General features: G+C 40.8%; 3 protein-coding genes and 5 non-coding genes across 10 annotated transcripts; 2 read left to right on the plus strand and 6 right to left on the minus strand.

Annotated features, from left to right (window-relative positions):
• The first annotated feature begins 13,712 nt into the window (after positions 1-13,712).
• On the plus strand, positions 13,713-28,242 carry elk4 (ETS transcription factor ELK4). Of its 2 annotated transcripts, none has more exons than XM_041033711.1 (6): positions 13,713-13,893; positions 18,791-19,005; positions 19,995-20,780; positions 21,359-21,598; positions 24,235-24,354; positions 24,446-28,242. In XM_041033711.1, exons 2-6 carry the CDS (start codon positions 18,799-18,801, stop codon positions 24,542-24,544), a joined length of 1,452 nt encoding a protein of 483 aa, XP_040889645.1. In that variant the 5' UTR covers positions 13,713-13,893; positions 18,791-18,798; the 3' UTR covers positions 24,545-28,242. The 2 variants fall into 2 exon arrangements, with proteins under 2 accessions (XP_040889645.1, XP_040889646.1); XM_041033712.1 differs by having other exon boundaries at positions 19,995-20,174.
• Positions 28,216-41,865, minus strand: mfsd4aa (major facilitator superfamily domain containing 4Aa). 2 transcript variants are annotated; one of them, XM_041033709.1, is made up of 10 exons: positions 41,529-41,865; positions 39,438-39,636; positions 37,260-37,514; positions 36,400-36,529; positions 36,205-36,320; positions 35,740-35,913; positions 31,549-31,696; positions 30,898-30,968; positions 30,330-30,450; positions 28,216-28,760 (listed from the first exon to the last, which is right to left on the minus strand). In XM_041033709.1, the coding sequence occupies exons 1-10, from the start codon at positions 41,759-41,761 to the stop codon at positions 28,708-28,710; spliced, it is 1,500 nt and encodes a 499-aa protein (XP_040889643.1). In that variant the 5' UTR covers positions 41,762-41,865; the 3' UTR covers positions 28,216-28,707. The 2 variants fall into 2 exon arrangements, with proteins under 2 accessions (XP_040889643.1, XP_040889644.1); XM_041033710.1 differs by lacking the exon at positions 30,330-30,450.
• Positions 29,334-29,406, minus strand: trnaf-gaa. The gene has a single exon. It is a non-coding gene; the product is annotated as a tRNA-Phe (tRNA).
• On the minus strand, positions 32,082-32,154 carry trnaf-gaa. Its single transcript has one exon. It is a non-coding gene; the product is annotated as a tRNA-Phe (tRNA).
• trnaf-gaa lies at positions 32,457-32,529 on the plus strand. Its single transcript has one exon. It is a non-coding gene; the product is annotated as a tRNA-Phe (tRNA).
• trnaf-gaa lies at positions 32,829-32,901 on the minus strand. Its single transcript has one exon. It is a non-coding gene; the product is annotated as a tRNA-Phe (tRNA).
• trnaf-gaa lies at positions 38,797-38,869 on the minus strand. Its single transcript has one exon. It is a non-coding gene; the product is annotated as a tRNA-Phe (tRNA).
• Positions 41,866-69,138: 27,273 nt separating the features above from the next.
• cdk18 (cyclin dependent kinase 18) lies at positions 69,139-108,605 on the minus strand. The gene is made up of 16 exons (XM_041034300.1): positions 108,276-108,605; positions 88,342-88,477; positions 81,918-82,054; positions 79,061-79,192; positions 78,835-78,891; positions 77,591-77,705; positions 76,994-77,088; positions 76,837-76,899; positions 75,332-75,455; positions 74,763-74,883; positions 72,590-72,687; positions 72,329-72,434; positions 71,586-71,628; positions 71,390-71,480; positions 70,204-70,281; positions 69,139-69,476 (listed from the first exon to the last, which is right to left on the minus strand). Exons 2-16 carry the CDS (start codon positions 88,457-88,459, stop codon positions 69,442-69,444), a joined length of 1,413 nt encoding a protein of 470 aa, XP_040890234.1. The 5' UTR covers positions 88,460-88,477; positions 108,276-108,605; the 3' UTR covers positions 69,139-69,441.
• Positions 108,606-144,179: the final 35,574 nt, after the last annotated feature.

A 144,179-nucleotide genomic window follows, 5' to 3' on the forward strand; every position in this document is an offset into this window, starting at 1 on the left:
TGAAAAGGATGAATCCTTTGCTTTGTTGTTATTTCAGTGATTCGCATTAAAAAGATCTGTTTTTCAGACACAGAGCAACATTAGCTGGGCTTGTACACGTGTGACAAATACACCAGTTACAGAAGTGGCGAGAAAAAAAGTGTCGTACAGTAAAGTACAGGTGATCAGAGGATAAGGTGTAATGTGAAAGGGTTTGCTCACAACAAACTGCTGTTTCCCTCCACTCTGCAGAACCTTTGTGCACTTTGTAGGTTTTTGCAACTTTTGTTCACTCTCATCGCTGTTGTCAGCCTCATGTCCAGCAGCAACAGGCAACTCACTGTGAATTTCAACCTGACTAATAGCTAGGGTTTTGCTCGATTGTGAGACAACTCCGTTATTCTCCTTTATCCTGACAGTAACTGATCATGAATATCACTCTTTATTACAGCCTATGTAATGAGCATATTTAAAATATAATGGTGAACAAGTCATTCAAATAATTCTTGCTGAGGAAATGATTAAAACCTACCCATTTTCAGAGGGAGAAATCACAAGCGGAGCCAAAAAAAAAAAATCCTCTCACATCACCTCATCTCTGTACATCGCTTGTAGAATACCTGGACAATTTTTAGAGTTTGCCTGTTCACTGTATGTTAGGAAGATGTGTTAGTGTAGACTAACTTAGACCAAGTTAGAGACTAGCTGGTGAACATAATGGAGAATTTAGCAGCTGAAGCAGCCACATTTCTTCCCTCAGAAATTTGTGGAGGCCAAAACAGAGCTAAAAGGTGTATGAATATTGGACTTGGCAAAGATTGGACTCAGCTGGACAAAATTACAACTCCAAACAAATACTAATTTTGCTCTGAGCCTCTTGGAGTTGCAAATACTGTTTGCTAACATGTTAATGTCAATGACGCATTTTCAATTTGTTCCACTGCCCCCAGGTGGCCGAAAAGTAGTTAATGCAGCTTTAAGTACAAGTTTGAAATGTTTCCAATTACTGCTACTTTATATTTCTACTTCAGTACCTTGCATCCGTTCAGGTGTTGACAGATGCCTCTGGCAGGGTCTCTCCACCCTGAAGGAGAATGAACTCCACCAGCTGCTGATTCTGTTGTTCTACATTTAGTCCCTCTACAGCCCAAACTCCACCCTCGACAGCAGCAGTAGCTGCTGTTAAGCCCTCAACACCTCTGCACCCACCCCCTCCTCAAGCCGGGAGACTGTGGGGCAGGGGGTGCTGGCCCTGTCTGAGTCTCCATCTTGGACCGGCATCACGTCAGGTATTTTAATGGCACGCCACAAACTTTACATGTTCTCTAATAACTCTTGATCAGTACAGGTGTAAGATGCAATCTTCATTTGGGAGGTGAGTCTCCCTGCCGGAGAAGGGACGCCCCTCGATATGGAGCTATCAGAAAGAGAACAGCCTCAGTGTTGGCACTAGAAGCTTCACACCCCCCTGCATTGAGAGCGACAGGGCAAGTGGGCCCATCCTCTCTCCGTGCATCAATCCCTCACTACCCAGATCATTACCCAGGGTAAGTGTGTTTCTGTGGCCCTCTGCCTTCCTGATTGGACAGGATGCTGTTGAAGAGTTACACATTGCAGTTCTTCTGTACAGATACATTGCACAGGGTCCTGTGTTTGCATGCTAATTATCAGACAGTTGCTGGAATGCAGCCAACCAGATATGCATAGATCTGACAGATGCACGTTTTCATGTCCCTATTCTCAGTGGTGTAGTGGTCCATGGAGAAGTGGCTATACTCAATTTTTTTTTTTTTTTTTTTAAGTAGTCTAAAAAAAAAAAAAAAAAAAAAAAAGCCCTTTCAGAAAACAGGGACATGTAAGACTACTCTATTAAGTTTACCCCAAAATCCGTCATTTCTACTTGCTCACTATTATAAAATGATCATGACTTGATTAGGAGCAGTTTGTAGTTACTACTGGTCACACAAGCAGCCTGGATAAATGTAAAATGTATTTATCATGAGGCAAACATGGTGTTTCAGTTATTTTTGAACATTTATTTAACCCTTATATTGTGTTAGGGTCAAATTTGACCCGTTTACGATTTAAAATATGTAAAAAGTACCATTTCCTTGTTTGTATTGGAACAAGGCTTCATGATATCCTCAGGAACAACTATTATAACACAACAAAAAAATTTTCACCATTTTAGTAAATTCTGAAAGTCTCTAAAAGAAAAAGTGACATCTGAGGGGTTACGGGTCAGATATGACCCGTCAAGAATATTGGCAGTTGTAAGCATCTATGCATCATATAAAAGTTTTAGGTTGTTCTGTGGATCATATTGGACTCAATTTACACCCCCTCCACTACACATCACCCCACCCACCCACACCCCCACCTCATCCCATCCCCTCCCCATTCCACCGCACCTGTCTCCCCTGTGGTCACCTAAATACATGGGAACACAACTTTTCTCGCAGAATATTGGTGCATTTTGTATCATCTTTGGGGGCACAGATGGTGAAAGAGAGGTCTTCAAATCAAAAAAAGGTGACATTTCATCCCCCGCTCCAGCCCACGCACCTTCACCCTCACCGCACCTGTCTCTCCTGGGGACACCTAAACCCATGGGAACACAACTTTTCTCAGAGAATATTACTACAAATATTAATACACAGACACACAGACAGACACACAGACACAGACACACAGACACAGACACACACACACACAGACACACACACACACACACACACACACACACACACACACACACACACACACACACACACACACACACACCTTGCCAATGTTCAGTTTGAAAATGTTTCAATGCTCAGACAGACAGAGTCCGTTTTGTCTTTGTTCAATGTTCAGTTTGAGAGAGAGAGAGAAACTTGCTGTTGTTCATGGTCTTTTTCATGTTCTATCTGCATTTGCAATTTTGAGCTTGGTTTGGTTTGGTTTTGTGAAAAAGAAAAGCCTTTTTTACCTCTATCCTAACATAAATCTGTACAGGTCAGTCCAGACCAGTAACACAACAGATGTCACTATGGTTAATAATATTAAGTTTAAAAAAAAAAAAATTTTGGTGATATGTTTTAATATTAATCTATTATACTCAGATAACATAATTACCCTTTGTCTTCATTATAACAAAGACAGTGAGTGAATTTAAATATTTTTGAAAATGAAAACGAGTGGTATATTATAAGATAAAAGGTCCATTGGGCAAAAAAAATAACATTTAATACAGTGTTTGCATGAATATGAATGCATTACAAGGTAGATATGAGGTGAAAAACAATACTGTATGATAATCATTGTTCTCTGAGTATTTTGGGCTGGGTTAAGTCACGGGTCAATTGTGACCCGCCAACACCAAAGACGTGGGCAGCTTCCTAACACATTACAAGGGTTAAATAAAATACTTCAAATCTGAAGTTGACAATGCATCGTCGTTCGTATTTCATCTTAAATAAAACACACAAATCATTCTCTTCCAAACATCAAAACCAAACAAATAAACTCAAAAGTGCACTGTCAGAAAACTGAAATAAATTATTTGGTTTTCAGTAGTTGAACACTATTTTAGCAATGTCTCCCTTTCTTTTCATTGTTATCTGTCCCTATACAAAATAAGACAACCTGATTAGACATTGTTTTAGGCCGACATTGTTTTAGGCCGAATCTTAACTTACTTAAAAATCAACTACCAGCCGAGCTACTTTAAAATTAACCTAGATCATGTAGGTTAGTTAGGGCTAAGTAACTTGGCTAACGTTACAATTTAGACCTTTACAATAACAAACGAGCTTCATAGACATTGAGATAGTCCGTTTCATCTAACATTACAGTCTGGTATGAAATTCTTGCAAACTGGGTTGATTAAACACTTACTGAAAACCAACAATGGCGAGGTTTCCCCTCATTATCCCAATCTAGCTAGCTTCAGACTAACGTTAGCATAACGTTAGCCTTTCATAACGTTAGCCGACTCGCACAGTTTAACTATTGGTGACAAAATCTCTTCTCCTCTAAATGTGCAGTCATATTGCCAGTAAAACAATGATTCATTTGGAAACCACCTTAAAACTTATCTCAGAATGATGTCTTCCATCAACTGGGGTGGCACACCGCCACCTGTTGTCTGTCGTTAGCGTCAAGTGGCACTGGCACCTGAGGCTTTTTTTTTTTTTTTTTCTCACTGGCACCTGAGGTGTTAGCGACCCTACTCTGCCTCTAATTGGCTCATCAGTCCTCATGTCTAAAGTTAACCAATCTAATCAGTGAAGGCAGCGAGTACCAGCCAATTAGAGGCAGAGGAGGGTGGGTCATGACTTCACCATCCTTTAGGAAAAAAATGGAAACAACCTGGCTCACAGATATTATTGAATGGTACGCCGTATACCGCCGTATACCCTGGACTACACCACTGCCTATTCTGCCGCAGCACAAGAAGTATATCTGTTTTGCAGTAGGAGATGGAATGTTACTCACTGGCCCCATGCACTTTCTCCAAATTGTGGCGGACCCTCACCTATTCACGGCAGAAGGCCAGGGCCCACATGGATCTTGTGATCCAACACATCCTGCAACTGTCTTTGCTGTCAATTTTGGAGAGAATGCCCTGCACATGTCAGCACGTGCGGTATCAGGGACTGGACCTGGATGCTTGGACCATGGACAGGCACTTCTCAGAGGAACCCTTTTGAGGCTGGCTCTCCAGGTGGAAACAGAAGCTCCTAGAGATGATGTCGGTGACTCACCAGGTTGTGCACCTTGGATTTCTGCTCATGAGAAACCTCCAACAGTGGCTTGCACGTCTCAAACTGCATCTGAACCGTGACACAATGCAGTGCTTAACAGCCGTTGTGGTGGTGCTGGAGGTTCCGGTTGCCAGGTGGTTCCTAGGCCAGGAGCTATTAGGCCATTGCTCTTACCATCCCAGTGGCCCTCAGGGAGCATTCCACTAGGGTGGGTTGCGGTTTTGACTGCCTATTTATGGGACCACAGTGTATGTTTGCTACCCCTTGATTGGGCAAGGTATGCAAAGATCTGCCTCGGGGTGCTGAGGCAGAGGCGGCTGGCCCATAGGGGGCGCTGGGGCACCGCCCTCCCAGATGTGGAGGGGGAAAAATATATAAAATATATATGTATATATTTTATATATTTATATTTTTTTAAACAAAATATATATTATCAGTGTCATTTTTACTAAATAGTGTGTTCCTACATGCAATCTAAACTATATAAACATCATCTCCACCAGCTGACTCTCATTCAACAGTCAATTTCCCCTGACGTCACAGATTAGTAACATTTTGGTCTATTAATAGAATTCTTCCTGGGCGCTAGTGAAAAGCGCCCCCGATTGTAGCGAAATAGCCAATTGTGTACTGTTACTGGGGGAAAAACAAAATATTCAGCCAATTAACGTCGCGTAATTTTAGGATTTGGGGGCGCTGAAAATTTAGCCCCTTACTCAGGAAATGCCGCGAAAGGGATTGCTACGAGGTCACAGGTTAGTCAGTCAAAGTGATGATGGCGGCGTTAACCACAGTTGAGGGGCAGCTTCCACCAAATTCGGTGAGATCCCTTTTAAACTACCCTTTTGCGAGAAGGACGATGGTAGAAAAAATATGTGTTAAGGAGCTGGGACCTGACAAGCCCGAAATAACCATCACCCAGCCAACCAAGGAGAAAGGAAAGGCCTATAACAGGACCTTTAACAGAAATTGGTTCCAGCGTAAATCCTGGCTAACAGGCTGTGGAATATCTAATGCGCTTTTTTGTTTCCCCTGCATACTTTTTAAAAGTGACAAGTGTGATTTGACGTGGACAGTTTCTGGACAGACTGACTTAAAGCACCTCTCAGAACGCATTAAGAAGCACGAACGGTCAAAAGTTCACATGGAAAACTGCATAAAGCTAGCTGTGGTTGGAAAGATAAGCATAGCGGCGCAGCTAGACGAAGGGCACCGCATCGCTGTCAGAAGGCACAATGAAGAGGTGGATAAAAACCGTCATATTTTATCAAAGATCATCGACTGCGTGAAATTTTGTGGTGCTTTTGAACTATCAATGCGGGGACATGATGAGAGTGTTTCTTCAGACAATCCCGGAATTTTCCGAGGTCTGGTGGACTTAATGGCATCCATAGATCGGGACTTGAGGGAACACCTTGAAAGTGCGACTGTATTTAAAGGCACTTCAAAGACGGTTCAGAATGAGCTGCTGGACTGTATGCTGGCAGTTCTGCAAGAACGGATCGTGGATGAGGTAAAGACAGCAAACTTTTTAGCTATCCAAGCTGATGAAACTACTGACATTTCCACACACTGTCAGCTAGTCCTGGTGCTGAGATACATCGACCAACGCAACAACATACAAGAGCGTTTTTTCGAGTTCATCAAGCTACCCAACGCCTGTGCGGATGCAATAGCTAGCGCCTTAATGGAGAGGCTGCGCACCATCCTTCCCGAGGGACACGAAAAAAAGTTGATCGCCCAGGCCTATGATGGGGCTTCAGTAATGAGGGGTGCCACTGGAGGAGTGCAGCGCAAGATACAGGACATCTATTCAAACGCTCACTACGTTCACTGTTATGCCCATCAGTTAAACCTGGTAATGCAACAAGCAACCTCTCACATCCCTCAGATCAGTCACTTTTTTTCCGACATGGGGGGGTTTGCTTCTTTTTTCACAAAATCGAGCAAGAGAACCGCAGTGCTGGATGAGGTGGTGGCGCATCGGCTTCCAAGTGCGTCGTCAACACGTTGGAACTTCAACAGTCGTGCTGTGAACACCGTGTACGAGCACAAGGATGACCTGGTGAAGTGTTTTCAGACCATCCGGAACAGAGAAGCATTTGATGGCCCCACAAAAAGAGAAGCCGGCGGCTATGTGAGGATGCTGGAAGATGAAGCTTTTTGCTTTTTCCTAGCATTGTTTCATAAGATCATGCCACACGTAGACATGCTATATAACCAGCTGCAGAAGAGAAACATCGATGCTGTCTACATCACAGGAGCCACCCAGAGGTTCATTCACAGCATGCAAGCTATCAGGTAGGTTAAATGCATTAATAATAATAATAATAATAATATATAATCTATAATCTTCAGAGCATTTTATACAGAAAATGTAGCTCAAAGCTTCAGCAGTTTGACAAAGGAACACAAGACCAGCCCAGTAGCTATGTTAATATGTAGTGTATCTATGATGTTTAGATGAAAATATAATGTGATGTTTAGATGAAATATAATTGCCAGTAATTGTAACACAGCCTTGGGTTTGATTAATATATCCCTCACCAGTTTTCAGAACTTACTCACAAAATTCCTGTATTGGATCAGGGAGGATGTTCCTAATCTGGTGGAGGATGAGGAGTACAGAAGACCTGTTCAGGAGCCACCCACAAAGAAACGGAGGACACTGGGAGAAGGCACGCAACACCACTTGGCACTGGAGGTGAGCACTTGCTGCTTGTTCTGATTTGAATCAGATCAAATCTAATGAAGATGCTGGCCATTTGATATAGTAATCCTGACTGAAATGTATATTGTCATATTGTCATATTATTATTGTCATAATATTTTTAAAAATTACATGTCATTGCATAGGTATGTGACACCATTATGAGCCATGCCGAGGAGAGGTTTTCATTCACCAAGCACCTCGTCAGCGCCACTCTGTTGCAAGGAGACTTGTTCCAGCAACACTGCAGAAAGTTCCCAGATTCAGCACTGGAAGCCACGGTGGAAGCCTATCCCTCATTGGACAAGGCCAGACTTAAGACAGAACTGTCCTTGATCTATGAAAACGAGGAGTTCCAGAGTTGCAGTGGTGCATTGGCTCTCTATCAGGTTTTGATGGAAAACAATCTTCAAGACACATTCACTGAAAGCGTAAGTCTTCTAAACATCCTCATCACCACGCCGATGACAACATCAGAGTCAGAGAGGTGCTTCTCTACTTTAAACAGGATAAAGACTTTCCTTAGAAACACCATGGCACAAGATCGGCTCAATGCTCTGGCCATGCTCTCCATAGAGAAAAAACTGACAAGAGACATTCCTGACTTCAACACCAGGGTCATTGAGAAATTTGCCACACAGAAAGACAGACGAGCAAAGTTCTTGTACAAATAATAACTCTCCACCCCATTCAGTTTATCTTCTCTCTGTCTGTCTCTCTCACACACACACATACACACACGTGCACACACATTGTTGATTTGTGTAGGTTCAGTTGATATCATAGCTGTAGCTGAATTTTGTTTTTGATACCGTTTTTATTTGTTTTTGTATTGTTTTTGATACTGTTCCTTTCTAAAGCGTACATGTAACCTATGTGAATTGTTAATATACTTTATCTGTGATTTTGAGAAGGAAATTAAATTATTATTGTGGAATTTAAGTCATTTTCTGACTGTTGATTTGAATGCTTATACTGGAGTAGGCAGGAAAATTTATCGGCATATCAGCCCCACCAAGAATTTTTTTCACCAGCCGCCACTGTGCTGAGGCATAACATTTATTTGTTTTAGTTAGTGTTTTAGTTTGTGTTTTTACCATCCATCCATTTTCTATACTACTTATCCTCCTTAGGCTCACAGGGCTGACACATAGAAACAAACAACCATGCACATTCACACCTATGGACAATTTAGAGTCACCAGTTAACCTAACCTGCATGTTTTTGAATTATGGGAGGAAGCTGGAATACCACATAGGCACATGCCAGTGTTTTGAAAGCAGAACCTTCTTGCTGTGAAGCGACAGTGCTAACCGCTGCACCAGCTGGTTTTTACCAGCTTCTGTGATGAGTAGTCTTTAGCCACTAAATACTCTGCTATGTCTTCCTACTAGTTGCTAACTTTCTCTGCTATTTGGCAGGTTGCACATATTGGGTTTATCAGAACCCAAGTGCAGAGGACAACGTCCTGGGCTGTAAAATCAAAGCAATGAGCTAAAAGGGGCTAAAAAGCTGCTTAGATCTGAGGGGGAACTGCAGTCAGGTGACTGAAACAACCTCTCTCACATTGCTTGTGGTCATTTGACCCATTGTTCATAGGAAAATATTAACTCCACCTCAACCAGCTACAAGTTTAAAATTCTGCTTACGTGTACTTGCATTAGAAATACTCATCAAAAATATAGTATATACAGCAAGAATTACTATCTTAGCCACCAAAGCTTTTATAAGAACACATATGAACCTTCAAACAATGGCTGGCTTTGTTGTCATGGCAAACCTTTCTTTGTTTCACGAGTCACCGCCTCTCTACTAATTTGCCCAGTGACTGTCTCACTGAAATGACACCAATCTGAATTTCCTGCAGCGCTGAACGACAGCAGCGATTACAGCATGGAGTGGGTGGCAGGATAACCACATCAAGGCTGCTCCAGTGAGTCTCTGGATAAAAACATGCTGCAGGCTTCCCAATACTGATCTGAGTGCTGCAGTATGGTGTAATATCTCTTAGTTCAATATTCAAGAAAGCAGAGAGGAAGCTGCAGCTCTGTCTCCATGCATTTCAGGTTGGAATTTCTGGCTTGTTGATGCTTTCCAGTTGTGTTTGGCAGGGAGGGAGCACCCGGAGGAAACTGGGAGCCAGCTTCAAAGCATAAAACTGCATTGCCTCCTTTCCTGCTAGGCTCTTTCACACTGTTGCTAATCTGGGATGATGCAGTTTGAAAAAAAAGAATAAAAAAATGCTCATCTGACTGCTGTCGTGATGTTCTGATTCATAAACTATAGCTGAGGGAGGCGCCTGAGAAGAAAATAGGCCAGACCGGTTGGACAGAGGGGATTTCCTTTAAGAAATTAAATGTGGCCACAGGCTGTCATATGACTCCATTTTCCTGCCAAAATCTACAAGTGCAAATGAGAACCACGCGTGCGGAAGTTGAAAAAAAAGTTTCAGAGATGTAAATTACTTTTTTTTCTCAGTCAGTCGAATTTACAATGTTGGTGGAGTGACACTGACATTTTATCAAACTAAAAGAAAAATTAAATAACTATAGGATCTAAGTTTAAGAAAAAGAAAACACACGACCCGTATCTTATCAACTTAATGTCAGTAATGGAAGAAACAAAAGATAGAGCTCAGACAAACACATTCAAGTACGCTGCTCTGTGTAAGATTTTGCATGCGTTCAAGTCACGTCAGTTTTATTTATATGGTGTCAAATCACAAAAGACATTATCTCAGCTGACCAGCAGTTGTGACCAGAGGTTACTGTAGGACACAGCCCTGTACTGTGTCTAAAAAGGAACAATACCGCCTTTAGAAAGCTATAGATTTACACTAATCAGTGATGGTGGCAAGAATGTCTTCATTCTAAAGCTAAAGAGCAGACAAGAATGTATTTCTTTTTCTGTTTTAATGGGTAATTTGTGAGATGTTTTCTCCCTCCCTAAGATTTGTTCTTTCCCTCTTTCCTCTCTCTCTCTGGCCTAGTTGGACACTAAATTAATATAAAAACCAGGAATGCAGCCTTAAAAAAGTTTTTTTTTTTTTTTTAATATTAATAATGAATCAGAAACTTTGTAATTTGAAAGAAATTGCTTGTAGCAATGAACCTAATGAGAATGATCACTCTGCAGTCCCAGTTTTACAAAGCATTTCTGCATATTTAAGCTCAATGATTTGGTTTATTTGACCTCTCCAAGGACTGTTTTTCAGATTGATCGATTATTTTTCTCTATAAAATGTCAGAAAATGGTTAAAAAAAAATCCCCATCACAGTTTTCCAAAACTCAAACTGACATCTCACATATCCTCTTTTGTCCAACCAACGGTCCAAACCCCAAACATATTCAGTGATTTATAATCAGTGACAAAGGTAAAACTTCAAATTCTCCATTTTAGGTAAAGAAATTACGTCTGTGTCTATTCTGTTGCTCCTGGAGACCCAAAAACATCAAATGCTGCTTCAATGCTAATTTTTTCAAATTAGTTAGTTTTTGTCACGTTAAAAAAAAGGTCTAAAAATGAAAGAAGGACATAAGAACATTACAACATTACAACAGTAAAACAACATTAAACAAAAATATACTAAGAAAAATTCCAGTGGATTTGGTGGATTCTACTGCTGCAGGCTGCTAAGAAATGCACAGTCTACCTACATGAAATATGAACACATGACAAACCTGGAGAAAATGTTAATCTATAGTAGATTTTTTTCTCTGCTGTGATGAGTCACTCAACTAAACAAATAAATAATCACCCACTGGTCTTTCACTGCATAACATTAAGAGCTGAATTGTACTAATGTTCTTTTTCTGGTGAATGTCAGACTCATATGACTGATACTATATTTTTACTGGATGCCATTAAGTGCAACCACTCAGATTTGTTTTTGCTTACAGTGAGGCGATGGAACATAGAGCATACACTTTTTTTTATTTCATCTCTGTTATTATAACGTGGTTAAGCTGAGTTCAGCTGTATGTTCACTCTGTGTTCAGTCCAGATAACAACAAATGAATGTATACAATAAGTTGCACTGAAATTTGCTGAGAGTTGGTTGATGATAGTGTGACATTGCTGTGATATGCTGCCACTTGGTGGTTAATCTAAATACATACTGTACGCACAGTTTTTACTGTAGAGAAGATATTATTTTATGTTGCTAAAAACAGTTTTCCTTAAAAGAAAATCACTACAACTGTGTCTATAATGTTGTACAATTCCAACATGTCTTATTGTGCTACTTAGAGGTACTGCATTCAAAACTGAGAAGGAAGAGGGGCGAAAATGATCATTGGTCTGATCCCTAATTTACATTAGGTTTTTATTTAAATGATATAGCACATTTCATAGTAAACTCAATGTGTGTTTGCATTGAAATGCACATGCAAATACCCAGTCACTCCAGGGCAGTAAGGAAGCAACAGCCACACCATAAACCACAGACACACACTAACTAATCAGAGAATTGTTTTCTGTCAGTATTTGAATGTGAACGCAGCGGTGACAGATCTCAGGTCACCAGACAGTTTGTTCCACAGAATCAGACCGTGGTCACCAAAAGCAAACTCACCAGCTTTGAATCTAACGCTGCGCAGTTCAGTACACTCATTCAGTGAGAGGGTCAGAGACGCAACATGGAGCAAAACTCTGCAAAGCCTAACAGAAGATTTTAGCCATTGATTCTGTGATGCTGGGAGGTAGAGAAATCATTTTTTAGTACTGGAGTGACATGTTTGGCAGTGTGTCTGTAGGTGGGGGGCCCTGCTGCTTTGGATGAGCTGGGCCCTTCCAGCACCCTTGTTCAGATGAATTCATAAAGCTGTTAGCTGAGAATCATCTTGTGATATAAATCCAATTTTGATAGAAATTTTAAGTCATACAAACCTGCCCTAGTTATGTTTGTCATGAGACTTTCAAGTTAAGGTCAGTCTGAAATAACTGCTTGCTGTGTTCCAGAGACAGTGGTGTTTATTTAATTGGAGATGGAAGGCAGTAGCCTACAGGGTTTTAAATAATACAAAGAAAGTAGCCACTTTGTGACAGAATAAATGGAAGCCTGCTAAATGTGTGTTTGTGAGTTGTGGTTATAACCCAAATTCCATGAAATGATTTGTACCTAAGTACAAAATAAATGAATAAAATAAAAATAAAAACCCATGGGATGTAACTTATGTGTGTGACAACCCTGAGATGAACTTGTGGATGCTGCTTTTGGCCCTATGCATGCTGGGATAGGCTAAAAATCATAAATAGGTGAGGCAGAAAGAAATGAAGTGTGTGTATACCACTTTTGGGGCATTAAGCTGCCTCTTTGTTTGCATTATTTAATTTTCAGGTGCCAACAAGATTTTCCCACTATTTCTAAAAGTGTAAATAAATTGAGATGCTCTCCGCTTTACTGACACCAAATCAAAGGAATTCAGTGTATTCATACATCTTTTATTACCTGAAGCAACTTATGAATTCACAATTTTCCAAGAAAAAGAATTTTTCTCCAGTAAATTATACTTTCAGTCTAAACGTTTTGCTAAATGGGTTTTAATTAATTTAATAATTAACTAAAATCATTGTTCTGATTTCTTATCCCATTTTAACCGGACGCCCAAATGGTTGGCCACAGAAATTGCAGTAGTACGCAGTAAACCACGCGCCCACACCAGAGGAATAAACAGTGAATTGTGTGAGTTACAAACATCACACGCTTGTGTTTTTGTTGTGTGCATTTGTGATGAAGTAACAACAACATGGAAGGCAAAGCATAACAACCAAAGAAACGAGAGAGGAAGTGACCTCAGCGTGAGTTTAATGACACATTTCGTGCTGTCGACAGCATCGGAATTTTGACGGACATACACCAACCGCGCAAACAAGTGGGAATTTTCTTTCACAGGAGACTCTGAAATGTAACGTTTAAGGTTAAAGAACATGCCAACAGCATCAACTAGAGAAACAGTTCAGGTTAAGTATATTGCTTAGCGTCCAAAATTCAGTTAAAATCTTGACTTAAATGTTCTATATTAAGTGAAGATTCCTAACTGTTATTATTGTTTTTATCGTGATAATACTAAAGCTGAAATGTGTGATTAAAGCGCATATTCTCCCTTTTTTATGGCAGCTTTAAGCAGCTACTTGCTGCATAGTTTTACACTAAAAACAGCAGTTACCAACTCAAAATTCAGTATGCGTTCCCGAGCAAGCGGGAGGCGCGACCGTTCTCGAGATCGAGGTGTTCGAGGAACCTCGAATGCAACATTATTTCCTGTTCAAACGATATATCGTCAGTACAAGCCAAAGGTAGTTTAATGTATTTTATATTCAGGTATTCGCCTGACACTCTGTCTGAAACTTGTTTCCTGGGCTATGGCAGTATAGAAAGCTTTCCAGCAATGTTTTGGGAATACCTAGACGCAGCTCGACGACTTGGAAATTCAGCGCACTCTACGAGCGAGGTAATGTTAGCACACAAGCTAACGTGACGCTAGCTAACAGCTAACTTACAGTTAGCTAACTAACGTTACTGTCCTGATTTGTTTGTCTCCTCGACTGTTCACGCTCATGCTAAACACGACGGTGGCATTTGAGCTCCACCTTGCAACTTTAAATAGCCGGGAAATAACTGCTAGTCTTCGTTGATGGCAACGAAACTAACATTATTCATCAACAAGTGGTCTTTTATTTTGCAGTGTGTGGGTGCCTGGTTATCTGATAGTGCAAACCAGTCCGTCTAGCCTGAGCGTTTATAGAGCATGAATAACTCATGTACTATGACTGATTTGACCTCGCTGGCGTTATCTCACTGCTCCGTAGATAACATTTGCTGCTAATGTGAAGCGTTACATAACGCAGATTGGTAATCTTTTTCTCTGGCAGCAGTTTTGACACTGTCCTACCCCCCCCCCCCCCTCCCCCCAATATCACCGGTTTTAACATGACAGTTTGGGACAGATTGTGTATGTGGGGGGGTGTGTCTCCAACCCAGCAGGCCTGGATGAGTCAGGCCAGATTTACTCGTCCCCATAAGAAGCTTACACACAAACACACACATACACACATGTTGACAGAAACTGAGAGGGACAGCACAAGTCACAGTCAGGCTGTAACATGGAGTGGATAAAGAAAAAGCAAAAATACCATAGGAAAACCCAGCAACACACACTAGTTGTATCAGGAATCATGTCAGAGTGAGTGCCAACTTGTTGCCAACAAGTTGTGTGGCTCTTCAAGGCAAGATGAGAAGACCTCACTAGCTGTAGTGTGTATTTCAGCAATATTGTGCGCAAAACCAACAACTGGAGAGATTTTAAAAATGAGGACTAAACACCAGAAGAATAGAAATCCTTCCTTTGCAGAAAAAGCGGGTCCTTTGTGACACTTGCATGCGAGTCACTGCATCACAAAAACAGCCACATTGCCACACTCGCGTTGCATGTGAATGGACTGAGACAGGGCTCTAAGCGTGATCTAATAGTCATTGGATAAAAGCTTGGTGGTGGATGACAGACTGGCTGTGTTTTACATCACTAAGATAGGTGGAGTTGCAGGGATTTTCAGTTGCGGCAGTCTCAATGTGTACAGTAACTGGACCAGAACACGCCTCATTAGAACGTCTGCCATGAGGCAGGCAGCCCTTTACAGAGGATCACTGATGTTGTTTGATGGCTTCGGTCATAACACATAATCTTCAAGCAGCAGTATGACAGTTTACATCACAGTGCAATTGAGGGGTACATCTACCAGCATCTACCACACTCTTACCTTTGTGGGGGTTATGAGAGCTGACAGCCACAGAAGGTATCTCTCCTAAATGGCTGAAAAGTTAAGGCTGCGTGATGCGACATACCAACTGAATCTACAGGAATGGATGAATGGTGAACATATAAGATCTGTCATTCGTGATTTTAAATGTACATGTTGGTTGGGGTGCATTCAGCTGGCATATTCTCAGTGCAGTCCCTGTAAATTGATGCCTCGGTACCAGCTTACCACATCTGACTGCCAGCCAGCTTCCTGGGGGAAACCCTGCAACAAAGCATGTCTGCACACTGTCTCTGTCTTTAATTGCACAACTCATCTGGACTCAACATCTGGGTCATATATCTTTAATCATGAATATGCAGTTATTATGACTTTTCAGCCCAAGCTTAAATGAGTCTCATGTGTCTGTGTCTGTATCATAGTGTAAAATCAACTATCAAGTGCCAAAGGTTAACATTTAATGTCTGGTCAGATTTGTAGTTTACATATGCTTCAACTGGGGATTTCCTGATTTAAATAACAGTCCTGCTAATTTTAGACACTGTTTTATTTAAATTCTTGTAAAACTAATTTAGAGCTACAAGAATGAGTTGATTAATTGATTCGTCTGGAACAATTTTGAATAATAATTCAAATTTTTAGTGTCAAACATTTTCCTGTGACAACTTCTTAGAGGTTAAGATTTTATGCTTTTCTTTGTTAGACATGATAGGAAACTGAATAGCTTTAGGTTTTGGGCTGTTGGTTGGACAAAACAAGACATCTGAAGGCTTCACATTTGAGTTTTGCACATTATAAAGGACACTTTTCAATGTTTTTTGACATTTTATAAACAGAGCTATACATAGAATAATCAAGAAAGTAATATGCAGATTATATGATAATAAAAATATGCGTTAGTTGTTTAAACGTTGTTGCTTTTGTTGTGTTACACATGTACAAAAGGCGTTTGTACCGAACTGTTTTTATATTTTTTGTAGTCTATAGAAAAACTGTGTAGGTGTTGGTGCAGAAATGCAGGTATTATGTTGGCACTGGAACAGAAAATTTAAAATGATACCATGCCTCAGAATTATGAAACATCAGACGTTTGAATGACATGCATAAATAACAGTGTTACAAATAATACAGAGAAAGCTCTGATTTATTTAATACACAGTTGTTGTAATTCATATAAACAGGTGAAATAGTAGATAAAAAATCTTGTTGTTGCGCATATAATGATAATTTATGCTGAACACAGTTAAACTGCGTCCACAGAGCTGGAACCCTGGGCAAAAACACATTAGGAATCTGAGTCCTTGAGGTTTTATAAACTTTCAAATACACATGTGAATTAATGTCTCTGCTTACCAGCAACCCAAAGGGCCTCAAGCCTATTGCAGTATCTGTTGCTTAGGAGCACTAGTTAAAGGCAACAAATCAACTTGGCACGGCAAATACAGCAAAATAGTTGTTTTGGCAAAAATGAGATGGGACATTAAGGGATGACATAAGGTGTGAGATTCCAAGATAATGCTTCCTTACACGCTGCTAAACAGACCAAGGTTTGTTTAGGTTAGGTTTTGGGAAAACCAGGTTATTGTCCACCTCTTTGTTCATGGCCTCCACAACCACCAGATCTAAACAGCACCACTTCATGGGAAGTAAGTTTCCTCCTCTTTCATGTCTCAGACAACTACAGGGTTTCAGGATACAGAGAGACAGCAGGACAAGCTGTTCTGAAGACAGAGCCTCTGGTCTCTGTGAGGTACTTAATGGTCATGCAGTGTTTGATGTTTCTATAATATCCACCCATGTTATACATTATACACCCACCCTTTCCTCCCGTTTGGGCGCACTCTTATTGTCACTCACAGCATGAACACTCACTCCCATATATCATCTGTTTTTATCTGCAGGAAGTCTTTCGTCTGGTGAAAAGAGGAACCTGTCACTTTTCTCTGGACAACATGTTATTATGTGACCCTTCAGAAGTGCACCCAACTGAGGGGACAAGTGGGAAGGATTGTAATTGATGCTGAAGTTTAGGTTGACTTATTTGAGACACTCAAGTAGAATGTACCAGCTGTCTATGCTGGTATTAGACCAGTTCCAGGTAGAAAGTGGAACTGGGGTGCATCAGACAGATTTATGGAGTGTAGTAATCCTGGTAGTTTGCCAAGGTTATAAAACATCATATACCTGAAAGAATTAAATGTTGTTTCACTCCTGACAATAAATAAGTGAGGTAAATGTCAGTCAAGCACGTTCTGTACATGCCCACACACAGCTGAGAGCAGGTCCAATCCAAACCGAAAACACCTGTGTCTGTGTACCACCAGTTCATGGCCTTTAATCTCTGCATAGGACGTCATGCTGAAAAACCTGCAAAGGCTGCAGCAAAGCCCCTCAGCAACATCAAAGAATCAGCCAGATGTGGGTTTGCACCTTTGCTGAGAAAACAATACAGTAAAACACAAGCACTAGCAAAATAACATTCAGTCAATCTTCTTCATCATAGTGTTGTCAACAGCCCACAGTGTGCTAGCAACTAACAGGATATCATCAGGTTGGTGGTGTTTTCAAACCTGGGCTTTAGACAAAGACAGACAGATCTGTCTATTCTATGCATAGCTCTGGCTTTCCTTGGCCCCCGGTTTTTGAATATACATTCTTATGAATATCATTCTTTACCTCACACTAAGGGAGGAATTTCATTTTTCAGGACCATGGTGTTGTGCAGACCTTGCCATGTGTGAACAAGATGTTTGGCCTTGAGTGAACCGTCAGCCACATCATAATACCACATGTTATATGTTCTAGAAAAATAGGGTATGATAAGGTGTAATTTTCCTATTTCTGCATAACTTTATTAACATAACCAGTGTGACGTCACAATTCAGTGCCATCATGGACCTAACGGGCACGCTTTACCATCTGACTAGCCTCAGTCCTTGGAGAGGCGTCACTCTCACCCTGAACAGTGTGAATAGGACCACTATTATTCAATAAATCTTTTATGCACCAAGGGATGCAAGAAGGAGGAAATTTACACTGGGCATCAGAATTTCCCCATGAAGGCAGTGACATGGAAGGTGTTTGACTTCATCCAGCTGATAAGGAAACCATTCGAGGGAACAGTGTTTGTAGCAGACTGTGCAGCCTCTTATTCATTGGCTATTGAATAATCATTTACAGCACTTTGATTAATACCTTTTCCATTAGATTTTGTGCTCATGAGGTAAAATACAACACTTTTTGTAATCTGTATAGCAGAGTGATGTTAGGATTGACACGTAACAGTGTACTATATTCGGTCTTGCATCTGTGTGCTGCTGTTCATGCACATACTGTGTGCTGTCTTTGGTTTACTGACTGAAGGAGGCAAAGTAGTGGCAACAACAAGAGCTAAATTACAACACTTCATCACAACATAACGGTCGGAATAAACTGAACTGACTCACAGCAGTGTGCCCAAGGGTGATATTTCCCATCAGTTAATGGTTTTCCATATTGTTTTGCTGTGAACATCAGTTCCTTGGTTCATGAGCCTGATGATTTTTCTCCTCTCTAACTTCTCTAACTTTGTTTTGTTTTTTCTTTCCTCAGTGAGCGACATGGACAACACTGTCACCCTGTGGCAGTTCCTTCTCCAGCTCCTTTTGGATTCCAGTAATGAGCAGCTAATCTGCTGGACCAATGAGGAGGGGGAGTTCAAGCTGCTGCAGGCAGAGGAGGTGGCCCGGCTGTGGGGTGCTCGTAAGAACAAGCCCAATATGAACTATGACAAACTCAGCAGGGCCCTCAGATACTACTACGATAAGGTAAACACACGTCAGCTCTTCTCTGTTGCAGGGGTTCTTGTTGATTTAAAGTAGCTGCCTTGTTTTTGATGAGGCAGCTATGTCATTCAGTCATAAGATTTCACTTGTTACAGGTGACTAGAGCAATAATTATGCTTTCAGTTTAACAGCACCAATATGTGTTCAACCATTAGCCAGCTGTTGCCTGTCTACATTGTCATTCCTACTAAGAACGTGATTGATCACACATTCTAACCCTGAACGTTTAGTGTTAACATTTCCGCTGAATGAATGAACTGGGCACAGATTTGCAGCTTAAATGATGCTAAGGGGTTTGAGCAGGCTGATATTTTCCCAAACCCTCAGATTCCAAAACATTAAAAAAAAAAGAATATGAATTTGACCAGATGGTGTGGCATCCGGATACATATGAGATCACATGTTGCATTGTCAGTCATACTTACAGAAATGACATGATGCCTGTGTTGCATAACCACATGTGTTTTGAAGCAGTAGCTAGACACTCAAAGAGGACTACTTCCTACAACGTCTGCACCAAAGGCTGTACGGGCAAATAGCACAACACAACTTAATTGCATCTCAGAATGGTTGAAGTCTACTTCTCAGCAACATGCACAGAGAGGGAGAGTGCTGTCTGTCTCTCGCTCTGCTTGTGGTTTGGCAGAAGCACTGCCTGACCCCGTGGGCGTTCTGGGCAGGGCTGCTCTGGTATGTTTGGCTGCAGCATTAGTGGCTGCTAGTTTGGTACAGACAGGAAGGACAGAACTGTCCATCGTGCAAGGCTTTTCTGTGGTCTCGCTCTTCTATTTTTTCCTTCTAGTGCCTCTTTGATAGAAGCATAACACACAAGGGAAAGTCTTATTTCTGCTGTCACGGTGTGCTTTCTGCCTAGATGATAATTATGTTTTTTGTTTTTTTTTTTCATGTTTTTTATGTTATTCACCAAGAGTACTTATCTTGTTCTGCAAATCCTTTTCTTTGTCTTCTAGAACATCATAAAGAAGGTGAACGGTCAGAAGTTTGTCTATCGCTTTGTGTCCTATCCCGACATCCTGAAAGGAGATGTTGCTGCTCGAACAGAGGGTGGGGATGTGACTGCCGGGGGCATTCCTCCCCTAACAAGACGGAACAGCACCCTACAAGAGGGTGACTCTGGTGACAGAACCAAGGTAGGAGGCAGTACACCAGCTCAGGGCTCAAGCACCAAGCAGTCAAACCGTAATGACTACATCCACTCTGGCCTGTACACTTCCTTCACACTCAACTCACTGGTAAATGCACACGAGCTCTTCAAACCCAGCAAAATAGAGAACCCAGCAGAGAAGATGGCTGACAAGAGGGGTCTCACTGCCACTGTCACAGCCACGGTCCATAGCCAGGAAGCACTGCCTCAGCCACAACAGCCAACTGCTTTGCCATCCGTCATCAAGTTTGGAAACACCCCTCAAAAGCCAGCACCAGCACCACCTCCTCAGGTTACCTTAGAGCCGACCCTGATGTCCAACCACTTAGATCCTCTGCAAGTACCGCCCCCGAGGGCTGAAGACATCAGCACACACTCCTCCCTGCCGCCCCAGTCCGTTTACTCATTTGAACACATCCGCCCATCAGAACCAACGTTCAGCTTACCAGACCTGACGTCGGCCAGCCCATCCCCGAGCTTAGTGCCTGACTCCTCGCAAGAGCTGGTGATCGACAGCGACATTGAGTCCGGATCATCTCAGCCTGCAGACGCTCAGGCACCAGAGCCAACAGATGCTCATGCACAGGACAAGGCTAGTATACGTACAAACAAACACACATCGCACAATGCTAGCTACATTATTGAATCTCCAAATGAAAACAATGAGCTAAAAGACTCTAAAACACTCTGAAGAACAGGCAGCAGCACAGCTGAGTAATAATGCTGTGTAGGTCCATTGCAACAAACAAACCTTTGACATACATGTAGTCATGTGAATCATTCATACTATAAATATCTGTTGCTAAATTGTTAAAATTGCTAAAATATTCCGTCTTGTTCAGTTAGCAGCCATCTAGCACCCACCCTGAAAACTACTAGCACAACACCAGTCAGCTGCCTCACTTTAATTCTAACACCTGCGTTGGTGTATTTTTTTTTTAGTTGAGAAGCATCACATTGGACTGTAAAGCTGCCAGGGGATAATTATTATATATGAACATGTACCAGATTAAGACAAAATAAAATTACTGTGGATTTCAGTTTTTCTCTGATACTTTTAACATATTCAATAAGTTGTGGATACAGCCCGTAGCACATACTTGGCTGATGTATTGACCCAGATAGTGATGAAATCGAAATGATCGTTATCCATCTCTCTGTGTCCCCCAGGTGGACAGTGGCCTCGGTCTGTCTGGAGATGAGATCAGCCTGGTGGACGCTGAAACCAGTTCATCCTCAGTGAGCAGCTGCACCACAGTCAGCACTCAGAGCTCAGGAAAGACACGCAAGCCGCCGAAAATCCTGCAGATCAGCCCGCCAACTCTGCTGGTCACCGCCTCTGACTTCTCCCCCATGAACCTCTGCAGCCCCTCACTACCTACTGCCTCTCTCACACCAGCAATGCTACAGGTGAGAGCCTGGTCTTACCTGTATGTGGTTGTAAAGAGAGTTTTACCTGAGGTCACAACACACTTGAGCAAAAATATAATACAAACACAGCAGCAGGAAACGTGAATGGCATGACATCAGGCTGTTTTAAAATAGATTATAAATGTGGCTCAAAACATTTCAGGATACCAGTTTGCAAGATAAATTGTATTCAGTAAAAACAATGAAGCGTGGGATGGTAGCACCTCCTGTAGGGCAGTAGCCTGAATAATTTGTGAGAAACACAACATGGCGTTCAGTAGCTGACAGCATGGGTTTCAGTACACCATTAAAAAAAAAAAAACAAGTTTGAGGCCTAGTCACTCTGACCTCATCCAAAAAGAAGGAGGCTCATTCACCATCAGTAGAGACTGATGGTGATAATATAGTAAATGAAAATTGCTTTTGCCTGTTACAAAAAGTAGTATCATTATTCAGTGGTTGCACAGACTAGTTGACTTTACTGCTCTGCGATGATGCTTTAAGCTTAACGACTAGTGGCTGATCACATGATTATGATACTAACAACATGGACACCTCAGAGAGGACAGTGGGTGGGTTGTTGTAGATAACCTGTAGCAGTGCATGAACTATGTTACTATTTTCAACACTGAAGTAGATAAAATAGCACTGTTAGTGACTTATGAACATATATGAACATATATATGTTCATATATGTTCATATGTATATGAAATGAAAACATGTTGTCTGCCGTGCAGTTATATGCATCTCCATTTATCATGTATGGTGAAGAGGTGAGACCCCTTAATGGGCAGAGACCTGGTAACTGCTCTCATCATTATGTAACCGAACAGTCAAATTGCACAGAGGAACCTTCCAGCACTTAGTGATCGTGACCAGCAGGTGGCAGCAGTGTAGCATTACTCTTGCTGTCTGGTCTTGTTTTTGTGCTGTTTAATTGTTCCTGATGATGCTGTTTGCAGACCACATGACCGTGTGTGCTACTGTATAGCATTTCTGAGTCTATTAGATCTACTGGTTTAGACAGTGTTGTGCTTATTTTGTCCCTTTGCAGTAGGCCAGGTCAGGTTTGGTCATGGGATCCACAGCTCAGACTGCCAGTCAGCTCACAGAAGCACGATTACTGCTTTCTGGTTTCCCTCTCCTCTGTCAGCGACTGAGTTAGAACCGTGACTCTTCATCGTATAGGAGCATTCACCTGAGTTATTTTCTTGATGGTCAATACATATGCATATGAATTAAAGTTAGCTTGCACATTGCTCGTGTTCAGAATCTTAGAATTTGATCCCATCGTCACTAAACAAAAACAAATGAATAAATATATAACCAAAGTCAGCCAGACTGTGAGACATTTAAGAGTCCACTGAAACCGAGAATAACATGTTAGTAAGTGATTATAGTCCTAGTACAGTTATAAATGACAGGATATGTCCACAAGTCCAGAGACAATTTTCAACAAGGGACAACTGTAAATATTTACACAGACCTCGTCACCACAGGTTGTACACGTCAGGCTCAGTATTTACATGTGTTTTACTGTTGTGTTTGCATGGATGGGTGTCAGCAACGTGAGAAGCATGGTTCATGTACTTGCCTTTGGGCTTTGTGTGTATCTGTATAATCCAACTTGTTTCTTTTAAGGGTCCTGATTAGAATTGAGTCATTCATGGCCTACAGCAGAATATCTTCCCTAAGGAATGTCAGATTTGCATGTGATGCATTGTTAAAGTCAATGAAAGCTCCCTAACAAGGCCCACGGTGTAAAAGTGTACTAACTATAAACTGTAAGCTCTGATCTATAGTTACCAGCAGTCTTTATCCAAACACAGTGATAGCTTGTTGGTGTTAGTGTCTGTTGCAGCTGGAATCACAGTAAGTAATCAAAGCAGCACAGGCTCTAATGTCAGAGCACATCATCAGATAAAAAGCAGCCAAACAGATGCTACCAACATCGCTAACAGAGGGGCCAGTTGTTCTGAGGATCCATATTTGTTTGTGGTCTTCACAAGCCACTTTAAGCTGGACTGGTTCCATAGTCACTGATGGAAGCTGTAAAACACGTTAATTATTTAATACCCTGTTAATTATAGATCTTCCAAACAAGCTGTGTAAGTGGTTAGAGTAAAAAAAAAAAGCACATTAAATGCCAGTTGTGGATGTAGATATCTGGGCATGTATGTGGAAGAGAGCTACCACATACCTTCTAGATGTGACCAGTCATCCACTCCACCGTGAGGCTCTGCACCTTCATGATCTCAGGAGACTTCAGCTGGACAAGACTCACAGTCCACAGTATGCATACCAGAGGACACACAAACTGTCCTGATTCACCGCCTCTTTCCTAACTGTGCAGTTGTAACAAAGCAATTTCCCTGCGGGGATCAATAAAGTTTTTTCAGATTTCTGATGACCTCTCTATTCTTAATCCTGCCTACTGAACTCTGAGTGGGTTACTGGTTCTCCGAGTGGTGGAAAGAGCTATCAGTGGGTACAACACCACCAGATGTATTTGACTTGCTGAACATATCACAGTTGTAGGTGGTAATTCTAAAACTGTGGTAAACTATGTTGGCTGATTGGATTGTTTAGGCTGTAATGAAAATTACAAGTCTGTCTTGCATGTCTTCCTCTTCAGACTCCCACTCTATTGCTGACTCCCAGTCCTCTTCTGTCCAACATACACTTCTGGAGCACGCTCAGTCCGGTCGCTCCACTCAGCCCAGCCACACGACGCCAGGGAGCCCACCTGTTCCAAGTCAGTATATAAGAGGATACACCTTCTTTCTGCTCTCGCCATTTATTCACTCTGCCTACATTTGTCCTAACACTCTTCTGCTCTGTTCCAGTTTCCATCAGTCCTCACCCCCCAGTTCCAGATCCCTGTACACAGTTTGGATGGGACCAACACACCAGGCCCCATTTCACCAGACCCTCAAAAGACATAGGATTAACTCCCTACAGCATCACCACATTTGGACCCAGACAGCCAGACACTCCACACCCCCACCCCCCACCCCGCCAGCTTCATCTCCTGCTCTCACATCCAGGACAGTCATGTGGAAGCTCAGTCATTGGCATTCCCCATCGATCTGGTGCTTTAAAGTTTGCTGCCACAGAATTCACACTACAGTCTGCTGTGTGGAGGGAAGACCCGGAGAGATATCGGCAGTCCAGGTTCGATGAACGAGGGCGACGCGTTGAGTTTGTTTCATGGCACTTACACCCTGAAGATGCTATTCTGCACTCACACACACACACTCACACTCACACACACACACACACTGATGTCGTCATTCTGTGTGCGCTTATGAATTAATTTTGTCTGGCTTTTTGGGATCCGCAGTCACCACAATTTGAAGAAGGGAGGAATTTCCATGGCAACAGTGTGTGCATGTGGATTGGACCCTCAGCAGCCACAATCTGCTTCATACTTGGACACACAGACCAGTGGGATTGCAGATATCTGAATCTTTCCTTCTTTATCATGTGCAACAGTGTTACTGCCAAAAAGAGACACGTTTTTCATTTTCCGTTATCAGTCCTTAACCAGTTTTCTCCTCTGCTGATAATGATTCTGCTCCTTTTTTGTGCTCCGTCCTGAACTTGTACTCTTGTTGAAGGGTAGCGCTTTAACCTGAAAACTCGCATGTTTACCTGCAACTCTTTTATCTTCTACTCAGCTCTTAACCTGAACTTAAATGTCAAGCCTTGCCTCAGCTGCTCTGATATGTTGGCTAACTGCAGCCATATCCAACAGCACTTCTACCTTCACTGTCTTATCGTGACACGTGGCCATAATCCGAGCTGAACCTTGAATCACGCCTCTATGTAACTGTTCTAATGTTTGTATATATACACTAGAATAGCCCTGAAAGCCAGTGTGGCCTGGTGTCTGCCTCCAGCCCGTAAGCTTTTCAGGTGGGAATGAAAGAAAGTGAAGCCATAACCGTTTCTGAGCATCGACTCTGCAAGCAACAAGATGTCCACAGCTGTATGTCTTACTGTCCTGACGTTGCCTTTTATAACTTTATAACTGAACCCCACATTGTTAAAGGCAGACACTCTTCAGTTACCATATTAGAGACACCTATTTTAAGATTTTCAAATAAGTTTTCGTGAAATTGGAAACTTCCAAGGAATAGTTTTAGACATTTTGGGGAGTACACTTTGCTCTCCGGCTGAGAGTTATATGAGAAGATTGATACCGCTCTCATGTCTGTGCTGTAAATATGCTGCTGGACCTGGCACCTGATTAACTGAGTACTAAGATTTGAATTGGGCTTTGGCTGTACGTAAAAAAAAAAATGTGTGTACCAGCACCTTAAAGCTCACTAACAAACAAGTTATAGTATAACGAAAATGTAAAATCATCACTTTACTGTTTCATGGGCCAGAAATGATTTAATCTGTACAGAAATCAGAGTGTAAAAATGGCAATGGAGAGCTAACGTGTTATATCAGTGAGCTTTAGGCTTTATAACAGCTGTCTCTCCTGTTTCCAGTCTGTATGCTAAGCTAAGTTAACCGACCCCTGACTTGGCATGAGAGTGGTATCAGTCTTCTCATCTAACTTTTGGCAAGAAAGCGAGTAAGTATATTTCATAACATGTCGAACTAAAACCAAATCAAACTGTTCCTTATGAAGCAAAACCACAGCAGACCGTGAAACCTTGTTGATTGTCTGCAGGTCAGCTCAGTTTTCTTCGTTGTAAATGCACGGGATTTGATGACTTATTGCTTGTAGTGTCAGCGCTGTCATTTAAACAGAACCTCTAAATCATAGTAGCTGGACTCTTGAACCGTCCAGCCGTCACCTTTGCCTCGCTTTAGCAATCTGAAAATGATCAACCTTTAATCCTGAGGACAGTAGAGACCTTCTGGAACTTTAAGCACCTTCTTTCCCCTGAAACCTGCTCCTGTAGATGATCAGCCATGAAAGGCTTGCACCTGTTTTGTATACGACTACGAAGCCATAAGTCTGAGACACAGACTCAAGAAGTAGATCCCACCTTTCTGTGCTATTACACATGGATATTGTACATCACACTTGTTTACACGATACTTGGGTAGAACACGCTAGTGTGTGTTTACCTAAGTGTCACTTTCTAACCCAGGGATGGATGACCAGCGAGTCTTGTAGGGGGGAACCTATGCTCACTTTTACTCAACGAACAGACCCCCCCCCCCCCCCCCCCCAAACCTGCAGAGTCCATCACATTGACATATGGTGCCTTACCACAGCCAAGCCCAAGTTTTTCTCCCAAAAGTTGATGTTCTATCATTTAAAAGTCCGTAGAGACCTAACAGTAACAGGATCCTCTTTGTTTTTCTGCCATATCTTCGCGTAGACCAAACCAGAGCCCCTGAAGTTTGGAGTAAAACTTCACAGGGATGTTTTGTGTGCGTGCGCACTGCGGCTCACATGGTCTGCGTGCAGCTTATGTACTGCCGGACCTTAAATGTTGCTGCAGTGTTCTTCAGGTTGCATTACTGTACATACAGACAGCAACGTGGGTTAATATGCATAGCATGTGTAAACTGAATCAGGCCATGTTTTACGAGTTGGCGGCCATGTCTCTTTCCAACCTGCTTATAAATGTTTGTGATAACAGATCTACTCAGAAAATATATAGATATATATAAATATATATAAAACCTGTTTATCATTTTTGTGTAATCTTTTATTTTCCTGTAACACCAATAGAATTTTAAGATTAATTTCTATTTTTGTAATGGCCGGATAGTTAGATGTCTGCAGTTTTTTGGTTCTCTGATTTAATGTTCTCTTTGTGCATGTGTTCCTTTATGTTGTGTTTTTTCTTGGCGGAGTTGGGAGGCGGCTGTCCCGTGGTGGCGTTGGCTTTTTTTTTTTTTCTTTTTTTTTTGGGGGGGGGGGGGGGAATCAAAAGCCTTATGGGAGAAAAAAAAGAAAATCTATGTTTTATATGTAAAGTGTTTTGATATAGTGTTGATATTGTACATGCAGATGTTGTGATGAAACGTTTGCACTTAAAATTTCGGGGTTCCTGTAGTATTGGATTCTGTCGCTTTTCTATGACTCAGATTTCCTCTTTGATGACATGTTGTTGATGTTTGCTTACTGAGAAATGTATATTTTCCCCAAGGGAGGATACAATTATGCACTTAGTATTTTATACCACAAAACAGAGATAAATCTAATCTTCTACAGTACATATCAAAACATTTGCAGTAATTTGTAATTAGGCACTACCACACAATATTTATTTATTTGAATTTATAGTCAAGCCCAATGGAATTGGTCACTTATATTGCATTTTTGCATGAACTTAAATAAAAACTATGAAATAGCTGGAAAATAACCTCAAAGCCCATTTGAAACTTTCCTCCATCGAGTCATTTGGACTTGTCATTAGCATATTTCTTCATTTGTATCTTCTGATGATGTTTTTTCCTTCGACTTACCTTGAAATGTACAACTTTTGTTTTGAAAAGAAACGACACAGCTCTGCTTTGTTCTGTCCAGTTCTCTATTTGTTTGATGCTTTTTCAAATGTTTACAAGCTACTTGTCTTAAGTGGCATATTGATGTGTGAGAGGTGTAGAGGAAGTGTTTATAACAGAACAGACAGGTGAGACCAATAATAAACAATCTCTAACTTCATTGTATTTTGTTCTTTTCATGTCTGACTGCTCTGTTCGGCCACCAAGAAACCACAAGTCCGCTCCTCACGCAGGCTGCTACCAGTTATATTTAAACAGTAAGTACACGTTTCCCTCCGCAGTTCACTCACAGTCATACTGAAAAGGTAATACTTAATCATTAATGTGTCTGTTGAATCAAGCTACAGCAGAGTTATAAGGTTCTGCAAGAGATGATTGTGCCAAAAATCATTTCCAGTATTACAGTACATCCATTGAACAGCTTGTTGATCATCGGGCTTGACAGCAGAGCTGTCTGCAGGTCAGAAATGTTCAGTAGGACTAGGCCTGCATGAAACTCGTTTCCTGCCACCGGGGGAAAACTGAGGGAATATCAGTTTTCCCTGGGATTGTTCTCCCCACGTTTCGTTCCACAGTCCTCAGTGTTCCCTCTGGACCCTGAGGGGCCTTCAGGGGCCCCCTCAGATCATGAGCCTCCGGTCTTTGGCTTCTCTTTCATGTCTGTGCTTTTGGATGAATCTGAGAAAGAAACAGTGTTGATTAGATGACTCACAGGAGAAGTGACATCCAGCAGGCTGCTGATGGAACAACAAGCCAAACCAATTTAACATCCTGAGCAAAAAGCAATGCACTGCTCTATTGATGGCCTTCATTTGGAAACTGTATGGACTGTATGGTTTTTGCAGTATAGTGTATTCACTTCATTTAGTATTGACATATTTGATTTGTTATCTGGGGATCTTAAACAGGAGGAGGTGTAAAGGTTTTCCTTAGGCAGAACTTGGGATCAGAGGTATTAGTAATGTCAGCGTTAATCTTCCATAATGATTATTAGGGGCTGTGTGAAATCTTTCAGGTGGAGGGAGGTGCTGATCCTTACACTTCATGTTTTAACCATTATCTTAAATGAATATTCAAGTCTGATTTAAACATTTAATGTCTTAATAAAGCTTTAATTTTGTCATTAGTGCTAATGTTTTTAAACTTTGCAGGGAAAGTTAGGTCCTTTGTGAAATGTGCTCATTTGCTGAGATGATCTGACCTAACAGATCCTGTCTTCACAGCCCTCTCCCCAAAAGGGAGCCACTCCACTGCCGAAACCCGGGATCGAACCAGGGACCTTTAGATCTTCAGTCTAACGCTCTCCCAACTGAGCTATTTCGGCATGAATGCTAATGATAACACAGGAAGTAGGATCAGGACAGTCCAGCTGGACTGAGGGGCACACGGAACAAAACTGAGTGCTCTTTGTCCCACTGCCCTCAGAGTGAGACCATCAGCATTCAACCACAAGAATAAGAAAGATGAGGATCGTTGATCCTGTTCCAGCCCTCACGTTTTTGTTCCACACTTAGTCTCCAGTCTACATGCTATAAAAAATAAAAGTTCAAAAGAAAGAATAGCAAAAAGAAACATTCTAGATTCCTTCTTCCTCTAATTCGTGAAGTCACTGTTTTCTTTTTTGTTGCTTTGCTGTCTGATTAGTTGTGTTTCACACCTCTGGACATAGTCAGTCCTGCCATACAAAAGTTAAGAGCACTTAGCTACTGAGCCTGAACAAGGTAATAGGGCTTTTGTGGTATAGAGAGATAAGCTGCAATGCACTTAGTGCACTCATAAGCTGATTTTGACAGGAAAAGAAAAAAACAGCACAAAAGACTCAACAAAAGACCAAAAAACAGAGACTAAATTCTGACGTTACACAATCATTAAAATAAACGAAAGGAATGAGTCAACTGACAGACAGCCTCCCCCGCCCATCACATCTCACTACACTGCTACAGTGATCTCTTTCACTGAATTGCCACAGCCTGATTCACTCTGTGTACACTGACATGTTTGTGCTGCTGCTGCTGTCAGCTTCTCCTCTGCTATAAGCCTCTATCTGCTTTGGTTTGGAGTTCTTTATTTCCAAGTCAAAGTAAATCACTCTGTATATTCTGTTGCTACCTGACATCAGTGTTTCTAAAAAAATATATATATACCTTTTTGTTTCAGCTATAGTGGATTTTTTATTCCCAAACAAACTCCAGTGTTATTGGGATTTCATTCATCATCTTCCTCTGTGTGTACCTGCTGTGTGTTTACCTGTGTGCCAGTTCCTGTGGATGCGCTGGACATAGAGGAGCAGCAGGAAAAGGGAGAAGCCAATGAAAGAGGATATTGTACAGCACAACAGGAAAGCATAGCTGCCCTGACTGTGGATCACCTGCAGAAAGACACAGACACACACACACACAGTGGGTTTTTAATTTCAAACTTCTATGCAATTAACCATTGAAAACAACGCAGCTACAGATTGTTTTTTTTAATGGCAGTGTTTCCACTTCATTCATTCTCACACTGCAGGTTGCCACCGCCACGCTGATCCGCGGTAACGATGATGCCCTGCTGCAGGCAAGTTCTGAATGCTGCTAAAACTAATTTACACTGACGCTGAATTCAATTCATTTAGTGACATAAAAGCCTGGTCCAATATAATGAGGCAGCCAGTGACACAGCACAGTGAGTTCAACAGAAAAAAATGGATGAATCAAAAGATGCAAGCAAATGTAGGGATAACCTTGAGAAAACTCATGTGTTGAACTGTGTTGAATCGAATCATTACTGTAAACCAAAGCGACATGTTCACACAGAGTCATCAAAGATTTCTTACTGATCCAACAAGCAGCTGCAGAATCATCTCCCCTGTGCTGGCGCTGGTCACCAGGACAGTTGTTGCACAACCTTTAACACACAAGAGACAGAAACTGTCACTAGTTACCAGTTAGTCATCCAAAAAATAAAAAAATTTAAATAAATGTTTAAATAATACAATTTTAAATAATGAAATAATAATCAAATAGATAAGAGCTGCAAAAATGAATAATCAAATGAATAAATAAGTGTTGATAATTCATTAATCGATTCTTTGAGTATTCTTTTATTCTCAGTAAATAAATGTTGATAATTTATTTCCACATTTATTTATGTATGAGTCTGTGAGGCATGTGGCACTAACCTTTCTGTAAACTAACCAAAACAAATTAAATTAGAAACACAGAAACAAATACATGTAGATTTGTTGACAAATTGTTGTAGAGGTAAATACTCTGATTAAGCACCAACATTATTCATTGATTCATTTGATTATTTATTCATTTCAGCTTTTATGTATTTGTTGACTAATATTGTCTGTGTTTATTTCAACTTTTCTTTATAAATGTACATTTATATACTGATTAATTAGGCGGATTTAATCCTCCACATGCAGTATATGAACTCCAAGACGAGCTGATTTTGTGTGTGTGTGTGTGTGTTCTTTAACCTTTGTAGTCTAATATGTCCTCTGTATAGGCCAGAATGGAGGGGAACACACTGCTGATGCACAGTCCCAACACACAAGTACCGATGAAGAGGAACACACAGCTTGTGTAAAAGATCAACAGCAGGCACTGCACCAGTATGACTCCCACCTGAGACACAGACAGACAGACAGACAGACAGACAGACAGACAGACAGACAGACAGACAGACGACAGACAGACAGAGATTGAGCAAAAGATACACAAAAGTCTGTGCATTTGGAAAAGACTTTCTTCATTCATTTTGTAAAGCTGAAAAAGAAAGGACAGGGAAGGTGAAACACTGCTGATTGATATGAGTCAACAGCTCTAATCATTAAAGCAAGACATTTTGAAAAGACAGTCCATTAGCTGCCAAAACCTGGGATTGGACCAGGGGCCTCTCCCAACTGAGCTATTTCAGCTTGTTGGGCCCTGTTCACAGAGGAGCTAAACACTGGAAATGTAAACAGACACAGTAAACGTTTCACAAAACAAGAAAATACAGCCCATGAGCTGCCGAAACCCGGGATCGAACCAGGGACCTTTAGATCTTCAGTCTAACGCTCTCCCAACTGAGCTATTTCGGCTATGTAAGCCCCAAGGTAGCCATTTCTTTCCACAAACTATACGAGGTCTGTTTCAATGTCTCCAGCTAAATCAGAAATTGCAAGGGTTCACATTTGCATGCAGTATGTATGATGAAGTTACCTTAAGATCCTCCCACTGCACGTGTTTCAGAGCCATTAAAACATCAGTCTTAAAACACAAGACTAGGTAAATAGCTTAGTGCAAGGCAGCTGCTCTGTCAGTGCACTGATTAGCTGGAGACATTGAAACAGCCCTCGTATGGTTTGTGGAAAGAAGTGGCTACCTTGTGCTTTACATATGTGCCGAAATAGCTCAGTTGGGAGAGCGTTAGACTGAAGATCTAAAGGTCCCTGGTTCGATCCCGGGTTTCGGCAGCTAAGGGGCTGTCTTTTCTTGTCTTCTGATTAGAACTTCAGCACAGTTCTCAAGCCACCTGAGCCAAAAAAAACACAAGAATCACACCTCACAGATCTGAAAAACAACACTGCCCATGTTCTTTGCCGTCATCCAGAAGACAGTCCATCAGCTGCCAAGACCTGAGATTGGACCGGGGGCCTTGAGATCGTCAGTGCAACACTCTCCCAACCGAGCTATTTCAGTTTGTTAATCCCTGTTCACAGAGGAGCTAAACACTGGAAATGTTTTACAAAACAAGAAAAAACAGCCCCTTATCTGCCGAAACCCGGGATCGAACCAGGGACCTTTAGATCTTCAGTCTAACGCTCTCCCAACTGAGCTATTTCGGCACATATGTAAATCACAAGGTAGCCATTTCTTTCCACAAACCATGAGAGGGCTGTTTCCGTGTCACTTAGCATCTGACTAGATTAGCTTAAGCGTAGAACGTGTCCAGCTAAATCAGAAATTGCAAGGGTTCAGAGTTGCACTGTGTTTTGCAGCTCAGAGCCACCATACTGATTAGAACTTCAGCACAGTTCTCAAGCCACCTGAACCAAAAGAAACAAGAATCACACTTCATGGATCTAAAAAGCAAGCCTGCCCATGTTCATTGCTGACATCCAGCAAAACAAGCAAGAACAACAAAAGGTGTAATAGTATCATTTTGTACCAAAGATGCATGTGGAATAGTCAATCAATCAATTCCACGAGGCAGCATGAAGGAAGTCATGAAGGAAGTCCTGAAAAAACAACCCATTGCCCTCAGGTGTGAAACACAGAAACATCTCAATTTTCAAAATATGACAATAAGACAGTGATGTTTCAGAGAAAAACTTTCTAAAACCAGGTTCACATAGAAACAGCATGGTGCCACATCAGTGCGTTTGGTAGTTTGAATCACGACAGTGGAAAAAAAATAACAAACTGTCATAACATGAGCACTGCCTGTGCTGGCTTTTGAGTCCTGTTGCTGCTGAGCTAAATGAAAACTGAAACCAGTGCACTTGGCCTCTGTTACTTACTTAATAAAAAATGTACAGTTAAAACTGTCATCTGCTCTCAGGCAGATGAGAGCCCCCACCTTTACCAGGATCTTCAACCTCTCTCTGGATCAAGCAGTCATCCCACACTGCCTCAAATCATCCATAATAGTCCCGGTGCCGAAGAGGTCTCCCATCACCAGCCTGAACGATTACCGACCGGTGGCCCTCACTCCGGTAATCATGAAGTGCTTTGAGAGGCTTGTCCTCCAACACATCAAGGACTATCTCCCCCCAGACTTTGATTCTAACCAGTTTGCTTACCGTGCAAATAGATCCACTGAGGACGCCATAGCTGTAGCTCTTCACTCTGCACTGAACCACCTAGAGCAGCAGCAGAGCTACGTCCGGATGCTCTTTGTGGATTATAGTTCTGCATTTAACACAATAATCCCGGACAGATTATGCACAAAACTGGACACTGTTGGCCTCCCCCCTCTCACATGTGCCTGGATAAAGGACTTTTTAACAGACCGACCCCAGACTGTGAGACTAGGTCCCCACCTCTCCTCCACCCGCACGATGAGCATCGGCTCCCCACAGGGCTGTGTGCTGAGCCCTCTCCTCTACTGCCTCTACACCCATGACTGCAGGCCGGCCCACAATGACAATCTTATCGTCAAGTTCGCTGACGATACTACAGTGGTCGGACTCATCTCCAGGGGTGATGAGGCTGCCTACAGGGAGGAGATCCTGAAGCTGGCTGCTTGGTGTACTGAGAACAACCTCGCTCTCAACACCAAGAAAACCAGGGAGATCATTATCGACTTCAGGAGGCACCGCACAGACCCAGCCCCCCTCTACATCAACGGCGAGTGTGTGGAGAGGGTCCACACCATCAGGTTTCTTGGCGTCATCATCTCGGCCGACATCTCCTGGTCAGAGAACATCACGTCAATCACCAAGAAGGCTCAGCAGCGGCTACACTTTCTGAGAGTCCTCAGGAAGCACAAGCTAAACTCCAATCTGCTGCTGACCTTCTACCACTCATCCATTGAGAGCCTGCTGACATACTGCATCACCGTATGGTACGGCAGCTGCACTGCAGCAGACAGGGAGAGGCTACAGAGGGTCGTGAAAACAGCACAGAAGATCATTGGCTGCCCTCTCCCCTCCCTGTTGGACATCTACAACACCCGCTGCCTCAGCAGAGCCACAAACATTATCAAGGACAGCTCCCACCCTGGCTCTGACCTGTTTGACCTGCTGCCCTCTGGGAGGCGCTACAGGTGTATCAAGACAAAAACCAATAGACTCAAAAATAGCTTCTTCCCAAAAGCTATAACTGCCCTAAACTCCAGTGGGAAGTTTCTGAAATACTCCGGCCACTAAGGACTCATGTGCAATACTTTCTGTTAACTATCGCAACATGTGCAATTGACACTGAATGTAATACCAAAATGTGCAATACCGAATGCGACACTAATGTGCAATATATATATATATACATATGGTATACATACGTATCACACCACACTTAAATACATAAACAATACATGTGCACATCTGTCTGTTTATTTTGTAAATATTTTAGTTTATATTATATTTTATTTTATACTTCAGATCTTTTATTATCTTATTTTACACTGCTTTTGCACTGATACTGGTGGTGGCTTAATCTCGTTGTACTTACGTATAATGACAATAAAGGCATTCTATTCTATTCTATTCTATTCTAGGCAGACTTCATGTCCTGCTGAAGGCTGAAATGTTGTTGTTTACGGTGACAGGATCTGAGACGCAAATCAAAAACCCATTTTGTTCTGTCTGTGGGGATTCTCTCCAGAGGCAGTTTGATCATTGAGAACAGCAGGGCGTCGACCATCTCACAGCAGGTGATAATGGGCCTCTGCCACGTGTCCTGTTATAGCTTCTTTAAGTGACTCGATCAAGTGGGGAGGAAGTTTAGTTTGGCTTTCAGATCCTGCTGCCTGTACACCTACTTAGACTATAATCCTCCTCTTAATGATGCCACCTATTTCTGTCATGTGCCTTCCCGCCCAGTTCAAATATTTAGTTTGAATTATCATACCACAGCTGTGCATGAGCTCTATTGCTTTAGTGTGTGACTCCTCACTGCACTGTACTACTGCATTTCCTTTAAGGTGGATTTGTCCTTTAAATGTGTTTCATATGTGTTCATACCAGACTGATGGTGAGCAGCCTGGGTGCTGTGTATCTGTAGGACAGGTAGATGAAAGCCAGTCTTCCTGCTGTGATGGAGGCCCAGAATATACTGTCCAGACAGCCGGCAGTCTTATGACCCATCAGCAGAGGAGGGGAGACGGCGTAGGTGTAGACGAAGCCGGTGTAGGAGCCCTGCAGGCCAGGAAACACAGCGGGAGGTTGGCACAGAGCAGGGGTTTTCAAGTCTGACGTTAAGTTTGACTGAGTTATGACTTCAGGGAGAGTGATTTGTGACACACACTGCACAATCAAACACTAAGTGTTTTTAAATTGCTACAATAACCTTCTACTTGTTTTCAGACCACCTGAGTCTTTGACTCATATCTCAGACGTCTGTACCCACACCCACCACACACCTCACAGTTTGAACACTACTGGCACAGAGCATGTGTATATGTGTGTAGTGTTAGCAGGAAGTCTCACTATAATCCCATCAGTGATGAAGAGGATGGCTCCGCCTAGAGCATGGAGGATGAAGAACGTAGCAGGGCGACCCCGAAGTTTGGCCAGGTTACAGCAACCAAACACACTCCCGTGTCCTAGGACAGGGACAGGGATGTTGAAAAGTTTGTCACTTCATTTGAATAGTTTGGTCACAAACACACACACATGCATTACCTTGGTCACTGTCCCCAGCAGGGCTTGTACTGGACAGCGAGTCCCGGTCCAGCAGACGTGGACTATTCCTGAAGCAAGGCAGCAGTCTCTCATGGTACATCAACGCGAGCACTGCTACTGGCACAGGGAGCTGCCAGAACACACAAAGAGGCTTTTGTAAACCATCTTAACAGAAAACACTTCCTGTCAGTTGATTCGATTTGAGAACATCCTCTCATAAAAGTCGAATCCACACTGTCTTATCTCGTCCTCTGCTTGGAGCAGATCCAGTTCAAACAGACGAATACAGCTGTATTTCTCTTCAGGTGGAAGCTTATCACCCCATCTTAAGGGCAACGTCAAGCCTCACAGCGTCTAAAGAAATGTAAATAACTCTGAGAACAAAACTGGAAACAAGGTCACATTCCTGAGCGACTCCAAAGAGCAACAACGCTGTTTGGAATTTCATTATCTCATTAGCATGGCTGGCTTATTTGAAGTGGACAGTGAAAGAAGATGCTGCTTCTGTGCTGAGGTCAACAGATACTCAAATGTTCAGATTTGGAAACACTCAAATTCTGCTTTATGGCCCAAACTACAAAATATAAGACCCCACTTTCAACAAACCACCACTATCCTTTGCTCACTACAAGAGACTTGATATAGTGTCTTTGTCTTTTTATAGCACAGTGTTATCTTCTTCAACATAGTCAAATCACACAGTTACACATGGCCTCATATCTAACTGGCTCTTTGGCAGCTGAAAGAGTCACTGTCCCATGTACAGGTAATAGACATTTAAGAAATTATATTAAAAAGAATCAATTATACTCCTGTGCAACATCATTTATGTGACTCATGTTATAGTGTCATCATCTCACATTGATAAGAGCCATGATCCAGAAAGCATAGGACACCCTGGTGATGACCACACCCTCAGTGTGCAGAGGATACTGTGAGATGTTGTGCAGTGCTGTTCCATGCCCGGCAAGGCTGCTGCGGAGGTGCTGTAGGTCCGAGGAAGTGGACGAGTTGGCCGTCCAGTTGGCACCCAGAACACAGCTGTCCTCTGCCAGGAAAGGATCAGCCACCAGGGGACTGACCAGTGCTCCCAGGCCTATGAAGAAATGCAAGGCCTGGGGAGAGAAGTGAACAAAGGTCCATGCAGGATTATATACCAGGGGAGTCTCACACCATATACCTGCATGTTATTCCCCTCTCTCTATTTCCCAGTACTTCCTGTATATATCTGCACTCTAAATCCACTAATGCTGAGTGAATGTAAAATAATAATATGCAATACGCTGTTTTTAGGCAATGATTTGGTGTGTATGACTGCGTGTGTATGTCTGTTATGTATGCTGCTAATGTTACTATATGTTTTATTTATTTATTCTTTTTAATATTTTTTTTTATGCACTGACTGGAGAGCACTTTAAATTTCGTTGTACCTGTGACAATGACAATAAAGATCTATTCTATTCTATTCTATTCTATACCCCAAAATCTTAAAGATCACTGACTCACAGGTAGAAACTGTGAGGTGATATATCACTGAGATATTTCGAGGCTGTCTTACATTGACTACAAGATCCACCCAGTGATGTTCAGGTATGGGGACTGTGAGGACCCTTCCAAAAGCTACAGCTTGAGTTGCTTGATGTAGTTCATGGTGGATTTTTAGGTCTGATTAGGATCATGGTCCTGTTGTAGTTTCTTGACTGACTGCAGCACATTTGCATCCAGAATTTGTTCATATTGAGGGGAATAAACTCTTCTGTCAATCTGTGCGATGTTTCCTGCCACATTCAGCCCCAAAGAATAATATTTCCACCCCCATGCTTAACAGCTGGCAAAAAGAGGGTTACTGAATAGAAATTTAGAAAGGTGACCAAACTTTTGCACATGCCACAATTATAGTTTCATTTTTTTCTATCTTTTAAGTTCATGAAATAAAAAGTAACTGTGCATTATTATTTGAAGAAACGTGTTAGCAAACTATGGCCTGTTTATACACTAAACAGAGACAAAGCAACATTAACGTTTATTTTACGCTCCCTCAGCCCTCTATGTCCTTACATCCTCCCACTCCTGCTCAGCTCATTTGGTGTAGCTTTTTTTAAGTTATAAGATGTGTAGATGTTATTTAGTGACAACCATGTTTTGGAAAGATGGTAAAAAAAATTTAAAATGATTTCATTTCATCTTGTTCAAGGTTTTGCTGAACAAGAGTATCCAGATAAGTTAAGCTGCTTTCACATATGCATTGCAGTGATAAACTTTTATAGACATTACCTGGAGGAGCTGTATGTGCAAATGCAAACATACAAATCACTTGAACTGGAACAAAGTCCATATAATGCTCCACTGAGCAATGCTAAATGCTAAAGCAACATCCTGAAAAGATAACTCCTCAGCTGCCGAAACCCGGGATCGAACCAGGGACCTTTAGATCTTCAGTCTAACGCTCTCCCAACTGAGCTATTTCGGCACACTGTACTATTTTGACAGAGGCTCTGTGACGCAAAACAGAGGCATTTTTTTCAGTAAACATTTCACAAACCAGGATAGGTACCTACTGTCATTTTCATTCGAAATACTGAATAGATATTAATGCTACCTGAGAGTGTCACATGTACATTAATTACATCCATATTTCCCTCCCTGGTGTCTCTTTGTTATAGCCACTGAAGAAGGAGCAACATGTAATAATGACATGTTTGGAACTGTAAACGCTGTGTTTAGGAAAATGTTTGTGTTCTCTGATATTGGCTGTGTTGCAGCTCAGAGCCACCATCCTGAATAGAACTTTTCTCAAGCCATCTGAATACAGACCCAGACCGAGGTGGGTCAACAGCTTCTAATACCAGGGCAACATGACTGAAGCCTAGTATTGAAACAGGGACCTTTAGATAATAATATGTTATTGTATTGTACATATTTTTGTATGAACATTCACAGCAACATCTTCAGCTGCCTTTTCTTGAACATGAAGTGCAGAACAGACGCAACACGCAGACATTCACAGCTGTCGCTCCCCCTCCCTCTCCTCCTCTGACCTGCAGGAAGATGGCCGAGTCCTTCTGGTACAGTTTCACCAGCTGCAGGTTGGCGATGGTGTCGATCACCCCCATGGCTTTGCCGGCAAGCGCCATGGCGACAGACAACAGTACCACATGGTGACATAACGGTATGATGGCAAACACGAGCGAGATGATGAGAGTGCAGGAGAAGAGGGCGGACAAGGAGGACAGGAGTCTGGAGAAGACACGGAGACAACACAGCACCCCCAGCATTATGCAGCATATTTGGACTATGATGACAAAAATACATCCAGTCAGTCATTGACCAAGGTGATTATAGTTTTACTTTTTTCATTAATTTTTGTCATTTTCATTTCATAGTGACCTTTTGATTTCAATATCAGTTTAATTTTAAATAAAGTTTTTAAAGCTTGTTCACTAGTTTAGGTTTTATTTTTTGAAAATACTTAGTTTTAGTTTCGTTTTTATTAGTTTTTGTTGTTTTTGTAATATAGGGTATTTGTTAAGGGTGGGTTTCATAAAGGTCAGAAAAAGTTTTGTGTAATAAAAACTCAGCAAAACCATTTAAGAAAAATTTCTTCAAGCTTCCTGGCCTGAATCTAGCTTCTGTTTTGGTGGAGGGTTCCTAACTTGCTCTTATCTGTGACAGTCATATTCAGAGTGATCCCAAATGGGACTGTGGTGCTTCCTGCTGAATTTTGCCACCGCCATGCTGCCAGTAAGATAGATGTCATAACCACTAAACATATGAATTGACAAAGAGCAAATGTAAATTTTTAGGCAAAATTACAGATTTTCAATTTGAATCATTGCTTTTTCAACATATTCTTATTCTTTATTTACAAAAAACATATTCTTATTCAACTGACCAGTACTGTGACTTAGCCCTGGGACTGGGACTGGGATTTCCAGCCTGTTGTTGTTGCAGTAAAGTCACCTTGATGGTCTGCTGCTCCTCTAACTTTTATTTACCCAGTAGGTTATCACAGCTCTCCAGCCTCAGTACACCTACACTTTATCTTCACCAAGTATTCCCCTACTTTCCTGCCAACTTTCCACTCTCCTTTTAACCTTGTCCTACATAACTTTTAGTTTGCTGAAGACACTGTTCAGCATGAGATTAAGTGGTAAAATAAAGCACAGTAGCCGCCAGTCAGTAATCACCAGAGGATAAAAATTTACTGTGAATGTATGAATGTTTTTATGTGGTGAAACTTTATGTGCTACTGTACACCAGTTCCAAAGAAAAACAGTATATGTCCCTATGGAGTGAGGACATTTCAGGAAAGTGAGGACATTTTGACCAGTTCTGACTTTCTGACACACCTTCAAAGGCCTGTTTGAGGGTAAAGACTTGTTTTTAGGGTTCAGGTTAAAGTTAGAGTTAATCATTTAGTTGTAATGGTTAAGGTCAGGATAAGGGGCTAGGGAAAGCAAACTCATACGACCTCTAAACGTGTCCCTGTCCACTTCACACAAACACTCCCATCTACACCTCAGGTCACAGTGCAGTGGCTGCTTAATGTGGGAGGTTTGGCTCAGACCTGAAACAATCATCTGCCATTTGAATGTTTGAATTTGCCAGTTAAATTTACAATTCAGTCCAGCTGTCAAAGGTGAAAGTCTTAATGTGCTCACTGAAATACTCCACATGCAAACATTTTAACAGTCACGTTCAATTCCAATGTCATATGTTCTGTCAATTTTAGTTCCAGATGATTATTGTATCATGTGTTTTCCTAAAGTCAAGACAGTCAAGATTTTCAATTCACAGAAATATTACTGAGGACAGGACCTTTACGTCCCAGAGCAATCAGGAAATACAGGCACATGTAATAGTATTGAATGATTCTGTTTCTGTTTCTCCCCAGCCAGTTTCCACAAAGCCATTGAGTTTTGTGGAAATTGGCTTTATTTAAATTTTTGTGTAAAAATAATAATACTTGATAGATTTAGAGCAGATGAAAATTAAATCCATGGTATTTAACCATATTTCATCCTTCAAATATTTTCAGGTATATGGAATAGATGCATGAACATGACAACACAACAACACAACAGTTTGGGGGGTGGTGGGTTATGTTAAAGATCACTAACCAGACTCACGTTTTCTTAAAGAGTCCTCCCAAGCTGCTGCCCACCAGCAGGAAGAACTGCTGGGAGAAGAAGACCCACGTGATCTGCTGCAGGGTGGACTGGGTCTGACACCTCAGGTCCAGGATGGTGGGTCCCAGGAAGGCGATGCACAGGCCGAAGCTGAAGAACACGCTCCAGTAGGTGAGAGTTTGCTGCCAGTGGCGCTTAAATAGCGACCAGATCCTCTCGTCTAGCAGCTTCATGTTGGTCCTCAGAGGAGGTTTAACTCCTGAGCGCTGCACAGACCACACAGCTCCCAGCCGCTCATTTACGCCGACAGCTTGGAGCGCTATCAGTCTGCAAAATAACAAAGTGCCAGCGGAGAAAGTAAACAGAGATCAGGAGTCACCCAGCCCCGGGCAGTTTCCAGTTCAGTGCCAGTTATCCTGTTGACGGACGTGACGCTGATTGGCTGATGTCCCAGGGTCCCGCCCTGTTTCTGACTGCTCTCAGATCAGTTTTTCTCTGACAGATGTACTATATCCCACATTGTAGGCTACATGATTATTGGTAAGGCTTTGGTTTAGGTTCACCAATTAATCAATTAAAACATTATTTAAACATTTAATAATTACTTTATAACGTATTATAAAGTAGTTGTTGGCAAGATTAAGAACATTTAAGGTGTTTATTAATGTATAGTATTGGCCAACAAATACAGTTTCATCCATAAAGGCATATTTCATTTAATTTCAATTCTGTTTAACTGGCAAATGCACTATTAAACACATCTGTTTGCAACTAGATCATAGTGCGTTTAAAATAATCGATTAAATGCTTATATATTACTCCTAAATTCAAATAGATGGACTTAAAGTGTGTGTGATTATTTCCCTGTAGTCACTGGCCTGGACTTTGCTTTCTTTGAATTGAAAGTCAAAACTTGGAGTCTCTTGTTGATGTGGTGAGATTCCCTCCATGTTTCATCAGTTACAGCTCTGCTAGGTCACGCAAATTAGATTTCATTACTTTCCTGACCTCAGTCGCAAGACATTTGATATCACACAGGAATTCTGTGTGTGTTTACTGTTCTTTGTATGAACTTAACTGGCAAATAAAAGCTATTAATGGCACTTAAAAAAAATATTTATATTTATATAAATGTATAATATATTCTGTATAATAAGACATTATAATGCCCTGTGTGTGAATCTTTGAAAAACAAAAAAGGTATATAATTCGTTATGAAATCCCACAGTGTTTCAGGGCCTCAGACACCAGTTTCACCTTAGACTGCAATGATATGCATTGATATGCAGTCTAGTTGCAGCCAGTCCACTATTTGTGTGTTCCTGACTCATCACAAAACTCAACGGTGTGTACAGAAAAATGTAAACATGAATATAGATCACTTCACATCCTCTACTCTGGTACTGCCAAAACCTGATTACATCCATTACTGGTGTGGGGTGTACCACCGCACACTATTGTTATTCTCGTTTTTCATACACCTAGAATTTCAGTTCGTAACTCGTCCCACACTGTTGAGCGCACACCAACAAATTATACATCAAAACGTGCGGCTCGATCGGACTCAGTGTGCTTGTATTTTTTTCTCATGAGTGATTTTGGAAAAATTCAGAGTTTACAATGGGAATGTATTGCGGAATGTTCCAGCCTAGAGTGGGAGCTTAGAGTCTTCTTTCTCACAATGTGTTTTCTTTATCGGTAGGATTTGAAAGATAGATAGATAAAAATAGTAACAGTAGCAGATTTAGTGGTCAGCAATTGCAATTGTCGTGAATGACAGCCAATAGTAGTTTTTGCTTTTTAGTTATTTGCACTTTTTTTATTTGCCCTATTGATTTTATTTTTCACAAACAATTGTGTGTAATGCAAGTGCAAATGCAAATTTTTTGTTATGTTTTTAGTGTTGATATTGTTATTTTGTTATATTGTTGTTGTTTCTGAACAGAAAACTAAACAAAAATCTTAACTGAAAAAGTAACATTTAAATTTTGACTTAAAAAGTATTTTTGATTTGCCTAAAATCTTTGTCCTGTGTTTTATTATGATCATAATCATGATCAACTAATTGAAAATTGAAAAATCACAAAATCATTCAATGATCATGAAAATTCAAATTTTCAATTTTCATTCATATTTGCATATTGTATTTACGTCATTATGACCCATTGCTCCGCCCTACACAAAAATAGATAAACTGTTTTTCTGAGTATAAAAGTATTGATAGTGGTATCAGCAGTACTGGCCCTGTATTTACTTGGTATGGGATCATACCAAATTTTGCAATATGGCACATATTCTATTAGTCCTCCTATTAGCTCCTATTAGTTTCTATGTTTTGTTTCGTAATACATGGCCTGTGATATTATGGTCTGGCTCAATTATCACTGGCCAATTATTAGCCAATCAGAGATGACGACCCACCTGGTTGTTAGAGGGGTGGAACATAAAAAGGCCAGGTACAGGCCGGGAGGACGCTAGAAACAGGTGGACAGGGAGACTTTGTGAGTTCATGCAAATCTGTGAACTGCTGTTGTCCATCAGGTGAAGACCCAGGACTTTGAGTGAAAGTGTAACCTGATAAAACCGGACGCTGAGCCGTGTGTTGGAGCTGGTTTCAGCTCGTAGTTCAGCTAAACCACGGTACCACTGCGACCACCACGCAACCCACCGAGTCCGCCATTACCGCTCCGGTTTGGAGGAGAGGAGAGCGCTTGTGCGCGGAACGCAGAGTCCACCGAGTTTCTGAGTGAGTATGGAGACAGTGTGAGCACACTGAGGGAAACAGACCAGGTGTATCAGACCAGGTGGATCAGCCTGTGAATCTCTGGATTTCAGATGCTGCAACAGAGGCCTTTCCACCGCGTGAGCCACAGACGCCACTTTGTGCTCATGTCCGCGCACATTCTCGCGCACACAGTCTCAGTGCCTCCATCGCACCGCTCACCTTGGACAGACGGCTTGGAAACGGCTTTCTGGATTTTTTACGCAAAGTGAGTTCACACAACATTTCAATCCACGATTTCAGACGAGCCCCAACGAGCGCGGCAACTACATGGTTCCGAAAACAGTCACAGTTTACGGTGCCATGTTGCGCTGGTGCCACCTGGGGTTATGTTGTAAGGTGGAGCTCACCTGGTTCTGTAGTAAATATTTCTTAAGTCTTGGTGGTTTGACATATTTAAATTCTGGACCGTGATGTGGTTCATGTGGTAAAGATAAAGGCTGAATATGACACGCGGGACAGCGCAGCCGCACAGAGATAATTAGGCCTCAGCGGCCTCCTCAGTTCACGTTAGTAATCCCTCAGTTCACCTCCCACATGCTCATGTTATCAGGGGTATGTGGAGACAGGCCTGTACGTCCTCAGAGTTTTTACCCACAGAAACATTTATTAGTTAAATTAGAGTCCACAGCTGACGGTAAAACACCGTCAGCAGTTTGATCAGAGTTGGGTTTCCGTTTTACTTCTTGAGCAGAATTTAATCAAACAATATTTAAAGATTGTGAAACGCTGCTCAGTGAAGCTGCCGATCTCTAAACCACCTGCAGTCAGTCTGAAGATCTTCATCTTTCAGCTTCACCACAGTCATCCTCACTCAAACATCACAGTCTTCAATATGATCAATAACTATGACAGGAATGTTCCATCAGCTCGATCACAGCAGGAGAAATTATCATTCCCTGATCAGTGTGTGTGTATAAAGCTTCACACAGATTAATTTATATTCAGTGAACTGATGTCCACAGAGTGTGAGTGTTGGACAGGATCAGTCCACTCTGTGTCTTCACAGGTGAACTGCAGACTCAGACTGAGCTGGTTCTTCTTCTTCTTCTTTCAGGTCCACAAACAGATCAGCATGAGAAGAAATCAACTAATTGTAAGTGAAGTTTTTATTCTGCTGCTGGGGTGTGTTTGGTCGGCCACTGTGCCGACCAAACACACCCCATCTCTCGCATGCACATTGCGCATAGACACACACACACACACACAAACACGGCGACTATGCCAATCTGTCTCACCCTCTTTTTCTTTCTGTCTCACACACGGCCACCGTGCCATAATTATTACTGTCCGCCCGACCATTAGCCCGTCTCTCTGTCCCAGGGGTCGGCAACCTTAAATACTCAAAGAGCCATTTGGAAGAGAAAACACCCAGAGCCACAAAACCCTTTTGACATCTAAAATGGGCATAACACTGCATATATCGTTTTTTTTAACCGTATGCTATGTATAAAAAAACTATAGTGTGTTGCATTGATGAAATCAATGAACTGCTACAGAGATCACGAAATTTTATTTCTCTATGTAACAAAAACATTTTGAACTCCGAACAAAAGATGCTTGGTTGATGCTAACTTTCAAATAAAATACTCAATGTCTATTTGAGTTAAATTATCCGCCTGCAGCGAACCAAAAATGCCGTGTGCTTCTGTGCTCCCTCATCACTTTATCGCGTGTACTGGAGCGTGCAGTCAGCTCTCAACCTGAAAATGCTGCTGCCAGGTGTCACACATCAGCGGTTGTGACGCATATTTTGAGCGACAAAAAAATTAAAAATGTTTTAATATTACAAGATCACCATAATCATCAAATTTCGAATTACATTAAAAATGAATGAACTAAAATAAAAATACATTTAAATTACTTTTTTGATAAATAATTTTGAGTCGAGGGTTGCCGACCCCTGGTCTATCCCCTTTAACCCCCCCCTCTCAGTGTTGTAGCATCATTCTGACCATGTTGGATCAAGAGGCTATACGAGGTGTGTGACTAATTTCTTTGATGCAGGGATGTCTGGCCGCTGTTCCATAACTTTTCCTCCTACAGAATTTGTTCCTGTCCATTCAATATGGCTGCCATGGGTCATCTCTCTGTGTGTCTGTTGGTCGGGCGGGCATTTGTTTGCTTGTTTGCTTGCCAGTTTGTTTGTAGCGTCGATTTTGACCACGCTGGATCAAGAGGCTATATGAGGTATACGACTTTCACTTCTTTGATGCTGGGATGTCTGGCCGCCGCGCCATAACTTTTCCTCCTAGAGAATTTGTTCCTGTCCATCCTTCCAACCTGGCTGCTGTCCGTCCGTCCATCGTGCCTGTCCAGTCTTCAAGAGGTACATGGTATCTGATGTTTGCTTGGCCACCGTGCCATCACTGTACCTTGTCTCGGCTGCTGCGCCAGTCTCTGTCTTTCTGTCTCACTCTGTCTCTCTCTCACACACACACATACACATAGACTCACACTCACACATCTGTCTCTCTTTCCCTCTAATCAGCCTGCTAGGGGTTGATCTGGGGGCCCAGCATTGGGGCTGTTTAGGGCCTGTCTCTCTCTGTCTAATATGGTTGATTTTGGCCTTTTTCAGATCAGATAAACCTAAACACCAAATTTCCAAAGCCAGACAGATGATTGGCAGAATATACAGTGATATATATCAGCAGTTATAACACATAACAAAATACTTCAAATAAGGCAAATTAACGTAAACTTCTGACCATAGTCACAACTGTAGAAGGACAAATAACACGGGCAGCTGTAAACTACATTTACTATGGGGGGTACACACATACACAGCCTAAAAAAAAACAAAAAGGAAAATAATCAGGCATTTTGAAAAGTCAGACTGTCCTTTCAATTTGGATAGTTAAAGTTAGGTTAGGGTAAGGGGCTAAGGCATTATGTATTTTAGTTTAAACAGAAACATATATATATATATATATATATTACTTTTTATTTTTTTATTTTTATGTTTATATTTATATTTATTTATATATATATATTTTTTGTAATTTCTCCACATGTGCTTCCCTGTAAATTCTTTTAATCTGCTGAATCCCTGGTCATAACTTCTCTAAGATAATCATCACTGATTATAAGGACAAAGACTTTGATAATGACTTCCCTGTATTTTGACTTGTTTAAATGAACTGAAGAGAAGATTTTAAGGATAACAGGCTTTGTCTTGAAGTAGAACTGCTAGTCTTTATAAACAAATGTGAACAGAGTGACAGCCATTTCAGAAGGCAAACCTGAAAAGATGTTTACAGATGGTAGAGAAACCTTTCACTACGTTTTAAAAATCATGTCAAAGACACTAGAGGGGAATACACAGTTAAGGCCTCGTTCCAGTGCTTGAAGGAACAGAGTGAGGAAGACATGTTGAAGCTTGGACACACCATAAATTCTGCTTAAATGATTCTGTAGCTGCTGTTGTTTGATTATGAGTGAACTGAGGCTTTAATCTGTGGCTGAACTTCCACTGATGGTGTTACTCTCTTAATCCATGATATTTACTTTTACATTGTTGCACACATTGCTTCCTCGTTGTCAGTTCGCTCTTCTTTAGCACCTTTTTCATACACTTGTCATGCTATTTATTTTAGTTTAACTTATTTATGTGTATTTTTTTTATTCTTTTGTTTTCATATTTATCCTTTTTTTTTATTTTTTTGTTATTGTGAATTTATTTAACTTTGTCACTTGGATGAAGAAAACCTTGTGCTCTCTAGTGTTTGATCATTTGTGGGGTTTTATTGTTTTTTTAATTTCTCACTTTACATTTGGACTTTTATGTCTATGAGCCCAAGACATGGAGCTGTCAACCTGTTGATATTAGTCTGCAAAAGGTGTAAAGTGCAGTAGGAAACAATAGCGTCTTCTAAGACTGTCTCCATGTATGTCAGGACATTGGACTTGCTAATTACTGCTGAGCCTCTGTGGAAGGGTTTGCAAAGATCACAAGCCCACGGCAGAACATGCTGAGGAGGAGTTCCACAGGCAATACAGAACTGGAATGTGATGAAGTTTTGAGTTAATGGACTGATGGATAGATGAGTTCACAGACTCCCAGCAGACTTTCCACCCTGCAGGGATGGATGCACTGGACTCTTCCACAACAGTCTGTGAAAGCAGCAGACACCAGAGTCAGGGGAAGTGAGAAAGCGGCAACCAAAGGTAAGATCTGAGGTCATGTTGAAGGTTTGCTTTAGTCTGTTTGCTTTTTACTTACTGCTAATGATTGTTTTTTTTTTTTTTTTTCTCAGTTTGAGTCATATGTCCAACCTTAAGGAAGGCTGGAAGGGGAATGTTGTGGCCTGACCTGATCCACCAAGCCCTGGACACCGCCTAGATCTCCGGACCTGTTTTTTTTTTTTCTTTTTTTTTTTTTAAATTTCTTTACATTTGGACTTTTCTGTCTCTGAGCCCAACACATGGAGCTGTCAACCTGTTGATATTAGTCTGCAAAAGGTGTAAAGTGCAGTAGGAGACAATAGCATCCTCTCAGACTGCCTCCATGTACGTCAGGACATTGGACTTGCTAATTACTGCTGAGCCTCTGTGGAAGGGTTTGCGAAGATCACAAGACCACGGCAGAACATGCTGAGGAGAAGTTGCACTGGACTGTTCCACAACAGTCTGTGAAAGCAGCAGACACCAGAGTCAGGAAGTGATAGAGCCGCAACCAAAGGTAAGATCTGAGGTCACGTTGAAGGTTTGCTGTAGTCTGTTTTCTTTTTACTTACTGCTAATGATTGTTTTGTTTTTTCTCAGTTTGAGTCATATGTCCAACCTTAAGGAAGGCTGGAAGGGGAATGTTGTGGCCTGACGTGATCCAGCAAGCCCTGGACATCACCTAGATCTCCGGACCTCACCTCTGAAGGACTGTTGAAGCCCACATCACACAAGTCTGCAAGCTGCTCTTCAAACTACAGGACACAAGCAGGAAGTGAGTCTGCTGCATCTAGGAGGTGGATGGACTGATGTTCTGCATAGTGAAGCTCAAGTGCTGATTAAGCACAGACTGTGACCATTTAGAAACTCTGTGTTTGGAACTGAAGTTTTACCAGCTTTTCACTTGTGATTCCTCAAGAGGAGACAGTCTCAGGAAAGTGCAAACAAAACACAGCTGGATCTGTAATGTTGGCTTTCTCAAGTGGTTTTTCAGCTCATAGATCATGTGTTTTGAATTAAATTTCCAGCTGTGTTTTTGTTTTTTGTTAGATTCAGAAATAATCTTCTTTTTGTGTCAGATTTAGAGAGACTTTATTAATCCCTGATGTAAATTCTTTAGTTACAATCATACTCCAAATGGAAAATGAGGAAAATGCAATGTAGTATGCAGAAGAGTTGACAGAAGTGAGATAAAAATGTTCTTTAGATAAATTTAAATTAAGAATTAAAAAAACAAAACCTACAGTACCACCCCTTAAAATATTCATATATCCCAATATCAAACAAATTCACACCTCTTCATATTTATATTTACATATATACATCATAGGTCTGCAGTTTATTGAAGTGATTACTGTTGAGGTAAAAAGGTGGAATGTGAGCAAGGAGACTGATGACTGGTTTATATGGAATTATTGATAGAACATTGCTGTTCTGATCTGATGAACTGCTTTTAATTATTTTTCCAATGTTGGCTTTCTCAAGCAGTTATTCAGCCCATGGATGATGCTTTATCAATGCATGTAAAATCTGTATTGGCATCTGAGATACATTTGTGATCACACTTTTTTAAATTTTGAGTAAAATCATTGTTAGGTCAGTAAGTTGCTAAGTTTTCCATCAATAAATGGTGGAGGTACACAGGCAGCTCTAATGTAGGTCAATTGGGATCCTCCAAAGTAAGAGTTGTTTTTTAATAGTATTCAGCCTGTGTCCTGAGCATAGTTGCACTGCTGTCCATCATCACCAGCCAAATTTTGATAGAAGCTTTATTGTACAGGCAGGGTGAGTTGGACTTTGAGGTCAAACACTGGCTCGTCTCGCTCTGCCAAGTTTCGTTCCAAGGGGAGACAGGAGTAGGACCTTTCTGGGTTGAAGTAGGTGCGGTGAGGAAAAGTTTTGAGATTGTTACGTTATTTGGCGTCGGCACATAGGGAGGCCTCCCGACAGGGGAATTTTTCCCACCCCTGTAAAGCTCTATGTACAGTCAATTGCGGACAAGATTCACTGCAGTATTGAGCGACGTGGGCTTATTTGGGTCAGGTTTAAGTGTAGGTGGGTTTGTGCTCTTCTTCTTTTTTTTTTTTTTTTTTTTTTTTTATTGCGTGGTGGACAGGGTAAGGGAAGGAAGCCTGGCAGAGAGACGACTCAGATAGCTCAGACAACTGTAAAGATGCACCCAGTTTGGGTATATTTGCTTCATTTTCCATCTAGTGGTGATCATGAACGCAGTGACCACTGTGAAAACCTAATAGATGTGTCAAGTTCACCAGGTTGAACAATAATGATTAAGTTGCTCCTACTGAGCTACGTGCCAGTGACATACTTGAAATGAGACATTGTCATGGGCTGAATTGAAGAGAGTCTTAAGGATAACAGGCTTTGTCTTGAAGTAGAACTGCTAATCTTTATAAACAAATGTGAACAGAGTGACAGCCATTCCAGAAGGCAAACCTGAAAAGATGTTTACAGATGATAGAGAAACGTTTCACTATGTTTTAGAAACCATGTCAAAGACACTAGAGGGGAAGACACAGTTGAAGCCTCGTTTAGAACTTTTTTCAAATACTTGTAATGTTATTTTAGTTTGACTTCACATAATAATGTGTATGTTTTTTAATTCTTTTATTTTCATGTTTACCATCCTCCTTAATTTTTTTTTAATTGTGAATTTATTTAACTTTGTCATTTGGATGAAGAAAACCTTTTACTCTGTAGTGTTTGATCTTTTTTTTTTTTTTTTTTTTTTTTTTTTTTTTGGGCTCTACATTTGGGCTTTTCTGTCTCTGAGCCCAAGACGTGGAGCTGTCAACCTGTTATGATTAGTCAGCAAAAGTTGTAAAGTGCAGTAGGAGACAATAGGGTCCTCTCAGACTGTCTCCATGTACGTCAGGACATTGGACTTGCTAATTACTGCTGAGCCTCTGTGCTGAGAAGGAGTTCCACAGGCAATACAGAACTGGAATGTGATGAAGTTTTGAGTTAATGGACTGATGGATAGATGAGTTCACAGACTCCCAGCAGACTTTCCACCCTGCAGGGATGGATGCCCTGGACTCTTCCACAACAGTCTGTGAAACAAAACATGGAGCTGTCAACCTGTTTGCAGTCTGCAAAAGGTGTAAAGTGCAGTAGGAGACAATAGCATCCTCTCAGACTGCCTCCATGTATGTCAGGACATTGGACTTGCTAATTACTGCTGAGCCTCTGTAGAAGGGTTTGCAAAGATCACAAGACCATGGCAGAACATGCTGAGGAGGAGTTGCACTGGACTGTTCCACAACAGTCTGTGAAAGCAGCAGACACCAGAGTCAGGGGAAGTGAGAAAGCAGCAACCAAAGGTAAGATCTGAGGTCATGTTGAAGGTTTGCTTTAGTCTGTTTGCTTTTTACTTACTGCTAATGATTGTTTTTGTGTTTGTTTTTTTTCTCTCAGTTTGAGTCATATGTCCAACCTTAAGGAAGGCTGGAAGGGGAATGTTGTGGCCTGACCTGATCCACCAAGACCTGGACACCGCCTAGATCTCCGGACCTGTTTTTTTTTTCTGTTTTTTTTTTTAAATTTCTTTACATTTGGACTTTTCTGTCTCTGAGCCCAACACATGGAGCTGTCAACCTGTTTGCAGTCTGCAAAAGGTGTTAAGTGCAGTAGGAGACAATAGTATCCTCTCAGACTGCCTCCATGTATGTCAGGACATTGGACTTGCTAATTACAGCTGAGCCTCTGTGGAAGGGTTTGCAAAGATCACAAGACCACGGCAGAACATGCTGAGGAGGAGTTGCACTGGACTGTTCCACAACAGTCTGTGAAAGCAGCAGACACTAGAGTCAGATTAAGTGAGAGAGCAGCAACCAAAGGTAAGATCTGAGGTCTAGTTGAAGGTTTGCTTTAGTCTGTTTTCTTTTTACTTACTGCTAATGATTGTTTTGTTTTTTCTCAGTTTGAGTCATATGTCCAACCTTAAGGAAGGCTGGAAGGGGAATGTTGTGGCCTGACGTGATCCAGCAAGCCCTGGACATCACCTAGATCTCTGGACCTCACCTCTGAAGGACTGTTGAAGCCCACATCACACAAGTCTGCAAGCTGCTCTTCAAACTACAGGACACAAGCAGGAAGTGAGTCTGCTGCATCTAGGAGGTGGATGGACTGATGTTCTGCATAGTGAAGCTCAAGTGCTGATTAAGCACAGACTGTGACCATTTAGAAACTCTGTGTTTGGAGCTAAAGTTTTACTAGATTTTCACTTGTGATGCCTCAAGAGGAGACGGTCTCAGGAAAGTGCAAAGGAAACACAGCTGGATCTGTGATGTTGGCTTTCTCAAGTGGTTTTTCAGCTCATAGATCATGTGTTTTGAATTAAATTTCCAGCTGTGTTTTTGTTTTTTTGTTAGATTCAGAAACAAATAATCTTCTTTTTATGTGTCAGGTTTAGAGAGACTTTATTAATCCCTGGATGTAAATTCTTTATTTACAATCAAACTCCAAATGGAAAATGAAGAAAATGCAATGTAGTATGCAGAAGAGTTGACAGAAGTGAGATAAAAATGTTCTTTAGATAAATTTAAATTAAGAATTAAAAAAACGAAACCTACAGTACCACCCCTTAAAATATTCATATATCCCAATATCAGAAAAAAATTCACACCTCTTCATATTTATATTTACATATATACATCATAGGTCTGCAGTTTATTGAAGTGATTACTGTTGAGGTAAAAAGGTAGAATGTGAGCAAGGAGACTGATGACTGGTTTATATGGAATTATTGATAGAACATTGCTGTTCTGATCTGATGAATTGCTTTTAATTATTTTTCCAATGTTGGCTTTCTCAAGCAGTTATTCAGCCCATGAATGATGTTTTATCAATGCATGTAAAATCTGTATTGGCATCTAAGACACATTTGTGATCACACTTTTTTTTGGTATTGAGTAAAATCATTGTTAGGTCAGTAAGTTGCTAAGTTTTCCATCAGTAAATGGTGGAGGTACACAGGCAGCTCTAATGTAGGTCAATTGGGATCCTCCAAAGTAAGAGTTGTTTTTTAATAGTATTCAGCCTGTGTCCTGAGCATAGTTGCACTGCTGTCCATCATCACCAGCCAAATTTTGATAGAAGCTTTATTGTACAGGCAGGGTGAGTTGGACTTTGAGGTCAAACACTGGCTCGTCTCACTCTGCCAAGTTTCGTTCCAAGGGGAGACAGGAGTATGACCTTTCTGGGTTGAAGTAGGTGCGGTGAGAAAAAGTTTTGAGATTGTTACGTTATTTGGCGTCGGCACATAGGGAGGCCTCCCGACAGGGGAATTTTTCCCACCCCTGTAAAGCGATATGTACAGTCAATTGCATACAAGATTCACTGCAGTATTAAGCGACGTGGGGTTATTTAGGTCAGGTTTAAGTGTAGTTGGGTTCGTACATATTTTTTTATTGCGTGGTGGACAGGGTAAGGGAAGGAAGCCTGGCAGAGAGACGACTCAGATAGCTCAGACAACTGTAAAGATGCACCCAGTTTGGGTATATTTGCTTCATTTTCCATCTAGTGGTGATCATGAACGCAGTGACCACTGTGAAAATCTAATAGATGTGTCAAGTTCACCAGGTTGAACAATAATGATTAAGTTGCTCCTACTGAGCTACGTGCCAGTGACATACTTGAAATGAGACATTGTCATGGGCTGAATTGAAGAGAGTCTTAAGGATAACAGGCTTTGTCTTGAAGTAGAACTGCTAATCTTTCTAAACAAATGTGAACAGAGTGACAGCCATTCCAGAAGGCAAACCTGAAAAGATGTTTACAGATGATAGAGAAACGTTTCACTATGTTTTAGAAACCATGTCAAAGACACTAGAGGGGAAGACACAGTTGAAGCCTCGTTTAGAACTTTTTTCAAATACTTGTAATGTTATTTTAGTTTGACTTCACATAATAATGTGTATGTTTTTTAATTCTTTTATTTTCATGTTTACCATCCTCCTTAATTTTTTTTTAATTGTGAATTTATTTAACTTTGTCATTTGGATGAAGAAAACCTTTTACTCTGTAGTGTTTGATCTTTTTTTTTTTTTTTTTTTTTTTTTTTGGGCTCTACATTTGGGCTTTTCTGTCTCTGAGCCCAAGACGTGGAGCTGTCAACCTGTTATGATTAGTCAGCAAAAGTTGTAAAGTGCAGTAGGAGACAATAGGGTCCTCTCAGACTGTCTCCATGTACGTCAGGACATTGGACTTGCTAATTACTGCTGAGCCTCTGTGCTGAGAAGGAGTTCCACAGGCAATACAGAACTGGAATGTGATGAAGTTTTGAGTTAATGGACTGATGGATAGATGAGTTCACAGACTCCCAGCAGACTTTCCACCCTGCAGGGATGGATGCACTGGACTCTTCCACAACAGTCTGTGAAACAAAACATGGAGCTGTCAACCTGTTTGCAGTCTGCAAAAGGTGTAAAGTGCAGTAGGAGACAATAGCATCCTCTCAGACTGCCTCCATGTATGTCAGGACATTGGACTTGCTAATTACTGCTGAGCCTCTGTAGAAGGGTTTGCAAAGATCACAAGACCATGGCAGAACATGCTGAGGAGGAGTTGCACTGGACTGTTCCACAACAGTCTGTGAAAGCAGCAGACACCAGAGTCAGGGGAAGTGAGAAAGCAGCAACCAAAGGTAAGATCTGAGGTCATGTTGAAGGTTTGCTTTAGTCTGTTTGCTTTTTACTTACTGCTAATGATTGTTTTTGTGTTTGTTTTTTTTCTCTCAGTTTGAGTCATATGTCCAACCTTAAGGAAGGCTGGAAGGGGAATGTTGTGGCCTGACCTGATCCACCAAGACCTGGACACCGCCTAGATCTCCGGACCTGTTTTTTTTTTCTGTTTTTTTTTTAAATTTCTTTACATTTGGACTTTTCTGTCTCTGAGCCCAACACATGGAGCTGTCAACCTGTTTGCAGTCTGCAAAAGGTGTTAAGTGCAGTAGGAGACAATAGTATCCTCTCAGACTGCCTCCATGTATGTCAGGACATTGGACTTGCTAATTACAGCTGAGCCTCTGTGGAAGGGTTTGCAAAGATCACAAGACCACGGCAGAACATGCTGAGGAGGAGTTGCACTGGACTGTTCCACAACAGTCTGTGAAAGCAGCAGACACTAGAGTCAGATTAAGTGAGAGAGCAGCAACCAAAGGTAAGATCTGAGGTCTAGTTGAAGGTTTGCTTTAGTCTGTTTTCTTTTTACTTACTGCTAATGATTGTTTTGTTTTTTCTCAGTTTGAGTCATATGTCCAACCTTAAGGAAGGCTGGAAGGGGAATGTTGTGGCCTGACGTGATCCAGCAAGCCCTGGACATCACCTAGATCTCTGGACCTCACCTCTGAAGGACTGTTGAAGCCCACATCACACAAGTCTGCAAGCTGCTCTTCAAACTACAGGACACAAGCAGGAAGTGAGTCTGCTGCATCTAGGAGGTGGATGGACTGATGTTCTGCATAGTGAAGCTCAAGTGCTGATTAAGCACAGACTGTGACCATTTAGAAACTCTGTGTTTGGAGCTAAAGTTTTACTAGATTTTCACTTGTGATGCCTCAAGAGGAGACGGTCTCAGGAAAGTGCAAAGGAAACACAGCTGGATCTGTGATGTTGGCTTTCTCAAGTGGTTTTTCAGCTCATAGATCATGTGTTTTGAATTAAATTTCCAGCTGTGTTTTTGTTTTTTTGTTAGATTCAGAAACAAACAATCTTCTTTTTATGTGTCAGGTTTAGAGAGACTTTATTAATCCCTGGATGTAAATTCTTTATTTACAATCAAACTCCAAATGGAAAATGAAGAAAATGCAATGTAGTATGCAGAAGAGTTGACAGAAGTGAGATAAAAATGTTCTTTAGATAAATTTAAATTAAGAATTAAAAAAACGAAACCTACAGTACCACCCCTTAAAATATTCATATATCCCAATATCAGAAAAAAATTCACACCTCTTCATATTTATATTTACATATATACATCATAGGTCTGCAGTTTATTGAAGTGATTACTGTTGAGGTAAAAAGGTAGAATGTGAGCAAGGAGACTGATGACTGGTTTATATGGAATTATTGATAGAACATTGCTGTTCTGATCTGATGAATTGCTTTTAATTATTTTTCCAATGTTGGCTTTCTCAAGCAGTTATTCAGCCCATGAATGATGTTTTATCAATGCATGTAAAATCTGTATTGGCATCTAAGACACATTTGTGATCACACTTTTTTTTGGTATTGAGTAAAATCATTGTTAGGTCAGTAAGTTGCTAAGTTTTCCATCAGTAAATGGTGGAGGTACACAGGCAGCTCTAATGTAGGTCAATTGGGATCCTCCAAAGTAAGAGTTGTTTTTTAATAGTATTCAGCCTGTGTCCTGAGCATAGTTGCACTGCTGTCCATCATCACCAGCCAAATTTTGATAGAAGCTTTATTGTACAGGCAGGGTGAGTTGGACTTTGAGGTCAAACACTGGCTCGTCTCACTCTGCCAAGTTTCGTTCCAAGGGGAGACAGGAGTATGACCTTTCTGGGTTGAAGTAGGTGCGGTGAGAAAAAGTTTTGAGATTGTTACGTTATTTGGCGTCGGCACATAGGGAGGCCTCCCGACAGGGGAATTTTTCCCACCCCTGTAAAGCGATATGTACAGTCAATTGCATACAAGATTCACTGCAGTATTAAGCGACGTGGGGTTATTTAGGTCAGGTTTAAGTGTAGTTGGGTTCGTACATATTTTTTTATTGCGTGGTGGACAGGGTAAGGGAAGGAAGCCTGGCAGAGAGACGACTCAGATAGCTCAGACAACTGTAAAGATGCACCCAGTTTGGGTATATTTGCTTCATTTTCCATCTAGTGGTGATCATGAACGCAGTGACCACTGTGAAAATCTAATAGATGTGTCAAGTTCACCAGGTTGAACAATAATGATTAAGTTGCTCCTACTGAGCTACGTGCCAGTGACATACTTGAAATGAGACATTGTCATGGGCTGAATTGAAGAGAGTCTTAAGGATAACAGGCTTTGTCTTGAAGTAGAACTGCTAATCTTTCTAAACAAATGTGAACGGAGTGACAGCCATTCCAGAAGGCAAACCTGAAAAGATGTTTACAGATGATAGAGAAACGTTTCACTATGTTTTAGAAACCATGTCAAAGACACTAGAGGGGAAGACACAGTTGAAGCCTCATTTAGACCTTTTTTCAAATACTTGTCATGTTATTTATTTTAGTTTGACTTCACATAATAATGTGTGTGTTTTTTAATTCTTTTATTTTCATGTTTACCATCCTCCTTAATTTTTTTTTTAATTGTGAATTTATTTAACTTTGTCATTTGGATGAAGAAAACCTTTTACTCTGTAGTGTTTGATCTTTTTTTTTTTTTTTTTTTTTTTTTTTTTTGCTTTACATTTGGGCTTTTCTGTCTCTGAGCCCAAGACATGGAGCTTTCAACCTGTTGATATGATTAGTCAGCAAAAGTTGTAAAGTGCAGTAGGAGACAATAGGGTCCTCTCAGACTGTCTCCATGTACGTCAGGACATTGGACTTGCTAATTACTGCTGAGACTCTGTGCTGAGGAGGAGTTCCACAGGCAATACAGAACTGGAATGTGATGAAGGTTTGAGATAATGGATTGATGGACAGATGAGTTTGGAGACTCCCAGCAGACTTTCCACCCTGCAGGGATGGATACACTGAACTGTTCCACAACAGTCTGTGAAAGCAGCAGACGCCAGAGTCAGGGGAAGTGAGAGAGCGGCAACCAAAGGTAAGATCTGAGGTCATGTTGAAGGTTTGCTTTAGTCTATTTGCTTTTTACTTACTGCTAATGATTGTTTTTTTTTTCTCAGTTTGAGTCATATGTCCAACCTTAAGGAAGGCTGGAAGGGGAATGTTGTGGCCTGACCTGATCCACCAAGACCTGGATACTGCCTAGATCTCCGGACCTCACCTCTGAAGGACTGTTGCAGCTCACATCACACAAGTCTGCAAGCTGCTCTTTTAACTACAGGACATTCGCAGGAAGTGAGTCTGCTGCATCTAGGAGGTGGATGGACTGATTTTCTGCATAGTGAAACTCAAGTGCTGATAAAGCACAGACTGTGACCATTAACTCTGTGTTTGGAACTGAAGTTTTCCCAGCTATTCACTTGTGATGCCTCAAGAGGACACGATCTCAGGAAAGTGGAAACAAAACACAGCTGGATCTGTGATGTTGGCATTCTCAAGTGGTTTTTCCATCTCATAGATGATGTGTTTTGAATGAATTGTCCAACTCTGTTTTTGATTTTTGTTAGATTCAGAAACAGTCTTCTTTGTATGTGCGTCAGATTTAGAGAAACTTTATTAATCTCTGGAGAATAATTCTTTAGTTAAAATCAAACTCCCAATGGAAAATGAAGAAAATGCAATGTAGTATGCAGAAGAGTTGACAGAAGTGATATAAAAACGTTTTTTAGATAAATTTAAATTAAGAATTAAAAAAACAAAAAAAACAACCTACAGTACCACCTCTTAAAATATTCATATATCCCAATATCAGAAAAAAAAAATCATATCTCTTCACATTTATATTTACATATATACATCACAGGTCTGCAGTTTATAGAAGTGATTACTGTTGAGGTAAAAAGGTGGAATGTGAGCAAGGAGACTGATGACTGGTTTATATGGAATTATTGATAGAACATTGCTGTTCTGATCTGATGAATTGCTTTTAATTATTTTTCCAATGTTGGCTTTCTCAAGCAGTTATTCAGCCCATGGATGATGTTTTATCAATGCATGTAAAATCTGTATTGGCATCTGAGACACATTTGTGATCACACTTTTTTTTGGTTAGGTTAATTGGGGATCCTCCAAAGTAAGAGTTGTTTTTTAATAGTATTCAGCCTGTGTCCTGAGTATAGTTGCACTGCTGTCCATCATCACCAGCCAAATTTTGATAGAAGCTTTATTGTACAGGCAGGGTGAGTTGGACTTTGAGGTCAAACACTGGCTCGTCTCGCTCTGCCAAGTTTCGTTCCAAGGGGAGACAGGAGTAGGACCGTTCATGGTTGAAGTAGGTGCGGTGAGGAAAAGTTTTGAGATTGTTACGTTATTTGGCGTCGGCACATAGGGAGGCCTCCCGACAGGGGAATTTTTCCCACCCCTGTAAAGCGCTATGTACAGTCAATTGCGGACAAGATTCACTGCAGTATTAAGTGACGTGGGGTTATTTAGGTCAGGTTTAAGTGTAGGTGGGTTCGTGCTCTTTTTTTTTTTTTTTTTTTTTTTTTATTGCGTGGTGGACAGGGTAAGGGAAGGAAGCCTGGCAGAGAGACGACTCAGATAGCTCAGACAACTGTAAGGATGCACCCAGTTTGAGTATATTTGCTTCATTTTCCATCTAGAGGTGATGATGAACGCAGTGACCACTGTGAAAACCTAATAGATGTGTCAAATTTACCAGGCTGAACAATAATGATGTTGTTCCTACTGAGCTACGTGCCAGTGACATACTTGAAATGAGACATTGTCATAGGCTGAATTGAAGAGAGTCTTAAGGATAACAGGCTTTGTCTTGAAGTAGAACTGCTAATCTTTCTAAACAAATGTGAACAGAGTGACAGCCATTCCAGAAGGCAAACCTGAAAAGATGTTTACAGATGATAGAGAAACGTTTCACTATGTTTTGAAAACCATGTCAAAGACACTAGAGGGGAAGACACTAGAGGGGAAGACACAGTTAAAGCCTCGTTTAGAACTTTTTTCAAATACTTGTCATGTTATTTATTTGTTTGACTTCACATAATTATGTGTATGTTTTTTAATTCTTTTATTTTCATGTTTACCATCCTTCTTAATTTTTTTTTATTGTGAATTTATTTAACTTTGTCACGTGGATGAAGAAAACCTTTTACTCTGTTATTTATTTATTTATTTATTTGGCTTTACATTTGGACTTCTCTGTCTCTGAGCCCATCACATGGAGCTGTCAACCTGTTGATATTAGTCTGCAAAAGGTGTAAAGTGTAGTAGGAGAAAATTGCGTCTTCTCAGACTGTCACCATGTATGTCAGGACATCGGACTTACTAATTACTGCCGAGTCTATGTGGAAGGGTTTGCAAAGATCACAAGACCACGGCAGAACATGCTGAGGAGGAGTTCCACAGGCAATACAGAGCTGGAATGTGATGAAGTTTTGAGTTAATGGACTGATGGATAGATGAGTTCAGAGACTCCCAGCATACTTTCCACCCTGCAGGGATGGATGCACTGGACTCTTCCACAACAGTCTGTGAAAATAGCAGACACCAGAGTGAGAGGAAATGAGAGAGCGGCAACCAAAGGTGAGCTCTGAAGTCATGTTGAAGGTTTGCTTTGGTTTGTTTGCTTTTTACTTACTGCTAATGATTGTTTTGTTTTTTTTTTCTTTTTCTCAGTTTTAGTCATATGTCCAACCTTAAGGAAGGCTGGAAGGGGAATGTTGTGGCCTGACCTGATCCACCAAGCCCTGGACACCACCTAGATCTCCGGACCTCACCTCTGAAGGACTCTTGAAGCCCACATCACACAAGTCTGCAAGCTGCTCTTCAAACTACAGGACACAAGCAGGAAGTGAGTCTTCTGCATCTAGGAGGTGGATGGACTGATTTTCTACATAGTGAAGCTCAAGTGCTGATTAAGCACAGACTGTGACCATTTATCAACTCTGTTGTTGGAACAGAAGTTTTGCCAGCTTTTCACTTGTGATGCCTCAAGAGGAGACGCTCTCAGGAAAGCAAACAAAACACAGCTGGATCTGTAATGTTGGCTTTCTCATGTGGCTTTTCAGCTCATAGATCACTTTTTATGAATGAATTGTCCAACTGTGTTTTTGTTATAGAAGTGATTACTGTTGAGGTAAAAAGGTAGAGTGTGAGCAAGGAGACTGATGACTGGTTTAAATGGAATTATTGATAGAACATTGCTGCTCTGATCTGATGAATTGCTTGTAATTATTTTTCCGATGTTGGCTTTCTCAAGCAGTTATTCAGCCCATGGATGATGTTTTATCAATGCATGTAAAATCTGTATTGGCATCTGAAATACATTTGTGATCACACTTTTTTGATATTGAGTAAAATCATTGTTAGGTCAGTAAGTTGCTAAGTTTTCCATCAGTAAATGGTGGACGTACAGGGGCAGGTCTGATGTAGATCAATTGGGGATCCTCCAAAGTAAGAGTTGTTTTTTTAAATAGTATTCAGCCTCTGTCCTGAGCATAGTTGCATTGCTGTCCATCATCACCAGCCAAATTTTGATAGAAGCTTTATTGTACAGGGAGGATGAGTTGGACTTTGAGGTCAAACACTGGCTCGTCTCGCTCTGCCAGGTTTCGTTCCAAAGGGAGACAGAAGTAGGACCGTTCTGGGTTGATGTAGGTGTGGTGAGGAAAAGTTTTGCGATTCCTTTTTTTTTTTTTGGCGTCGGCACATAGGGAGGCCTCCCGGCAGGGGAATTTTTCCCACCCCTGTAAAGCGTTGCGTACGGTCAATTGCAGACAAGATTCACTGCGGTTTCAAGCAACATGGGCTTATTTGGGTCAGGTTTAAGTGTAGTGGGTTCGTATATATATATTTTTTTATATTGCGTGGTGGACAGGGTAAGGGAAGAAAGCTTGGCAGAGAGACGACTCAGATAGCTCAGACAACTTTAAAGATGCACCCAGTTTGGGTATATCTGCTTCATTTTCCATCTAGTGGTGATGATGAACGCAGTGACCACTGTGAAAACCTAATAGATGTGTCAAGTTTACCAAGTTGAATGATAATGATTAATTTGTTCCTACTGAGCTACATGCTAGTGAGTACTTGAAATGAGACATTTTCATGGGCTGAATTGAAGAGAAAATCTTAAGGATAACTGCTAATCTTTATAAACAAATGTGAGCAGAGTGACAGCCATTTCAGAAGGCAAATCTGAAAAGATGTTCACAGATGGTAGAGAAACGTTTCACTATGTTTTGAGAACCATGTCAAAGACACAGTTAAAGCCTCGTTCTAGCAGATTTCTGTTCTTTAGCACTTTTTTCATATACTTATCTATTTTAGTTTGACTTTACATATTTATGTGTTTGCTTTTTATTCTTTTGTTCTCATATTTATCCTTTTTCTTAATTTTTTGTTATTGTGAATTTATTTAAATTTGTCACTTGGATGAAGAAAACCTTGTACTCTGTAGTGCTTGATCATTATTGGGGTTTTGTTGTTTGTTTTTTTAATTTCTTACTTTACATTTGGACTTTTCTGTCTCTGAGCCCATCACATGGAGCTGTCAATCTGTTAATATTAGTCTGCAAAAGGTGTAACGTGCAGTAGGAGACAATAGTGTCCTCTCAGACTGTCTCCATGTACATCAGGACATTGGACTTGCTAATTACCGCTGAGCCTCTATGGAAGGGTTTGCAAAGATCACAAGACCACGGCAGAACATGCTGAGGAGGAGTTCCACAGGCAATACAGAACTGGAATGTGATGAAGTTTTGAAATAATGGACTGATGGATAGATGAGTTCAGAGACTCCCAGCAGACTTTCCACCCTGCAGGGATGGATGCACTGGACTCTTCCACAACAGTCTGTGAAAGCAGAAGAATTGAAAGACAGAAATAAGAAAAAAAAATTTAGATAAATTTAAATTAATAATATTAAATAGAAAAAAAACTACAATACCCACTCCTTAGAATATACATATAGCCCAATATCAGAAAAAATAAAAACATGTCTTCATATTACATATTTACATCAAAGTAAATGTGTAATAATTCTAATCTGCTGAGCACACATTATCCAATAACTGTTCACTAACTGTAATGTAAATGCTGACCCACATTGTCTGTATTATGCTTCACGTCCTTCTCCCCCTCTCCTCCATTCCTAGCTGTCCTATCTTCCTCCTTTTCCTCCTTTCACCCAGCCCGGCCATCGGCAGGAGGGTCCCCCATCTGAGCCAGGTTCTGCTCAAGGTTTCTTCCTGTTAAAAGGGAGTTTTCCTTGCCACTGTCGCCTTAAGTGCTTGCTCTGGGGTCAGGCTCTGGGTCTCTGTAAAGCGCTTTGAGACAATTTTGATTGTGGAAGGCGCTATATAAATAAAATTGAATTGAATTGAAAGTCTGCTTTTTTTTTCTTTAGAAGTGATTACTGTTGAGGTAAAAAGGTAGAGTGTGAGCAAGAAGACTGATGACTGGTTTAAATGGAATTATTGATGATGATGAACGCAGTGACCACTGTGAAAACCTAATAGATGTGTCAAGTTTACCAGGTTGAACAATAATGATTAATTTGCTCCTACTGAGCTATGTGCTAGTGACATACTTGAAGTTGAACACCTGAATCCAAACCCTCAAGAAACTGTCTGAATATGTGCTGGTATCTGTGTTTTGTTTTGTTTGTTTTTTTAAAGGAAATGTCAAAGAAATCAAAGGATTTCCCTTGAATGTTTCTCATTTAATTTTGTCACTTGGATGAAGAAAATCTTGAACTTTATAGTGTTTATTTTTTTGTATTGTCTTTTATTTAGTACTCACATTTTGGCAGTAATTTGGTGTCATTAACAGGATTCAAGTAGCCAGAACTTCTCCAATATATAGTGAATAAGGTCAAACAGGTGATTCATATGACATAAGATGTGATACTAATATGACCTAGTGCTGTTGTAAGTAGTTATTTTTACCAAGTGTGTGATTTTATGAATGAATTTCAAATCTCCATTGGCATTTGAATTATGTGTATGTTTAACAGAACTATAGCAAATTATTGTTTTAACTTTAGGTTCTTATGATATGGGATATTTTGCTGTTTCCAAGGTTACCATTCTCAGTTTGTACTATGAGGTTGGTATTATCTGTTATTGTGCTCTCTCCTGATTGTTAGCTGATGCTCTGTGTCACTTCCAGTCTCTGGTCAGTCTGTTTTGAACTGCGATAAGTATGTTCATGATATAACTGAATGCGATGTAATTAGAGACCCAAAGTAATTTGTTCATATTTAATTTAAATCTTTTGAGTTGGTCTGAGTTGAACTTGACTATGAGACACCTGTTGTTGTGAATCCAGAAACAGGATTTTGTTCTCTTTGGACTCAAACCAGGAATAAGCCTGAGTTCAACACCACGTGTCAGCGTTCAGAGTCTGACTGTGAACCAGAACACAGTGTGGTGTCGTCAGGCAGCAATTGGCAGGCTTCAGTCAGACTGATCTCAGAGCTGTGACAAAGATCAAACTCATCAGTTTTTTTTGTGTTGAAACGAGAGGACAAACGGTCTCAGATCAGATGTGAAGGTAGGACAGTTGGACAAATGAGGACCACTGTCTCTACACATCCTGTGAGGCTGTCAACTGTGATCTAGCTTTATTTCCTGTTGACATGGACACAACAACAGACACATGCAGACACACAGACGCACACACACACACACTACTATTGACATTTCCCATCCTTTATCCTCCCTAACTCCTCTTAACGTCTCCTACTCATTTTATCCTTTATCCTTTTCCTCACTTTCCTAATCCCTCTGTGCCCCATCCCCATCTATCCATCCTTTCTCTATCCTTCCTCTACCCTCCCTCCCTACTTTCCTTCCTACAGTGATTTTCCATACTAGCCCATTTTTATCATTCCTCTCCTCTCTGTGAATCAGACCCTTTTCTATCCATCCTACGCTCCCTCGTTTCTTCTTCTCCCACCCTCTCTTCTATCATTCTTTCATTTACAAAGGTCATGAATATATTTTGGTTTCTGCTTTACAGTAACAGAACAGACAATGAATGGGACAGCACAGCACACCGCACCACTCTCGCAATTTCCCGCAGGGGAGTTTTCTAGATTCAAGTTTTTATTTTTAGCTGAGGAAATCTTTCAGACTGACAAAGAACAAAACTGTGCATCAGTCTGCAGAAACCTGTGACTTCCTGTGATGACATGCAGTTGTCCAACAGCACCATCTTCTGTTCTTCTATGTTACTGTACATTTGCCTTTGTACTGCATGTTTCAACTACATCTTATCAGCTCATAATAATTTAACTATTTAAGTAGCAAAAAGAAAAAAAAGACTTTGAACATTTGACTGTTTCAGAATTTTAATAGTTTAGATATTTATCAATTAATCAATTATTCAATCAGTTTTATGCCTTTTGGCAGTCACAGTACATTCAATTTCTCATTTCATAACAGTGTAGACAAATCACACAAAATATCACATCTTATACAAAATCTAAACTTATCTTTTATAAAACATTTAGACATCATCTGCAGGTTTTTTCTTTATTTTATTTTAAATACAGTGCTCTATTTTTTTTAATACAGCATAAAACTCACTGAGAAAGATGAAATGTTAAAATACATATATATTATTTCTTTTTCATTACAGTATTTAAAATAGCTTCATTTACCACAACTAAACACAAAGTAATACTTCTGCCACTGAGGGGAGGGAGGGAGGGGGGAGGTTTGGAAGTGTAACATCCACAGATGTATGTCCCTCTGAAGTCCCTGGCGGTTTGCCCCGAATTCCTCTCTTCTCGCTGCTGCCACCTTATCGTGTGCTCACTGACAGGTGATCAGAGGGTCGGATGGTCACAACATTATCCTTCCATCAGCTTCATTCCACTTTAGAGGTAGAAAAACTTTCAACAGCCAAGTTTCACTGGCATTTGTCTCTTCACTCATACACATACATATCCTCCCCCGACCTGCACACATACGCCTCTTCATATCAGCCCGGCACTGGATTGCTTCAGGAGTTCAGTGCTTGGCTTAAGGGCACCTGAACCAACTTCTCTACCTCTGGCTTCCGTGAACGGTCTCAAACATCATTCATTTGCTTCTACTTGATGACCTGTTCAGTTCTGTGGATTCAGTCATCTAGAAATCATAAAGCTAACTACTGTCAATTTGCTGTAGGAAAGATGTTTTGCCACTCATCTGAAAGGCTTCCTCAGTGCAGACTGACTGGCAGGGAGTCAGGGAGTTTAACCCCTGTAGAATCGTTCTCACACTTAGGGTCGGCAACACGGCAATCATGCGAGAGTCGTTAAGCTCTCAGCACGGTTTGTGCAGTGACCCGTGTACGGTCGCCTCTGTGGGTGTGTTGGCACTGTCCCCAACAATTAATGTGTACATACTCGCATGAAGTGCACTCTGTGTCAGGCACTGTGGACTTATCCACAGCAGCACATGGGAAGGACTGCAGCAGAAGAAGAAAGCAGGGGAAGCAGGACTTGATGGTTCTTAGTTAAACTTTTACAGTGGCTACATGTCGCCACTGTAGTGAGCACATTGGTTTCTGCTTGCTTTATTGTTTTCTGGTATTCAAATACATTAGCTATCTGACTACAGGTGTGTTTTGGAAGACAAGCAGACAAGGAAGTGACAGGGTCAGGGCTACAAATCATCAACACAGAGGTACTTCAGTTCTCATGGCTAGAGACTGTGAAGTTTCAGATTTTGGGAGAAATGTTCCAGGTCTGAAATTGTGTAATTACAGAGGTTTGCATGCTTGCGCATTTGCAGAACCCAACATGAGGAGCATACAACGGGAGCAGACTTATTAACCAGCTTTGCAGTGTGGCTCTTTAGAAAGCTGTAAACACCTTCAGATGATGTTAAATGACACAGCAATAATGAAGCAGTTTATTTAAAGCATGCTACAGCTTGGACTTCCCACAGCCCGGTCACAACTAAGAAAGCCTTTTGGATAAAAGACAAAATGTCTTCAAAAGTCTACAGCAAGTCCAGTTGCTTTTCACTTTGCATTTCTGGATGGCCTCTAATCTGCAGGAATATCTACTCACATACTGTGAATCAAATCATGATTATAGACAAAGGAAATAATCCATGACTAGTCCACCATTTATCTAACAACACCAAATCATAAAACATATTCGGTCCACATATAAACTCAATCCGAAGAAATAAGTAAACAAATAATGGTGACGTCTTTATCTGCAACTTCTATATGTCTGCTGTTCTAAAAACACAACTCAATTTTCGTGACTGGAAGAATGATGGTGATAGGAAGCCTCTACTGTATTCACCACAGACTTTTAGTGTCTCTTTCATATTGCACTGTTTGTTTAACACACAACCTTGATCACACCCCACGGGTCATTAATGTGGCCCAAACCCCTTGTCACTGTCTTACATTAGGGCCCCTCCCCTCAGCATTTCCTTTTCTGCTGGAACTCAGAGGAAGAGGATAAAGATGAACTTAGGGAAGATTAAGGAGAGAGGAGTGTAGCTTATACACAAGCTCCCATCACGTTTGTGAGTGCAGATCATTTAATTATCTAGGACGAAAGCACAACCTCTGGGCTCAATCCTAATCAGTCACAAAGGAACTGTAAAGGGCACTAAGAAAGGTGTGAAATTTTCACATTGGTATCTGTTAACAGATGAGTGGACTTTATACTGTATGTAGTTTTATACACTGACTTTTGTGGTTCTACAGCTGAAAGCTGCTCCCCAGCAATAGGTGTAACAGAGCTGAGCAAAACATAAGTGGTAGTGGTGACTCCTACTGAAAGCAGTTCGCTACGAGAAAGTAGTTGTAGGACACACTTTCCCAGTCTACTGGTCTAGGGCTAAGGGCTTTCCATACAATGTGGACACAAAGGAAAGGGAGCAGGCTTCAGAGGACACTTCTGGTTTGTGCAAATAGGAGACTAAGATATACATACACTCATAGTTATTTACAGACACGAATCAAATGCCTCCTAACACATTGGCTACACTAGATCAAATATAGATTCTTCACAAGCCAAAATATCATGCACAGTTTTACTAAGGCAACTTCAAAAACTGTAGTGAAAGTCAGCGGTTAACACTGTATGGAACAAAAACCCACAATGCGCTGAAACACGGGGTCGCTGTAGCAAGGCAAAATCTGTCGACATGAATCCATTTAAGTTTTATATCCATGATGGAGTCAGATCCTATGGCAGGGTACATGTCTGCTTCATGTGAGTTGAGGTACCATCAATGAACAGTGTGTTGCTACTTTTTCAGTGTCTGGACTACTTGTGTATTTACAACTTCAAGACTGCAGGTCACATGACACACCCATAGCTGCCATACTGGTGAATCTTCTGACCTGGAGTTAATAATTTCATCACAGGTAAATCTGATTTAGTTAAATTATGCCAGTTTGTGAGCTGACACATCCAGGTAGCTGACCGTTGTCACCTAATGCATTAGCTAACATAAACTGCGAGGTTGAACCTTTATTGTTTGTTTAGAGGTCGGCAGCTTTGTGAGAACATTTTCCTTCCTTTGCCTACCTACAAATCCCGTAGGTAGGCAAAGAATGCGTCTGTTGAGGCACCACTAGATGCTGAAACACAATCAGAGAGTATCGTTGAGCTATATCTTATACGTGTTATACGTGTTTTGGTTTAGAGGTAAGCCTAAATATTATTAAGACAAAATAATTAGCAAAATTTCAAAAGAAATTGACCTCATTAGATTTCACATAAAACTGGAGTCGCTTCCCTTCACACCACAACTCTGTGCTTGTTTGTCTCAGCGGTGCTCAGGCATACACCTGCAGCTGTATGATGGTTCCAGATGTGGTAGCTACCTTAGATGGCCAGAGCACTGGGTGTGCAGTTTTATATAGTGGCCTATTTTTTCTTAAGTGTATGTGTGTGTGTGTTGGTAAGATATTTAAATCTCTGGTGTCTCTGGTGTAACTCAGTAAGGGCAGCATGTTCAGCGTCGCGGATTGTGCAAATGTGTGCAAATATGTGTGTGTGTGTGTGCATGGTCAACTGCTATGGAAATGAGTGCAGGTGAGTTTGTGTGTACATGCAGGTGTGTGTGTGTGTGTAGGTGAGGTATGCCTGTGAATGTGCTGAGCTATGTTGGCCTTTGTGCTGTGGTCTGAAAAGGCAGCTCCTCTTCTCAGTCTGTCTGTGCTCCTCCTCTGTGTGATCTCTAAAAGATGCTTTGTCTTCGGTTCTTTCCTCGACCTGAGGAGAGACAAATTGAGATAACACTTACTCTAAAATGGTGATTATACACTGTCAACAAGCACCAGTTTACACGGACGTTTATTTTCAGAGAAGCAATGACTCATACTTTCTCCTTAAAAAAAATTTCCCTCTGTAACCTATATCAATTCGATGCTACTTGCTAGAATAGGTTAAGTATGATGAATGCGTCTTAAAGCTTTAAATGAGCCTACTCAGGTGAAGATAAAGTCATAGTGAGACTTATTAAGTGTACAAAGAGCTTATTAGAGTGTAAATCGGTGACTGTAATGGGCTTGATTATGTTATCAGCTACTGGTTTATTTTCATAGTCATTTCAGTTCCTGTGAGACTCCTCTCTGCGGTATTTTTTTGTGTCTGAGTAAACAAACTCAGCGTGCTCACTTCTGGCAGAGTTTTGCTAATTAGGAAAAATACGTCTGCAGACACTTCAGCATTTCAGATGTTGTGGTCAGGAGTAAAACACAGTCTGGCTTAATTTCATTCCAGACAATTTGGGAAACTTACAGAGTGTTAAGTTTCTATCCTATAATTATCATTAAAGAGCAGGGAAATGAGATCCAATCACAAGTGGACAGAGACGCAAGTGGAGACACAATCTAATGCCAGGTGTGAACATACGTACTTAGAAATGGAAATGTACACTTGTGATTGGATGACCCAACACACATGTTTATGGCAGGAGTGCACAGGGCAGACGCCTTACCTAAAGGCTGAAACACTGAGCTGCGGTGGCCTGGGTCCCTCTGGAGCTGCACCTCTCTGAGAGAAAACACTGAGGCAGCTAAAGCAAAGAGAGTGGAGAAGACAACTTAAGAACAGAGAGACAAATCTTTGTGAGTTGTCTCCAATTTTTAAAGGATTTGAAAAGAGAATGCACTTATGCAACACACCTTACCATACAACTCAAAGGTTCTAACATGCATACTCGTAAGACAAATGTACAAATGTTATAACGTGTTTGTATAGTTGAAAACAAAAATCTGTTAGGAAGCCAGACAAGACAGACTATTAAAAATTTTAACTGCAGGTTTTGTTGCCAAGTTACACCATAAAGTGCATCAAAAAATCAACCCAAGACATTTTTCCAACAATTTATGTGACTTTGTGCTAAGAACTACACCTCATTTTTGTATGTTCGCTGTATGTAATCCTGGAGACTAGGGACGTACATCAGAAGGACCTCAGAAACTACAACAAACATGTCCTCCTTCACAGACATTCATCCTCTGCAGGTAAACTCCAAACTTCCTGTCTCACAGTTACATCACCTTTTCTTCCTCGCTTTTTCAGCAAATCACGACGGAGAATTTTTCCCTCGTTTGCATAAAAATTAAACATTTAAACAAGTTTTTCTCAAGCTAGTCAGTCCCACATCGCCTCGAATCCCACAGTGTCTTGTGAAGCAAATTGCTTACATTCCATAGAAGGTGCACCGGAGAATGTCGACAGTATCTGCTGGTTCACACTGTTTCAGACTGTCCCTGGACGCACAGCTCATGGAGGCAATTAAAATACTTCAAAGCCTTTGGTGACCAGACTTCTTCTTCTCAGAGTCAGACTCAGACAAATCTTAACAAACTTTGCTGTGAGCTCAGCAGTTTAATGCAGTAAAAACCACAGTCTTTTTAAACTAACAGTGTGTTCTGTCAGACCTTTTCTGAACTTTTTGTCCAATTTGGTCAAAAAGTGCAAACTGACCAAAAAAAGCACATTCAACTATGTAGTGTTGTTTTTACAAAGGCCACTGCTGAGATGGAAGAGTGGTACATTTGCAGTAGAAGTGCAGTCTGCTGCTCCCAGCTAGAGTGTCCAGGAACTCTCGAACACCTGAGAGGTTTTTATGGTGTGTGTGTGTGTGTGTGTGTGTACAGTGTATGTGTGTGTCTTACTTTCTGCCAAATTGTGTATGTTATCCCCCAGACTCAGGAAGTAGGGGTGTCGTAGAGCGGCTTCAGATGAGATTCTGCTCCTGGTGTCATACTGCAATCGTAATAGAAAAGCAGCTGATTAGACCTTCTGTGAAATCACTGTTCTGCTCTGTCTCAAATCCAGGTGTGTGAAGGCCACTGTGCTTTTGTCCCCTACCAGCAGCAGAGCAGACAACAGGTCAATCCCCTCAGTGTCCAACCTGATGGAGACAAAGAAAAGTCTTTATCTCACCAAAACATAAAAACAGCATTAGAACAAGTAATGCATCTATAAAACAAAGTGTAAAAGCACAGAACATTAATATACTCAATAAAAAATACTGAAACCCTGAACTGAATTCAGTCTTCAGATGTGCCAATAAAGGAAGGGAACTGTCTGTCAGTGTTATAATTTATTACGTCTCTTGTCCTGACAATGTTTAAGTCATTTGCAGTTTTGTAAGCTGTTTCTAAGACTAAAAACTGTTGAGCAACCTAAGAAGATGAAGCCGTCTGAGAGCCCAGACATGGTCAAGAGTTTCAACAAGTTATAGCTGTCCAGTTCAACAGGCACCTCTTATGAAATCCTGTTTGGTGCAAATGATAATCTCTTTAGTCCCCATTGACATTAATCTCCAAAACTGCTGCTGGACCAAGTTGGACCAAGTCTGAGCTTGAGTTTATTACTAATACACAAATTCATTTAAGGATTCTGTTTCAGTTTCTCTAAATTAGAGCTGATGTTTTAGCTACCGGAGTGGCTTCCCAGATGGCAATGTCAGTAGATTAGTCCACCACTTTGGTCCAGACACAAACATCTCAACAATTTGTTTGCACAGATGACCATGAAATGTACAGGCACTGAATGAATCTGATGAATCTTATTAGCTCTGGTGATACAGTGAAGTTTGTTGGTGATACCTGGGCACATGGTTGATGAGAGCTTGAGGTCTGTATTGAGGAAAGAGGTAGGACCTAAACTCCTCATTACTGCTGATACCAGGCCAAGTCTCTTCTGTTGGAGTGCCTGAAAGACAAAGAATAGAGGACGTGTATGTTCATCTGCTCTCACAGGACACTGTCACCTACTCACATTAAATGTTCTCACATCATATATTATTTTTTAAGTCTTTCCTGTAATATGTAGTAATATTATGTAGTTATATTACGTTGCTCTCTTACCCATGAGCCTAAAAATGAGATGCAGCTCCTCCTTCACAGTGGCACCAGGAAACATGGGACGACCTGTTGCCATCTCATACAGGATACAGCCCACGCCCCTGTAGAAGAGGAGGCGATGTGTTGAAAGTCTAGGTGAGGCCGTGTTCAACAATCAATCACACACACTTCAAAGCATGCTGATCACAAGTGCAAACATGTATGGTGTGAGTGGGCACAGTGCAGCCTTTTGTTCCATCCAGGATGGTGTGTTGAAGAGGTGCCCTGTGCACTGATGAGAGGATATGTAGCTAGGTGAGCTCATAAAGGGCTGTCGTGTTGCTAGAGAGCCACGGTTTTCTCACCATAGCAAACTGCTAATGAGCAAAAACACATAAGGAAAGTGAATGCAGATGAATTACGCTCCATTGTGTGACTAGTGACTCATCTCTCTGTTATTAGACTGGCTGATTTTAATAGATATGCATGATTCACCCTGGAAATCCTGGACTATCCTCAAGCTGTTAGATATCCATCTAATTCACCAAGTAACAGCATCGATCAGTACCAGGGCTGGCACGAGCGCTTTGAGGACCCTGCACCGATCAGGCACAACCTTTAAACCAGCGACTTTAATGTAGTGGCTGATCAGCGTATGTGCTTTGTGTTGACCTGACAGAGTGCAGCATGTCAGAGCTGCTCTGATCGAGTCCAGGCGGAGGCTACAAGACACTGCTTGTGTGGAGAAATATTAGGGGTGGGTGGATCGATACCTAAAGTATTAATACTACAGTAAATATTGTTCTGGGTATTGAAACTAACATCGCTGGGATCAATGTGTAAACAAACAGATCCCTCTCACATCAGTTCAGATTCTGGGCACATTAAGATTGTTTACTGCATGTAGTTTGTGCCTCTCTGCTGCTGATGTGTGCACCGCTCACTTCGTTAGCTCAGAAAACTCTCTGCTACATGATAGTTCATTTGTTCATTTTAATAAGAAGAAGTAATGGTGTGGCTACCATGATCAGACTGATCATGGTGTTACTCAGTATCACATTAAAATCAGAACTGTTGTGATGCCACAGAATCACGTCAGTCTTAGACGTTAAACTCAGCACAGAGAAACTTTCCTCCTTCAGCAGATGGAGGTGAAAACAGCCCTCTAATGTCAGACTCTGCACATACATTATTCTGCTGAGCGAAACTCAAACTACCAAGTGATGTAATGATAAGCAAAACACATTTTTGAGAGGAAGAAGTGCTAATAACCATCTGTTCTCACTTGGACATTTCAGTCACGGAGCAGCTCGTGAAATTTGTTTCTGGAAGAATGATGAAAACAAGTTATCAGATGTTCGTCAGGCCTTTTAGAGACAAATGAGATGGGGAAAAAAAAAAACAACATCAGGCTGTCACTGCTGATGCACAGAACACAGGCAGAGAGATGCAATGAAGAGATTTTACTGAAATGATGATGATGACCAAGAAAGGTAAACAGACAGGCACAGAAAGAACAAGAGTTCCACATAAATGCCGCAGCCTGAGGGAGGGAGTCTGTGGCTGGCAGGTACAGAGGGGCAGACTGGGCAACATTAACAGGCCCGGGGCAAGGATCGTGACACAGGCAGGTGTAGAGAAGCCAAAAAAAAAAAAAAAACTTCAACCAAGAAAGGTTTCTTCCTTTCCTATGTTTCTTTTCATTTCTTTGATGTTGTTTTTCCCACTTTACAAGGTGCTAAGAATATTGCTTTCCATCTGGCAAGTCAATATTTTAAGCAATTATTCAATTTATGAACATGAAAATGCAGGACCCCGACATATAATGTGGTCTTTTACATTTTGTGTATTTTAAGTTACCCACACACACAAATTTCTCAGCCTCATATTCATTTGAGCTAGAATTAGTTCCAGAGAGTGAGGCTTAGTAAATGCAAATATGCACAATAAGTGCTTTACATTAAATTTTGCATCATATTTAAATATACACAACATGTTATATACTATTTACTATGTCCATTTAGGTTCCAAGCCCTTACAAGCCTTCATATATAGTGTTTGCCCCAGCAAGTAGCTCTATTATGTCTAGGATACCAAAGTGAGCAGATGTTCACCGTGGTGCTGTGGATCAGTGCACCGTGTTGGGAGGCACGAACATGTTAGACTGCTGCTGATCAAATATCCACGTACTACTCACCACATGTCGATGGGTGTGGAGTATTCTGTAGAGCCCAGCAGCACATCAGGGGGTCTATACCACAGAGTTACCACCTCATTAGAGTAGGTCTTAGTGGGAACGGACTTAGCCCTCGCCAGACCTGGACAACACAGGGTTTACAGTTGTGAGACCTCAGTGACAACAGAGTGGAATTTGTGAGGCTGTTTCTGTAAGCCTGCAACCTCTTTCACTCTGACTCACTTTGTGCAGTAACACCTGACAGCATCTCAGGATTAACATCAACAGATCAGTGTCACTCAAGAAAAATGTGAAATCATTTTGCTGTGTTCGATGATGATTGAAAAAGAGTCAGAGATTTCTGGTGGGTTTATCTCCCCACTTCCAGCACAAAATTGAGAAAACTCACAGGGGGCACAGTTGCTAGGATACAGGAAGTAAAATACAATATAACAAAAATATAATGAAATATAATTAGAAAGTGATTGTGGCAGGAAACGTCTTATTCTGAGTCTGACTTGTTTTACCACACACACTGAAATACAGTCCTACATTTATATACTGTGTTTCATTGTGTACTGTTGTCCTACCAAAGTCAGCCAGCTTGAGCTCTCCCTTATCATTGATGAGCAGGTTCTGAGGCTTTAGGTCTCTATGGAGGATTTTCCTCTTGTGGCAGTAGGACAGACCACGCAGCAGCTGGAACATGAAAATCTGTAGAGAAATAAAGAAGATCAAAAATTAGAAGACATCTGTCCACATGTTTATGATGTATTTGGGAGTAAACCTATAACCTATAACCTTTATCAACCATCCTCAAGAGATCAACAGAATTTGCCTTTTACAGTCCCTATGTCCCTCAAACCCATCCTGATCCCTGAGGGTCTGGAACTGACGATAAAATAGATTCTCATTCTCAAAATAGAGGAGTTACTCAAGGAATAAGAGAAGAAATTCAACAGAATCATGGAATTAAAAGATTATAACATTAGTGTATCTAATAAAGTGGACATTGAGTGTATACTCCTGAAAATTTCTGTTGTGAAGGTCTTTGCGGAATCCTCAGAGACTTGAAACGGATGTTTATATACAATGTTGTCTTTTTTAACATTATATATATATATATATATATATTCATTTTTAAGAGGAAAGCTACCTGGATTGACAATACTGTTGGGAGTAGCTGAAACATTTTTTTTTCATTCATGATGGTTGGAAGAATCTTTGAGCGGTCTGGAAATACCTTCAGAGCAGCAGTAAGTGGTATCAAAAGACCTGCTGGGTTTTTCAAAGATCACCAGTTATTTATTTTTCAGAAAGTCAGATGCTTATCCCTGTAACTTCAGAGTAACAGTATTACCTGAGGGCCTGAGGGCAGCAGAGAATTCTGATATTTTTAAAAGCAAAATGAAGACCTACCTCTTTAGTCTGGCTTTTAATTGAAATTTATTTGTTTATTTATTTATTAGCCGACACATTTTAGTCTGTTTATTTTTTTATTTTTACTTCATTTTCTGCATTTCTGGTTTTACTCACTTCAACACATTTTCTCAGTTCTTGTTTTTATAGAGTCCCTTACTTTTCTTTTATACTGTGATTATTGATGGATTTTGGCTGTGGGTAGTGTGTATGGCTGCATGTGTGTATGGGTGTGTGAGTGGTTGTGGGTGGGACTGCTGCGGGTGTTGTGTTAAGCATTTTGCGCTACAATATATTTGTATGAAAAGTGCTATACAAATAAAGTCTGATTGATTGATTGATTGATTACATAAGAGACACCAACCAGGGCTGTGCCATATATCACCATGCCAAATGTGGTTTCCATAATGCTGCTTGATCATTTGCTTTTCTGGCTTAGCAGCACTGAAGCTATTTGTGTGTGTAGTGGAGGGAAACTTGAGTATTTGAAATAAAGGTGATAAATGATAAACTGTAATTGAATTTAAATTAAATTTGATTATAAATGTGTGAGGTGGGTAATTTTTATGTGTCAGCGCAGATGTAAACCAATACACATCCCTGTCCGTCATTGGTCGGTAGCATCGCTGACATCTCGCGCAACTGCTGATGAGTCATTTCCTTGTGTGTGGCTCACCTTGACGTTATGCATGCTCATGAGATTCCCGCAGTTGTCCAAGTACTGTTTAAGGTCACTGTCCTGGAAGACAAAATAGCCACAGTACATAGTCCATCGTTCACTTTTGTATTTGAGGTCAACACCTTTTGAACCCCTGAATGCTGAGTGTACTCACAAGATACTCAAACACCAGCGTGAGGCAGCGGTCCGTGTGGATGATGTCGTGCAGCGTGACGATGTTGGCGTGCTTCAGGTTCTTCAGTAGAGACACTGTGTGGACAAAGAAAACAGACAAAAGTTGTCCAATTTTCCTCCAAAGCCTAAAATGCACATATAGCAAAAACAACAACAGTAGAAACTACAACAAAGCACGTCACAGCTGCAGTTTTAACTACACTCCAGGTTTAGTCTAAATCCAGCTGCTGTGTCCTATAGAAATCACCTCATCACCTAAATGTCACTGCAGGACATTGTAGCTGAGGTTTAATATAACTCTAATGCAGATTTGGTTTAAATGAGGTTTAAATCCCAACATTATAAGGCAACATCATCATGTGCCCAGTTTAGATGCTGACACTGTAACAACCCACATGTAAATGAACAATAAGTTAACTAAAAGAGCTGGACTGAAATGTACTCTAGTCAGTTCCTTCTTCCAATGGTTGGTCTTAAAATAGAATCATTATCTACTGGAGGGCAGCACACATTGCCCTCAACCTTGACAGAACATCTGAGAGTGTGTGTGTTTGTTTATATATGTGTGTGTGTGTACCCTCTCTGATAGCAGTGCACGGTGCTCCCTCCTCGTGCTCCAGTCGAATCTCCTTCAGCGCCACCAGGTTCTCTGTTAGTTTGCTTCGCCCTTTGAACACTGTGGCGTACGTCCCCTACACACAAACACACACACACACAGAGCTCTAGGTGACATTCTGATAATACTATATAATAAAGAACTGGTTACTCATGTGCCAGCAGATATGCCTTTTTTGCTATTAATAGGAACAGAATAATGAAGCTGATTTGACTGGAATCTGTTTACCTTCACTGCCTGTTTACTTTCTCATCATCTTCTATACAGCAGCACATAAACATGAAGCTTTACAGATAACTAATTCCAGCTGACTGAATGAGGTTAGACGTTTTAACCGCTATCGTCCACGAGTGAGATTAAAACATTATTTTAATGTAATGCATGCATCTTAAACAGGCTTTTGATTTAAACCATTAATTCAATACAAATGTAATTCATCAGAATCTGATTATTGGAGTTCTGATTAAAGACTATTACAGCCTAACTATATATACTGTGTGTGTGTGTATATATATATACACACATATATACAGTATATGTGTGTGTTCTAATAACTACATTAACTACTGCAGGCTTAAAAGAAAGCAAATCTGTTCCTCTGCTATCCTGCTATCTGCTGCTGAGCCTTGTGACTGAGACTAATGCAGTCAGCTTCTGTCTCTAATCATTCCTTCCTCCTTTAGGCAATAACTGTTCTCAGATAAATGGTTTAGGAGTTGAGTGCATCATCTGTGTCGTGCAATCTTAATGCCCTCTTCATCTATGCATTGTGATCCTACAGAGAACAACACATCTAAGCACATGACGTGAATATTGATTTAACTGTTTCTACTGTGCCAGTCATGCAGGACTAACGTAAGAAAGTGGACATGTGTACACTGTAGTTTTTCTTGTTTAGACATACAAACAAAGCTCCTGTATACTGTATGTGTTGCGTCCATTTTGGCAGGCTCTTGTCTCTCCTGAGAGATCTGACTCAAAGCCAGTCTGATAAGTATAACCAAGACTCACAGACAACTTGTGGTCAGTGTGGTTGACATAAGGCACCAGAGAGATGGTTTATTTTTATTTAATGACGTTAAGTTATTGCTCAGTGGCTGCAGCAGTGAAACACTAATCCCTCACAGGACTGTGTGTCAGCCATCTTCATCGACAGTCTGATAAATGTTAAAAGGTGGATGTCTGAGTAATTGGAAGGGACATACCTCACCCAGTTTGCCGAGCTTCACGTACGTCTCCAGTTTCCCAAAGCCTATGTCAGACTGGAGGCAAAAAGAAAAACAGATTAATAAATGAACAGGCCAACATGGCTGCTAAAATGAGATTTAATAAAAAGCGAGTGACCACTGTTAACACTACATAGGCCTCTGGTTTGTAATATAGCATAGATAGGTAGATACAGTACATGGTGCAGTAATATAGAGCACTAACCAGTGAAGCACGTCGAGACATGCGACTGAGAGGTTTACAGAGTGGTGAGTTTTCACTCTCCAGCTGCAGCTTCTTGAGAAACTCTGGAGGCAGGCGAATGTCCATGGGCAGGGACATACGCTTACTGACATCCTGCAGGAAGTCAACAGGCAGCAGGGTTTACAACATACAGTACTCCTGTCTGTCTCTGTCTGTCTGTCTGTCTGTCTGTCTGTCCTGGATGCAGAGGTGCATGCAGAGAGCCATCATTCCATAGTCTGAATTTTTAATACAAACACTATTAACCCCATTGTTGCTTTAGCCTAAATGTAAATCAATGGACACAGATGTATCATTGAAGCTGATACTGCCCTGATAACATGGTGCTTTCAAGACATGGCCTGTCTAGATGTTGCTTTATAGGCACAACAAAGAGGACAAAGAGGCTTGGAGTGACAGCTACTCTGCATATTGCATGAATAAATAATTCATTAAAGCTTCTTAAATTAATTATACAACATTAAGGACAACTTTTGAAGTCCCTTTCATAACTTGTTTTGTCTTTTTAAGTAACCGAGCTCTTTAAAGCATGAGATACAGACAGTCTGACAACTTGCCTTCTTAAAAACAGCTGCAGCTCCAGACCAGAATCCATGTATTCATCACTCACCAACATGAACAACTGACCTGACTGCATAGAAACTTGTGATCCCTTTAATGATGTGTTGGACATTGTGTTACACTAATGTGATCATTTTATTCATTGACAGGTAGTGTCTCCAATTATAATCTCAGACTCAGTAATTACATTAATCCCACTTACATCCTGTTATCCTCACAAATTTTAGGAAGTAGACCTGTTTGTCTTCATAAAAGAGTTAAGATAACTAGATGTCAAAATCAATAACTTCAGGGGAGAGGTCCAGAATATGTTTTGCCTAATGTAGGCTTGGCACACTGGGGAAATTGTGTTTGTGCCAAGCCAAACACTCTTCTTTCTGCTAAACGAAGAAAAAATTTGTTCCAATCGACAGCTTCTGTCTTTTTCGCTCGGTAGCTTCTAAGGAAAATGTGTGAAGCCAGTGTCGCCAACAATTTTCAGTGGACAGTAGCTAAAAGCCTGATTTAAAAGTTAACTTCACACTCTGGTTTGCATACTCATGATGTTATGTACATATATACAACATATAATAATATTTGTCATGAGCTGTCTTCCTACTAATTTCAAAGTTTTTCATGAAGGCTGTTGTATAGACTGTGGATCTGAAGTGTCATCAATGGAGAGACTTTGTATATCAGAAAAAAAATGTTCAACTTCAGTTAAATCATTGTTTCCTGGACAAAAAATGGGAAGTAGAAAATTGGTTGTTAGCAACTCATAGCTCATGTTTCTGTCAGGCTGCTGATTGGCCGATTGAACATTATGCTATTCTCCACATGGCACAACAATCATACTGTTACATATTGTCCTCTTGGCTTAAGAGCTACGTACAGATGCATTGAAGACATGAAGGTGTGTGAAGCCATAACAGTTTGAGAACAGGAGAGTGTGTGGTCACTCAACAAAGCTGTTGATGATAATTAATTAGCCTTAATAACAATGAGCTAACAGCTTGTTAAACTACAGTGTCTTCAAGTTGAACATGCAACAAAGCATTGATGGTCTCACTGATAATTAATAAAACAATGTCTTGACTTTTTAAATGAGCAGCTGATAAGTGAAAAATATTTGCTCAAAACTGTTAATGACTCCGTATGACTACAGACCTGATGTCTGATGTGTTAGATTAGTGTGTAGATCAACAAAGGACTATGACTTTCTCACCTAATAAGCCATCAGGTGTGCGCTGCACACCCCCAGTGGTGTTTTAAGTAATTCTGACTGACTGGACCTCTGCTAAGGTTGAAGGTGAGTGGAGCTGTGCTGAGAATTACATTTCACAGCCTGTTTGAATCAACAGCGGCCTGAGATGAGGCCAACCACTCAAAAGTGAAACAACCTATGTGGGTGTACCATGGGTGTGCAAGTCCTGCATGTTAAGAAGTCATTTATTAATGAGGGGCTCTTCCACTGCAATTATAGGACAAGTCTAGGCTTGTAAATGTTAATACGGTGTTAATAAATTGATTTTGATCTTAACGTTCTGCAGCTCTTTTCCAGAAGGTACGAGGCTGAACTGTCCATTGGACAGGTCACCCTGATGAATTAGCCGAACATCTAGCAAAAAAAAATCTGAAAAAAAAAACATGAATCAATCATACGGCCACTAGTTACAACTTGTAACAATTTTTTTTCCGAAAGACGTACATACATTTTATATGCTTACTGAATGAAGACATCCAGACTGCCCTCTCACTGTTGCACCATTATTTTTGTATTCACAGCCTCAAGTCCTTCATAAGAACTCATTTCTCTGTGGCATAGCTTCACTTGCCTGTCTGGTACGAGTTGTATGGAGTATAAGACGGATTTGGAGTGAATCACACTAGCTCCACAGGGACCTTTTCTGAAGAGGTGGATGTGAACTCTCTTGCATTTCCAATAAAAGGTCTGGTGCTGCGGGGAGGGTTAAAAGCCTCCAAGGTGACTAATCTCATTGAGCTGGCAGAGGTGGAAATGGAGAATTGACTCTTGGGGAAGATTTCAAACAGGAGAACAAACTACTTGTGCCACTGTTTAGATCTATGTCTGTAACTTCTAATGCTTTTAATGTGCTTATGAACATGGGCAGTTTCTTACAAATGATTTATCGGGAGAAAGGCTTGGTAGTTTGTGACTACAGTAAGACCACAAAGTGAACACATCACCTGTTAACTCCTCATCTGTCATATTAATCTGTGTCCTCCTACAGCTGCTCTTTGAGACCCAACTACTCACCTCCATGGAGAAACGTCTGTGCTGGGCCTTGCTGTGGTAGTGGAGGTGAGATGGCGACTGAGCTCCTGGCGTTGTTGGTTCAGGGCTCACCGGACTGGCATCATGAGATGGAGGACCCAGTCTGTCCGGAGTCAGGCCTGATGTAGAAAAAAAACCCCAACAGACTCAACAAGGATTTGTACATGTGACAAAGGAAAAATTATAGTTTTCACCATCTGCTTTTATTATGTTTCTCCACTCAGTTATTTAGGTTTTTGTTACAGAGACTGTTCTCTAATCAGAGCACTAGAGCTGATGAGTCAACATCAAAGACAAACATCCATCGCTGGTCTGTGTAAATCATTAAATCCAACCAGAGCTGTATATTTGACCCTGACCTTCATGTGGAGATAAAGGGAATAATGTCATTATTAAGATTTCAGTGAAATCCCATCTCCCATCTCTTTTTTTCTCCTTTAAGTTTCCCAAGGAACATCACCCTTTCATTCATGTATTCATGAGTATTTGAAAGTTGCCCTGAATACAAGGGTCACCTACTACAATCACTGTTTACTGTTCTTGGTGAGAGTCAGATGAGAAGATCCATAGCACCCTTATATCAAGCAGTTGATTATGAAACTACAGCCAGTAGCCAGTTAGCTTAGCATAATGACTGGAAATACAGGGAAACAGCCCTCCTCTGTACCAAGGTAAGACAATTCCACCTACCAGCAGCTCAAAAGCTCAGTGATCAACACATTATATCTTGTATCATTATATACATAGCTAAAGAGCCAGATTCTTTTCTAGTACCACACATCTCGCAAAGCCATCTCTACTGCAAACCTCTCTGTAACTGTTGCTCCCTATAAGTAAATGAAATAACATAAACACAGTAGTTACTTATCAGTCGGCAAAAGTACTGATACTGCTGCATCTACACAGAGCAGAGAAAGGCACAGCTGCCTGCACACAACTACAAGATTGACTCTTAGCCTCTTGTTTTCAGAGATGAGGCTGATCAAGATGAGATCACAGTTAAGGCTGCTGAAGCGAACTTGTTAGATAATTATACTGCAAGCACAGCAGCATCATAGTGTAAAATTTACCAGCCAGTGTAGTGGGAAGAATGGACTTTGATCCCTCATCATACAGTCGGCATCTTTTGAGTGCTACCTGCTGTGAGATTTCAGCTGCAGTTTGATCTCCAGTCTCAATGGCGAGAGTTGGCAGCCTCACTGCCATGGCAAGCACGGGGTGTGAAGTGGACGTGTCTCCATTTTATGGGCAGCCTCCAGGCATGTGTGTATGTGTGTATTATAGCCGTTCCCTCCCGAGTTGAAGCATGAATCGCTTTAACTTCCTGTTTCCATGGGGACAAGGGCTAACAAGGGAAGCAGGCCTTGGTGTTAAGGAGGAAGTCTTATATGTCCCTTTAAAGCCGCCCACTCAACACACACACATATGTGTATACACACAAACATTAATATTTACTGCTTGGCCTATGGTCTCTGTCATACAACAGAACAGTGTTGCAGTGCTGCATCAATTAAACAAACACACACATAGTATTGCCCTCATATAACAAACCGCAGGTGTATCTATTACAGTAAAAAGATAGAGCAGGCAGACCGATAGAGGCCAAGATGGCTTTCTCTCTGTGCTGGGCCTGAAAATTTGAAAATGCTTGGATGAGTCTGACAAGATGTTAACAAGAACTACGGAGGCTTCTGACAGGCCATTTTGTGCAAGATTGATTGACAGTCTAAACAGGCTGGGGGGATGAAATGACAACCTGCTCGCTAGTCATTTGAATATCACAGCTACAGCGCTCCTTTGATCTCCTGATGCTAATTAGGGTCAGTAAAAGGCGACAGTGATATGTGCACGCACCCACACACACACACACACACACATGCTGTGCCTGATTGCTGTGAGATATGGATGGATGCCTGCTAGAGATCTTGTTAGGAAAAGGACAATCCAATATGGTACGCCACATGATGTTTATGGAGCGTTTCCATCCGAAATGATTACAGTGAGAGAAAAAGGTTGCAGGAAACAAATAACCATGGAAATCTGCTGGGGGAACGAGCTTCACAAATAATGTCAGAATTAACATCCAGGCTAAACTTAAGATCATTTTTATATTCACTGTGTTACTTCACATTTAAATCTACACTCTGATACATTCAGTCCTCAAACAGCTTAAGGTTAAGTGCCTTGCTCGAGGACAGACTCACATTTTCCAAACACTACAAAAAAGATAGATGGGTATTTGGTGATAAACCATAGAATCAGATGAATTCAAATTTTGACCTGACAATGGTATTTTAATATAAGTTAAGATCACCACTGTTATTGGGGAACATGAATGTCTGAGGCAAATTTCACAACAATCCATCCAATGGTTGTTGAGACATTTCATTCAATTTCATTCTTTAACAAGACTGTGAATACTGGGCACACACTCAGTTGGCAGTTTATTATACACTCCAACAGTCTAATACAACACTCTAATACAATCCTGCAATAAACCCTCCTCTCATGAAGGTTATAATGTTCGGTTTGTGGTGAAACCTTTTTAGAGAGGTGTTGATTCACAGTCTGATCATTCTGAAGAATGTTGTCCATGGTTTTGCTGAACTGTTTTGTGTTATGTCGCTGCGTGTCTGTTGAATGTGTAAATAGGTGTCTACTAGAACATTCACCATAAGAACTTCATATAGTCATAAAATGTCACTGCGCTGCCCCCACCAGCCAAGAACACCAAAAACATTAATTAATGCAGGTTTAATTCCAAACGGTCGTGTTAACTGAGGCAAAGGTAAAACTCTCAGGTTACGTGAGGTTGGTTGATGGGAACAGTGGCTAATAATGTTATTCCTGTAAAAACAAATGGCTGTTTACCTTGGACAACAGCCAGTCAACATAACCAAGATAAGTAAATCCCACCAGCTTGGTAATAAAGGCTTTGTGACTTTGTATGTGTGCCAGAGGGTTTAATGATTTAAAGAAATCTGATGAGGTGAATAATCAAGTAACAAGCAACCAACTCACTGTTACATAGAACTGATTTAAATCAATTGACTTGAATAATTTATTTGTTATTCCTATTATCAGGATTCATTTCTTGCTGCACATCATCTGCAGAGACACAAGGTTTTCAACTTCGATCAAGATGAAGCTCTCATCCGTGTGTGTCACGGTGGCTTATGTGATTACTCTCATTCGTATGGGAGCTCCTCAAAACAGCTTTGAATGGACTCATATATGGAAAATGAACAGGGGGGCTTCTGGCTAATGTGAAATATTAGTGTTAAGTCAGGCAGTGACTGGCTCCCCCATAGGAGGGTTAGGGTTAGGGCTAACCCTTTTGACGCTCTGAGCGTATACCTCTGTTCATATAAATGTATAGCATCTGACAAAGCTAACAGTAATGAAATGGAGTGTGTAGGTTTATCTTCATGTATTACTGTATCGTGTGTGTGAATTTGTATGTACATGCATTTTGGGGATGCTAATGAATTCATCGAGATCAAGTGGGCTGAGACTGATTGACTTTCTTTGTATTTGTCAGTTTGATCCAGCTGCTCTTGTTTTGAGTGATATCAGAGAATCCAATAATCTGATAAGACTGAAGAACTTAAGATCACGAGCATGAGCTGTATATTGAATAAGATTTGTATGCACAGCCAGGGATGTACTGTGTGCACAATCTCCTCTATTCATACTTATAATTAGGACTGGAGATAGAGAGGCTTTTGACTAAGGCTCTCTATCAAAGAAATGTCTATTTTTGTTTGATCAAGTAAATCAAATACTTGACATGTCAAGATACTTGATAGGTACATCCAATCCACCCAAAGGCAATCATACTAACTGATTTCCAGCACTGACCACTGACCATAGATATTAGAGAGACATATATATGTGTATGCGTGTGTGTGGATGTGTGTGTGGTGTGTGTGTGTGTGTGTGTATCCAATTACATATCAGTACATTAAATATGAAGCTAAAGCCATTAGCTATTAGAGACATGGTTTTTATTGGGTCCAGTAGTTGTTATGTTGTGGTGTATGTTATATGAAATCATTGATAACACTCTTGTGTTAATGCGTCAAATGTGAGGCTAGAGCCAGGGGGTGATTCACATTACACAACCACTGCAAACAGGGGGAAACACAGCTAGAAATCTGCCTACCAACACCTCTAAAGCTCATTAATTAACACCTTGTGTCCTGTGTGTTAAATCCATACACAAGGATGTTACGTAGTGTTGCTACTTCCTGACAAACAACAGTTTATCCACTGTTATGTTTAGACTCACAGCACTTGGTTAAGGTTAGGGAAAAACTGTGGTCTGGTTTGATACAGAAAATATTCACAGTGACTTCAGGCACAATGGGTTTGTGTACGATCTTTCCCTAACCTTAACCAAAGAGCTTTTGTTGATTAAACCAGACTCCAGAAGGGACTGTAGATGTTAACCATGGTCTCTGGTGTGTCACTTGTGCACCCTTTATGTCCACCGTTCACCCCAGCTGACTCCGCTGTTGTTAATAAATGTAGTGCTGCATTCATTCAATCATTCAAAAAAATCCAGCCAGTGGTTATGTAAGAGAGCAATTGAGCAGTTTAGCATATGAGCCAAAAAGTCACAGCATTCCTTTAACATACACCACACTGACTCTGATACCCACTGGATCCTGTCATAAAACATATATGTACCATTTGGGAAATATCTTGTTCTGGCCATGAGATGATTGAATCATTGCAAAAATGTCACATGATGTTTTACATCTAAACTATAGATAGAGTTATTTATCTATTTACCGTACAGCAGCATGTGCTGTGTATAGCCTTGTGGGTGCATGACATAATCCCTCAGCCTCACATAGAAAGGAGAGAGCGAGATAGAAAAGAGAGATGAATTGGAAGCGGTTTGAGAGGAGTATAAATATCAGACGTCTGCTGGGGTGGGTAAAACGTTCTGTCTGTTGTGTTCCCTTTCGTCTTCATTCAGTTGTTTATATCCTTCTGTCTGTCTCTGTGTCTGTCTGTGTTTGGTTACCTCTTTCCTGACCTTCAGCAGCAGACAGTGATGCAGGCAGATGTACTCTGGGGGGTTAAACTACATATCCAGCTGCTTCTCTCCATCAGGCAGCTGAATAACAGCCTTACTTAACTGTGCTCTCTGTTCGCACAGGAGGAAGAGGCTTTAGTTGCCAGATTTTGATTTCTTGACTCAAGTGGTAGTGTGATGATCAAACTTCTTGATCGCAGTACATCATTCCTACATTTTAATGCACATCCACTTGACTTGGCTGCAATTTCTGTTCACCATGAGTGACGTTGCATGATTTCAATGATATCTAAACATAAAGCAGCTCATTTACATTTTATTTCTCACCTTCAAGGTTATAACCTGTAGCCAAAAGCAACAATGCACAGTGATAACAAAGTGTAGAATGGAAGCAGGTGGCTCTGGGTTCTAAAGGAACAAACCATGTGCTCACATCATTGTTATTCCATCTCTATACAGTCAAAATCTACATAGTAAAGCAGAGACACTTGAAATGCTAATTCTGAATGTACTCGCTCCTATTGCCTTATCTGCCCCTACTTATTCCAACATAACCTTCATTTCCTTTTGAAGCCTGCTGATCCTCTGTGAATGAGCGGCGGTGGTGGTACCAGCCGTAGCCGGAAAAACCCTGGTTAATCTGTGAGGGTTCCCTACAGACACGGAAGGAAGGAAGGCTTTTGTATTTGGTATTAAATCCCAGAACGAGATTGCAGTTTGAGCCCTATTATTAGACATGAGCTATGCACAGAGACCAAAAGACACAAGGAAGTAGAACAGCTCAAGGTTCAGGACTTTGAATGTGTTTAATTAACCATTGCTGTCAGAAACTTAAACCCTTGGTTTTTAGCTCATTTGGGGGAAGTTGAACATAACAATGGTCATTTACACATCCAAAAGTTACGGAGCAACATTAGCATTCATTTGGAGTAACACTGCAAACATAAGTCCAATATTCACTCTCTTTTAGCTGTTTTTGTTCTCTACCACCTCTTAAGGAAAATATCTGAACTTTTAGCAGCTAAATGTTCCACTCTCTTCACCAGCTAATTGATAGTTTGGTGCTGAGCAGGTAGGGTAGAGTGGGTTTTTAGTTGAGAGCAGGTGCTTATGAGAGCGATGAGAAACAGTATTGTTGAGGGGCTGGACAGCTAAACAGTGAGCTTAAACTCACACACTGTCACAATGTTTCCACATTGCCATACACTATTATTATGAAAATATTAATTATAGTCATTTCAAAGTTGTAGCAGCAGTATTCTCTTTCTTTTCATTATGCTTGCTCCGCTTTGGTCTCCACCAACTCCTGAAGGAAATGTCTAGCTATGACATGTTAGTGAGGGAAACAGGGGTTCTTACCCTGAGTGTGCCGGATGTTGAGCTGGTTGATCTGCTCGGTGAATTCATTCTCCTCAATGGTCTCAGTGCGAGGGACAGATAGAGAGAAACGCCTCTTAAAGTTCTTCATCTTGTTCATGGTGCTGAGAGGCAGACTCTGGGAGGAGAAAGAGGCACACAGAGAGAATGACTTTTACCAAAAATAATAAATCAATCCTCCAGTTCATTAATGCATACAGTACATTATCATCAGCACTTTCTTTGATGCTTTTCTTTAAGGCAAGTTTTTCTTTTTCAATGCAGAAACATTCCATAAATAGATCTCATGATGTACAGAACATATAGTACAGCACAAATCAAAGACACTAAAGTGTAAACACTCCTTGGTACACTACCCGTATGACACAAGCTACAAAGCGTGTCGTGCTGCTGTGATGGATCTTTAAGTGCAGCTTGACCAAAGACAGTCTTCTGTGTCATCTGATAATGAGGCAGAAAGCAGCAGGAAAGCAGCTGATCAATATACTTTCTCCTTCAGTAAGTTACACAACCATAGCCAGCCCTACTAGTTAGTTATCACTCCTGCTATTTTTTTCACTCATCTTTTTCTTCTCTTCCTTTGCTCTGGTCTGTGTGCTGCAGAGATTGGTGTCTGTGGGGTCTCCATGCCTGCTTTGGTGTCATGGATTTGTGTGTTTGTGCTCATTACTGTAAAAGGCTGAGAGATGTCTGTGGTGGGTTCGATTACAGCAAGACTCTATACTCCATACCGTTATTATTTTTTTCCTCTTAATTCTTTATTTATTTATTTATTTATTAAAAATCCAAAACACCAAAGGGTGTCTGCAACACAGGACAAACAATGTTCAGGAGATACATTTGCTACAACATTAACGTCTCCATTTTTCATCCAGTTGTGCATTTTGCCGTCTCAATATTTGTGTCAGTTTTTCCACTGAGTTTTTTTATCCATTGGTTATTTGTTGGTTTTACCAGGAGAATTCCCTCCATATCTAAGAACTGGTGGATGTGTGTGTGTCCTCCACATGTTTTGCCAATAATCTTCTCTCATTTCCATATAATGCTCCTTCTCCCATTTCTTTTTATATATTCAGTTCAGTGGTTTTCATTAAAGTTGAATTGATATGATAGTGAAATTATTCTTATGTTGCTTTCTTTATAAGCTTTGATTATAATTTGGATCACACCTTTTGCTTCCCTGGAGGGATCAGCCTGGATCTGTTTTCTGTAATAGTCCCTTAGCTGAAGCTATTTCTAAAAACCGTGCATCCCAAGACCATATTTTTCTTTTAAATTCTGGAAACTCTCCAGCTCTCCTTCTCTTTCTAGGACACACCAAGCTGTTTAAATGCTTGATCACATTGGGCTTTTGGCTTGAAATTGCTTCCTTGTGCTACCCATTTTGAAATTTTTTGTGTCTTTTTAACTCTTGTAATTTTTTCATATTTTCAACCATGAATCTAATGCATGCACTTTCTTGTATAGATCTTTGTCTCCAATCATGTTTTGAATTGACTGTTGGTATATTGCTCCCTGTTGTTATTGTTAGGCCTCAATAAGCAATCAGGATATTACTCTCTCAGAGAAATCTCAATCTATTGTCTGATCACACTGCCTTCTGCAGTATCTGAACAGTGCAGGTCAGATGGCTGCCTAAGCCCAAGTAGAGAGTATGTCATGTGCACACATTCATGAATACATGAAAATAAATGCACACTAATGTACTCACACATTTACACACAAAATGGCCGAATGCATCCATAGCTTATAGTAATCCACCCAACTATCTTAGTGTCTTAGTGAAATAACTAGGATTAATAATAGGATTTTCATACATGCTGAAGTTACCAACACAATACTCAAAATGAGGGAGCTATTGCACTCTTAACCTGTGAAGCAGATATTTGATACAAGCTAAGGTAACTTTGTAAATGCTAATGTGAGAGGGGCTTCTGTGCTTTGATCAGTGCACAAAAGGGTGCAATTAATGCATGTTAACGGTCTGGGATTCTCTTATAGTTCAGTTCAGTTCACTTAACACTGTGTAGTCTGTGTTTGTGTTATGCAACTAAATTCAAAACTCCATCCAAATGTAGGACAAATTTCAATCTAATTTCAAGAAAATCTGCAAAGGAAAATGCAAAATTTTCCATCCACTACTGTCAATGTTGGAGTTGGTTCAGTGATATAAACAGCTGTTATTGCAGGCGTTCAAAAATAATTGGACATACTAAAAGTTTCTTGGGCATCTGTGTGTCGTTTCAACATTAGTTCATGCATGAAAGAGCTCATATGAGGCTCGGAGCTGAGGTGAGGAGTAGTCTGTCAATATGAGAAGAAAAGAGGTGATCATGAAAGTGAAAAGGATAATAATGAGGCTAAAAAAAAAGCGAAAATCTATCAGAGATATAAAAGGTTGTTGGTTTGTGAAAATCAATAGCTGGGGGAAAACAGGGAAAAAGTAGAAAATGGATGAAGAAAACCCTCTTTCTGAGTGGACAGTGAGTCAGGAATGCTCTCCAGGATGTTGGCAGACATGTTTCCTTGTCAACATTCAAGAGAAGACTTGATGAGCATAAGCTCAGAGGATTCAGCACAACATGCAAACCCCTGGTAAAGCTCAGAAACAGAAAGGCCAGGCTGCAGTTCACAGACACAGAGAGAAAGCAGCTCTGAACAGAGTTGTGTGGACGGATGAAAGAAAAATCAGCCGCTATCAAAATGATGGAAAGAGGAAAGTGTGGAGAAAGAAAGCAAGAGCTCATGATCCAAAGCCACCAGCTCCTCTGTCAAACATGGTGGTGCTTCTATTATGGCTTGGACATGTATGGCTGCCAGTGGGACTGGGACACTGTGAATGCAGAGGTCTACAGGAGCATTCTGTGCTCAGATTCAGCCAAATGCATCAAAGCTCACTGGATTATTTCATCACTCAGCAGGACAATGATCCTAAACATAAAGCCAAAGAAAGCAAAGAGCTTTTCAAGGTGAAGAGCTGGAACATCCTCGACTGGCTGAGTCAGTCACCTGATCTCAGTCTGACTGAGCTGCAGTCTGCTTTCTGAGGACCAAACAGAAGGCAGAGAAACTCCACAACATGCAAGAGCTGAAGGTGGAGGAAGGAGCTCTGGGAGAGCATCACCAGGGAAGATCTAAAGTGTCTGGTGATGTTTATAGGTTGAAGACTTCATGCATCGACTGCAAAGGATTTTCCATAAAACATTAAATGTGATGTTCTTGTTTGACAGTGTATCTGTCCAGTTACTTTTGAACCCCTGAACTTCTATGTGTTAAAAGGTCTATGTCTCCCACACAGTTCTTTTCATACTGACACGAACCTGCTCACATTAAAGCTGAGACTTTGAACTTCTGTGTTGTATCCATTACTTTATCTCACATTGAATGTGCTGAAGCACAGAGCCTGAAGAACAAAAAATGTGTAACTGTCAAAATAGTTACAGTCTGAACAGCATAAAGGTGTAAGATATGTGGTGTTAAGAGAAAATAACGAAGGCTTTCTCAGAACAAGAGAAGTGTGGGTGGCAGCCATAAATTGAACAGTGAATGTAGGAGAGGAAGCAGCTCATAAAGCCATGGTAGAAGTAAGTAATCCCCAGATCAGTGCAGAGAAAGGGAGGATTTCTAATTCCAAAAAGGGCAAGCCTTATGAAATCAATCAAATTCAGCACATGTGGCTCTTTGATGGAGAAGGAAACGCAATCTTGGTAGCACAAAAGAGCCAAGTCACTGCCTTAGCACTGCTAAAAGCGGGAATGGCAACCTTTTCATGCTGTTAATAACACAATCATGTTCAGTGAGCAGTTAAAGCAGCAACAGAGACCTCAGCTTTATATTTCCAGAGCCATGGAAAGTGCCTTTAGCTCAGTCACAGCTTCATCATCACAGCAGTAAAGGTGGAGTTAAACATGTATTTCAAACACAGATATCTCAGCAGCAGTACTTTACTACAGGGGTGGAGCAGCAGTTTTCTTTCAGATCACAGTGGATATATTCTGACAGTGATGCTACATGAAAACATTAACATAAAACCAACAACAGATAGTAACAGACAATCAACTGACATCCGTTGTTAACTGCCAGACAAAGTACACAATATCAAGGAAGCCTATACGTTTAGGAAGACGGTAAAATAAAAAGCTATCGGATATGAATCAGACCAAGGGGTTAAGAATGGCAGAGGAAAGCAGCTTAGTTTGCAGAGAGAAATCAATGCTATTAGGCTGGTTAAAGTGCGGATGTGTGTGTGTGTGTGTGTGTGTGTAGCTGTGACTGATGTTCTTCCCTGTGAGACTTTGTAAGGCAGTCTTTGTGAAGGCAGACCTCCCCTGTGTCTCAGCAGGGTACAGCTACACTGTTTTATACAGTGTGGAACTGCCTCAAGAAAACTTCATAGGGGAGTTCAGTTTAACAAAGCAGACACTGTAGTTGACACTGTGTTATAATAAAGAGGTGTAATCCACTAAGGCAAAAAAAAAGCAACAGCACAAAGACCTCTTTGTGTCACAAGCCGAGTAACAGAGCTGGGTCTGTTTACTAGTTCGTCTTTTGTTATATTAAGGAGAAGGATGCGTTTATTGCGGAAAAATTACCTTTACTCTTCTTTTCCTGAATGTTTTAACTGATGCTATTTTTCTTCACCCACTCAAATAAGTGATTTCATGATTTATGATTCCATAGAGACTGTTACAGCTGCTACTATTGCAGTACCATGCTATAAAAACGTCTTGTGACCTGACCATTTGCATTCTGGAAAGCATTTTACAACAGAATAGAAATGTAACAGAGGATTATTTTCACTCACTATCCACACTACTGCAAATGAATCTGATCCATTGTTCTCCTTTTTCTATTGGTAAAGTTAAATAAACTTAACCTAGTTTGAATGTTTTGAACTAGTTTTCTGAGTTGTGCTAAGCTTAGCCCAACCCTTGATAAATACATGCAGAAAGAGTATTACAGGGAGGCACATAAGAATCTTACATCCTGTGAACAAACACATTAGCTCACAGGATACAAATCTGTGAACTAACTGGTTGCTCAATAAAGAATTAGTAGCTCAGACTGTGCAGAAAATTGGCCTCTAACCTGCCAAGATCGAGATAAACTACATCATGCTGTGAAAAGGTCTGATGGAAAATAGTGTTTGAACAAACACCATTTGTCTTAAATATCTTAAGAATATGGTCAAATCTTCATCTAAGTTAAAATTATGAACAAACACAATCTATTTTAACTAATAACACACAAATGATTGTGTTGTTCTTGTATAAAAGTATGTGAACCCCTCGACAAATAATTTAACGGTGTCCCCAGTCCCTCAGAAGAAAGCGATCTCAGAAGGCTAACCATCAAGAACTGATGATTTACCAAAGCTGGAAAGACTTACAAACTAATCTGAATGAGTTCTAATATTCATCAGTCCACAGTCACAAAAAACTGTCTGAGTGGAGACGATTTAAAGGCTGTGGCTTTTCTCCTGAAGTAGGCACCCAGCTAAGATGACTCCAAAGGCACAAGGCTAAGTGATGAGGTGATATTTCTATATTTGAAAAATAATATAAAATCCAACATAATAAAATAAAACCCATCCTAACATCTTACAAAACCTACATTGAGATGGAGATTAGATTAGTTTTATCTGAAGTTTGGTGTGATTGAAGAACCTGATAATTGCAGAGAAAGCCAACTAAGTCTGAACACACAAAGAAAAGAATTTAACTTCACCAACAAATAATCCAAGGACAAATACACCACTGTAAAGCACACACTGTGGCTAGCAAGCGATCTTCATAAAAACAGCACTAATACAACCTGTGAATGAGAGCTCAGCACCAAATATTAATGCTGAAGAATAAAAAAGAATAAAAAACAAGCTTACTTGACTCACTTGAAGTTTCTCTGGATGACACCTTCTCTAAAAGGTTTCAAATGTAAATATTAAAATGGGAGAATGATCAGTAAAGTGTTCCTTACAACCTAAGAAGAGTGCAGTAGAGACCCAAGGCCCAAATACACATCTAAAATAATTTCATTTCCAAATATTTGTCAGGCTTCACTGAAAGAAAAATTCCTAAAATGCAGCAGCTTTCAGTTTGCAGACATTCCCCCCTGTTTACAGTTCAGCTCAAACTCATGCCTGGGACTTTAGTTCACAGTGATACAAAATCCTGTCAGTCTGTTTTGGACGGACACCTGTAAGGCATGGTTATAAATGATGCAGGCATAATGACAAGAAAAGATTGGAGTGACAAATTTAAGAGCTAGTCAGTCTGCAGGTCTGCAGATTTGTAAGAGCAGATCTGTGTGTGTAAGAGTTAGATCTGTGTGTGTGGGCGGACAGAGTCGTGAGTGTAACAGATGATTTGAGCGTGCTGGAGGAATTGTTGTTCAAACTACATCTGAGCCGACAATAATACAATGATCAAAGCTATTCACGCTCACTTTTGGCAGATTGAATCCCCTGAGATCAGACTCAAACTGAGAGCAGAGCATCACCTGTTCAATTTGACTGACAAGTGAAGGGCCTTCCTGTCCTGACTCTTCCTTCTACTTTCACAATAAAAGCCTGGGGAATTTTTTATCCAATTTTTTTTGAAGAACTATAAGAAAAACATTTATGAATGAGGCTCATTGTCTTTTCTGAAAGGAATAATGCTCTGATATGGGACGGTTGGGCTTTCTGTGATCTGATCTGACTCCTTGGGATTCAATAAACGCTTCAAACAAAAGATAATAATGATAATTATTATTATGCTCTGTGGCTACATTCACAAGTTTAGCATTCACAGAATAGGTGCAACGCAAAATCCAACCCAGCAGTAGGAATAAATTAGACAAAGGGATCAGTTAGATTGTCAGAATTTGGCTGAGCTTCAGTGCAGACCCTAATAGCCACCATAACTGAAATTGTAGCATAAACAATGAGGATCATTAGCATAAAATATACAAATTGCATTTTGTCCTGCATAGTCATATGGTTGCCAGTTTCTCCTTATGGAGGAAGAATAATTTCAGAAGCTGACTTCTTCTTGTGTGGACTTGGTGCCCCCACTCTGACTGGGAGCCTCTCTTTATTCATTTCGCTCCTCATTTGCCCACTTGAACAACCTAATTACGTGGGTCGTCAGTGAGAAAGTTCATGATTGCAATAGACAGTGTGTGTCTGTGTGTGCAAGACTGGCGGTGTGCTTCATTTATCTTCAGACAACAGACTTCTCTGTTTGGAGATGGGTACAGTTTTAGGGTCTGGGATCACTCTCAGAGCTACTCTGTCAAAGGGAGGAAGTTGGTTTTGTGGCACTGCCTGACAACACACACACACACACACACACACACACACACACACACACACACACACACACACACACACACACACACACCTATACACAGACTCAATCTCAAAAATGCATCTGCTCCAAGTGAGGTGCCAACAAGTTTACCTGTAGCTGTGATCCTTCCTAGACACAAACACACTTCATGTTGCTACGGCGCCCACTCTCCTCCTTTTTTCTATTTATTATTATTTTTATTTATTTATTTATTTTTTATCCCTGCTCCTCTTTGATCTCTGTTTGTCTTTCTCAGCTGCTCCCTCAGCTCATGCATCTTCATGAGGGGTTATGTCTTTTCTATGTTATTCAGATGCAACATTCATTTGTTCTCTAATAAATTTCAGATGGCAACTCTCTAAAATAGTCAGCTGACAGTAAGCCATTCAGATGTGGGTTTGTAATGCTACAGATGGGAGCATAACGTTGATGTGTTTACTGAAATTAAACAGACTCCCAACACTGAATAATGAAACTGTGGACAAGTTTACTTAGTACAATAGGACTGTAGCAATGATTGCTGCCTTGTCAAAAAATGTTCTTAGATAAAAGTAAAAATGCCTGGAAAAGGATGTAGGCAGGGCTGCAGCTGCATTACTTGCCAGGACACAGAGGCCATGTTGTCTGTGTAACTGGGAGAACTGGAGGATTTAGAGAGACTGTCCTCACATGAATGTATCAGCAAATGTTCAAATTAATCATTTTTGTAAACATGCTACTGTCTCTCACAGTGTCTCTCCCCAAGCTTCAGTCTATCATCCACTAAAACTCTCAAAGGTAGCTAGCTTGATAATTGTCTGTCAGCTAGGGACAACAGAGAGCCAAAGTTGTGGTACCATGAAGTCTCTGCTTCTCTAGCTTCTGTAACTCATCTCATTGAGAATTTCTTTCATCAGTCTTTCTGAAAAAATGAAGCGTGCTCGACTGGCACAGGAAGTTAAATAAAAGTGGATGGTGCAACATTATCGACCTAATGAGCTACCTTCCTCCATTTTGGACTCTTTGGCTCTTCATTCCCTCAAAGGTCATGACTGTAAAAACATGACCTGCCCAGTGCAAACAAAATATTGTCCTTTTGGCCAGTGACCAAATCCACTGGAGAAGTTCAGTGATTGTTGCCTCAGGGGAGGGGGCAGAGGAGGACTGTGTGCTATTCAGCAAAAAGCCGTATGTCAGTGGTCAAGTGACCCTAAATGAATATACACAACTCCCCTCCTGTGTACTCATTTAGAATGGGGCCAGATGATGGGAAAGATGTGGGGCTTGTTTAAATGGGCTTCACGATTTTCTACAGGTCAGTGGGCACAGTCATCAGAAAATATGACACACATTTCGCATACAGCACAGGCACGGAGATGCATAACTGGGGCTCGCGCTGGGGTATGAGTTTACACGTGTACACACACACATTTAAAACCTCAGGCAAATATTTTCTGACTCTCTCTTTCACTGCTTTTTTTTTTTTTCGTCTGCCCAGTTTGTTGAGATGGAATGACCCTGAAGGGCCACTGAAAAGCAGCTCTGGCACAGTGTCAGTGCAGACCATTAGCCGGCTAACAGGGACACGACTGCTCCCTCCGACCACTGAGCTTGTCCAGTGAAACCTAGCATGGCAGCTTCCTGTTCATGACAGCTGGACAGGCTGCCAACACAAGCTGTGATCCCTGGGAGGGTCAGGAGGGAGGGGGCAACAACAGAGTTGCAGAAAGAAACGGCAAAGAAAAGGCAAGAAAGGTGATCTGTAAAGTACAGACTGGTATGTGGAGAGACAACATTTGAGAGAAGATGAGATAAAGAGGGAGAACAAGAAAAAGAGACTCAAGTTTTATTTCTATAAGTCTGAATTGGTTTCTGATCATCTCCATATGATGTCTTATGAGCTGCTGTCCCATTATATATATATATTAATAATCACCTTTTGTCACTTCTGTCAGTAATAAGAAGAGATTTCTTTACATAACTTTTTAATCAAATTAAAGCTTGCACAACAGCCACATTGCTTGCAACACTTTTCGTTACAGCAACCTGGTATTTCAGTAAAATGTGAGACACATTTCAGATGTGGGTTGCCTAGAACTACACAGAGTAGAGATATTGCGTCTGTTTTTTCAAACTCCAGAACAGAGATCAAGTGCCAGAGCGAGTGCACAAAAATTTAATTGGTCACAACACCACATAACCGCATTATAAATGAATTCACCACAAATCGCCATCACATGTGCTCTGTTCTTTCACTTTTTTTTCACATACTCTGAGTATGTGTGTGTGTTTGTGTGTGAAAGAGATAGATAGAGAGAGAAAGACAGAGAAGCACAAGCACATATCTGTCTGTGTCATCTGTGTATGTGTGTGACGGCCATATGCTCTAAAACTGACCTTGGGCCTGGGGTTACATTACTGTGTGCTCCAGTAGTTCATATGGACTGAAAAAACAGCTTTGCCTGTGCAACTGCACACACACACACACACACACACACACACACACACACACACACACACACACACACACACACACACACACACACACACACACACACACACACACAAATAGAACATGCACTTTCCCTAAAGGAGATGAATGGTGGTGACAGTGCTGCTTCACAGAAACCAGAGTAGTTAAGAGAGAATCACTGTTAAACAGCTGGTGTGTTCAGTCTGTAATGCTGCTAATCCAATTTTAGCTGCCATTATCCAGCCATGCTCTAACAACAATAACACACATACTGTACAATGGAGATATTTCAGAGCTTAGTACTGTTGGAGGTGGGGGGTGACATCCACTGCTAAATATGAACTTATGCAAGTTAGCTAGAGCTGTCATCCAGCTGTTTTTATAGGTAACCTGAAAGAAAGTCCCACAGTTGTTTGAGTTGTACAGAATGAATCTGAATTTGGACTCCAGTTCTAACAGAAAGTACATATCACACTAAGATCCTAGGGCCGGTTGCACCAGCTGAACGTACAACTGGTTGTAAGAATAGAAATCTTATACCTAGTCAAATGTAGGTGTAAAGTGAAAAGTCTAGTTTCTAAGGTTAAAATAAAAACATTGATACAGTGGCACGTCAAATATACAGGCTACATGATAAGGTGGCTTTCGATGAGAGCAGGGCCGAACTGTATTAATTAATTAACGAGTTATCTCCGTAGTTACAACACATAGTTGTCAGGAATGAAGCGCTGTTCCTGCCCCTTCGATTATGCCAAAAATACAGTCACTGATATGATGAATATAAGCGGAGGTACAGCATGCTGGGTGATACAATGAGTTTCTTTGGTCTTTTGAGATCAGGCTCACCAAAAATGAACTTGTGTGTATCTAGGCACATCTAAAAATGAGTATCTTCTTGTAAACAGGAAAGGCTTTCACTCTATGAAATGAACTGATGGTGGTGGTATGGATCTGCCCATGACACACACATCTTGAGGGAAAATGAACTGTCAAGAGTGTGTGAGGAGGAACGGCTCTCTGGCATAATGCTTGGTGACAGTGGCCAGTCTTTAAAGAAGCAGCTGATGACGCCTGTCATGGTGCCCCTGATGGAGAGGGAAAGGTGTGCACTCACAGAGGAGGTTGATCACTGAGCACTGCACAGGAGTAGTTCAGGCTCAGGTGTGTGTGTGTTTATGTTTAGGTTAAATGTGAAACATGTCCACCACATATTTGTCTTAGCCTACGCTTAAGCTGGTATTGGTTATTAGAGAGTCTTTACTAGCTATGGGATGATGGATAGCTACTGTATACAGGCAAACTAAGAACTTTTTTTATTTTTTAGATTCCACTTGCTTGCACAATCAAATCAGGATGGAGCCACAGAGGGCATACAACATCATGTGTGCAGCAGCTGTGCTGCATAACATTTGCATAGCCAAGAGAGTACCTCTCCAAATGGAGGATTTGGGATGAGTGGAGACAGAGGTGGAACATATGAGAGAACAAGCCACAGAGGAGGATGTGACGGTTCGTCTCATCAGAAACAACAGAATTCAGCTGATAAGCCTATGAAAGAACTGTAATGAGAACTGTGGATGTTTTAATGCAAGAGAAATATTCTCTTTAATGATCTTATTACATTTCACATTTTTGTATTGTTGCACAGCATCCGTAAAGTGAATAGAAAAGTCAAGCTGTGCAAAACCGTTTAAGGCATGATGTTTTATTCTTAATATGATTATTTCTGTGGCCTCAAATATTCCAAGAAAAAAAAGCTCTCAGGTTGTTTTGACATCTAAGGCGTTGTATGTTTTGAGAACATCACATTTGATGTTTTTTATTCAGGTTGAAATAAGATATTTATTTAGATGTATGGGATTATTTTGACATTGATAAACACAGTCATTCTCAATTGTGGATCTGGCCATTTGCTCTAATAGCTCAATTTCTAAGACAAGTTTTTGTATCTGGAGCTCAAGCTTCTTCTTTCCAACCAAAACTTCTCCGTCTCCATCTCCATGATTTCCTTCTACAGTAACAGATTGGAGATTCAGATCTCTTGCCCTTAAAGCAGTTAGAGTTGTCACGTTTGTGGGTCTGTCCACAGTGCATAAAGTGGGTTGGGATTCTCTGCAAAAGATGCAGCTTCATTAAAATAAAACTTCATAAATTTGTGTGATACAGTGGTATCCATATTCTGATCTCAATCTTAGCAAGAAAGTCAAGTATATTTCCTAAAATGTCAAATTGTAAAACACTATTAATGTTTAACATTAACAGTTAACAGTGTTGTATCAGGATAATTCAGAGAATCAACTGAGAAACATTTTATTTACATTTTATTTAACTTGTAAATTAGTGGTTGTGAACTGCAGTCAAACCTTTGGTTAGGGCCTGGCAAGATAACCTGTACTAAGAATGTTGGTTTACTCATATTGAATCATTGCAGCATTGCTTTAACTATACATAAAAATTTAAAGCTGCATTGATTGATGGTTTTGGCCACAAGCAGAAAATATATGTAGATTTTATGTCTAACCTGTTAGCAAACAATGTTGTTGATTGATACTGGACAGATGATGTTTTGCTGGACACAAGATCGAGGAACCAAAAGTAGCTCAACGATACTAAAAGGGTCTTTAAAGTTGAGGGAAACTGCAGGGTTCCTGCAGAGCTGGGTGATGGTTCCATGCAAGTTTGTCACTACAAGCAACACCTTTCACAATACACACTATCATTTCCTCAGTTGTTGATTTGCTGATTAGGATAGTTTAAAGCAAATTGTAACTCATCTATGTCATTCATCTGAAAGAAGTAATTTTCTCTGTTACATAGAATTTTATAACAGGACAATTCACGCAAACTAAAGAACCATAATTCAGTCAGATCACAGTCAGATTATATTCACATGAACTCCAAACAAAGCTTAAAGAGAGACGCTCTCTCAACAGTCTGATTGTTGCCTTTAACAACACTGTTGACTTAATAGGAAGTTGGGATAGACCAGCCAGTACTGAGCTCCTTCTCTTAACTCCCCCACATGAAAACCAGTTTCACCCTGAACACTATTCATAAAAGAGCATTGTCTTAAGCCCTGTCTGCAACAAGTGTGATCGGTTTAAGACACACAAGCAGCTCAGAGGTGTTTTTTCCCCCCTTGCCCCACAATAATAATCAGTTCGGCCAGTGCTGAGGAGCCTCAACAGACAGTGAACTAACCTTGAGCTTGTGCTTCAGTCAGAAAAATCCAGTCTTCTCTTGCTTGACATCTTTATGACATGTTACACAAGACGTGTGGTTGGAAACATGATGTCACATTTTCGTCTCCTCTTTGTCTCTGGGCTGAAGCCATAATAAAGATGACCTTTTGTTTCTTTCCATCCCATCTTGTCTTGGAGTCAGGCCTCGCTAGACAACAATCACTGCCTTATGTGCTCTGTTATATGGCTATACATCACTCACGCTCCCCATTTCTCTGCCTACATGCTTATCTTTTTATTCACTTTGTTTATCTCTCATTGCCCTTGACTCCACATCCAATTCATGTCTTCTCAAACTTTCTCTCAGTCTACTTTAAGAAAATTGCTAACAGTGAAGGCATCACTAGCAGCAAAATTGGCAACAGTGTTGACAGCAACAATAAATCCTTCTGTCTTTCTTTCTGTTTCAGTCTACATGTCACCCTCTGCCCCTGTGTGAACAGTAGGCCTACTGTATCTAGGGGCCTTGAGCGAATAACAACACCACTGGGGTCTACATTAGACTGGCCTATTGTATCACAGGTCACCATGGTTTGTGCAGAAGGCCAATCACACCACTGTGGTTGTTTCGTTTGGACATTCATGTAGTATTATTTCATAATAACTCTGATTCTGTGCAAACATAACTGGAAAGAAAGAAACTGTCATGTACTTGATATATAATACTGAGTCAGATGGCAAAACACTATGGCAATATAGCATAACACAATAGCTCATAATACTGTTGAAGAGTTTCACTGCTATGGATGATGGTCACAATTATCAGGAATATGCACTTTTGGTTACCACCCACAGCTCCAGAGTTTTGTTTTCATACTTAGCTCCATTAGTTCATTACAGTGTTACACCTGTTGACCTCAGGCTCCATGTGGCCCTCAGTTGTTAAAAAGATCATGCCATTGTCCACAAAGCATATGTACAGTGGCATTCTAACCACAGAGCCACAGGGACAACATCTTCATGGTGACTGGGGAACTGTAATGTGTCTGTTTGGAAAGATGTCTCAATACTATCCACAGTGTGTGATTGACTGTCTGTGCTAAGTGCACTGAAAAAAATAACACACCCTTAAGAACTTAGCACCAAAGATGAAGAATAAATAGAAACTTGACTAACAGGTTCCGTGTGGATTCTCACTTTGTTAGTGTTGGACACACATACTGTATATTCACCACTGTGGTTGCTGCCTACACACACTCTTGTATGTATGTGCTTATATTTTCATGTGAGTGGGTGTGTGTACATCCATGTTTTTTACTTGTATACCTGTTTGAAGGCGACAACTGCCGAGCAGATGTGATGTAGCTTCCTGCTGTCTCAACCTTAGCCTCAGGTGCTCTGGTGACATTTGAAGCAGTTTTAAATATGCAGATGATTGACAGAAGAGCACCTGGAGAGCTCAAAGCTCCGCAATGAAGCCTGAAGCTGGGCAGACTGATACATTTTAATTGGATAAGCGTCTAAAAAATATGTCTAACCCATTTTATAGATGAAGAAAATGCAGTGTGTTGGACTGTTTGACACTGACAGTGTCTCTTCTTTCCCCATAGGCCATCAACACCTGAACCCAACCTACTAAAACGTGTGTAAGCACACACACACACTCGCACTAAATGCTGATGTCACAGTGATGTCAGGGGCGAGTCAGGGTGCCGATGGTGAGATATGTTACAGCGCGACGCGAGGCATGACTCAAATTACATGTCTCTGCTGATGATTTAGCTCTGGGGACGAGGAAAGCAGGGGCAGGGCAGACAAAGGTTCTTGGGTAAAGAGAGGGAAGAAAGAGACAGAGAAGCAAAGAAGAAGAGTCAGGAGATGAAAAGAGAAAGAGAGTGGGAGGGTATTTTTCTTTAGAGATAGCAGTGACACGGATGGCTATCATCCACCGACAGGCTCAGACTAATGGATGCCTGTTGGTTGTGACTGAAAGCATGAAATTACCCTAGCGAGGCCAAAAGGGCAAAACTGTAAAATTAAATTGGGGGGACTTCCTGCTGACAGTGAGAAAAGATAAGTTCAGCCAGAGCTTTCTGAACTGCAACTAACAAAAACCTTCAAGACACCATGTTTGACTGAAGTGTTGTTTTCACTTTCCTCTGTGCAAACACTGCATGTGAGAAGTGTCATGGACTTACTTGGAGCATGTTTGGGGCTTAGCAGTCAGACTGTGTGTGTCCTACCCTTGATGATATCGCTACCTGCTAACACACCATTCCCCTGATATGTATTGCAGCCGCCATGTTAGTGCTGTAGTGTGATCCATGTCCTGTATTAGCCCCGGTCAGGGACTGTCTCCCTTGCCATTGGAGGGACAGTCCCAGATGGTTCTGCTAGAAAAGCTTAGAGAGATGGCTGTGCACTGCTCTGGTAGGGACATTAACCAAATGTACATTTGCCAAAATATTAAAAAATGCTGATTAAAACCGCTACCACAATATATCATTAATTCAGCTTCAACAGCAACACAAAGGTGAGATTTCTAGACTTGATTCCAAATACTTTTTTTTTTTTTATTTTACACAAGAAAAGACTTAAGGATTAAGACTGGTTGGTTCTGCAAATATATGTCAGGTTAAATTGCTCACCTCTGCTAAAGAGCAGCACACAGCTGCTTCTCTTGGCTTTTACATCACAATTACTTAACTGTTTGACTAAGCAGACAAAAAATAAACCACATGACCACTGGATTAGTTACACATGACTTAATAGTGCAGTTAAAAATCTTTTTAAGTTTATTGTCAGAAAAGTGCATCAGTGGTTTAGACCTTCACATCTGCCAGATTGGTTTACATCACATTATGTGTGTGTGATTATTCTGATGCAGTGGTTCATGGGAGTTTTCCCCCAGGTTTTGGCTTATGGCCGTGTTCCTGACAGGAGCAGCTCTGACTCACAGTTTACCTCACACCACTCGCACACAGCGCATGATACATTTCCCAAGGTGGCTTCTGCCTCGATCAGTGTGCGAGCCAGTGTCTAATAAGCCATCACAGCTGCAGCGCTAGACTAACAACTTTGGAGAACGAGGCCTGCAATTATGCAAAGTGCCTAAACACCGCTGAGCGTGGCAATTAAAAGTGAACACACTGGCCACCCTCCTGCCCACAGAAGCAAATCCTGGAGTTCAGGGTGCCCAACCAATCATCACACAGCTTCTCTCCTCCAGTCAGTGCCTGTCACAACATTTGTGTTTGTCCAGTGTTCCCTGAAAACAACACAATTCTATATAAAGCATTGGCTGCCTCAGATAGGGTGGATAATTTTAAATTAGCTGGATAGCTCAGCTTCAGTATTGTGAATGCACCGCCCGCCCACCTGTGAGGAGCTTTCAAAGCGTATTGGGCAAGAGTGAGGAAAGCATGCCCAGCAACACTTAAGATCCTTTAGGGCTTTTTTTAGTAATTTAATGTGACCCTGGCAGCAGCAGTGGCACAGGAGGGAGCATGTGGCTGCTGCTCATGCACACAAAGACAAAATTTGACCATTTTCTGGTGCTGTAGCTAAAGCCTGATTATGTCATACACTGAATACACCAGTGGTGATTTCTTATGATATTCTATTTCTATGGTTTGATGTCATTCTCCACTCTCTGAATAATCACTGTGAGATATGATTGAAAGCTCTAACACCTAATAAGTGGACCTTTGACCTTAGGTAGTTTTGTTACATATTTCAGTTATGCTTTCTCTTAGGAATAGGATGATACCAGCAAAAGCATCATGCTAACTTCATATCAGAGCAAACTTTTAATTGAATTGCATGTTATTTTGAACCTGATGTGTTGGGGTCTTTGCAAATTGGGTAAAATGTTAGTGAGAAACATTCTGATCAGAATGAAAAGTGCAACAACTTGCTGAGTGTGTGATCTTAGATTTTATAGACTGTTCTGTTCACACATTAAGTTTGAGTGGTGAGTAACAATGAATGTAAAAAAGAAATCCAACCTTTAACACTGCACAATGCATTTCTGTGTACACACAGTGAGCCTGTGTGTTGTTTTGGGTGAGTTGTATTACTACTCTCACTTTACTGTGGGTTTGTTCCAGTTTACTTAATTGTGTACAGATAAAATTACATTGTGTACTGTTCAACAGTAAAGAGCGTAAAGCAACAAGAACCAAATGGGAACGCAATGTTCCTTGGTACAACGGTCATTTTTGCATGTCCGTATCTCAAAATGGCAACAAGAAGAGGAAAACTGCTTTAACTAGAAATTCTGTACTGCCACTAACCTGTAAATGTCACACTCACATTTGCCCACACAGCCCTTCTGTAATCTCTTCACACAAAAACACTAAAGCAATGACAGAGCGAACATATCTGATGTGAGTGATCTGTGTGTTGTTTAGGAAACATGCTCCACCACCAGAACACAACCATCACAGAATAACTTGGACAAAGTCTCAGGTTACAGAGACGATGGCTTTATTTTCACAAAAGATGCTTGCTTGATGAAGCATTTAACATTTCCATGTTACATCACAGTAGACAGTGGATCAGCTGCTGAAATACAAACAGCCTTCCATTTGGTGTGTTTGACCAAAGGTTTGCATGTGTTTGTTCATCTGTGAGTGGTGTTTAGTGCTGGTGCCAGGGCCATTGTTGAATATGCTAGGATCTATCTTCGCATTGTCATGGCTGAGTGGGCTCGAAGCTGTGTGATGAATCAGGGACTCCATAATAAGCTGCTTATGTAAACATTACTATTGTGCCTCAGCTGCAGCACGCTAAGGCTAAAAGATTGCTACTATTGGCTCCAAATTACAGTAACATTCTCCGAGGCACAGAGCTAACTGTACTGTATCATGTGAGGCAGGTGTACAGGGACTCCGCTCATGTCTGCTCATGTCCTATTGTCACTTGTTGTGACCAATCTGACAAAAAGACACAAAGCTGACAAAAACTGAGAGAATCAAAAAAAAAAAAAAAGGACAGCATGAATGAAAGTGTCTGGCATCTTCCATTCATCTTGTTCTGTATTAATCATGGATGTAGCCCAAAGTCATTACACTGTATGGGATCTTCTGCCAGTTCCAGTAACAACTTATTTTTTAATGCACTTTAAAGTAGTGATTTCTTAATATTTACTTAATTATATTTGATTCATCTTCTTCTTTTTCCCAACCTTCCTTTCCTCCTACTGTTGTGTTTAGTCTTTCATTTTAACACAGCATGTATTTAGTTTACATGGTAGTGTTGGCAGAGTCTCCATTTATAATTTTAAGATTTGTTCTTGACACAATAGGTCATTGATTTCAGACAGAAGTGGACAAAAGCAGCTGATTTTTTTGGCTAATTTCTTTTGCCAGCTGAAATTTGTTTGTTTATTTAGCTTGCTAAAAACCACTTAGTGGTTGAAAAGGCTGTCTGCAGCTGACTCATTTTAAAATAAGGGTTAGGGTTAGGGTTAAAAAAATCGCCAAAAAAAATCTGTCAGATAAGCACTTAAATGTAGCCGTTAGGTGCTTGATATTGCATTAAAAACCTGAGGCTAAAGCTATGTGTCCCAGCAAAAACATTTGTATCCTCACCAACTGATGATCCACTTACAAGACATGGAAACAAATGAGCAACATTCTTCTTGTGTTGCAGTGTAGAGCCAGTCAAGCCACTTTCATTGTACTTATACTATTAGAGGGTTAAATGTAAGATCAGACAGTTGTCTGAATCCTGTACTGCCCAGCTGTGGTTGCTATGCCATGAATGGACAACTGCTATTCGGGAGAGAGGTTTATCGAACATTCAGTGTAAGAATCTGCCTATGTGATTATCAAATGTCAGAGCTGCATTAAAATCAAGCTTAATTCAAAGTAAACGTGAATGCTGTAAGATGAGAAATAAAAATAATGTGTCTAATGAGACATTTCGTTGCTTTTGAAGACCCTAAAACATAATTACAATAATGACCTAACATATTTATACAGACTTCTTGATGAGTTCAACATGCAGCCCTTTGAACAGAAGTGTAACAGAAGTGTAACTTCTCACTAGATTGTTAGATTGTTATTTTTGTTATAGCTCGACAGCAGTCAAAACTCTCCATGATTCAACAACGCATGACAATGACATGGAAAGGGGAAGTGTGTGTGAAGTTTTGTGTGTGTACATTGTCAACAGACACATATATACACACACACACACCAGACACCCAATTACACCTGCAGGTCCTTGTAGGTAAACAGTGCTGTGTGTACTGTGGTTATGCATGGACTTCTGTGTGTTTGCGTGGCTCTTCCTACATTACTACTAAACCAGTGTCAGTTTACATCTGAGCACTAATGCGTGAGGCTCATCAGAGAGCAGAGAGGCGGATGAGTGAGTGGGTTGGTGTGTGGGTGTGTGGGTTTCACATGTCCTAATGCTCTTATTGAACTGGTGGACACAAGACAGAAGCAACGGTTTCAAACTTTTAGAATAATACCGTCTCACCTGTCTACACATAAGTACCTGTTGTTCTTGCTGCATTATGTAATGACTGATGTTATCAGTATCAAGCAAAGGGGAAATAATCTTTTGTATATTTGCTTTCTCAGTTTTGCTCTGCAGTTTACATCAGCTGGATATTTGGATCTGTCATGTAACCTCAGAAATTAATTACATAAACATCACAGTCAAAGATCAACCTCAAAATGAAGCTCCAACCTCAAAAGAGAGTAAAGTAACAACTAATGAGGCCAATTAGCAGACCCCAGTGGAGCACAGGAAGACCCCATGAGATGTCCAGTGAGCTAATGAGGAATCCTGAGAAAGAAATAAGGAAGAAATTTCTTCCTCAGATCAGCGACATGTATCTCTGGCTCTGCCTCCCCTGACCCCTGACCCTTTCTGCAAAGTTGATATGTCTTTATGGAAAATGTGAGTGGATGTGGATGCAGCAGATCTACTTACATAGGAGCAGAGGTCATCCACACACACAGGAGGGGTGGCGGGGAAGGGGGGACTGGGGAGGGGGGGCAGACTCCTGCCTCTGTGCTCAGGTTTTCCTCTCCTTCCCAGGTGTCACTCACAGAGAGATAAATCCACAAGATGCAGGCAGCTCTCTCACAGTGATGGACAGACGGCTTGGCAGGGAGACGAGGAAAATGGACCGTCCTGTCCACAAGTCCTTCTGACAGCTCACCCTTCCCTTCCACCCTCCCTCCGTCCTCCACGCAGAGCGCTGCAAGCCGCCTCACTGGCCAGATAACAGGAAAGACTAAATAAAGAGACAGACACACAGTGGAGACAGCTCAGGAGAGGAGAAACTGCTGCTCAGAAGGCTTTTATAATCAGCCTGCGGCTCCTCCCCCACCAATCTCTGACATTGGCCCTCCCTCGTTGGTATGGCAACGGCCAATTACCACTCAGTATGACACGAGCCTCCTCCTCTTCGTCCTCCTCCACCTCCTCCTCCTCCTCTTCTGTCAGCCTCTGGTGTTGACAGGATAGTCACACACCAGCAAGCGCCATGAAGGCATGTGTTACATTTGTGTGTGTGTGAAAGAATGTATAGAGAAGTGTTAATGTGTGTTTAAGTCTGAATGCATGGATGTGTGTAAGAATGCACATGCACTGTCCTGCTGCCAGTATGTTTGTGGTTATATGTGTGCGTGCCTGTTTGGGTTTCCTTAATTAGCAGTAGAGCATTTCTGCATTAGCTGTATATTTATACCTGTTGTGATATGAGTGTTCCTGTTAGTCATTCCGTTCGCACAAATTAAGAACAACAGTGTGACAGTTAAAAAAAACAAAACAAAAAAGCAAATAGACCAGCTGCTGCTGATAGCATGAAATACATTTGATAAGAAGGAGCAGCAGTGTTAGACATGAAGCTAATGAAAAAAAAAAAGGTATGTTGTACAAAAGATCCTGGAATTAAAATGCACTTAGACATGTGTTGTGACGTTTATATTTGTGGTTCAGTGTAACATACTGTACCAGTCTTTGTAACTCTCACTTCTGGTGCAGAACACTTGCGGGGTCGACCTCACAGCTCCCAGACCGGACGACGTGCGAGCTCCACCTCCGTTGACAGCTGTGTTTGCAGCACGGCAACTGAAGACAGGAACTTTAGCACTGAAACAGGAATAGAGTTCACTTTTCTTTTTTTTTTTTTATTAGTTTGATTGGAGCAATTTTCACTCTGCTGATTTATCCCTTTATTCCTGTGTGAGTGCTGTGGCTAAAACGTAACAACTGACAGGTGATGTATGGATAATTGTCATAAATAAATGGAAAGCAAAGCGTGTTTCAGAAAGTAAGGGTATCAGTTCATTGATTTAAATACAATCTGCTGTACCTTACCTGCCATACTGGACTAAGTGGGAGTCTAAACCTCAACCCTGTAATTTTTCAGCGTCTCTTTCTCTGTCACACACACAGACATACAGAACCTATTCCAGCCTCCACCTCCTCCAGGTAACAGTGAAAGCTCATTCTGGCAGGGTTGAGTCAACAACTATTACAGTCCATTTGCAGACTTTTCAACTGGACTGGGTTAAACAAAGAGCAGTTGTGGCAGGTCACTGAGTGTGTGTTCGCTAAAGTGATGATTAATGGCAGCAGTAACAGAGGCATTGTGCAGAAGCAGTGATTCGGGCCCCCTTGTGGTTTTATACCGCACACAACACGTACACACATAAACATGAAACAGTTTGTCTGAGTTATAACTGGCCTGAGGGTTCTCAGTTTGGTTCATTCCTGCTTTGTGAGGCGTGGAAAGAAACAGCTCCTCCAAATGCATTACCACAATAAAATGTGTTAAAGGAAACAGGATGGTGTCCTTAACCCTCTGTATTATTCATGCGATTGAAGGACTGAACATTCTTCCTTGCACTTTTCCACTGTTTCTGAGGGAGTTTTTCAGCTCTCCCAGATCTAAAATGCTGTGGAATGTGGCACTGGTTCCTGCTGTATACTTGTGACAGCAAAAAAAAAAAAAAAAAGAAAAAACATTAAATACATAGAACAATGGTCACTTTGAACCAGAGTAACTTAGTACATTTACTGCAGTAATGGCCTGAAATGCTTTATTTTTTTTAGAACCTGTGCTTCAGTATTTCCATTATGCTCCTTAAAACATCATATCATTGACAGATACAGTTTAGATTAAGATTGAGATTTTACATTAAAAAAAACAAACACTTGATTATATCAGTAGGACCAGTGCCCCGTGCAGATTTAATTTTTTGTCTTTGTTGTCTAATCATCTCACAGGCCCTCTGATTTATATTGTGTTCCTCAACCACTGGGTTAAGCTAGTTAACCTTATATAAAATAGGTGACCATGTGATAATATTTGTGTGTGAGTGTTGTTGTTGTTGTTGTTGTTAAGTTTTAATTTGTGTTTCATCAGACCAGAGAATCTTTTCCCTTATATATATATTGCCTTTATAATTATATGTGAGGTATAAATCCTCACATGCATCTATACCTTAGCCCTCACCACAGTTGCATCGCATAGATCTACAGAGAGTTCCTTTGACTTGATGGTTTGGTTTGTGTTCTGACTTTCAGTGTGAATTGTAGGACTTTATACAGGTATCTCATACACATGGCCAATCAATTGACTGGAAATAAATGATTATTTATCTTCTCTGGTGATCATGATGAGCTCAGTTCAGTATAAGCACTAACTGAATATGCAAATAGACTCTGTTGTAAATTACAACACCTCACACTGAAGTCTGATAACATCACCCCACAGGGCTTAAGTCTGCTCTGTGTTGCATTGACAAAACAGAGTTTACATGGACACAGACCTTTTCAGGTGTTTATGGTAGAGTGATGTCTCCATGATAGCCGAGACATTTTGCATTGGTTATCTATGACATCATATCACTGCAGTACACAGTAATATTTCACTGTATAAAATAGAGCGAAAACAACTATTAAAAATCCTGTATTAATATGTACAGAAAAACTAAAGTTACAGAGAACATGTAACATCAGATCAAGAAGATTATCACCATCAGATCATTTGAACTCTCGTGAGGACACATGCATGTACAACAACACGAGTAAGCACACACACATAAACACACGCTACTTAATACACAACAATGAGCAGGGCACAGGCAGCAGCCTGGCCTGGAACATTCTTCAGTGTGATTAGATTGTCCTTGTCCTTCAGTACAGAGCAAGTCTCTCTCTCTCATTCTCTCTCTCTAACACACACACACACACACACACACACACACACACACACACACACACACACACACAGAGGGATGTAGTGTACAAGCACACAGCATTACAGAAAATTAAAATCTATCCTGGGGAGCTGCTGGCACCAAGGAGGCTGTTTCATATTTGATGAGCAAACACGGAGCTCCCCCACCCCCCGCCCCCAACCTCCAACCTCCAACCCCCACCCCTGGCCAAGGCTGGTTGAATCCTCACAGTTGCAGGCATGGCAGTAATAAACATCACATCATCTATGCTGTTTTTTTCTAAGACAATCTGAATGTTAAAAATGGAGCCCGCTGACACTACATGACCCCTGAAAGCTTTACTGAGAAATCCAAGCTCCAGTTTCATATGGACACTGAAAACGTTGGAAATGATGTCTTTAAAATGCAGTTCTCCCTCCCATTCTGCTGTTTTCCCCTCCCTGTGTTTCTTACTTGTCTTCAGTTTGTCCCTCTTTCTGTTTATGTATATGTGTGTGTGTTCTAGCCTGGGTGTGGTGACCCACTTTTCTCCTCCTGCCAATTCACCTGAGCACCTGATCTCATCAACTCCACCTGAAGACAGCTGCATAAAGACCAAGTTCTTCTCTCCACTCCTCACCTGATTGTTCCGTTAGCTGCAGTGGTAAAATGTTCGGCTAACTTTATAGTGAAAGACTTAACTTTTCCTCGTGTCATTCTTCTCTGTGCTAACTTCTTTTTACCTGTGCATCAGGTTCAATACTTCCTGGTTCCCAGATTGCTGCAGCTCACTCTCCCTGGTTCTGCCAACTGCCATACCTGTCCAGCTCCTCTGACAGAACTCACTTTCAATTTCCCAAGAAACAACCAGCTTTTGAACTTTTATCCTGTCTTTGTCTGTGTTTGAGTCTAATTATTAGGTCCAAAACACTTGTACAAATATTAACAGAAACTACTGTTCATGTGCTCAGTGGAATAATTTTCCTCTTTGCAGTAGATCCAACTAATTAGTGTTTACTGCAAAATGAGCCCAATGACCCGAGGACATTTTTGGTGAGATACAGCAGGTAACTAACATCCTAATACTAGGAAATTGTTTGCCTCTAATTCATATGCCAATGACTCTTCTTCGCACATAATGATTCCTCATTTACTGTAAGATGAAAAACTCTTGGTGCTGTCCATGGGGAAATTCTGCAGGTGCGGAAAAAACCTTCAGAGATAAGGAAAATGAAGAAATATGACGAGGTGGGAGAAAAATATTAAAGTCTAAATACTAGTGACAAATGTGCTTTTCAAGCAAATAAGGGCTGGATTTACATAGTAATGTAATTTTGCAAATACATCAAATGATTTGTAAATACTGTACATTATCTTATTCTTATCCACCAACATCATCCAATATAATCCATACTTTTATAAAAATGTATCATATTATCATATAATTGGAATTTTTATAGTTTTTAGCTCATTGTTTTACTTTTCTGGCTCTCAGCTTTGTTTTTTTGCTTCAGTCTCACCGCTGTAATTTTTAAGCTGTTTTCAGTGAAAAGGCTCTAATAACTCCACTGTACCCTACCTGCTCAGCATCAGACAGAAGACAGACAAACATAGCAACTAGCTTTTGAACACAGTGAAGCACTTATAGAGCCAGGGCAGATATTTCTCTCAGGAGTTGGTGCAGAGCAAAACAAAACCAAAAGAGGAGTGATTAATATGAGTCCAAAGGAACCACAGCTCCAAATGGATGCTAATTTTGCTCCATATCTGCTAACAGGCAGCTGTTTGCAAACAAATTCACCAAATGAACTTCAAAGGTGACAATGTTTTAACGTTTCTAACTTTCACAAGTCCACGAATGCTTGTTGCTGGTTTTCAGCAGGTTCATGTGGAATTTGTAAGAGGGAAAAGCTTTTTTTCCACTTATCTGTTCAGACATTATGAACCAAAATTCTGTTTCTATAGCAGACTAGTACTGAGACTTAATTCTCTGTGAATTATTTCACTTTGCCAGCCAACTACAATTAAGAGAGACACCATGCGTGTCTTCAGTGTGAGTTATAAGTTTTGAATCGGGGGAGACACACCGGCTACACTGTCTTCATTGTAAGTACAGGGTCTCTGGAGCCTCCTCTGTCTGTGACTGAGATGTGACCTTTACAGGTGCTTTAGATGTCTGTGTGGAGGTGATTGAAGAGTATTATCTTTCTGTGGTCCTGTCTGTTCCCTTTGTATTTCTTATTAGCCTATGCTCTGGAAAAAGTATTCACAAAAACATCTATGTAAGATGTATGTCATGTCATCATGCCACTTAGCTGGGTCCAGGCCCAGGTTGCAGGGGCAACTCCCACCCAGTCCACAATGCACCAAAGTCCTACAGCACCTCCCACAGGTGGTGAACCCATGGGAGGTAGTGCCATCCAGAGTGGGGCTCAAACCCACGACCCTGAGAGATTGAGCTAACCGGGCGGCTAAGATTATGTCAAAAATAAAATACATTTATTTGACATAAGAATGATATAGATTATCACTAGGCATATCCTTTAAAAGACTGTCCACTGCTAACACCAGCACTAAAAAACACACACATGCAGCAAAGCATATAGCTGGAAATAGCAGAGAGAAGAGCGAGGGGGCTTTTCAATGATTAACAGCGTAGAACAGGGTATTCCCGTGTCCTTACTAACATATAGGCACAGTATGTGCCTTTTATGTACATTTGGTTGTTTCCACTGCAACCTATTACACAACCGTCACGGGCGGACACACACGCTACCCTCCATCACATGAAGCTCTCAGGCTGCCAGGATCGCTGAGGTCGTCTCATTCAGCCAAGTGAGATTTTCCCTGCAGTGAAGTAGATGGGGGAGTTTCCCCTTCAGACTGCACAGCGCAGTGAGAGATGAAGCACCGCAGAATAGCTCAGCTCTCAGCAGGAGAAAAACACCTCCTCCTGCTAGACCTGTATTCTCTCTCAACAGCTGCGCCACCTCCCATACAGCAGGGGTATTTTCAGTGACAGAGGCTCTCCTCTGCGTCTCTGCAATTAGCTTTGGCTCAGGGTGAAATTAAAGCAGCAAAGGTTCAGGTTACTCTTTGAACAGTTGCATTGTCATCTTGTGTATTTACCACTGCCATTCAAAAATATCCTGTGCAACAGCCACCAGTGAGAATTCACAATTAAAGCATCAGATTAGAACATCTGTGTGACAGAGTTTTGAGCTGTTTGATTATCATCTTCATACTTTATGATAATACTAACTGTACACCATGCAGAGATATTGTAAACTCCATGTTTGTACCAGTGGAGGTGCTCTGCCTCACCTGAAACAAAGAATGAAGTCAGAAGAAACAGTTACAATCAGGTGGGGATGAGTGAGAGGAGAGCTCACTAATGTTCTGCCAGTCAGACAGCAGACTGAAAATCCAGCAGTCTGGTGATCACCAGGTGGATGTGTGATTAACGCAATAGTTTAAGTTAGTTTAGAGTTCATATGGATATTCATATTTTTCACTTGGGAGTGTATAAGTAACAAAAGAATTTCCCTACGGGGATTAATAAAGTTTTTTTCTGATTCTGATTCATTTGAAGTCATGTTTCTGGAAACTCCACATTTACTCTCCTTTTAGATTTCTTGGGTTTCCAACAGGTCCTATAGGAAATATCTGGCTCTTTAGCTGTTAAATGTTCAGCCATGATCTCCAGATAGTTGTGAATTTTGTCCCTCTGCCGTTTTGTGCTGAGCAGGGGGTGTACAGTGTTTTTTATTGTTTTTGTTGTTGCTGTTGCTGAAAACAGTCGCCTACTGCATCAAGAAGCGAAAGTTGAGTGAGATTTAAAAGTATTTTAAAGAACTGTGTGTTTGTGTGTGTCCTTGTCCTCCACACTTCTCATCACATCAGTCCTGAAAATATCCAGTAAGCCAAGTTTAACCTATCTGTGATTATTAAGCTAGAAGCTTTGCAAAGCCCTGCTGCTACACCTGTCAATTCCTTCAGTCTAGTACGACATGTATGACGGCGGCAGATTTGAAACTCACCATTCATGGTAATGTTCGAAACAGTGGGTTTTTTATATCACCTAGAAGCAGACAAGAGCAGACGTCTTACTTTTTACTGACAACTGTCTAATTTCCCCGCTGAAATGACAAATGTCACTAACATCAACTCTGTGGTCGAAAAATCAGTCTCTGGCTGAGTTCAGAATATTTTTATAAAGTCCAAAAAAAGGGTTTTAAACATGCATTTGATTACTACATGTGTAATATCATTACGACTTTCGCTCAGGATGGCTCATCTGCAAAATGCATCATAGCAGCACCTTGGAACTAGCTCACCTGAAGGGAATGAAGCCGTTTTTTTAATGTTTTCAGTTACACTATAGCCAAAATGCTTGCTGTGAAAAAAGATTCTGCTGATACACAATGTCGCCTTATTCATCACTTCAAATTGTGCTCTTGCTCCTTCAACTAAAAAGGAACTGCAAACCGTTGTGTAATTAGGCATGTGTGATTGCGTGAAAGCCCACATCATTGATACCAAGTCAATTTTCATAATGAATAATGCAATCCTGGCTTTAGAGATGCAGAGATGAAAGGAGAATGAGTGCTGAGCGCTGGGGTTCAGACAGATGGCTGCAAAGAAAGAAAGAACAAAGAGTGGTGAATTAATAGTTAGAAGGCTGCTGTGATTTGGATTCACACTGTTTTGATATGTTAACAGTTCCATTACACTGAGTTTGTGAGCAGATGATACTGAACAAGCTGTCTGATTGCGGTGTTGTCAGCGACTGTGAATTCCCGACAGACTGACAGATAATGAAAATAGAAAGACAAGATGGATAGATAGAGGCAGGAATGCCACACGGCCGGCCATGCAGACAGCCAACACTCAACAAAAAAAATAAGTTTCTCCTCACTGATTACCATGCACTCATGCAGTTTTTTATTCAGTAGTTTATTGAGCTCTTGAAGCAGTGACCAAATGAGGCAACATGAAACAGAAAAGCTGCTCTATGGAAGAAAAAAAGAGACATCTTGTTGGGCCAGATGACTGAGAGATGGTGAGGTAAGGTGAGGAGTTTTCTCCCTCAGTACAACTTATGTAATTAGAGTGATTTGATTTGAGTTGAATGAAGAACTTTTCCCTTCCCTCTGTCAGACAGCACATGGAGTACAGATAATTACCCATGCTGCACACACACTACTCTGTGCATCAGTGCTAGACATTGCAGTACATGATGGTGAGGGAGCTGCTAAGTAAAATCTTCATTCACTGAGGAGTGAAATGGGCTTCGTAAAATTTTATGATGACCTGCAGAGGAGATTTTGTTTTAGTATTTGCAAGCTGAAAATATGACCTGTGTGTGGCTGTCACATTTCAGGGCTGGACCCAAAGGCAGGAACCAGATAAACAGATGAGGGAAAAGTTAGTCTTTGATTTTAATACAGGTGGAGATGATGAAATGTTGGCAAACAGGGCAGAGATGAGGGGGAATAATCTGGGAGGAAGCTTGACAGAAGGGATCCTGAAAATTGAGCTGGCTTGGGAGACAGGTGAGGGAGGCACATGATCATCATCCATCCAGTGGGGAGTGCCTGTCAGTGTAGGGTCCTTATAGTGGCGATGACTTGATGGCAGACCAAACAATTAAAAAACCATGGACGCCTCACTCATACTGAAAAGGCAGAAAATAACAGAAACACGCTCACACAACAGGTGTCATGGAGTGGTACTGCAGAACAGGTAACCCCCCCACATTATCAGGAACCATCCTGAATATTTAGTCTGAATTTCTAGGCCCTATGGTTTGTGGCTCTGAAGCTGCATGCTCTGGTTCAAGCTGTTGCAGGACAAACAGACAAATCATTGAATGGACAAACATCACTATTTAAAGCTCTGTCAGGGTAGGGGTGGGGGGTGATGTGGAGTAAAGCTCCTTAAAAGGAACCAGCATGCCTCTGGAAAAGTGCAGCTTGCTTCTTTACAGAGGACGACAGGCACAGACAGCTTGAATTCACAACAGTGACCCAGGATTTCCACCAGATGCGGTTGTGTTGCAAGCCAAATAAAGTCCAGCTCTAAAGCACAGTACCAAGAAAAAGTAAGTGAATCATTTGGAATAATCTGCAATTGTGTATAAATTTGTCTTAAAATATGATTAAATCTTCATCTAAATTACAGTTCTGAACAAATACAAACAATAACACACAAATGATTGTGTTGTTTGTGTTCATACTAAGAACATCATTCAAATATCCACAGTGTAGGTTAGAAAAAGTTTGTGAACCCCTCGACTAAAGATATCAACAAATCTGACTGGAGTCAGGATTTAACAAACTAGGAGTCCAATCTAGTCCAATCCAGACTAGACTGGAGGTCAGACCAGACCGTCAAATGACAAACACATTGAATAGTCAAAGTAACTTAAAACAAGAGAATTTTACTGAGAAAATCAAATATGTTTTTACTAACCAGTGGTGGAGACATGCTAATACTAACAAGTCTATTTGGGAACAAAATGACAACAAAAAATATTGGAAGCCATCAGGAGAGCAGGAGCTCGTTAAATGTGTTGTGGTGATGTCTTTTTTTTTTTTTTTAGCCTTAATTTGTTTAGGCTCCATATATTTATGGGTCCACACTCAACATACACTAAGGAAAAATAACGCTTGAACCTTCCACCACTTTGCTTCATCAAGAAATTGCCGAACATGCTACTTCCACCAGGGTTACTGTGACATGGAAGTGTTGTATTCAGTTTCTGTGTGAAGAAACTAATGTGTTTGTAATGAACAGGTAACTTAGAGGCTGAGTATTTGAGTGTCAAGAGACAAGTTTTCCTTTTAGTATTACCACTCATTGTCAGCTAACATAAGCTGACTATGTATTGCTGTTATGTAACTATTTTACAGGTTCAAATCACAAGAATGGTGTTGATAATAATTAGCACCCTCTTTTACATTTTCTGTTGTCACTGCAGAATATATATATTAACTGCAGCTTCCTACAAAAGGCTTGAAATGTTTGTGTGCTGGCCAATGCAGCAGTATCAGGCTGTGTGGTTTCTTCAGGGCTCTACCTCATCCAGGAGATTTGACAGTAATTAGGCTAGCTGACACTAATTACCACCATCCACTGGCGGGAACAAGAGTTCTCTGGACATCTGGCGAGCTACTTATGAGTTGGGGCTTTCAAGGACAGGTGTCTGCTGTAGCTGGAGGAGGGAGGGAGCACGTATTGAAAGAAAAACTGGGCAGAGGGCAGGTTTTCCTGAGGGTGTGGGCGTTATGGAGAAAGATGAAGTATTGTGAGCAAGCCAAAGAAAGTAAATGAAGGTGGTGCTGTTGTCATGACACAAAAGTACTAGAAATGGCCACTACTTAAATAAAAAGGACCGGAAAAAACTAAACTCCACTGTCTTTAGACAGATCTACACTCTGAATCCTTGAGGTTCAACAAAAATGTTGGTTGCACGTCAGCTGGACGTTTATAAAGGGAATCAGCGAGCGTTGTAAGGATTGTCAATGAGCTGGGAAATCAGAACAGCACAGCTTCCCATTGCTCTCTGCTTAAAGCTGCAATTTCAATCTTGTCCTCTCCTTTTTTTATAATTTCTTACTCTTCTTGGCTCGGTGGCAAAATGGTGGACTCTGCTTTGAATGGTTCGTCACTATTCATCTCATGGGAGATGGTGTGTGACGATACACTGGGATAGAGGATTGTAACATTCACTGTAAAACTTAGATCTAAACTTTTAATTACTAATTCGAGTCAGGCTATTTGTGTGTGTATGGTAGAGAAAATGAAAACACAAATGTGAGTATTGATCATCAAAAAACAAAACAAAACAAAACTTTGTCCATAACAAAAGGTTATGGACAAAGAAAACATAATATCTAAAACAACTTTTTATTCTCTGGGTAAATGTCAAGGATTTTCTTGAGAAAACCGTGTGTGTGTGTGTTATATTTGATTCATCAGGCCTCTGCAGTAAAAATTCTCTCAGGCACTTCTCAGGTTGCAGGTTGAACCTCATCATTAGGTCCTCAGTGAAAACAAGAATTGGTGAGGAGACTTTAATGAGGGCAGTCAGGACTATTTTTACTCACCTGTATTCTTACTTCCTGCACCTGCATCAATCTCTCAGTTCACATCTCTGCCAAATTAATCAGTTCTCTGATTTATCACCAATTTGACAGCAAGATGCTGTTAAAATTTCCATCTGTAGGTGTGACACGTGCTTTATGAAATATTGTGGTAAATGGCTGTTGGAATACAGGAGTGGTAATATGGAGGAAATGGAGACAAATGTCTTCAGCTTTCAGCAAATTAAAGGTTTCAATCTCTAAACACCTTCTAATGAGCAACTAATTCCACTTCCCATTACGTTTCATCATGTGTTTATACTTGCTGGAGTGTGTGTGTTTGTCAGTGCACGAAGTGTGTATCACTGTTGGAGTTGCCAAATCTATTTTTGCATGGGTTTAAAGCTCCTGCATCTGCACATCTACAGCGTAGTTAACCTCCACCCACGGCATCTCAAGGAGCTATGTTTTGTTTTTTTTTTTGTTTTTCTTCAGTGCTCTCTCCACTTCAGATCCTGCCAGCTCATCTGCACTCGTCCTCTGGCAGGTGAGTTTTGTTTTGTACTGTGACTCAGAAATGTTGTTTTTCAATGAAACAATGTCAGTGATATTTATTTGATTCTCTCATCTTTGTTAAATTCAGTCTGTTCACGTTTAACATCCATACCAGTGAGATGTGTCTAAAGCCAACTTAATAGCTAGAGCTTCATTTTCACCTGTTGAATACCTTATTTCTGTTCAGTTTTGAGTTGATGTACTGCACAGCTGTTTCCATCCTGACCTTGCAGTAACACCTTCTCCACAAGCATCTGTCTGCATGGTAAAGGGAAACAAGAAATCAGGATACTTCAAAACAGTCTCTTGACACGTCTGACCACATAAAGGGCATGCTCAGAGGGTTTTTATCCTAAGCTCTGGCTCTGAACTGAGGTGAGGGCACTGTCCAAGTGGTCCATAGATAATGACCTGCCCCTTAACACCAAGAAAACTAAAGAAATGGTGCTGGACTTCAGGAGAAACAGGACTGACCCTACCCCACTTTTCATCAGCGATGATGAGGTGGAGCAGGTTTCCACCTTAAAATTCCTGGGGACTACCATCTCCCAAGATTGCTTCTGGACAAAAAACACCAGGGCAACAGTGAAGAAGTCCCAGCAGAGACTTCACTTTTTAAGACTGCTCCGAGACAATTACCTGCGGGAAAATCTGCTGGTGACATTGTACTGCTCCACCAGCGAGAGTGTGCTGGCACACTGCATCACTGTGTGGTATGCTGGCTGCTCCATTGCAGATGAGAGGGCACCTCAGAGGATAATAAGACCTGCTGATGTCCCTTGCCTTCTCTGGAGGACATTGCCAGCACCCTGGACCCTAAATGCTGCTAATTTATAATTTTGTGCCATAATTGGTATTTTAAACGACATAGTATTTTTATATTTTTAAGTCACATATACTGTTCAAACGAGGCACATCTAATTTCATTGTAGTAACATTCAGTCACAATAAAGCATTCAAATTCAAATTCAAATTCAAAAACACCCAATGGTATGGGTGGACGGGACTTGGCAGGGAGGTACTCTTTTGTTGGACGACAGGCAGCCAGGAAAGCTTCAGCCCATTCTGCTGCATATTTGGAGGTGTTTGGGTTCTGCTCTTTAGTCCAGGTGCAATGCTCAGGATTCAAGACTTTGAGAAACTGCTCCATGATGAAACTGTCTCCACTTTGCTCATTTGTTTTGGTTTGGGGACGCATCCACTTGCCATACAAGTCCGGAACGCAGACCTGCAGCTCTTTAGGTGTCTCCCCTTCTCCCAGCACACTGGGAAGGAACCTTGCTCAACAGGTCTCTGCACAGTATCAGTGTCCACTGCAACATATGCAGAATAGGCTTTATTAGTTAGCAGGGGGACTAAGTGAAGAACCCAGTTAGCTTAGGTCATAGTAACTTCAACTTCAACACACAACATATGCTCTGAATGTCAACCCCCAGCCAAAAGCAGCTGGTTAAATAGCCCCTTCCATCAGCACGAGTTAATCTAGACTGTACCAATGATGACCCCCCACATACTTGGTCTATCCCAGTGACATCACTGATCATGTCACCCAGTGTATAAAGACAGGAAGTGGTTGGGCACCTCCTCCTTAAGACCCTGGAACAATAGGAGGATATGGTGAGTAACAAACAATAACTAAACTTAACAATACTTCTCAGTGTTTTTCTTTAACTATGACTAAAATGAACAGGTCTACTGTTTGTTTTCTGAACTAATCTGAACTGAAATTACCATTTCACAAAAACATGAACACTGATTTAAAAAAAATACAGTGATAGATTAAGAATAAAAAGCTCTAAAACTGAAATTACCTTTAAAAAATCACAAGCAAACAAACAAATACCTCCCATCTTATGTGCAGGACAGCAACCAAGCAAGAACCATTCCACAGTTATCTGCCTGCCCCCTACCTTTTTATCTGTCCTCCATAATGAGGTAGTTAATTGGTTCAGCTGATAGAGGGACACAAAAATGTTTCTAACACTGGTGCTGACACAGTAGGACAGTAGGAGTTCAACACATGAGGAGAGCAGTATCGGCAGGTGAATATTTACCTGGGTGGGGCTACAGGCACTGAGGGCGTTTGCCTACACACTAACAATGTTGTGGTCTAGTTTGGTGCACTAAGCTTTGGCTCTAGTTATAGAACAGTTACATTTACTCAACAGCTGAATCAGAAAAGCAAACACTCTGCCTCCAACAGCTCAGCACGACTACTTAATTTGTCTGTTTTCTCACCAAACAGAAAGATCCTCTGGAAGACAAATCTTACACTGAAAAATGATTTAAACCCTAAATCAGAATGCAGCAGTAGTGCTGGATGTAAATTCTCTCCCATTTTTAAGAAACGGAATAAAAAATTGTTGTTTGTTTTTTGCTTAAAGACATCTGATTAATAATTCAAGCAATTCAAATATGCAATGGTACATATAAAAAGTGGCAACAGGTTACATTTCAGCCCATCATGCGCTCTTGTCATTGAGCACTCGATCACCATCTGACCTGGGATACACAGGTGAAAAAATCTAAATGATAAAAGCTCAAAATGGCCTCCGTGTATTTCTGACATTACTCAGGAGATTTACTGTAAAAGTGTTTTAAAAGCACAAGGATTGCAGAACCCTTATTTCCCTAATATTATTACTCACATAGAGCAGGAGTAAGGTTTTCATATGACAGCAGAATTTTCAAACAGCAGTGTACATGTCCCAGGTGACCAGCAGAGGACAGTGTTTACAAAAGCTTTGTGGAGCTTTGCACAGTGGATTCAGTCTCAGTGTAAAACACAGTGTAAAAATGTTCATGTAGGTTAATTCCTCCAACATTTACACTTGTAGTCAATAAAATCTTAAAATGTCCTGTACTCAATTTGCCAAATAGCATTATTTAATATGATTTAATACAAGTGTGTACACAAAAACAAGGACCAAAAATAAGGACAGCAAAACTGAGCAAAGATAGATAACCGTGAACATTTAACTAAGTACACGCAAGTGAAAAATAGATAGCCTATATAAATATACATAACAAGCAACAATGAACAACAACATACAGTGTTTTCATACAAGTCAAACAAACTGTAAACAAGAATACAAAAGTGAAAGGGCACAGAGTGTAAACAGTACTGGAATAAATACTGAAGGAGTCACTTTACATACATGAATTAGTTGGTAATGTGTAGTATGTCCATGTCTGTATAGAATATATACAGTGTGCTTAGACCTGTATTAGATAATGGTGATTATGATGGTCTGTACATGTTAAGGCACAGTGGTGGTTTATAACTGTAAAATGTAATCTGTAATTTGCAGGTACAGTGGATGTTTAGTGTTACACAGACTGTTTTCTGCTGTTATATGACTGATTGAGCTGAACTGTTCATCAGAGTGATGGCGTGTGGAAAGCACCTGTCAGAGAGGAGGAGGAACCAGACAGTGATGGACATACAGAGAACAGACTCAGTGACTGCAGTGTAGAGCAGGATCAGCAGCCGTTGTTCCATGTAGAGTTCAGCTTTGTATAACTCTGACCTGCAAACTCACACCTTTGACCAACAGTGAGCTGTCATGGCCATGCTGATGTTTGAGGGAACGGACAGCCAGAGAGTCCAGAACAGAGGAAACCGTTGTAGCCAGTGAACTGTGTTGCACCTTTCACTTTTATTCAACATCCTAGATGTTTAAATGAAATTTTATGAAATGCACAATAATGTAGAATTATAATGACAGGCCAAAACATCATTCAACATCAATAGTGAGTTTTCATAGGAATGCTAACACAACTCCTGGCACATTTTACTGTGTACTGATAAATGGTTGAATGGTTTATTTCAGTTCAAGTTCATAAGATGCACATGGTGCTTATTGTTGGATATATGAATAGTTGTGGAAATGTAATCTCCATAATAATGTTACAAAACTCTAAAAGGGTGAAAAAAAATTGGTATGTTATAATGGCAAAACTTTTCATCACTGATATTTTATTATTCCTATATTCCATAGGAGGACCACAACCTCCTACGGAATATTTCCAGTAGCTGGGTTCTTTCACTACTGTCTGTCACATTATTAAAAGAATCTATTGGATCTGTAACACAGGTCCCACCAATCCAAAACCAGGTGGATGCTTGTTGGTTCCTGTTCTTACAATTGCCCTTTAACTCCCCTATGTTTAGAGCTGGCTGGTCTGACACTTACAAACACTAAATGAGCACAAACTTTCTTCAGGAAAATGTGCCTTGTCTAATTTTCATATAAATTGCTGAGGAGTCTGACTTGTTTATAGAAAGAGGATTGTTGCTTCACGCACAATTTTAAATCGACCTTTATCAGAATCGAGATACATTTAAAACTCTTATTTACTCATTAATTTGTATCTCCGAGCCATGTCCACAAACCAGTTTGCAAAACCTGTTTAATCTGAATAAAAATCTAAATCTAAACAAAGCCAGTAATGATTGACAGAGTTTTGCAGGCAGTGCCACGGGGGCCATTTTAATGGAACAGGACTGTTTATCTGTGGATGCAGGGTCAGCAGGGATGTGCTCCACTGCTCCAGTGTTGGGCAGGTCCTTGATGGAGGTCTACCAGCAGCCAGCGAGTCTATTAGCGGCACAAATTACACACTCCATGCTTTCCTAGGAACAGGAGCTAATTCAAGCTGAGACTGAGGATAACTAAAGTGATGGATCTGTGAATTTACTGAGAGCTGCTGAACATGTTGGCTGTTTTTTTTTTTTTTTTTTTTTTTTTTCTCGTAGATTTCCCACATGGTTGCATCAAATTTGTTCTGTGGTGTTCAGTTCCAGGCGCTGAGTGGGAGTGGAGTTATGTGATATAAAAATGATATGTTTCTGAGAAACATTAGTATGATAGTCACAATATACTGCATTATTAAGACCATAACTTCTATGTCAATTACTTGAAAATTTTTAAAATCACAGAATCCAGTTTCAGTGAGCATCACATGTTGTTCTACCATGATTTCAGCCTCAGCATGACGTCAGCTCAAAAGCCTTTGTCATCTGATCTAAGACTGTACCACATGTACACAAACAGTCCAGTGATAAATGCGGGTGTTTACCATTCAGAGTTATTGAAATCTTGGAATTGGTTCTAGGATTATCAGGGATTCAACATAAATTGGTTTCAGTGTTTCTTATGAAACAAACACCAAGAGCAGCTGGTTAGCTTAGCTGCAAATGAACACATTTCCCAACATGTCAGACTATCGCTTTAAGTCCAGGACAGCGGGATCTGCAAGCAGGGTGCAGTTGGAGGACAAGCTCACTTTTTTTAATTTACAGCTTCTGGTTATTTTATTTAAACAATTTACACCCCCAGAGCCAACAATCACAGACTAGTTTTAAAAGTGCACAGTGTTGCAGAGCCTCAACCACTGTGCTTCACTGTAGTTCTCGCTTAATATTCTCAAAGGTCTTTGGGATTTAAACTTTCAGTGACATATTTGTGTGTTGTTCTTCTAAATTGTACGTAGTATTTATAAATTATTGTACCCAAGATGGTTGAAATAAATGTGATAATGTAGTGAAGCCACTGGGTGGCAGCCAGGATACACCTGTTTGAGTGTGCACTCAGACTGAGACCAGCCGCAGCACTTACCTTACTGATTTTAAATAGATCTACAGCACGTCTGCAGGCATTTCTGGAGTTCCTGTGAAACAGTTTACTTTGAACACAGAAGTGTGGGAAGAAAACGGATCATGAAAACCTGTTGGCACTTCACTGTCTGCTAGTTGAGGAGGGAAGGTTTGAGGATTTCTTGGCATTCTGTCTTTCAAAAGTCAGGCAGACATATCAGCCAGAATAAGAAGCGGGAGAGCAGCAGCAGAGTGCTGTGGGTAGACTGGACAACTCCTGCATGCACATATAGGAACGCAAGGAATGGCACTGAATGAACAGGGCAATAGGTGCAGTGTGTTTCTTGCGATTTAAGCTCTGTTACAGGGCAAAAAGCTGTAATATATACTCTGCAGAGAGTGAAGTTATTGTTGCTTGCATACCTGTGTACCTGTGCTATTTGTCTTCTGGCATCTGATAAGCCTTCAAACTCCATTAGTCTAACTGGCCTTCCTAGATTGTATTTCATATTTTCACCAGTACTTGAAGAAATAGGTTTTTCTCAGTGGAAGTCTGGTTTCAGTCCGAATGCCCAGTTGGACTGCACTGATACAGGACGATTCTGCAAGACTTTTTTTTTTTTTTCCATTGTCAAGGTTTTAAAAATTCAGATATTCTACAATACAGTGGTTATGAGAAATACAGAATGGTTAAGGTATGGTTAGACTCAAGCACTTGGCACTCAGCTTCGGGAAAGATCATGGTTACATGTACTCCACTCACCTGCCTGAAAGTCAGATAATAGACACCCATCAACCACCTCCACACACTTACTTTCCACCTCTCTACATAAAGAACACACCACTTCCTGCACTGGGACTAAAGGGTGGTACTGGATGCAGATCTGTCCATTGCCAACCCTGTTTGTATTATGTTCTATATGCTGCATGTCCTTCTCCCTCTCTCCTCCATTCCCTGCTACCTTCCTCCTTTTCCACCTTTCACCCAGCCCGGGCCATCGACAGGAGGGTCCCCCATATGAGCCAGGTTCTGCTCAAGGTTTCTTCCTGTTAAAAGGGATTTTTTTTTCTTGCCACTGTCTCCTTAAGTGCTGATCTGCGGTCAGGCTCTGGGTCTCTGTAAAGCACTTTGAGATAGGATAGATCCTGAGGTACAAAATTTACCTTATATGGACGTACAGATAATTGGCTGCAAAAAGACTTGACATGTTTGCTTTGCTCATTTGGAGGCCCCTGGTGGCCCCAAGCAGCCTCTCGTTTAACTGAAGCCTCGGGCCAGCTCTGAGACAATAAAGGATCACAGAGATGATGGAAAATGATGGAAGCCAAATGTCAGCAGCCTTTTTGATTCAGTCGTACACTCTACGGAGTTTAGACTTTGTATCTTTTCCATGCAGGACAGAATTAGATGATATTATGATGTGACAGGAAGAAACAGGGAAGATATTTTCATGACAAAAAACAAAACAGAATTTCTCACATTTTGAGGAGATCCTCAGGCACATAAGCCCTTTGCACTTCACAGACAGGCGAAGCTTTTAACTGAAGGAGTAGTGAAACCAGATAACTTTGTTCCTTTTGTATCTCCTTTGTACAAAAGCAAAATCCACACAGCACAGGTGAACTAGCCTTGCTCACTCTGTGGTTAATTTATAAGTGAGCAGGTAAAGGGTGAAGGAGCTCATGTTGCTGTCTCAGTTAAGTGGAGATCAGGCACTCTGTTTAGGCCTACCTCAGGACGACAGTCCGGCTGCTCTGAGGCTTCGGAGCAGTAAAGCAGCTGGAGAGCAGGTGAATTCCTTATTAAATATTCAGTGAAGAACAACATACTGACTCTTTTCTACAGTGTACACGAGGGAATCAGTTTCTCCAGAATCCCTCACATGGGTCTCTAACCCCTGAATCTCCCCCTCACATCTTCTTCTTCAACTGCAGACAAACTAAAGACAGATTTGTGTGTGTGGATTTGGTAAACAGCAAGTGAATGGCCCTTCTTAGGATAAATAAAGTTGTGTGTGTCTGAATCTGAACAGCAAATAAATATACTGTACTTGCTTCTTACCTCATCTACAGCGGTGTGTTCAGCTGTGCGTCAGGGGAGTGAGGGGGATGACATGCTGCTCTCATGTCATACAGGAAGGAAGGTAGCGATGGGAAAAGAAGAGAAAGAGAAAACCTGTAGCAATGACAGTATATTAGGTGTAATACTTCTTAGCTAGTCTAATAACTGTGAGTGAACTATGGATGTGTGTGGTTTCTGAGAGTATACAGTTCATCATCAGCTAATCTCTGGTGGAGAGAGGATTACTGTGGGGTTGTGGATTGTCATGTCATGCGCTGTTTTTGTATTTATTGTTGCTCTGTAAGTTGCAGACTTACTGAGATCCAAAGAAATATTCAGATTTCATAGTGTTCAGTAAAAACTTGTTGGTTGTTGATCAAATGTAAGAGTTGTTTTTTTTTTCATTGAATCAAGCACCACTGCAGAACAACAGAAAAAAGGAGCTCATTGCCTTAAAAATGGTACACATTGTTACTTTCAGTTCTTTTTACAGTTCTGAGGTCTTGGGAACTTAAAACTTTGATTTTATAACCCGCCCCCTCACCTCACAGTCTCTGACAAACAGACACACACACACACACACACACGCACGCACGCACGCACAGAGCCCAGAGGGAAACAACAGGATGCTGGAGAACACTGCATTTTGCAACTGGAGCAGACACAGTTCACCCGACAGGATTTTCTCCAAATCCTTCAATTGAATTTTTCCCTCCTGCGAGGGGAAGATGCTGCTCCCTTTCCAGCCCAATATCCCTGAGCAAACACTTGCGTCAGCTGTTTGTGTTTGCCAATACATTATGACTATGAATATTTTAAAGGAAAAATGGAGTTTGCTCTCTGTAACATTCGTCACTTTGAGGACGAACCAGTGTTCTGAATGAATTTAAACACGCTTCATTTAGCATCACAGAATCATACATTCTGTTATGATGGAGATATTTTCCTTTCTTGTCAAATTGTTCAGTGTTACAGGAGCAGGTGGGTTATTGATACAGAAATCTCTCCCTTTCTCCATTTTTCAACTCAAAGAGGCAGTGAAATATCAATATCAACCAGCTACAGATGGATGAAACAATAGCTTATTAATGGAACAATACCTTCATCCTTTCCTGCACCACTGACTGACTGACTTATAACTAATGCAAAGACATTTACTTTAAGGATTTTCCTGAAGTCTCATTAAAGTTTGCCTTAAAGCTCAATTTTGTTTGATTGATTTTCAGTCAAGGCTTTTTTTTTCTTTGGGTGAAAATAAATTCACAGTAAGTCTGAATTTTCACTTTAGAAAAGCCCCCCCCCCCCCTTCTTTACAGTGCATCACATGTGATTCCTCATGCCCAATGGGCTGAAATGATGCTGTCACCGCAGTGAGGTTCACTTTATAGGACCGTGGCTGCTGCTACTGGAAGTGATAGTACATATAATGGTCTGATTTGTTGTTCAGGAGAATGAAGCACACCGTTATCTGTGATTCAACAGTAATGTTTACTTTCTGTGCCCTTTCATTGTACTTGATGTCTATCAGTTGTGTTATTGATGAGTAGAACACTGCAGCCGTTTCGACTGGCGTAAGCTGAGCACGTCCCCCCATTTCATTCAGCCGTGTTGACTTGAGCTGATATAAATTGAGTGAATGCAATTGATTTTGGGCATCTGCCTTTCAGCGAAGGGGAAGTTAGTGAAAAGAGGAAGAGACAGCAGCACCTCGGTGCAGTGAAGAGGAGGAGAAAGAAATGTGTGAGAGAGCGATAGAGACAGACAGATGGTGTTGCTACACAGGAGCCTGCCCTAATGTAGTTTAGTTCAGCCCTTATCACCGCTGGCAGCGTTTTGGCACAATTTAAACAGATACAGGGAATAGTAAACACAGCTAAGAATTAAAGGATTTATTACACATTTCACAACACATTAGCAGCATTAACCTTCCTAAACAAATAGTGCCAAATTGCAATATTTTCTTGAGAATTTATCAGTTTTTAACAGTGGTAAATTATTAGGGATATGACTGCAGTGCAACCTCAAATTTGAATTCTTTGGGGATTTTTTTTTCAGCCATGCTAATGGAATGGCTCAAGGCACTGGTTGGTCAGTAAGTCTGTCCAGCACTAGGTTTAAACATTCGTGGACGTTCATGTTCACATGATGAAAACCTTGATGATCCCTCTCACTTTCCTTCTGTCACCATCATCAGGTAGATATTTGACTAGATACTTTAGAAACTAACTTCCTATCAGCCTTTGAAGTACTTTGTGTTTGATAATAAGTACCAGATGTAATAATACTAAAATGCTAAACAACAAAGTTGAACACAGTAAACACAGTGAGTAGAGTTTTACTGCCACATATCCTCAGGTACAACATAAGAAAAGAGGGCACATTGCTAAGCAGAGACAACAAGCACTTGAAATATCGGGTTTGGATCCACGTCATACACTGCTAGTATACGTTTTACTCTTATTCACACGTAAAATAGATTATAATAACAGCTTTATTTAACACAATGCAAAGCAAGAAGCAATATACAACACAAACAACACAAGCAGTCCTTCACATTCATCAGCAGGTTAGCCCAGTGGGAGGAAATGCCATTAGTAAAAATATCAACAATACTGTACTACTACTAAAACAACTAATGCTGTTTCATCTAAAGACGTGACCACCACAGGAGAAAACTACTGAACTGTCAACATGACATCATGTCCTTACTCTGTCCCTGTTGTTAACCTTTGCTGGCTGTTTTTTCTTTCCTCCTCCGTCTGATTTATACACACTCAACATGTCAATTCAGCCTACGCTACGAAATGTCAAAACATATTGAACAAACCCCTGATGAGGCAAGGTCATCTTTTATCAGCCACATTAAAAGAGATCATTTCCTGCAGGAAAAATGAGCGCTGCGGTAACATCTGTACAGATTGCTCCTGTATGGTTCTTGAGGCATGGTTTGCTATCAGCAGCAGATATTTTGTAGCTGTCCACAAACTCAATTTCCTTGCCTTCGATTACAGGGGGGCGGGAAATCCTCTGAGACTTATTGCTGTGTCCTTAGTTTTTCAAATGTTCAAGTCAAAGAAGGATTCATCACCACCACACAAAGTCATCAGTAACCGGGCTACCTCCTTCCATCCCCTCCACTGAGTCCACGGCCATCAGGAGGATCCCTGCAGTCCACAAAATGACAAATTTGCGGTTCATCATTTCTTTACTCTACAGAGGCTTCAAGTCATCAGATATTCACTGTAAAGCGCTGCTATTCTCTGTAATGGCAACAAACTTTTCCAATCATTAGACTTTATTGGCCTTATTGTGGGTAAATTGCTCCATGTACCAGAGTTACCTTACAGAGCTTTAGGAATAATGTCGTCTGATTCAATTTCTAACACAGCATATGAGAACAGTATAACCGCAGCACTAATTATCATATCACAGCTTCATGGTTTAGTCATAATAAGTTAGTTTTCAGGTAGCTTCAAACTTCCCCCCCGTTAGACAAGCTCGAGTTTTAATGTAAGTTCATGTTAAAGAAGAAAGAATGAATCACTCTTGCAAGAAAGTTTACAATTGTTGTTTTACACCCCCCGCTGTGTTTGAACCCAGTTACCACCTTACATATGAAGTGTGGGTTGACAGTGAGCCCTCTCTCCCTTACCAATGCTTATTTCTTGTTACCATGGCCACGATCATTCTCTGACCCTCGTCTGGCTCCTTCTAAAGGTAACAAAAATGTGTTTTTCAGCACCTCTAAAGCTCAGTAACTGACACGTGTTATCTCACCTGTTTAATCCATGCCAAAAACCAGGTGTAAAAACAATAGTTTTATGGGGGTTATGTTCTGGACAAGTTCTTGGTCACAGTGATTAACTTCCTGAAGTGTCGGCTGGTTGTTTTGCACCTCATGGTGACAACAAGACTTCAGGAAGTTCCTGCTGTGCTTAGCTACTTCATGTGGATTTGGTTACTTTCAAACAAAACCAGTCCTTCTGTTTCCCCTGTTTACAGTCTTTATGCTAAGGTAACTTGCTGCTGACTATAGCCATAAATTCAAAAGACAGATTTGACAGGGATATTTACTGTTTCATCTTAAATCTTGGCAAAAAAAAAAAAAAATGTTGTAAAAGTACAATGTACCATTACAACAATGACAAACTGCACATTTTGTCATTTTGAGACAAATTTCAAAGGCTGGTTTTGAGCAGTGCCTTTTGCCCAAAGAAAGATAGAGAAAAAAGAAAAAAAAAAAGATGAAATGAGTATCTGAGGAAAACCACGTTATTATTCAGCAGAATGTAAAAATGGATGCACATCATGCACCATTAGATATTATTCTCCCATCATTTGCATTCTCGCTGATCACTTCTAACCAAATTCCCATCCACTGAGTGCTATAGTTTGAGTTGCCTCATAAGGCTGATGAGTTGGCTGGATGCAAGAATCCATCAGGGGTAACTGTGCCATTTAACGACATCTCTAAAAGCACCCAAAACAACACCCTGACACTCACACTGCAGCAGGCTAAAGATGATACATAGTGTAATACCAGGCGCACAGACTAGATGCTAAATGGTTTGGAGTTATTGTAAATGAACTACAAAACTGAATTTACATGTGTATTAGACTAGCTGGAGGCAATTAACACGTGGGTGATTCACACAAATGGGTGTCATTCAGGCCTTATCATTTTAGACGAGAGAACAAGTTCCTAATTTGGTTTCTGATGGCTGCGTCTGATAGAAGGTTGGGTTTGCTGTGGGAAGTAAACACGCCTCAAACACACAACACATCTTCTCCCACCTGAGACATTAAACCACAATCATTATCAAGCACTGCTCTCTGACAAGGACACTGTTTGAGTTCAACCCTGTCACGGACAACATGGAGCCTGTCTGATTATGATTAGGAAAGTAATCAGAGGTAATTGCGGTTCTGTCAAACAATTCATGCCGCACATCTCACTTGGTCATGACTTTCAGGTAGAAAATTAATCTGAAAACCTACACACCTCGTGAGCATGTCAAGAATTCATTCTGTGTGAGTTAACAAGAAAAATAAGGCACAAATGACAGAATCATGACTGGAATTCATATTTTAACAGTTTTTGTTATCAACATCAATGAGAAGTTTTTTTTATGAATCAAACTATTAACGTTGTTCTTAGATTTGAAATTGAAATGGCAGAAAATGCTTTGTTGTATCAGACAGTGATGGCATATTTCCTTTCTATGGAAGCTGTTTTGTATTATATGTCAATTGTCAATTACTAAATGGTTGAGGTGGCTGAATGTAAACCAATTTGCACACTCTAGAATCAAAGTAATTTTGCAGAAAAAAGCTATCACCTTTGACATTAGCTTTTTGTGTTACATATACAGTATGTCCTACTCATTTATACATCTGCAGCTTTTGATCCTACAGTTTTCTAAATTATGACATTAGATTGTGTGGTAGGTATGTATGTGTGTTTGTGTTGGGAGGAAGCAGTACTGTACTTTAATTGTTTTCTTAAAGCTGCAGTACTCAATATTTTTATATTAGCAATGAATCGAATAACTTAGCTTTTTACAGTTGCTAAAAAAATCATTAGTGCTGATTTAATTAAATGTTGCCACCTCTAATGTAGCAATCATTAACTTAAGGTACACAGTTGTTAGCACTACAAAGTGTTCAATTGTTGATGCATTAATCTTTGAGCTGTATTTTAGTGTTGTCAAAGGTCCAAGTGGCCCTGTGGAAGACTTGTGACCTGTCCAGAGTGTATCCAGTATGAGCTGGGACATGCTCCTTCTGTAGAGGTTACACAGGTATAGATAACAGGGTGGACGTATGGAGAAGGTCCGAGTGAATCTACTTTATTTTAGTTAAAACTAAAGCAGTTCACACACAGTGTTGCTGTCATGTGAAAACTTTGTACAGACTGAGGAATTTCTCTAACCTCTTGGTGTAGTAAAGTATACAGTAAAGTCAGGAAACACTGATGAACCACAGCAGCTTATGTGGGCCTACAGTTTAAAGTCACCTCTGTTGGTAGGATGCCTCTGCATAGTGATGGCCACTGTGTCTGTTCATTTCTTTTTTCAGATTTTATTTCCAGTGTCAATTGTGTTGTCTTACAGGGCCATATGTTTTGGCAGATGGAAAGTTCAAGTCATTCGTCCTTTTTCTAGGCAGATGGATTCGTCAACATCTATTTAAAGGCTCTCCTACTGATGACATAGTAACTACGTCAAGTGTCTCCCATTGAAGTCATGCCGTGGACATTTGTCATTCCTCCATTCAAATCCTCAGGTGAGCTTTAACACTTATTTTAAACTCAGATGTTTCAAGACAAAAATTCTCTTTTGGCTTGTATCAGGATCAGGATGTATCAGGATATATCCTCAACTTGTTTTTGGAATCAAACTTTTTATATCAAACTTTTGTCTTTTGTTTTACATAAGTTCATCTTTTCAACATGTCACAGGATAACAACAATATTTAAGATATCATTCAACGAAGAATACTGTAGCCACAGAGTAGTCATTAGACCCAACATCCTTCTCTGATGATGAAAATAATATCAACAGATATCAGTCATTGCTGTGCATCTACAGCCACAGATAAAACAATACAGATAAGACGAAAGGCTGAACAGCCACACCAGCAGCTCTGTGGGTCTGTACTTAGACACAGAGCTGCTTTGAGCTAAATGCTGAAGTCAACGTGCTAACATGTTGACAGTGACAACACTGATATTTACAGGTAATGTTCACTACGTATGTTCACCGTCTTAGTTTACTGTGTTAGCATGTTAACATTTGTTTATTACCTGTAGACACAAAGAAAAATGAACGCTGATGGGGGTTGTCATCATTTTTGCACGTTTCGTCATTTACCAAAGTACTGGACAAGTCAAAAATGTGCTTTTTCCCTGGATAAGTGAAAACCTGACCTGATAGTGGCACTATTGAAAAGCTTATACAGAAACCGTCAGGGGATCACAGAAGTCGTTAGTAATGAGTATTAATTGGTTTGTTACTGTCTGAATCAAACATACTAAATAAGAATGTCCTTGCCTCTTTGATCTTATTTTAACACTTATGGTAGTGAATTAGTAGTGGTAGTTTCTGTATATTAAGAAATCCTATCAAGTAACAGTGAATTCATTTGTCAAGAGTCCTCATATCAAAAACTTTTTTCACTTAAATTTGGCATTTTTTTCAGTGTAGAAATAAGTGTTTCTACTTTGTTTCGCTAATTTAAAGGGAAGTAAACAATCCACAATGAGAATCCACAACCCAAATTAAAAGAATATTCTGAAAATGTTCTCATGCTCTCTGTGGATATCCACCGCCACACCAACTGGTAGGTGCTCACATACATGGTGACAAAAAACATAAAATGTGAATTTCTTCCTCACTAATGAACTTCCCTTCTTAAGTTCATTAGTGTCAACGACTAAAGCAAACACAAAGCCTGCTAAACACTGCGTTAATGCAAAACAACGAAAAAAAAAAAGATTTTTGGCATCGTTTAATTACTATTCATTGTTTTTCCTGGCCTTGGTGTAGTTTTTCCATCTCTGTAACTCAGTGTTTGTTTATATTTGTTTTCCACTCAGTCAACATCTCATTTCACTGTCTGCTCTCCAGCTGCTGTTTAAACTTTTTTTTTTTTCCAATAGAGTGTGTGTCTGAAAATGACACTGGAATCATTATGTCAAAATGGCTCCAGTGTCTATTATTGCTTTTTCTCTCTTTGTCAAAAAAGGTGTATGATTTAATGCAGTTTATGTTTTTATAACACATGGCAATGACACTATAGCAAGGCTGCAGGAATGTCTGAGGACAGCCAACATTTAGTGCTTAATGCCAAATCTCAGGTGTCAAACTATAAGTTCAGTACATGACATATACTTTTCATCATTAAGTCAGTCACTCTTGTTCACTGGTCAGAAGTCCAGTTCACTCAGGCCTGCTCATATTCACTGGATACCTTTAATGCTAATCATGCACTCTCTTCTCTATTATTGATGTTGAAAGCCTCTGAACAACCATTAATACTGAAAGAGGACTGGAGGGAGCCAGAGGCAATATTAATAAACTCTCCAACACAGGACAACTCTGTGCTGCCTCTCTACAACATGTGACCATGGGTCTCATGCACAGTGACCTTCACTTCAGAGGTACTGGAGGTAGGTACGTCCACATGAACACTACAGTCCAGTCAGGTTACACTGAGGACTTAAAAGGCTTCACTGAAACATTTCATTGTCATCATGAACTGACACAAGTGAAACCAAGTTTCCACATGACAGAAATCTATTTTCATCAAACATTAACAGCATGTCAGTTCATGTAAGCAGAAGCAACAATGTCAAAGTTATTCTAACTCAACCATTTAGAGCTGCTGTTGTGTTTATTTACAGAAGCAGATCTAAATGGAGGCAAGCATGAAGGCAGGAAGTGAAGATATCTGCAACAAGACAAGAGGTGAGTGTTTCAAAATAAAGGAAATTACAAAAAAGGCTGAATTAGTCACATCCAGCACTGGAACTGGACGTGACAAGTTGTGTGTCTTTATCTGAGGAACACTCAGATAAAGACTTTGTGTCATGACACACAGAAAGATGAGGAATAACATGTAACAAAGGCCTTAATGTCTAGGCCACCACTGTGTTATCCCTTTGGTTCTCATGCAATATGAGGTAGTAGCAAATGAGGCCAAAACCAAAGATGAGCTTGTCCAATATTAATTCTTGAAAGAGTTTCTATTTTCAGTTACTGCAGTATAGGTGCTAAAAATGATTTCCAACATTTGAAAAGTTCACTCAGTTGGAAGGAAACATAGCAGCACACACAACAGATGCATGGGCCCAACAGAGCATCAGTTGGCTCAACAAATCAACAACTTCTTCCCCAGCAGATTCATTTTAATATGTTACATCCATTCAGTGAAATGTTTCAGACATTCTGGCTTCACACAAAATCACTCTCCACTGACTTTTCTTTCTAGCAGATGTGATTTTTTTTTCGTGAGCACACTGAAGAACAGCAGGGCCTTTGATTAAACATTGTAATACAGCAGATGAAATATGTCTCATGGAGAACAATGGAGTGAGAGACAAAAAGAGAAAAGCAAAAGAAAAGAAAAAAGAATCCCTGAAAATGTAGCACTGTGGAATCAGTCAGGATAACTAGACCTACATGCTGCGGAAAGATATGAAGATGAAAAGAAAGGGAGGAGGTGTGTTTGTTTGTTTGTGTGTGGGTGCACTTGTTTAAAGGCTCCCGGTTGAGCAGTGACGTTCTGGCTGGGTAGTGTCGGCCCCCCGGCAGCAGCCTGTCAAGATTCAATTCAGTTCAATTCAATTCAATTCAATTCAGAACCCTTTATTTGTCCCCAAGGGATGATGGGCGGGACAGTCAGCAGTCAACAAGGTAAGCAGAGTGATGGGTGGGAACTGAGAAGCTGAACAGCCTTGGGAACAATGGTTTTCCTTATCCTCTGTGTTCTGCAGCCTGGGCAGTGAAGCCTGTGTCCTGAAGAGAGCCACTTAAAAACAGGGAACAGGATGTTAGGAGTCCTGTAAAATCTTGCCAGCTAACCGTAGCATGTGCTGCTCACATAAGGTGGACAGGGCTCGGATAGGAGTAGTTACGTCTGCCATAGCCAGGTGCCTCTGCTTGGTGGAGAAGGTCACTACCATCTCTGTGGTCTTGTTTACGTTAAGTTCTGGGCAGAAGTTATCACACCACTCCACAAACTCATGGAGGGGCCTGTGGGCGAAGAGGACTGTATCGTCAGCAAATATAACAAGGTTGCAGTTTGGCTGGGTGGACCTGCCACAGGCCTGAGGTCATTCAGGGACTTGATGGTTCTCTTCTTTGGTTTGGGAATAACTGTTGAGTGTTTCTACACTTAAGTGACATATTGATAAAAGCCTTCTAAAGATTTGTTTGAAAGTTTTTGGGGAAGTCTGGCAATATATATATATATATATATATATATATATATAATATATATAGGAAGATAACAGGAAGATAACAAGAGAGTAGAGGAGCTGCCAGCACTTCAATATCCATGGTGTGCCTAATGATTAACATAGAACACCAGTGTGTTCATATAGAAGCAAATACCACCACCACGTTGTTTGCCTGTGAGCTCATTAACTCAGTCAAGTCTTATGGGAGGTCCTGAAGCCATCTATATATAAAGTGCGAATGCAAGAATAGAGGCAGTCCTGAATAGATGCATGTAATTTATGATGGTTGAGTCTTCTTGCATCCTTTTTATTTCCCTTTCTAGTTACCTTCTTTTTAGTGTGAGGAGGGCTCCCTTGGTTAGAAGAGTGCTTGCATATAATCTCCTCTGGGAACTACTCTGTGGCAAAGCCTCGGTGAGAATGAAGTTGCAGCAAAAAGTCTATGGAGGATATAACTCGCAGGCAGCCAGGAAAGTTGTATCCAATTGTTGAGCAGGATGTATACTCCAGCAAGTGCAAAAAATGCAGAAGCACCAGCGATCAAAGAAATCTTTGCTTATCCATCGTCAGTGTTCCATACAATCTTACATTAAATTGTGTGTAGAGTTATGAAGCAGTAGGCTTTCAGCCCTCACTGGTTGAACAGTTCAAGCCTTTTAGTGGTCAGAGGTGGGTTGGTCGTAGTCACAAATGTGCTTCGTATCACCTGTAATCACACACAGCAGTGATGTCATGGTACATCACTGCAGCACTCATATAAGAGCAAAAGCTTTTACACTGTGAAAACAGTACCGTAACAGCTGGGTTATCATGTGCAGGAAAGACACTAACAGAAACAACACACACTTATTTTCCCAGGTTTTACTCTTTTTTTTCTCTTTCTGTTTTCTGCTTTATTGTATCTAATGGTAAGAATCCAAATCTGTTTCCCCTTGAAATCCTCCTTTGGCACCTCCAGACATTTTGGTGGCTTCGCTCCAGAACAGACATACTGTTTGCTTGTTTAGTTGTCACAAACAACTCGTTGGCCCCCACTTACACTGCATTTTTTTTTTTTTTTTTTTTAAATTTGAATTACACATGTGGCTCTCTAGAATGAGAATATTTCTGCTCTTAGTCACATGATTTGGACAAAGGAAATTTACATGAATTTTTGAGCTCCATTATTTGCACTTCCGTGAATGTGTGCGCATAAAGACATCACAGTACAACCGTTAACAACAATGTTACAGGCCACGTGTGTGAGAGCTGAAATGTCTTTATGTCGGCGTGCATGTGTCTGTGGGATGATGATTGATGATTAGCATGATGATAAAAGTAGTAATCACCCTGCCAGGAAACTGAAGACACAGTGGTTGCTGTTTTTAAAAAGTGGCACGTTCTCTTGTGTGTGGGTTCGCAAACGGATAACATTTATGTGTATCTCTCATCAACACCCCCTCACCCAACTGTCTATCAATCAAGATGTTCTATGGCACAAGTGTGTGTATGTGTGTTTGTGGCCTTTGGACCGTGGCGTGTCGCCTGCTACTACAGCAGAGTGAGTGTGTGAAAGGCTTGCGTACATGAGCTACCAAGCATGTGTGACATCTTAAATTAGACAACGTTCCTGGCCGCAAAACCACTCAACCCTGCCAAACACAACGCAGACAGCACCATTCATGTGAGGCAGACTATGATGACAGGATGCACACACACACACACATGCACATACACACAGAGACACGGTGACTCATACATCTTAATTAGAAGCTAAGCAGCCGCGTGTTAGCATTAGCGAGGAGAGGCGAGCCTGTCACTGCAGGCGAACGAGATGGGGGCACGGATACGCGCACACACATTTATGCATGTGAAGCAAATGCATGGCCTAAAGTCCAATTAGTTCAGTACCTGAGGGATGCTCAGAAATGTGTGTGTGTGTTTCCAGGACAGTGCAAATGCTGTACTGAATTCTCAGGTGAAACACACCAGTAGAAACTTTTGGAAAAAGTGAAATAGGAGTATCAAAGAAAAGAGAATAGAGAACCTGGGCTTGTGAATGTTTGTGTGTGTGTGAGAGAGAGAGTGTGTGTGGGGCCTGTAAAGGCACTTGTAAAGCTAACACTCCTAACACGATCTGAAAACCCTACCAAGACCCTGTTGTTTGGTTTGATTGTGTCACTGGTCAGTGGCATTTGTCGAAGTTCAGGAAACACACACACGTACGCGTGCACGTGCACACACACACCGATGGTGGCATTTGGTCAGAGTTGTGAGGATGGGGCGGTGGCGGGGTGTTCGCTGACGTTCCTGTTGCTACGGGGACAAAGTGACCTTAAACAGCCCATAGTGAGGGAGGTACGGAGGAGTTTCCGGTGACCGATCAGCTCACCTTAACGTCAAACACTCCACGCACAAACACACATTTGTACGTGTACTATCTTTGTGAGGACATTTCTTGACATAATGCATTTCCTAGCTCTTTACTCTAATTTTATCCATCACTTCTATTTGCCTCATACCAACCCTTACACTAACCTCAACCCTAAAACCAAGTCTTAACCCTCAAACAGGCCATTGACAGTGTGTCATAAAGTGAGGACTGGCCAAAATGTCCTGACTCAAGCTGTTTAAAACTCAAACACACGTGTACAAACATGTACACCATTGGTGAGTGAGGTGCTCTAACCATACCTCACTCTATCCTTTACATGTCAGGTCATTCTACAATTATCCACCATCCACCCCTCCATCTACTTCACTTTCTGTGCTTTATCTTGCTCTGTTCCTTCTTCAGTCCTTCTTTAACTCTTTCTCATCTTACCTGTCATCTTCTTTTCTTCTTCTTCATTTCTCCCTTCTCCATCCTCCCTGCATCTGCCATTTGGCATTGCGTCCAGCTCTCTTTCATATTTCGTCAGCCTTCTTCCTTCCCTAAATATTCTGTTCTTCTATCCATACACCCCTATCCCTTCCTCCTGTACCCATTCCCATCTCTCAGTCCAGCCTCTTCCTTTCTTCCTACACGTATTTCCATCCCTTTGATGCACTCAGCTCATCCCATTCAAGTGCTGCCACCCAGCGTTATCTCACAAATGTGGCATTCATTTTTATGTAGATGATACACAACTGTATGTCCCCCTTAAACCTGGTGACACTGCAAATTTAATCCAACTACTTGTTTTACTGATCCTAAGAACTGGACTCCAATACTCTGCAACTAAATCGATCCACATCTTCCTCCATCATCCGATATAAAGGAGTCTCCCAGATTTTTTGTGGTTCGCACTCAACAATCCAGGGTAGCCTTTATTTTCTCTCACTCAGACTATTGTAATTCTCTTTAACTTGCTACAGAATCTCTGCAGATAGGAGTGTGATTTAATTCCTATTCAAGGTACATGCAGTGCTACTTTCTTTTTAAGTGAAGTTTTATTTTGGTATCAATATCATCACTTGTAAATGCCAGGTACAGATAACCAAGGCTTTGAGACTGATTGGCTGTGTGGGAAACTAGGTAGATCCCACATGTAGGTGCTGTTGAATGTTTCATTGCTCTATTCTTGTACTGACTTTAACAAAGGTCACGCGTTTCTTTATGATGTAGGTGCTCAAGTGAGGTGGCGATGAAGCTGTACCATAGCTGGCAGGTGTGACTATAGTGGGATAAAACAATTCATTTTCCTCTTTTGGTTTTAGTGAACTGTGAAATGAACCAGAATCTCTTGAACTGTCTGAGTGTTGTCTCTGGTCTTTCCTTTCTCGTCGCGTACTGGGGCTTTACTGTTCAGGGCACTGGTTATTTAGGTTGTCTTTTGCACCTGCATTCAGATAAGTACTGCACATTACATTGGAAGGTGTTTACAGTGACTGTGTGAATGTGAGTGTGTGTTATTTATGAAGAACATATGTGGTGAGACTGAATTTGATTTAAGCTAGTTCTTCTACAGTCAGTAGGAATAGTTTAATACATTTTAATTACATTTTACCCAGAACCAGCGTGACAGCTTTGGATTACAGCACTGCCACTATTTTTATCCTGAGCAGCATCTTATTTTATCTTATTTCACTGTGCTGCAATGGTTAACACTGTCGCCTCACAGCATGAAGGTTCTGAGTTTGAACCTGCCAGCTGGCCATGGTCTCTCTGTGTGGAGTTTTCATGTTCTCCTCCGTGCCTGCGTGGTTTCTCACAGTCCAACTGGCGACTAAATTGCCCATAGGTGTGAATGTGAGTGTGAATGGTTGTTTGTCTCTATGTGTCAGCCCTGCGATAGACCAGCAACCTGTTCAGGGTGTACTCTGCCTCTCACCCGGTGTCAGCTGGGATTGACTCCAGCACCCCCACGGTCCTCAAAAGGATAAGCATTTTAGCTAATGGTAAATATATCACTACAATAAAGGGCTGATATCCATCTTTTACCTTACTATTTTTAATTATACCTGGTAACCTTGAAATTTACTGATGTATCTATGTAGCTGACCTGTTTACAAAAATGAGGCTCGGGCCCAAGTTAAGCTCTTGTTTAGTACCGTCAGTGCTTTATCCTCCAGTCCCTCAGGTCGCACTTACAATGTTAGATTTTGTCTTATAATCATCTTTCTATATTTATGAGCAGCTGTACTACATATGAAAAGTATAAATGGCAGTAGAAAACAATTTAACACATAAAATAGTCTAGATGATTGTAGACAACTTCCAGCTCCCCATTCTACCATAAATCAAACCGCAGTACAATAAACAGATACAGATACAAATAAAGAAAGGATTATGTTATATCCCTGCTGCATTGTTGTAAAATTAATCCCTTCTCAGCCACAGCGCCGCCTGAGATCTGTGGTTGAGGGTCTTCTGGTTTCCCAGTTTATCCAAGGTTCTTTTACTTTTCCACGTTGGTTATTTTTGCTTTATTTTTCATCCTGTTTCTACTTTTCTGTGTTCTTTATTTTTTCATCCCTCTTTCAGTCTTTTTTCTCCATCTCCTCTCACCTCTTCTATCCCTCCTGCTTTACACCATTCTCTATCAGCCATCCCTCCTTCATTCCTCTATCCCTCCTCCATCTTTGCCCCTCTGGTCTCCATCTCTTCACCTTTCTTCAATTTATTCTCCGTTATTTCTTCATCTGGTGTTGATTCCTCTTTCCGTTTCTTTCTGTTCTCGTATTCACTTAGCTCTATCACCCCTACATTACTATTCTATCTCACAGAGGTGAGATGTCCGTGCACACTCTGTCCTTCATCCATCCCTTCTTACATACTTTCTTTATCCATCCTATATCTCTCCTCTTTCCCTCTATCCTTCCTGTACTTTAACCTTTTTCTTCTTCCCTGTTCACTGGCTACTCACCCATGTTATTTCTCCATCCCCCTCTCCCCTCCACCATCCCACCATCTCTCCATCACCCTTTTTCTCCACTGATGAGCTGAGATGCAGCTCCACTCATCAGATTGCCTGTCTCTCCTCCCTGCTTTCTTTAACACTTGTAGAAATGACCTGACACATCCAATCCCAGGTTATTACACAGATGTGCCAACTTTCTCTCTCGCTCTCTTACAACAACACTCTCTCTCTCTCACACACACACATACACACGCGCGCACACACACATTTAGACCAAGAAAGGGTGGATGCTGCACACACTCACACAAACACACACACCCTATTACAGGAGCACAAATGAAAATGAATTATGCATTCTGTCCTGCCACTCATAACAAGTATATGATACATCCCCTGTTTCCACACAACTGGACACACAGAAACACATGCAGAATGAGAGCAGTGGTTTCACGTGCGCACACACACACACACAAAAAGTGATGAAAAACAGGCCTGAATGTATTATTAATGCTAATCTCAAACAAGCACAAGCCTGTCGTTCACAAACGTGTTGCATCATTTTGGGCTGATGAAAATCTTCACAACCGAATATCTGGTGACGGCATTATCACTGTGATTTCTGTCCAATTGAACACGCACGTTCATACATTCACAACAACACAAGGCCATCACTGTTTTCAGTGCTCATATGTACCGCACTTTTGAATGGTGTGCCACCCACAACCAACTCCTCCTTTTCCTCCCTCCTCCTCCTCCCTCTCTTCCCTCTGAGTCCATACCAAGGTCGTTGGCCTCCCTCCTGGCTTTAGCATTCCCCTCGTATCCCCCATAATCCTCACTGTTTAAGCCTGAGGTACAAATACATTCTATTCAACCTGCACCAAGGGGTCCACTAATACCCAGCAGAGTGTGTGTTTGTGTATACGTGTGCATACTCATGTGCCGCTGAGTAATGTGTGCTTATATACACCTCTGTGTATGTGTGTGAGCACGTCTGTGCAGGGCTTTGTGTTTAACACCCATCGGTGCTTAGTATTCTCTCCGCCACGCGTCCTTGCATCCCCATGCTTATTCTTT

The sequence above is a fragment of the Toxotes jaculatrix genome, chromosome 3 (assembly GCF_017976425.1).
Source record: "Toxotes jaculatrix isolate fToxJac2 chromosome 3, fToxJac2.pri, whole genome shotgun sequence".
In the NCBI taxonomy this organism is placed as follows: domain Eukaryota; kingdom Metazoa; phylum Chordata; class Actinopteri; family Toxotidae; genus Toxotes; species Toxotes jaculatrix.

Excerpts from the sequence above, each read along its gene's own strand:
- cdk18 (XM_041034300.1), bottom strand. The coding sequence starts at position 88,459 with ATGAACAAGATGAAGAACTTTAAGAGGCGTTTCTCTCTATCTGTCCCT. Across the intron at positions 77,706-78,834 it reads AGCTCGGCAAACTGGGTGAG|GGGACGTACGCCACAGTGTT; the intron begins GTATGTCCCTTC and ends GTTTGTGTGTAG. Across the intron at positions 76,900-76,993 it reads CGCTGGTGTTTGAGTATCTT|GACAGTGACCTTAAACAGTA; the intron begins GTGAGTACACTC and ends TTTGTCTTCCAG.
- mfsd4aa (XM_041033709.1), bottom strand. The coding sequence starts at position 41,761 with ATGAAGCTGCTAGACGAGAGGATCTGGTCGCTATTTAAGCGCCACTGG. Across the intron at positions 31,697-35,739 it reads GGCTGCTCACCATCAGTCTG|GTGGGAGTCATACTGGTGCA; the intron begins GTATGAACACAT and ends TCTGTGTCTCAG. Across the intron at positions 28,761-30,329 it reads CCACAGGAACTGGCACACAG|ATTCATCCAAAAGCACAGAC; the intron begins GTAAACACACAG and ends TTTCTTTCTCAG.
- elk4 (XM_041033711.1), top strand. The coding sequence starts at position 18,799 with ATGGACAACACTGTCACCCTGTGGCAGTTCCTTCTCCAGCTCCTTTTG. Across the intron at positions 19,006-19,994 it reads TCAGATACTACTACGATAAG|AACATCATAAAGAAGGTGAA; the intron begins GTAAACACACGT and ends TTTGTCTTCTAG. Across the intron at positions 20,781-21,358 it reads ATGCTCATGCACAGGACAAG|GTGGACAGTGGCCTCGGTCT; the intron begins GCTAGTATACGT and ends TGTGTCCCCCAG.